This window comes from Meriones unguiculatus, chromosome 2 (assembly GCF_030254825.1).
Source record: "Meriones unguiculatus strain TT.TT164.6M chromosome 2, Bangor_MerUng_6.1, whole genome shotgun sequence".
In the NCBI taxonomy this organism is placed as follows: domain Eukaryota; kingdom Metazoa; phylum Chordata; class Mammalia; order Rodentia; family Muridae; genus Meriones; species Meriones unguiculatus.
The window spans coordinates 30289277-30433455 of NC_083350.1; the positions used below are offsets into that span (position 1 = coordinate 30289277).

Genomic DNA, 144179 nt, shown 5'->3' on the forward strand with positions numbered 1-144179 from the left:
ACTGAGACAGCTAGCAGGAATTAAGTAGGTTTAGTCTTAAGTGACTCAAAGGATTTTGGTTACTTTGCTTTGAATGAAAAGCATGTGGTCCAAAGTAAGAGATGGATGTGGTCACTTTTAACACCTCAAGCTCTGTGTGACTCAGCTTTGTGCAGAATCTACTCACAGTAGGGAGAATCTCTGGATAAAGATGAAGGTCTGTGTGACTGTTATGAAATTTCAAGACATGAAATTTCATTGGGGAAGCATAATACAAAGAGATAAATAAGAGGGAGATTTCAAAGGCTGCATCAGGTAAGAAACTAGGGAGCTGCTTTGATTTGAGTGCTTAAGTAGAAAAACAGTGATGGCATTTGTTATGATCAGAAATGTAGTCAGCTGAGATCTTGGAAGATTCTGGTTTATAAGAAATAAGTTGGGACTTTGAGGAAAACAAATCTCTTCTTCCTCCATCTCTTTCTCCCTTTCTCTGTCCTTTCTCTCCCTCCTTTCCACCTTCCTTCCTTTCTTTTTTACAGAAGATGATCAAATACTGACAAATGACAAGGTTAGTATGAGGACAACTGGAGGACAAAAGTTCATAATTATTTCAGAAATATATGTGTGAGAGACAAAAATCTCTCACAGAATGTGGCTGGCCATGAAACTGTGGGGCATTTCTAACCACAGAAAGCAGCAAAAGTTTCTTCTGAAAGGCTTACATATGAACATGTTTCCAGAAAGTTGGCTGTTTAGATGAGGGCTCACAGCTGATTGTGTTTATAGACAGTTGGCTGTGTAGATGAGGCACAATCAAAATCTTAATCCTGCAAGAAATCTTCACTCAGCTGCACTCAGAAAACTCAAAATTAATGTTTAATTCAAACTCAATTGACAAATTTCCAGGGTTACCCACAACGAAGATTAAATTAAAATGAGTTATTTTTTGAACAAATTAAACACCAAAAGAAAGCATGGTGTATTCAAGATGGTTTAAATGATGATTATGGGTTAGAAAGTAGTTGTTAATGTGCCAAAAAGCTCGGGTTATCTGTGAAGCTACTCAGGGACATTCGGAGTTTTGACTAAAGTGAAGATAGTGGCTGGGATACCTCAGATATTAGAAGTCAAAGAGGAGGACATTCCTAAAAAGTATGATTCAAAATGATAGATAAGAAACAGCCTTTGAACCTCATGAAACTGAAAAGTTTCTGTAAAGCAAAGGATACCGTCATTAAAACAAAACGACTGCCTACAGATTGGGAAAGAATCTTCACTAACCCTTTATCTGACAGAGGACTAATATCCAGTATATACAAAGAACTAAAGAAGCTGAAAAGCAGCAATCCAAGTAATCCAATTAAAAAATGGGGAACAGAGCTAAACAGAGAATTCTCGACAGAGGAATATCGAATGGCAGAAAAACACTTAAAGAAATGCTCATCCTCATTAGCCATCAGGGAAATGCAAATCAAAACGACCCTGAGATATCACCTTACACCCATCAGAATGGCCAAGATGAAAAACTCAAGCGATAACACATGCTGGAGAGGTTGTGGAGAAAGGGGAACCCTCCTCCACTGCTGGTGGGAATGTAAACTGGTACAACCACTCTGGAAAGCTATCTGGCGCTTTCTAAGACAAATAGGAATAGTGCTTCCTCCAGACCCAGCTATACCACTGCTAGGTATATACCCAAAGTTTGTTCAAGTACACAAAAAGGACACTTGCTCAACCATGTTTATAGCAGCTCTATTTGTAACAGCCAGAACCTGGAAACAACCCAGATGTCCATCAACGGTGGAATGGGTACAGAAATTGTGGTATTTTTATACAATGGAATACTACTCAGCAATCAAAAAGGAGGAAATCATGAAATTTGCAGGCAAATGGTGGGATCTAGAAAAGATCATTCTGAGTGAAATATCCCAGAAGGAGAAAAACAAACATGGGATATACTCACTTATATAGACCTATAAGATACGATAAACATAATGAAATCTATACACCTAAAAAAGATAATCAATTGAGCGGACATGGGGTAAGATGATCAATCCTCGTTTAGAAAGACAGATGGGATGTGCATTGAACATATGACAGGAGTCTACTGAGTGCATCTGAAAGACTCTAACTAGCAGTGTTTTCAAAGCAAAGACTCATGACCAAACCTTTGGCAGAGTACAGGGAATCATAAGAAAGAAGGGGAGTTAGTCTGATGGGGAAAGGATAGGAGCTCCACAAGGACCAAATATATCTGGGCACAGGGTCTTTTCTGAGACTGACATTCAACCAAGGACCATGTATGGATATAACCTAGAACCTCCACTCAGATGTAGCCTGTGGTAGCTCAGAAACCAATTGGTTTCCCAAAGTGAGGGGAACAGGGACTATTTCTAACAAGAACTCAATGACTGGCTCTTTGGTCTCCTCACCTCCGAAGGGAGGAGCAGTCCTGTTAGGCCACAGAGGAGGGCTTTGCAGCCAGTCCTGAAGATACCTGATAAAACAGGATCAGATGAATGGGGAGGAGGTCCCCCCTATCAGTGGACATGGAAAGGGGCACGGTGGAGATGAGGGAGGGAGGGAGTGACTGGGAGGGAATGAGGGATCGGGACACAGCTGGGATACAGAGTTAATAAAATGTAACTGATAAAAAAAATAAAAAATAAATAAAAAAAGGAAACAGCCTTTGAGATAAACCATAGATTTCACTGCAAACAGGGTTCCCAACTGTACTGTTCTATGTAATTGACAGAGATTGCATGTCTTTTGTATTCATAACTGTCTTGGAGGTCGCAATATCATTTGGCACTTACTCTTTGGCTGTCTTAGATTTAGGAATACCTTGTTGAAGAAAATCAAGGAAGGTCATGTTGGAGTTGGGTGAGTGGGTTGAGTTATATTAGCTAAGAAAATTTTGGGTTTGAGTACTGTATTCATGTCTGTGCTAAGGTACTCCTAAGCAAAGCATTCTGCTTTCCTGTCAGTTGACTTTGATGGTCTAGCTTGGTATTAGAAATAGCTTTTGAGCCTATAGTTAATTAATTGAAGCTGACTGGACATGATGGTTAAAAATCTAATTGCTAGGTAAATGTCTAAGAAATTCACAAACTCCTTGTTTTTCCAAAACCTTACAATGGTCTCTAGGCAAAACAAACAAACAAACAAACAAACAAAAACCTGTTTACAGGACAGACATTTTTATTTGTAGCCACAAATGAACAGGGAAAGGATAATTTATTAAGGGAAAAGGAGAAAAAATGAATTTGCATCTTTCCCCCTGTAATCACTTTGTCTTCCTTCTCTCTTCTGTCTCTTTAACGCTTCTGTAAAGGAAATTTTCAACTAGAGCATTGTTTCCTGAAAGAAAATCAACACAAAGTCCTTTGGGTAGATCTAGTGATCAGTGGTGTGAGAAACACTAAAACGTTTTGCTAAAGCACACCCCGGAGGCAGCCCTTAAGTTTCCTGTTCTGTGCACAGAGAAGCTTGAAAGTGAGTTATAACATCTTCCCGGTGATGCTGATTTTACTGGTCCAAAGGCACACCCGAGAACCATTGCCTGACTGTAGTGCTCCGTGTGCATTAAGCATGTATTCATTCCTCCCCTATCACCCTGCCTCCAAGGTGTAGTACAGATGGAGGTCAGCACTGAAAGGCCAGGTCACTCCTAGCTAGCTTTTCATGAGCCTCTGGACACCACTGGGGAAGATGTTGTGAATATTAAGCCAGAAGGGGCACAAAGGACTTGGTTACAAATCTAATAATTTACTAGTTGCCAACTCAAAGCCCATATGAACCAGACAGAATTAATGAAGCCTTTTCCTGTAGTTACCAGTGCATACCCTGGATATCTGAGCCATCCAGAAACCCACTCACTGTGTATGTGAGTGCTGTCCTGTGGTTCTCTAGATCTACATATGCATGTTCATCCCTGGTTATCCGTATTTGTTGTTTAAATGCAAGTTTATACATCTGTATAATCAGACACAATAAATCAGAAAATTGTTTTCATGGTTGCACTTATTTTTTTAAACAAAATATGTTTTATTTACAAGTCTGTATACTGTGTACACATAAAAATATACAAGCCCAAAGGAGAGAATATCCAAGTGTCAAAATGTTTAGAAGCGTTCAAAATAAATTTATTGGAAACCTTTATCTCAAATCTTTAATTAGTTTAAAAGGAATAAATTTCATTTTAAAAATTGTCAGACAAAATAAATTCCCCAAACCCTTACAGCTTCTCTAAGTATTTTATCTAGAATAAAACAACCTTGAAAAGTTCCTATTGCAATTACAAGAAGAAAAAAATAAAACTAATAGTTATCCTCAATGTAATCATTGCATAACAATTTTCTGAATTATTGTATCTGATTATACAGATATATATTTTATTCATATGTAGCTGATACTGTAAATTGATTTAACCAGCTGAGTGGTGGAGGTGCATGCCTTAATCCCAGCACTCAGGAGGCAGAGGCAGGTGGATCTCTATGAGTTTGAGGCTAAACTGTTCTACAAAGTGAGTTCCAGGACAACCAAGGCTACACAGAGCAACCCTGTCTCAAAACAAACAAACAAACAAAAAAGGTTCAATTGAATCGTTTTAAGAATCATACTCAAACCTCCTGCTTTATTACATATTTCAGATATATACATATTGCATTTATGTTAGACATCTTTCACCGAGAAATAACTAATTATCTCTTCCTACCATAAACATAAAAGGAATTTAAATATAACAAAGGTGGTTGACTGTATTGAGTTACACTCAGTTTGAGTTGTAGCTGGATTCAGCCTTTGGGCAGTGGGATGTCTTCACTCTTTCATCTGTTGGGTTACAGGCCATGGCTCCACCTGGTCTGCAAACCTCATCCGATGTCAGTGCAGCTGATGCTAACGTTTTTGTTTGTGTTCTTTCACTGCTACTATGGCCCTGTAGAGGGCTTAAGAAATCCTGGCACATGAATTTCCTCATTTAGCTCAGACCAATTTTGTTTAGACCTATAAAAGCAATTCTTTTCAGGCCTATTGTGTCATCTGAAATGCAGGGGCTCTTGGGAATTTCTTTCTTTCCTGGGTTATTCCTGACCCCAGTGTCTCTGCTGTAATTAAGTTTTCTATTAATTGTTTCTTCCCAGGTACTCAGCAGCACACATCAACTAGAGCACAGAACACCTCTGGGAATGTGGCAGCATTGAGCTCTCTTGTGTCTCTGCTTCCAGGCTGGAAAACTCAAATTTTCCAAAGATAAGGAACAGTGAGCCATTCTCACTGACTCTGTCAAATAAGACCTAAAGTCTCATAGGCCAAGTGTATAATTATTTTTTCAGGTTGTATTGTACTGTGCCTTCTTGGAAGTAATTGATGTGATTGTCCCTGGTTGATGGAGTGATGGGCAGGGGGTGGGGAGAAGAGAAAATAACTCAGCTTAACTTTAACAGGGATCCAGGTGAGAATGACCTTCTACTGACATCATTTCTACAAGGAATATGATTGTGTTCCTCATTCCCACTACCATGAATTTATTAGTGACTGGTTGTAACTCTAAATACCCTTTTTTCTTCATTAATGTATCTATTCATCCAAGAAAAAGCATTGCATTGAATTTTCCTGTATTTTGGAAAAATGGGTACTCTGTTAGTCAGAAATTTGTCACTCTGACAAAGTGCTTGCCAGGATCGACTCAAAGGAGGAAGGCTTACCTGGGTTCACTGTTTTAGCAGCAATAATCCACGGTGGGCCAGCTATATTTTTCTAGTCCTATGGTGAACTGCAATATCATTGCTGAAAGGCAGGCTGAAGCAAAGATTCTCACTTCATGACAGCCAGCATACAGAGAGGGTTAACAGGAAGGGGTCAAACCAGCCACAGGCTTCCCAGGATGCACTAGGAAGAACTGTGATGTCTCTCTTTCTTCAACCAGGTTCCATCTTCCTCAGTTTTACTACCTCTTAATAGGCCACTTAAATTTTGAATCAACTGGTGGATTAGCCATCGATTAGGTCAGAGCCTTCATGTCTAGAAATGTCTAGAAATGTCCTCACAACATAGTCAGAGGTGTGCTTTTCTGATCTGCTAAATTTCTCAAACTCAACCAAATTGATGATCAAAATTAATTTTCACAAGTATTTCTAGTTTTGTAAAATAGGGGCTAAGTATGTTTTTATATGTAGGCAGATACAATAAATCTTTTGAGTATATTCAGTTTTGAATTTGTCAGCTTCTTTAGCCTTTAAAACAGGTTTTCAAAGTAAGTTTATAATAATTTTATACTTTACAAATGAAGACAATGAGGCTCTAGAGTTGAGTTACTCAAGCTACCCAACTAATTTAATAGCAAAACTGTAATGAAACAGAAGCTCTAACTCCAGTTTCTCTTCACTTTTGAAGAGAAAATTTAAGGTGAAATCAGAGATGAGTTAGTAAGCTATAATATTAGATACCAGATAAAACCAAATCAAAATTTCTGAACTTATTCATTAAAGGAAGATTCTTTGTGATATTTTAGGCATATGCAATGAGGAATATTTAATGTGTCGATCAGTGTACACACACTACAGTTTGCCCAGAAAAATTGTTAAAGAAGTTAAAAAAAAAACAAAAAACAAAAACACTACAGGGGCTGGAGAAATGGCCAGGTGGCTATGCTCTTGCAGAATTCAGACTTGGTTCCCAGCACCCACATGGTGGCTCACAGTTATTCATAGTTTCAGTTCAAGGGGATCTGATGCCCTATCCTGTCCTCTTTAGGCACCAGGCATGCACACAGTACAGCAAAACATTTAAATACATAAAATAAATTAATATTTTTTAAAAAAAAATCTCTGCAGATTAATAGGCAAAAACAATCTCCATTCTCTGTTCTATAGACTGTGTAGAATAATGTCTCTACTATAAAATAACAATTCTGAAATTAATTAACACATAAACCGCATAAAATTGCAATTCCAACTACAGATATGCTTCTTTTACAATGTGTATTCAAGTCATACATAACTGCACCAATTTTAATTGCTGTTTAATTACGTATCCTAGTATTCATTTGTTTCTGATAACTTTAAATCAAAACCATATCATTTAAATATATATACTCAAGCATCCGTATTCTAAATGTCTTTACAGAACCACTAAACATTTATTATACTTTGAATAGTCATTCTGAGGGAAAGAGAGCTAAGTAAAAGAACCCCATGTAGACAGAGCAGGTACAAATAAGCAATGGGCATCTATTATTTTCTGCACGATCATGGTTTAGAGGTGAAGACTGAAAGTATTGGCTCATCCTTAGCTTCATATAGATATAGATGGATATATTCGTATATATTTATAAATAATGCGCTTGTACACAGGTTCATCTAAGCATGTGTACTTCTTTTCTATGTCTGTTGTCAAGATCTCTAAGCAAAGTATCCCAGTAGCAGCCCAGATTCTTCCATTGCCCAATAGAAGGAAACAGGAGTGGATAATTGGGGTGAGTGTTATACGGACTGGGTAAAGTGCAGAACACAATGCATCCCGAAGATCTTACAGGGGCATAAAAAGTGTCTGACACCCCAAAGAACAGCTTGATCTGAATTATACTATATTAAATATATTAAATGTGTACTACCAAAATCATGTCCACATTCCCACAGATTGAAAAGATAATAGAGGCTGAAGCTTTTTGTGTGTGTGTTTTTTGTTGTTTACTTGCTTTGCTTTGGTTTTTACAATTGTTTGTTTGTTTAGCGTATTTGGTGGGAGTCGTGGCTCTTGCCATGGTGGGTATGTGGAGGGTAAAAGACAATTTGCAAGAGTTGGTTATTTTCCTGCTACCATGAGGGTTTCAGGAGTTGAACTCAGGTTAGCAAGCTGTTACCCACTGAGCCAGGCCACTGATCCCAGAAAAAAATTTAAAACTACACTTGTGCTTTAGAATGCCTTTAGATTGATTTTAAAAAAAATGGATCAATCAGACAGCTTCCCTGTACACATATCCAGTTTTTGCTATTGTAACATTTTAAATTAAGGGTGGTGTATTTATTACAGTTAAGGAATTGAGGCTGATGATATTATGGCTTACAGTTTCTTCTGTGGCAGATTTTATTAGCATTCATTTAATTTCCCTTTCTGTTGCAGACCCTACCCAGGATACCATATTATCTTGGTGTGTTTTGTTTAATCACCTTGATCATCTACAACAGTGCTTTCCAGCTATTTTGTAGAATAGGCTAGGATTTCTCTGACTTTTTTTCTCAAAAGACCAGGGTTAACTATGTGTTGTTGGAGTCCAGGATTATTTTTCTTTTTCTTTTTTTTTTTTTTTAACTTTACTCCTCTCAAGGAATTGTAAAATGTTGCTTTAAAGTCTCCAGGTTTTTAGTCAGCACATATTACATATGCAATAATAATTCAATCATAATATGCAGTAATTGTTACAAGAATTTCAAGTATTTTCTCTTTGGATTTTAACAGGCTGTGTGAAAGTAAGAAAATAACAAACTCAGCTATGCTGGTGTTAATTAAAAATAACCGACAATTCTAGACTTTCCTTTTAAGCCTAATGATTTGAGATGTCCATTAATCACCAAAATATTTTATATTCATCTCATAGAAATAGTTATAATCATTTATGATGTGAACTCATGAGTATATATTTTTTCTTGCAGGGATTTCTCTGCTAATATGAACAAGCATTGTTATTGTTTTGGCTAACTTTGGTCTGAGTGGAATTTGCCCATTACATTATTACTTTCTTGGCAGAGCTTTAATGTGCTGTCTTCAATATTTTAGCTTATGTGCATGAGAATGTAATACAGGTCTGAACACTATAGCTTCTAATATTTGGAACTCTTGCTTTAATTTTCCATTATGTCATTGACAATTTAAAGAGCTCATATCTATAGAAATTGGTTTATTTTCTTATAAACACATTTAAGAAAACAAAAGTCCAGTGAAAAATGATGACTTCCATTCTGAATTTGATGGCACAAGTAAATATGCAGTTTTGTCATCTGACCCATCCACTACTCTGAGCTTCCTGTTCTCTCCTCAAGGACATTGGGTCCATTATAATTTCAAGGCTGCTTTGCTGATTCAAGAAACAATGAACAAACGTATTGGAAGAGGAATATCTATCTTTCAGTTTGAGAGATCTGTCTGTGAATCACATGGAAGAAGTACATCCTTAGATCTACAGCCAACAGTCACCCCCTCTGAGCATCTACTGAAGCCATTTTAGTTAGCAATGTTTTTGTATATTAAGAATGTGAAGTTATTTTTTAGAGAATATAAGGCTGAGTTTGGATCTCAGTTAGCTTAATTTCCACGGCAAAAGTTCGTAAGAGAACTTGATTTCAGACAGTTATGGTCTTTCCCTTTCTGGGATATCCAGACTAAATTATTTTGAATGAGCTAACCATAATTAGAGAAGAGGAAGGAGTCCAATCTGATGCTATGCAACTGTCTCCGAAATAGTCATTATTGTGTTTGATTCTCAAAGGTTCATAGTTTCAGCCACTGAAATGACCCCCATTCTCAGCCACTAAGCCTCTTGAAGCCCAGGAGCTTTCTCACTAATATTTCAGCCCCAACTAGAGTCATGGGAGCTGTTCTGCTTCTGAAATAAACTCAACAGTTTTCATATGTTGGTCCCTTACAGCCAAAGGAACTGGTATAATGGGAACTCTATTCTTAAAATTTTTCATTCTATGATCTCATAAGCATGATAGGTATGTTTGCCTTTTGTTGTTATTTTAATTAAGATGGGGGAAGGCTTTTCTGTGTGTTCTTTTCTGCAAACTGGATATCAACAATCTCTCTTTCTCTCTGTCTCTTTCAATATACCACGTTTGTGAATGCATGTGTGTGACTATATGGGCACAGCTGCATATGCATGCATTCATGTAGAAGCCCCGGATGTCATTGTTCAGGTTTCTTGAGATCCCTCCACTTTGTTTTTTCTGGCAGGGTCTCTTACTGTCTTGGTGCTCATGAGGTAGGCTAGACTGGCTGGCCATTGAACCACATAGATCAGTTTGGTTCTGCTTCCCAGCATATGGGATACAAACATGTGCCACCACTCTAGGCCTTTTAAATCAAGCACAGGTCCTCATGCTTGGATGGCAAACACTTTGCTGCTTTACCTCATCCAGAATCTTGTTAGGAATGTATTATGTATTTTCTCACATCCTCTTCCTTAACCCTTGTCACTGCTCTCTGTATTCACACTGCACAAAAATAAATAAATAAATAAATAAATAAATAAATAAGGGAGGCTGGTCAGCATTTCATCGTCTTGCTCTCCCATTCTCCTGAAGAAATATGTGGTTGCTGCTTTTCTCTGGAGAGGAGACTGACTCCCATTGAAGAGAAACATTGCAAGATTTGGGCAATTATACTCAGTTAGAGATTTCCCATTCTCATAGGTGACTTGTGGCATTTACTCAAGTATTTATACACTAAGGAAAAGAAATACCCAAATTTTCTTTTAGTTATGTAACAGAAAATATCATTAATACAAAAGATGTCCATTCTCTAGAATAAAAGTCAGGACTAAAGCAAGTTCATGCCACAGTGGTCCATCTGGGCTATTGACCAACCCTGTTCTCATCTCCCAACTTCTAGACTACATAATAGGCATATAGAAAAAACAGACACATATTGGTTTTTATTGTTATTGTTGTTGTTTTTTAACTTATATGGTAAGATCAACAGCAGTGAAATAATCATGAGTAGTAGCCTTAGAATTCTCCCAGTTGATGCTTAGATGGACATCAGCGTTAAAAATCCCAGGTCACATGCACAAATTTATGACAGCTGTAAAGTATTAAATACACGTTGTAGAGGTAATGGTCTGTATCATATCCCTGGTTTAACTGTTTGATACGTAAAAAGACTAATGGAATGATGGTGGAAATTTGTTGGTGAGTGTGGAAAAAGCCAGGCTAATAAAAAGCTGAAAAATGCATGGGAAGATTTGCTCCATGACAAAACCAAAGATGAGTTGGAGAGTAGTGAGGGCGTGGTCTTGTCTGTGGCTAGCAAGGCATACAACTGTGGCTGAAAAGCCTGAGTGGGAGCATCCGTGAAGGAAACCCTGCTACAACTGTCCTTTCCTGTACAGTGCATGTTCAATGTGCCTTCGTGCTATGACAGCAGTTGCATGTTTCCTGTTTTAGATAGTGAGACAGGCAGCTAATGCTGAGCCATCAGGATTAGGAGTGCTTGTGAAAGAAATCCTGGCATGGCAGCCTTCATGTCTGATGACTGGAGTAAACAACACGAAGAAGGAGATGCCCTAACAACAGTTACAGGTTTAGAGGAAATTGCACACTAGAGTCAAGGTTGTTGGCGAGCAGCAGCAGAGGTGGCCAGGCCTCTGTCAAGTGCAGTTAGAAAGGCTTCTGAAGCCAAGATGGTGGCAAAACAGGAACTTGTCTGTGTAAAACAGGAAGCTGTTTGTATAAAGGAGCAATTGCAACAAGATAGGGAGCAACTAGCTTCCTGCCTGCTAGCCTCTAAATGGAAAGATAGAAGTTAGATAAATGAGATGATAAAAGAGAGGTGGTAAAAACAGTAAAAGATAGCCTGAAAGTCTGACCTTCAGTGGAAAAGAAGGGAAAAATCTGTTATCCAGTATATAGATGGGAGGCTTTACAGTGGTCCAGAAACTAGGGTGTTCAAGAAATACTTAGCACTTAAACTTCTGAACTCAGGGAAGACTTTTAAGAAAGCAATGAAAGAGCCTGTCGCAGCCTGGCTTGTGAGGCTATGGGGCATGGGAGCAGATGGAATCAGTCTAGCTGTTATGGAAGCAGAAAAACGGAGGTATATGACTGCTCAGTTATATTACATACTGAGACAGTATGAGGAAAAACAGTCCCCGATGAACTGGCCTACCAGAGCTATTACTGCTTTATCTCCATCTGAGGTTCTCACACATGTCTGGGAATGGAAGAGCACGGAGAAAGGAAAGTAATTATTGGGAAAGTAGGAGTGAGAGAAAGGTCCCTTGAACTTCAAGTTCACTGGGCTAGATGAAACTATGTTCACAGGGGATTTTTAGAAATAGTTGATCTAGCAGGGACCTACAGCCTGGTGTGGAAGGAATTTACTGGCTTTGCTGAGCCTGTCTGTGGGGCAAGGTCTCTCTAACATAGGAAAGGCTTTGACAGAGCTCAGTAACTTAGATAGCATTGAAATAGTATCCACAAAATGAGAGAATAACTTAGAGGAGATTTTTTTTAAAAAAAGTAAAAGAGAGAGAGAGAGAGAGAGAGAGAGAGAGAGAGTTGTCTGGGTGTCTTGGAGAAAAATGTGGCAGCACTTGTATTGAGCTATAGTGCCTAAAGGAAAAACTGAAAGGAAAACAAAACAGGCTAAGTGTATGCCGCTGGGAAGCTTTGAAAAGACATCCAGGATAAAACCGTACAGGTAAAGGCAACCGAGCCCATCCCTTGTGGGTAATTATCTCCCAGACTAAGGAGGGTACATTTCCCTCCAGCCAAATGTTATGCTAGGGGTGGAGATGGTTTGCCCAGACAGAGTATGCGGAATGGAGAGGCAGCGTCTATGGATTCAGTCACAGTGCCAACCCAGGGTCACTCTGACCCAGGGAGACAGCAGGTACAGCAGGAAAGAATAGCACTACACTAATCTTGAATATGTGTGAGCAGATTAAGTCAGGTCCATTGAGTTCATCAGGGGTGTAGGAAGGCTCCACAAAACAGCTCCAACATATAAATATGTAACAGTTCAGAGGCAATGTTCAAGGCTTACAGAGCATTTACACCTCCTTTCCATGCTTTGTAGCCAACCTTGACCAGTGGGGAAAACAATTAATGCAAATAAATGGACCATTTCCATGCTGTTGACCTTGCTTACATCCTTTGGTGTCTTTTTAGCTGTTAATCATTGACCTCACCCAACACTTTCTGAGAATAGAAAGCAGTAGACTTTCAGAGCACTGCACCAAGGTTGTCTTTGTAACTCTGCTATTTGTTATGGGATCATGATTTGGGATGTTGCTTTGTCTTGCCCATCCTCAAAAAAAGGTTTTGTTTTCTATAGATAGCATGATGCTAACCTTTATGTGTTTTACAAATTTAAAAAGCTATTGAGGATCAGTCAGGTGAAATGGTACTTCCTCCTATCTTACAACCCTATTGGGGCTGGGATAATTAAAATAAAAATAAAGTCCACATTACTCAGTTATTAAAAACAAAGACATACAATTTGCAGGCAAATGGGTGGAACTAGAAAATATCATTCTGAGTGAGGTAACCCACACCCAGAAATATAGTATGTACTTACTTATAAGTGGATATTAGCCACAAAATGCAAGATAATCATGCTATATAGTCCCCAGACCCAAACAAGCCAAGGAGGGCCAAAGAGAGGATGCTTGAATTTTACTGAGAAGGGGAAATGAAATAGACATCTGAAGTAGATGGAAGGAAGGAACTGGGAGGGAGAGGGGCTGGAAGAGGGATGAGGATAACATCAGTGAGGATCAGGTGTGGGGATAGTGGTGGGAGTAGAAGAAGGAGGACCAGGATTGAGAAGGCATCTCTGAGACAGGGGAGGCTCCAGAGAGTCTATGGGAGTGACCCTAGCTGAGACTCCTAGCAGCAGGGGATATGGAACCTGAAGTCACCACTGTCACTTTCTATAGCCAGGTGGCACTTCCAGTGGAGGGAGGGGGCACAGTCCTGATGAGACCTGATAGGCTAAGGTCAGATAGAAGGGTAGGAGGACCTCCCCTATCAGTGGACTAGGGGAGGGGGGAGGGGGAAAAGAAGGAGGGATGGTGGAATTGGGAGGAGACAAGAGAGGGGGCTACAGCTGGGATACAAAGTGAATAAATTGTAATAAATAATAAAATAATTGATTCTGCACCTAGCCTTTAATGGCTGAGCCATCTGTACACCTAAAGAAGCTAAGCAAGAAGGAGGACCCTGGATAAGATGATCAGTCCTCACTCAGAAAGGTAAACAGGACTGACATTGGAAGAGGAAGAAAACAGGGAACAGGATAGAAGCCTACCATAGAGGGCCTTTGAAAGACTCTACCAAGCAGGGTATCAAAGCAGATGCTAAGACTCATAGCCAAACTCTGGGCAGAGTGCAGGGAATCTTATGAAAGAAGGGGGAGATAGAAAGACCTGGAGTGGACAGGAGCTTCACAAGGAGAACAACAAACCAAACAATCTGGGGCCAGGAGTCTTTTCTGAGAATGATACTCCAATTAAGGACCATGCATGGAGATAATCTAGAACCCCTGCACAGATGTAGCCAATGGCAGCTTGTGTCCAAGACGGTTCCTTAGTAATGGGAACAGGAACTGTCTCTGACATGAACTCAGTGGCTGGTTCTTTGATCACCTCCCCCTGATGGGGGAGCAGCCTTACCAGCTCACAGAAGAAGACAATGCAGCCAGTCCTGATGAGACCTGATAGGCTAGGGTCAGATAGAAGGGGAGGAGAACCTCCCCTATCAGTGGACTTGGGGAGGGGCATGGGAGGAGATAGAGGGAAGGAGGGAGGGTGAGATTGGGAGAGGATGAAGGAGGGGGCTACACCTGGGATACAAAGTGAATAAACTGTAATTCATAAAAAATAAATTAATTAAAAATAAAAAAAAATCCAAAAGGTATCCTGCATTGGTAGAAATGAACACTCCCATGGCCAGAAGGTTATTAAGTAAAAACTGTGTATCAAGGGTAGGCTATCTTCCTGTGAATTTTGGCCAAAGAAGCCCTTGAGGCTACACAAACCATAAAGGCTACTGGTACTACTGTTGGTTGTATACAAAAACTAAAAGGTAAGACCCTCTTGTCAAAGACACTACAGGACATGGAGACATTAAATTGGGACGGTACTGAGAACTCCCATCATGCTAGTGGGTTTTCATAGTGCCCACGTAGACAACTGGTAGACATTCGTGTTTGGCTAAGGACCCTATGAGCTAAAATACCAACATGGCAGGCAGGCTGGGCCTGCTTGTACAACAGTGGCTCTGTTATAATCAGTAAAACCAACAGCCCTCTGAATGTTTAAGCTCTGTTCCACAGGAGGGTTCACATCTGATAATACCAGACAGGACAAAAGCCCGTGGCTGGGAAAGTCATAGGTCCAGATTCAGAAACAACTTCTGCTGTTCTCCTGGATGGATGTGATGTGCCTGTCAATATACTTTCTGAACCTATGTGTTTATGCTCATAGGTCACCCAGTGTTCTTGTCAGCCTCAACCCATAACCACCGGTAATGCTCTGGAGAACATTGTGACTGCAGGGTGACTCTAAGGCTCTGAGATCATGAAAGAAAAGAGGGAACAAAAACAAAATGTAAGAGCCAGAAAAAAAGGTGGATTGTTGTGAAAGTTTCCTCTAAGACTGAAACATTCTCCAGTCTGCTCATAGTCTTAGATAGGTTTCCCCAGTAGGTCATTTTGCCCCTGATGCTTCCAAGATCTTTGTCTGACGTTTAACAATTTAATGAGCATATGGTCAGCACATCTCTTTTATATCCTTAGGTCTTCCTGGCTCTGGATTCTCATTTTTTTTTCCTCCCCTCAGGGATTTGGCTGGCTTTCAAACACTGTTTACTTAGCTGAGCTTTCTGTCTCCTTTTTTTCGTTCTTATAGAACGTTCATAGCATAGATGGTTGGCATTGCAATATCCCTTGGATGATCACCTGTCTCTGAGTCCACAAACCCTTTCTTCTGGCAGATTTAGTAGGCTGCTGAAACTGTGCTGTTACATGCATTTAACCATTGCTTTGTTCTCTGGTGTTCCAATGGGACCCCCAAAATTGTAGGCCCTTCCTGCTGTCAGAAACAAGTGAATCATAAGAAAATACCCCACATTGCAGTTAGAACACATAGAAGACTAAATGGGTGGCCCATGTCTTCCCAGTGAGAGGCTGTAGTCCTGGTTTCTCCTTGAGACAAGCCAGAAAGTTTGAGAGATAGGTAAAAGTGTGGTTAAAAGTAGAGAAACAGGATTCAATACTAACCACAATTTAGGATTCCAGAGGGAGTTGTTACAAATTAATATTTATAAGATACTGAGTTCTGGATTCAACAAATCTGGTAAACCCCAGGAACACATATGTTAAAAGTGGCAAAACGTTTACACTCCAGATTTTAGAAACATCTGATATTCGTTGAAGGCAGGGCCTTAAAGTTATAAAGATTTCAGTTATTGTTGAAACTGCAATTATTCCACAGAAAGAACCGTTGCTGTTCAAAATGTCAGCTGTGTTACCTAAGTCATTCAAGAATTCAGCCCCTTCACCGTGTTACACGGACATGCTAAAGTGTTACATTGTAAAATGTGACATGGGTTTCTTTAGGAAGGGCACAACCATGTCTGACCTATAAAAAGATTCGAGTCTCACAGTTTACAGAGAGAGATGACAGTTACTTTAAACCAAGCATCCAATTCTGAGTAAGGAAAGCACTGCAAGTTTATAACATAAACTCCACAGACAGTTTTAATACTGCGTTTTAATGTTGCTCTTTAATCTGCCAGGGATGATATTTGCCAGGGCTACTTAGTGCTGAGGCTGGAATCACGGCAGTGAAAGCTCTCACTGGTGTAACAGTGACTATGCATGGGTGTATGTGTAGTGTGTAAGTGCGTGTGGACACGGACGTGTGCGTCTTCATCAAGGGCGTATATGTGTGCACATGTCAGTGGAGGCCTGCGGTCAACGTTACAAAGTGAGAGATGTTGTAAGTGTTAACAGCTCTGAGGGGAAAGGCTTCCCAGACGGAAGTGTTGCAGCTCTAAAGGGAAAGGTATCCTGGCAGTCTAAAGCCGAGAGATTTATTGGGAGGGACGCTGGGCGGTTGCCTCTGTGAAGCCCAAGACAGGCTTATCTAGGGAGTCTTCCAGGGTGGAGATTTCCAAGGTGGGGACCGGTGAGATCGAAAGCCAAGCCCAGGGATTGCTGAGATTTCCAGCTCAGGGTTTGGTGAGTTTTCATGCTCAGCAGTTGGTGGTTTTTGGTAAGTTTTCAAACCTGGAAGTGGACGAGGACTTTTCACCCTGTATTTCACTCTTGATTTTTGCAGTAGTGTGGGGGCTGGCTATCCTGGAGATCTGCCTGTCTTCCAGCTCCCCGGAGCTGAGAATACAAGCACTGGCCCCATACCTGGATTTTTACGTGAGCTGTGAGTATTGAGCCCATCCCTTGCTGTCGAGGGGCGAGAACTTCACCGAGTAATCTCACGAGCCTAGAAACCTTGAATGTGATTTAGTCACATTAAAAATTTGGCTGAGAAACTTACTGAAATTTGGGGCTAATTAAGCAGGCAGGGTGACTTTTCTCAACAGGGCTTTCTTGAACTGCCAGCTCCCCAATAATGACACAGAGAAATTTTTTTATTAGTATATTAAAGCTTAGCCTTAGCTTAGGCTTGTTGCCAATAACTCTTAAAATTTAAATTAACCCCTTCATACTAATCTATGTTTTACCACATGGCTCATTTTCTCTCAGTCCCTACGTCTCAGCACCTGTTTCTTCCCCGCTCTTGATTCTTTCCCAGAGTTCCTCTCTCTGTGCGGAAGTCCTGCTTTTCCTCTCCTGCCTCAGCTATTGGCCATTCAGCTCTTTATTAAACCAATCAGAAGGTGTTGGAGGGAGTATTTACAAAATATAATGCAGCCATAAAAATGATAATACCAAAGTCTGTTATGTACTCAGCTCTCCGCTGCTACAGCAATCAGCATCTGAATGATGCAAAGATAACATTTTACAGTGCACAAGACATTACTCCAACTCCTCAAGAAGCTAATGCTGATACTTAATATTTATTTAAAAAGCAGATTTTAGAAACTCTCCTCTTTTGTGCTCTTCATTCTTGAATATGTCACAATCTGATGAATCTATGGGTAAGTATAATATATTAAGAAAACTAATGACAATCTAAGGTTAACTTTTACTGCAAAATTACTGAATGTCTTAAAATTGCCTCTTATAATGTCACTTATTCAACTTATGCTTTTCCTAAGGAAAGTGATGCACTTTGCTAATGATCTTGCAAACCTAATGAGTACCTTAAGTAGCTATAAAATTCAAACAAAAGGCTTAAAATGTGAGAGTAAAGATTCTTGTCTCAAATGGAAAATAATTATATATAATATATATAATATATGCATCACTAAAAGTATGAGATCAAGTTAATACAAAACAACAGAGATTCCTTTCTTTTTTTTTTTTTTTTTTTCAATGCAGTTTATTCAGGAACATTGAACAATCCTCGGACCCCGGGGAAAGCCAACCCACAGCTTAAATAGCCTCTGGGTAGCCAACCCAGGCGTGCCACGGGGGCAATGCAGATAGGTCCACATACATGGAAGCAAGCCAGATCCTCGGCCTTAGCCAAATGTGGAGTTGTTCGTGACAGAGAGCACTCACCATCGGGAAGGTGGAAGGCAGAAACCAGCTCCATCTTTAAGGCATAGCATTCCGCAGCTCTCTACAGTTCCCCCTTTTTGTTTTAGACGCATCAGGCAAGAGTAGAGGTCTGATCTCTGATATTAGAAATAAATTGGGACTTTGTACAGATGTTCATTTAGGTGTCATCCACCCAAAGAGCATCAGACCGTCCGATACCTTTTTCTCAGAGGCGGGACCTGGAGATTCCTTTCTTAATTCCTATTCTAACACTTAAGACAAATCAACTTAAAGAAGGAAAAGTTTATTTGACCTTGTTGGTCCAAGGTTTTAGTTTACTAGAACCGTGGCCAATTGACTCTTGCTTTAGGCCTGTTGCTAGTCAGAACCCCATGGCTGAAAGTGTGCCCTGGAGTAAAGGTTCTTACTTCATGGCAGCTGGGAGGCAAAGAAAGAAAAGAAGCAGCTAGGATCCTAACTTACCCACCAAAGGCCTAAACACATTGCCCCAACTTTCTTCCACTCCATCCCCCCCACCCGTTAGAAGTCCCACAGTTTTTTGCAACAAGCTCAAATCACACCATTAACATATGAACCTTTGAAGGGAACTTAATATCTAAACCTGAAGCTTATCACTCAATGCCAGGCCCTGTTTGCATGGCAAGTGTTCTTTATAACTCCATTATGCCAAAATAAGTATAAATTCTACCAATATTTGTATAATTGTTTCCATTTGAGGTTATCCCCAATAATTGGTGTTATTAATAATTAATCCCAAACAGAAAGTAGACACATAAATTCTAGCTCATTGTCATTTACTTTTAGCCCGGGAAATAAAATTGTTGAGTCAGTGCTTTACATGCATCAAAAGCTCAGTGAGACATTAGCCTTGAGAAGGTTGTACCCATTTGGGCTCCCATTCACAGTTCCTGTAGAGCCTTCTTGTCAATTTGCAGTCACTAAAATATGGTTCAATCTTATCTTACAACCTCCCAAATTATTCACAATTTTCAGATAGCATCTCCAATGCTTAACAAACATCTACATTCTTCATCAGATTTCCATTCTTTATGCGAGTTGACATTTTATTCCATTTACATTAATTGTAAAATGACAAATTATTATAAATTTTGTTTTAGGTAGTTTTAGGCCAATTTTAAATTAAGAGAAATGAAATTATATCTACCCAAATATGTGCCTTTCCAAAAGATCATCATTGCTTCATTCATGTAGATAGGAGTTTCCTTTTAGCAACATTTGGTCTCAAAAAAAAAAAAAAAAAAAAACCAAACTACTTTCACATTTGCTATGGACAAAGCTTTCTGGCTGTTTTTAAGGTAGCATAACTGAGACAGCATTAAACTTCATTCCTAGAAGACAATTTCACTGGGTATAGAGTTTTGACTTATGTTAGTGGTTCTCAGCTTTCCTAATGATGTAACCCTTTACTTCAATTCCTCATGTTGTGGTGAACCCCAACCATAAAATCATTTCATTGCTACTTCATAACTGTAATTGTGCTACTGTTATGAGTCATAATGTAGATATCTAGCATGCAGGGTGGTCTTCAGTGACCCCAGGGAAAGGGTTGTTTGACCCCCAAACAGTCCATGACCCACAAGTTGAGAATCACTGGCATAGACTGTTTAAAATATAATATTTTTCCATCTGTATTTGTGCTTCTTAGTTTTGATAAATCATATATATTTGGCTGTTATTATTTTATGAAACAAATATACTTAATATGTTGAGATATGTTCTTGTTTCCCAGAGTTCAGTAATTTGGTAATTAATAGTCTAGTTGTCAAATTGTAGTGATTGGAAATCACTAGATACTAAATTCCTCTCCTCCCCTACCCTCTCTCAAATAAACGTCTGTCCATTTCTATATAAACATGTTTATTTATGTAGAATAAAATGGAAGACTTCTGAAACATTTTCCTGAAAGTTTTTGTTTGTACAGTATAGCTGTGATTAAGCTTAATGCAATTATCCACTCATGTAGTATAAAGTTGGCTCTGTTTATTTTCTCCTAGTGTCTAGCACCTTAAAAATGTTACCCGTTCTTAGGGTTTGCTTTTGTCCTGAGTGAACTTGTGCATTTGTGTGGTGTTGGCTCCCGCTGTTTTCCCCAGTCAGCAGAGCAACTGTCTGCTCACAGTAGTTTTCCACAAGCAACAAAAGTGCAGGAGTACCTGATGCAGCTTTCTGTAATTTCTTGTTCTGATCATACATGGACCCCACTTGCTTTTCATATAATTGGCTTCCTTTGACTTTGAAGCATTTGCCTGTGTAATACTATTTCCCTTTTCTCCCACTCTTTCCCATGATCATGTGATCTCATCTGCTGTGTTTTCTAGCAGTTTCCTATAACGCTCTCTCCACTTGTGACATTTTCTACGCCTACTCTCTTTTCTAGAATGGATTGTTCTCTTCCAAACATCTGCCTCTAATATCTGTGGATTTGGCAAAAGAACTGAATAGTGGTACCGGGTGCTACAAAGATGTGCTGTTTACTGTCACAGTTCAGTCTGCCTGCCTTTTAAGGAGTTAGAAATTAGCAGAAACTCGCCAACAGATTTCTAATACTTAAAAGATGACAACAAAGTGCAAAGCACATATCCCAAGCAAAACTTTAAAACTAAAGGCAATTAACTAGTGACCATTAATAGAGGTTTATACATTCACTCAAACTTTTTATTAAAGAAAATCTGTTGTTGGTTATTAATATTTATTATTAATTTATTTTTTAGTTAAACAGTGGTTATTCCTAAACCAGCTGTACACCCAAATCACTACACAGAGACTAGGATTTATTTACTTAACCTAGATCACAATGCTGGGCAACAGTTACTCCAACCTAAACCTCCAAGCTTGGATAGTTTCCTCCCATTCATATTTCCCACATTATACTTGCTTTTAGTCACATGTTGGGTCAGGTTCATCTCTCCTCCTGGTCCCAACTCTTCTCCTGCCAAACTTTTCTCTTTTACTCTCCCACTCGCTTCTTTCCCTCCCCGCCACCAGAGTGTCCCACCATATTCTCTTCATTGCTCAGCAACTGTTTTATTGAAAATACAGAGAACAAATGGGGGGCATGCTTACACAAACTTGAGACAGGCGATGCTTAGAATAAACATCACGATGCAATGTCGGGATTGAAACCAGATAGTATGGTAGAGAAACCAGCATTTGAATGAGAAAGGGTAAGTTGTTTACATTCCTCAAGAACATTACACCAACAAAAATCAATTCATTTTCATTTATGAATTGCTATACAAGTTTTCTTAGATAACATAAATAGGCAAACTTTCTTTCAGAGAGCTAGGTTTATAGGTTCAGGGCTGGCTAGTCAGACCTTATTCCACCTCTTAGTCTTGCTTTATAAAGCCTTCTAACTTAATGTGTTTTCTAGTGTTATTACAAAATACCTGAAGTTGGGTACTTACACAGAAAAGATGTTTATTTAGCTGACAGTTTTGGAGGCTGAAGTTGTAGATAATGTGGCCATATCTGTTTGTCCTCTAGTGATGGCCCTGTAGGCTGTGTCATACTATGAAAGAACAATGAGAGCAGTATGTTCAGGAGAAGCTAAGCACAGCGACTCATTCTCCCAAGGATGAACCAGAATCTGAAAGAACTATAAATTCTTACTAATCCATTCCAAGGGTGACCACGCCAACGACGGAAGTCTTTTCCACTAGACCCTACCTCTGAGACATTTTGCCACCTCAAGATTGTACACCGAAAACCAAGCTTCCAGCAAATGCAACCTGGAGGATGAAGACACACTTAAACCACAACTAATCCATGCCACTTTCCTATGGGTGATGCTTCACCTTACTTAGGGATGTTTTGTGGTTCTAGATTAAAGGCAACACTGGGTCCAAATGCTTCCACCTTCCAACCAGCACTCTGTTCCCCACACTGTCATTGTATCCTGTGTTTTAGGTAACTCCTCACATTCCTGTTAAGACTGGAAGCTCCTTCTGTCTTTGACCTTGATGGTAACTCCAGAGCTCTGCCCTAGTCCAGCTGTTCTGTGTACCACTATTGGTTCCTGTGACTCTTTGAACATTTATTGCTGATCTTCCATTTTTACAGCTGCCCAACAATTCTAAAGACTTGGGCTCACCCATTTCCCTGCTCTGCCCCTTTTATATTTTCACATTTGTTTGTCTCTTCAGTGTATTTTTTTAAGAGAAAGGAAATATGAGTACATGTATTTTCGGTCAGGTGCCTTTGATTGGAGTTTACACTTAAAAACAACACAACAAAGACTCAAGTTTCTGGGCTAGAGAGAGGGATCAGTGGATAAGAGCACTGGCTGCTCTTCCAGAGGGCCTGGGGTTTGATTTCCAGCTCCTACATGGCAGCTACAACTATAAATTTCCAGCTCTGAGAAATCTGATGCCCTCTTCTGTGCTCTGGGGGAAAGCAAGCACAAACGTGGTGCACAGATATACATGCAGACAAAACACCCACACACAAAAAATAAATAATAAAGAATTTAATAGCACCCAAATCACATAATAATAAAGTTTGTTTTATTGAGTTACAAGATAGAGAACATAAAAATAAACTGAGTAAAAATTTTACTATTCGTTGACAACTAGAATCGTTACATATTAGAAAGTATTTTAAGTGATTAAACTGTTAACTGCTTACATATTATCCTACATAAAATCTTCAATATTAAGGCAAGTATTTATTTACTGAATCTTCAAATTAAGGAAAAAGTCAGCCAAAGTTTACAATAGTTCAAGCAATCTTAAGCCTTATTAAACTTAAGGAATTTTAAGCTTGAGAAGGAAATACAGCATATGATGAACACTACTTCCCCATCTCTGCTTCAGAGTAAATCAGCATATTTGTTAGAGTCCCAGACTCAGGTGCTTTTACTTCCCAAGTCACTGTACTTTGAACTGTGTTCTCATTCTGGGCACATGCTGTGCAGTGTGCTGCTTTCTGGTGGTCCTGGGCAGCAGCTGTTAGCAGCATCCTCAAGTCAGCCTCAAGACCCTGGGGTGAACATCTCCTTCTTCACGGCTCACTGTGCTGAGAAGTGTGGGCCTTGACAGCTTAGGTATATAAAATGAATTCTTCAGTGCTTTCCAGTTTATGATTGAGTTATGAAAGGAACCCCTCCTGACTGTCAGTCAGGGAGCGCATGAATCTTCCTTCATCTTTCCCAGGAAGCCATCAAAGTCCCATAAATACAGCCTTAAAGTTTAAGCTCCTCTAACATTATCTGATTATAAATCTCTTTGGTCAGTGGAACATAAGATTTTTTCAAGTTATCCATAAAGTAGAGTGGGTCAGAAATCTTCAGGGGATTAAATCCGTCTTCTACCAGCTGTAACTTCTTTAGCTTGAATGTCCCTGTTGTTTCCATTTTGTCCTAAAAAATAATTACAGATCTGAGTGGAACCAGTTATTAGTATTTAAAATTACTATTATGTATGAGTAAAATGTTTAGAAACATAGGTCATATCTTCTTATCATATTTTATATCCAATTTACTTTTCCATATTTAGTATTAATTTAACATTAGAAATAGAAACCTTTAATTTATCTGTAAACTTTATTGAAATGTTAGCTTTTTAAATATGTAATAGTTAGTAATATAATCAACAAACTAAGCATGATTGAAACACATATCCTATTTCATGTTAATACCAAGACAATATTATAAATACATAATACTCTAATAAGAGTTAAAATTATAAAAGACAAAATTTATGATCCAAGTTTTCCCAGGAGGTTCTGGAAATTTTTGTCTCTGGAGTTGAACCAAAGGACAGGGTTAGTTCTATTTCAGCTGTTTGAGATGTGAGAAGGAAGCTTTAAATGTTAGGCTTTTTGTCCATTGTAGTGAATTAAATAATAATCATAACTGTAATGGCCAAGGTTCTGTTTAGAAAATTAATGATATTAAAATATTTTCTAACTGTGTATAATGCTGACTCAGTCTTCTAGAGTAGTGAAAATATGGCTCTCACTCTCTAATTAGATTTCAGAACTGCTCAAAAACAGGAAAGCTATGCTTTATACTAGTTTGTATCCAACTACCCAGAGGCTAATGAGGTCGTGAATCTTGGAGAAGAACCTGCCACGTTATTAAACCAATGTAATTCCTAACTAAATATTTAGTTATACCCCGGTTAAGTGTAACTCTTATCCCTCAACAAAGAAATGTCTTTTTGCAAGAGATGAAGACCACTACATAAAACTACAACTGGTCAAAATGCAAAAGCAGTGATCATAGGTTATCCATCTTCAACTGAGCCATCTACAACAAAAGCCCTGCATCCTTCACCTAAGGCTCAGGGAGCATTTTCAAAAGAGAAGGCGTGTCTGCTGGGAGATTACATCTCCTAGAAATGTCAGGAAGTTACACTTATGGCATCTCAACAACATGACTCCTTAAACAAGACCCAATCAGGGATTGATACCAACAGACATGCTAACACAAAAGGAGGAAATCTCAAAAGGCCCCAACCATAGACTAAGAACTGTAGGCAACTAAGGAATACTGAGAACAGGATGAAATAGTCTCCCAAGGAAGAGTCCCCTCATTGGTTAACCAACACCAAAAGATCAGCCCTGAAATAAACTGCATATAAGTAACAATTATATGAACTTAACCAGTTGAATTTATATATGTATGAATATGTATGTATATATAATATGCTATATAAACATATAAACAAAGAAAAAGAGGCCATACAGCAGATGATGTATAAGAAACATATGCACATGAAATGTAAGTACACAAGTAATATGGGAAAATTGATAGTAAACTTAATTATACTCTCATGGTCATGTCAGTTGTCTATATATGTCAATGCTTAAAACTAGTTAATTCTAAAATAAAAATACTTAAATGCTAATCCTCAACTTCATCAATAAAAGGTTCAGCTAACTAAGTTACTTCTTTTTTATACTTACTTGCTTTTATAATTTCAGAGAATTTTTCTGAGAATTATCTGAAAAAATATATAATATGCAAGTGAAACAAATAAATTTGGATGACGTGCACCTCGGATAAGCAGTAGCTTGACTATGAGCATTGGTTTACAAATGTTTTAAAATATGAATGTGATATCATTTTGTTCTACTTTACTAGTCATTTAATAGAAATATAACAAATATATTCTGGAAAAGTATGTGTTATGATGTTAAATACAGAAAACTACTTACTTCCGTGAATTGTATTTGAGCCACAGTATTAAATAATTGAGTGACAGTGTAAATAAGCAAGTAAAATTACCCAGAAGCTGAATAAGATCTTTTCAAACCACTCTTTACTGGCAATCTACCAAAATCTAAAAAGAGCTTTTATCCCAAAGGAAATGAGCTCAGGAATTCCTACAATAAAAAGAGAGGACTTAAACCTATAAAAACAGGTTGGGAGGAAAACTGCTTGAAGACAAATCCCTTCAGGTTCGGTAAATAACCTACAAGCAATTTGGGGTTGACCTAGTAAAGTCTAATTTTAGGCAAATGGCACCAACTGTCTTCAGAAATTATGCGCAAGATACAGTTTTGGCTTGCCACCCTCACTGAGAGTATCACTTCATTCTAAGGTCCTAGATGAAGAGGAAGAGATCTGCTCCACAGGCAGGACAAAGGCTCACCCTAGCACATCACGCTTCCTTCCTACCCAACTTCAAATACAGCATCAAACAGCACCCACTCTACATTTCTCCGCTCTTTATTCTTAAAATTACCCGATATAAATAAAACACATGCATTACCTAAATCAGACAGCAGTATTTTGGTATGACCCACCTCTTTGTTCTGCCTCTTACATTTGACAGTACATTTTGAGGCTGTAAAAATTTACCTGAATTCTTAAAAATCGTGGGCAGGCATAGGCTGGTAGAGATGAGGAGACTTGGTCATAAATTTTTTGTAAGTCAAAAGGCTTGTTTGGTTTTAGAATAATAGACGTCATCCCTGCTTTTCCTTCATAGCCTGGGGAAAAGATTGAAATAAAATCCATCCATTACTACGTGAATTCTCCAGATTCATCTGGTCACACACCCACCGCCACAGAGATAACTTTGTCTATCACAGAGGTTAGTTTCAATGTGGCAGTAGCATTACTGACTGTGTGTCTTTCCCTGGCATATGATGTAATCACTAGACGTCACTGAGCAGTAGGGATGACCACAGCTTGTCCTTCATTGGCTGTACTACAGAAAGGAAACAGGCTGGATGGAAGACACAAGAAATTAAGGATAATTTGCATCCTACCAAAATAAATACTAAGAAAGAAAACTGACTTAGAGGTAACTACACTGTGGCCCAGCAAAAATGCACATTTTAGTCACTGATGAAAAACTCAACTGGGATATTTGAAGTTATGAAAACTAGATGTGGGTATTTTGACTAAGTCTACATTGCCAACTGTCTGAATGCCATCTGTAGACCTCAGGGGCTGGTGCAGTTCTCCAGTCCTCAGGGATCTGTTGTCTCCTTCAGTCCCTGGCTTCCCCGCCACCCACAGCATTAGCAGGAAACACCTTCATTTGCATAAAAGGACACACTTCAGGCACAAGTGGTCTTACTAAACCTTTAAACTAGAACACGTTCCTATTTGGAGGAATGCACCAATACACGCCGTCAGAGGAAAAATGAGACAATTGGAAAGATCAGCTTCAACTATTTTCAAGTCGCTAGCGCCTGGCCAGATTTTCTAGCTTTTGCCTAAAAGCACACCAAAACAGTGAAATTCATCTGTACCGTTCCTCCAACGCGTCCATAAAGCTTGTTGCCTTATTTAAGGGCATTGCTTGCCAAGTCAAGGTGAAAATATTTTTAAAATGCTAATTTTAATGTGCAAAGTATTTTAATGTCGACTTAGAACGTAATAAAGCCTAAAGAGGACACGGACATTCTCTTCTGCAAGTCTCAGAGCCGTCGACAGCCACATACCTGGCACAGGCACGCCGTACACATTTGCTTCCTGTATGAAGTCCAACCTCCCAATCACATCCGCGACCTCTGTGGTCGCCACGTTTTCTCCTTTCCACCTAAATGACAGGCAGTGAGATTCGAAGAGCCAGCAGCTCCCACTCTGTTTCACTGACTCACATTTGGCTCTAGGAAGCACCTAGTGGCAAAAATATCTAGTTTCTAAGCAAATGTCATGTCTACCAGAGCATTTTGCTCAGAGTTCAATAAAAACTATCAGCTGTGGTTTGGTTAAAATAACTTAAGAGTTTTATTGGTATAAATTGTTCACTGTAAAATGTTTTTAAAAGAGCCATAAAATTAAACGATGATAAGGGGAATATATCAGGACAAAATCACTGCTTTGTGCAGTAATAAAAATTAGGTTTAAAATTTTATCCCTGGAGGTAGAACTTAAAAGAAATACTATAATCACCTCAGTTTCTTAACACACTTTACTTTCTAGGAATTAATTCCTTCACTTCTATTTTAATGAAGATAATTCTATAAGATGAGAACTTGACATACTTTTTTTTTATTCCCTTTTTATCTATCCATTCAAGCCCTTGGTAAGTACTTACTCTATGCTTTTGACTATTCTAAAGGCACTGAGTAGCAAAGTAAAATAAAATTTTAGGTAGGCTAAGGCAAGCTTGAAAAATTAGAAAAGAAAATGTTAAAAAAAACAAACAAGAAAAAAGAGGGGAAAGTCTCAGTTTCAGTATTTTTTCATTGTATCAAGAATCACCTCAGGACTGGTGAGACAGCTCAGAGTGGAGGCACTTGCCACCAAATCAGAGCTCAATTCCTTAGCCTATTTAATCAAGGTCATGCTTGGCAATCTGCAAGGCAAAGTTATCTGCAAGATAAAGGACAGCAGTGATAGGAGGAGAGAACCAACTCTCAGAGGTCAATACATGGTGTGACATGCTCCCGTCCCTCCCAAGCCACCCACACGCCCATACACACAGAGAAATAAGAGATAAGAAAGAAAGAAAGAAAGGAAAGACAAAGATTGACCTTAGATTTGATCCTAAGGCTCTTCTGTTTAATCATAACTCCCAGCTTCACCCAGGACTTCTGTTTAACCCTAACATTAGCTCCACCTCTTGCTTCTCCTTTTAGATCCTAAAGGAGGGTTTACTGATTGAGTATAGACTGGTTCATTTTTTAAAGCTATTATGGAGTTTGACGTCAGAAATCAGCTTCGAGTTTGGTCTTGAAGCAGATGGGGAGTGAATCTCTGTGTGGGGAATCACCGTGAAGATGGAAGGACCATGTGTCCCGAGGAACAGAAGCAGGAACTCACAGGCCCAGGGCCAGCTGGGCACCCAGCGTCACTCCTACCTGAAAGTGTCTCCAACACGGTCCCAAAAGTAAAGGAAGTTCTCATGATCTTGAACCATTAGGTCTCCTGTATTGAAGTAAACGTCTCCCTTCCTAAAAACATCAAGAAGCAGCTTGCTTTGCGTGTGCCTGTAAGAGCCTGTGTAGCCAAAGAAGGGATTCTTCATGTTCACACGAGAAATGAGAAGACCAGGTTCGCCTGCAAGACCAAGGGACATTTTGGCAACTGTCTGCTGCAGCAACCATCATTACAGATACCACACACACCTAAGTTTTATCAGAGAAACCCGGCTATTGTACGTTCTTGGTTCCCTTTGTATTTGTTTCAGTCCTACCTAATGGCCTTTATTCTTGGTGCTTACAACTAACACAACCTTTCACAAACACCCTTGCAAAAATCAACAACAAAATAATTCTATGCAAAGGAAATGTGAATGTAGTTTCTTTTATTCTCTGGGTAGACAGGCTGAGGGTAATGTCACTTGGAATTGCACAGATTTTAACTCGGGTAATATTGAGAGCAAATAACTCAATAATTTCAGTAAGGTGGTGACAGCAGAATAGTGATCACACCTGCTCTGCAATTACAATTCTATTTATTTTGATTAGCAGTTGTTTAAAGCTGGTATTACAATTCTAATTTTCTTAAGAAAAGAACTGATACCAAGAGGATAAAGTCAGCAGTCACAATCAGTAAAAGAACTAGGTGTAGAAGTCAATGGAGCCTTTACAGTTTTGGAGCTAAGATTCCCTGAAGTAGGCTGACCCAATTAACACAGTGGTAGAATGATTTTTTTTTTCCTCTGGGGTGTTATTCTGGAAGTACTTGACAGGGAAGGGGAGGGCATTAGAAAGAACTCCCATCTCATGACACTTACAAGTGCCACTCATGCTTAGACATTTATCCGAAATTATTATTCCAGCCAAGCCTATTTAATCAAGGTCATGCTTGACAATCTGCAAGGCAAAGTTATCTGCAAGATAAAGGACAGCAGTGATTTTAGCCTCTAAGGCCCTGGTTTACCTTCTTCTGGATTAGCTGCAGCGATGGGCTGAGCTACTCAGAGGGTCCTTGGCAAGGGCTGCTCCTCAGCAACTGTAGCGCCACTGCCATCCCTTACCTTCTCCCAAAGTGGCTTCTCTTTCTCATCGTTTCCATCCTCACTAGCACCCCTGGTTCTGATATGGTCACCACAGTTATACTGTGCACCTTCTCTATGGTAGCCTCACTGTCCTCAGAGCCTGGCACATGTATCTACCCCAATCTTATCAACAGCCTCTAAGAAAGGCTCTTGATGACAGCTTCCTTTGACCAACGCAGAAATGGGGGTAGACAAAGTAATTTGCCCAGTGTCATACAGCTATCACACAAAGAAGTTGGAGTGAACATTTCAGAACAGGGTCCATGTGCCTTCAAAGCCTCACATGCATTTGTGTAGTCTGTCAGGCTACATTTAATATTGCAGAATTTTTAAACACTCTTATCTTCCTCACAATTTGTACTGTTAGTTTATCCTTCTCAGAGCATATAGATCTGTTTTTCCTCTGATAACTTATTGTAAATGCTTACATAGGTCACATAGGTCACAATGTATTCATGCCTTTCCTGACGAGGCATAATTTACATAATGAAGGCACAGCACCATAATAGAAAACCAAATGCAACAGCATGAGGATTCTAAAGTAGAGTCAGTTAGCATTTTTAATAAGTGCTGAAATTACATAACCACAGTCCCAAGATTCAAGTTCCAGTTTCAGGTCTTATGATGGTTATAAACAAACATGCTAGGAAAGACCTCAAGTTCTCCAAGACTTCCGAAGTTCATCTTTTTTCTCTTGGAGAGTATCTGGAGAGTTGAATTAAGACATGTTTGAAACTGTATATCTTATTATTATTGTGGTGTGTGTGTGTGTGTGTGTGTGTGTGTGTGTGTGTGTGTGTGTGCCAGTGAAGCTGGGTGCAGGTGCCCTCGCAGGCCACAGGCTCAGATCTTGTGGAGCTGGAGTAACAGGAAGTTGTGAGCTGCCTGACATGGGTGCTGGGAATTGAGCTCAGGTCCTCTGCAAGAGCAATGAGCTGTCTGTGTTATCTCTCCAGTCACCAAGACACTAATTTGAACTGATTTGATATTCAGAGGGTTGGAGATTAGTTTTTTTTTTAATTCTTTATATTACACTTTATTCACTTTGTATCCCCCCTGTGGTTCCCTCCCTCCTCCCGTCCCAATCCCTCCCTTCCTCCACCCTCTGCATGCATGCCCCTCCCCAAGTCCACTGATAGGGGAGGTCTTCTTTTCCTTCCTTCTGATCCTAGTCAATTAGGTCTCATCAGGAGTGGCTGCATTGATTTCTTCTGTGGCCTGGTAATGCTGCTTCCCCCTCAGGGGAAGGTAATTAAAGAGCAGGCCAATCAGTTCATGTCAGAGACAGTCCCTGTTCCTATTACAATGGAACCCACTTGGATACTGAATTGCCATGGGCTACATCTGTGCAGGGGTCTTAGATTCTATCTCCACGCATAGTCCTTGGTTGGAGTATCATTCTCAGGAAAGACCCCTCTGCTCAGATTTTTTGCTTCTGTTGTTCTCCTTGTCGAATTCCTGTCCTCTCCAAATCTTACCGTTTCCTACTTCTTTCCTAAGATTCCCTGCACTCTGCCCAAAGGTTGCCCATAAGACTCAGCATCTACATTGATAGTCTCAAGAGACAACACATGCTGGAGAGGTTGTAGGGAAAGGGGAACCCTCCTCCACTGCTGGTGGGAATGTAAACTTGTACAACCACTCTGGAAAGCAATCTGATGCTTTCTCAGACAACTAGGAATAGCCCTTCCTCAAGATCCAGCTGTACCACTCCTAGGCATATACCCAAAAGAGTCTCAAGTACACAATAAGGACATTTGCTCAACCACATTTATAGTAGCCTTATTTGTAATAGCCAGAAGCTGGAAACAGCCCAGATGCCCCTCAGTGGAGGAATGGATGCACAAATTGTGGTATATCTACACAATGGAATATTACTCAGCAATAAAAAACAAGGAAATCATGAAATTTGCAGGTAAATGGTGGGATCTGGAAAAGATCATCCTGAGTGAGCTATCCCAGAAGCAGAAAGATGCACATGGTATATACTCACTCATATAGACATATAATATAGGATAAACCTACTAAAATCTGTACAACTAAGAAACTAATCAAGAGGGAGGACTCTTGCTGAAATGCTCAGTTCCTATCCAGAAAGGCAAAGAGGATGGACAACAGAAGAAGGAGAAAAGAGGGAACAAGTCAGGAGCCTGACACAGAGGACCTCTGAAAGGCTCTGCCCTGCAGACTATCAAGAGAGATTATTTTTAAAGAAGTAATGATTTTTTTTTAAAGCTCTCCAGTACCAGTAAAACACAACAAGAAAAACAGCAAAGCAGCTTTACAACTTGTATTATCACATCAAAGAAGAGATCTAGAAAGTCACATCTGGTGTTGCCTCATGGTAGAATTTGGGCCACATTTATGCAAATAATATCTCTGAACAATTCTAAGCGCACATCTCTACATTCTGCTTTCAATAATAACATGCAAGTAACCGAGACATTTGTTTTCATCAACATTTCTAAACTGAAAGTGTGAGATAGTCTACCTTGAGAAGAATAAAAGAGAGAAGCAAAGAAGGCAAGAAGCCACAAAGATTTTTCCACACCATTTAGTTGTCAGCTTGAGCCTCATGAAGTAATGTCACCATCGATTTACATAAGAAGGAAAGGAGTCTCAGAGCAGCCAATCTCCCACAGTTGCAAAGGTTCCAAGTATCAAAACCCAAATTTAAACCAAGGGTGCTCTGTTTAATGTGCCTAGGATAAAATAGTAACTTAATATTATTGGTGATATGTGATGTAGACATCTGCTATGATTACACACAAGATGTGTATATAAAGGTAAATAAAATCGAAAGATATGCCACTTAACTATTTTGCAATCTTGCATTTAAACAACGTAATTGTTGTTTAAATATCCAGCAGTTAAGCTGGTCCATCTGTGCTACCACTCAAGGCAGATCACGTTCTGAACAGTCATTTGTTCTTCCCTGAACTCAGCACCTGTGGATTCAGTTTCTTTGTTTAAGACGTTTTCATAATTCATCTTACCTTTTTTCACACAGTAGCACCAGCCTTGTTCATTCCTCAGTGGCTCATCTTTCTGGAAGTCATACTTTATCAACTCAAAAACAAAAAAAAGCTGCAAAATGAAGCAAAGAAAACAAATGAGCATTTGGCCATTCGTGCAACAAAAGGAACTGCTAGCAAATTCTCTGCTCAATTTAAACAATTTTTTTTTTCTGACAAAATATTTAACGGAGATTTGAAAATCGAAACCAGAGGCATCAGTAAACAGCCCTTCCTAACGGACATTCATTTTTGTTTCCTTCATGCTTTGCTTTACCTTAACACTGCTAGGATTTTCCCATAAAAGAGAGAAAGCAAGCCACAGAAGGTACCAGGCATTGACTTATTCATTCTTCTAATGGGGAACAGGAGGATCTGTTTCACAGTCTTGGAAAACATCTTCTCTAAGAGCAAATTTTAAACAGTGGTAAGATATGAGCTCTGACTATCAGGATTTTTGTTTTCCTCAAGGCCTCCAGAAAGGTGACCAACTGCCTACAACTTACAGTAGTAGCCTGACAACTGCTTGGCTTCCTCTGGGCCTTTCAAGTTAACTATTCTAAGCTAATTTGTAGTCTGTATGCCTCTGTGGCATAAGAAGATGTGTTTGACAGAATGTCCTCCTCACTTAAGAAGCCAGGAAAACTGATGTCCACCCCGCTCATCTTCAGAAGGTCTCAGCTGCCTCACCCTGTGGTGGCTGCCTCACAGTGTCATGCTGACATAATCATTCCATCAAGCCTGACCTGAAAGTGAACTGAAAATTGGCCAGGCCAACGCCCTAATTTTATTTAAAAGAAACATGTGGTTTTATTGGCCATTTAAACGTGTAAGCTTATTAAACAGAATTAGAAAACAGATTTAACATGGAGGTGATAAAATAACAAAGGCCAGTAAATAAGGAGGGAGAAAAGGCAATGAGATTTTTTAAATATGCATACTAAGAACACATTAATTAGAAAAATAAATAGATTAAGATAAATATGATATTAGTATCAAAGTATAAGCAGAACCATATTTGGTGTGCAGTCAGTGAAAACAACATGTGAGCAGAACCACAATTCAACATCCAAAAGTTTTTTTTTTAATTGTATTTAGTTATTTACTGTTTGTGTTTATGCTAGTGTGTGTGTGTGTGTGTGTGTGTGTGTGTGTGTGTGTGTAGGTCAGAAGACAAATTTTGGAAGTTAATTCTCTCCCTCTGTCATGTGGTGCCTGGGATGGACACTTTTACCCAGTGAGCTCTCTTACTCCCACCCCCAAACCAATTCATCATTTTAATTCAGTTTAAATGACACAATAGAACACTTCATCTAAGCCAAAGTGCTAAGATCTTAGGAGTTCTTTTTAAGCATGGTGAGGGAGTGACTAATGTCATCCCATTTGAAGACCAGGACCCCCCAAAGAGGCTGCAAAGAAAATACACTATTCTTCATTACAGAAAGATTCTTTATTAAGACACATGTTTATACCATGCTGGTTTTGTTGCTTTGATAACACGATGCTATTATGCTTGCCTAATGGTTGGTGGGAAGATTCCAGACATTCAGTCCAGCCTTTATCACCTTGTTCCAACAGGAAGAGAGAGCCCTTCCCACCACCCATCCTTTTCTCTCTTATTTTATACCTTTAAGTACTTTCCCAGCAACTTCAAATATCAATTTTGATGCTATTTACTTTCAATTAATTTGGCAACAGTATACACTCGTGAGAGCTACTTCATAGTGAATTACTGTCAGTGAGTCTAGGGATGGCAGAGGTACTTTTATAACTTCAAGGGAAGTTAAACACACTATAACATCTTTGAATCTAGTCTGGATCGAAGCATAAATGTACCCCTAAAGAAGTATCTCTCTTCTCCTTTCTATCTTTAAGAGGCCCCGAAGAGAGTGGCAGCAGTGTCTACGCTATAGTATCTCAAATAAAAACAGTTACACTTTAAAGTCCCAAATTAAATCATACACGCGTGTCTCTGTATGAGGTCCCGTTCACAGCAATATTGATGTGTTTTCCTCCAAACTGTTTCGTCCACAGTTGCATGGTTACCCAATAGCTCCGAGAGTCCCACATGCCTTTCTATTATTATTATTATTATTATTATTATTATTATTATTATTATTGTTATTATTTATGTTTGAAAGCATGTGTGTGCGCGATGTGCATGCATTGTTCACAGAGGCCAGGAGTGGCATCAGATACCTTGGGGTGGACTTAACAGATATTGTTAGTTACCATGTGGGTGCTGCACGTTGAACCCAGGGCCTTTAGAGCAGCCAGTGCGCTTACCCGCTCAAACATCTCTCCAGCCCCACCTGTATGTCTTCCTAGATTCAGGTACAGAAATGTCTATATTGCTGAGGAACCCAAAAGTAACTTCCTCAAATAATATATGAGGAAATTTTAAGCCAGAGAAAAGGAACTCACTCAAGTTATGAAGTCCAGTAGCTGCAGAGTTGACATTGGAGCTGGGCTATCTGTCACTGTCTAACATGATTCTTGGCCTTCACCCTCAGTTTCTTATTGGTTGTCTCTAAGACCCTGAGATGTTGTTCTTTTCAGGAATGCACTCATCTGTCTAAGATGCTTAGGTCAACTAGATAATAATGAGAATTTTAAGGGGGTCTTTAAGCAATGTCAACAATGATGTAGCTGAGCTTTGGATCATCCATCTCCATCCCAAGAGCAGGAGGAAATGGAGGTCAGTCTATGGGCTGCAGAGCTGTTCTGATTCTAGGGAAGACACATAGCCTTGCCCTTGATACTTTCCTGGATTTTGCCCATGAGCTGTTCCCTTGGCTGGATTTAGACTGTAACCTTGAGCTATAACCTTGAGTATTACAGCTTCCAGTGAGCTGAGTCCTTGTCAACTGTCAAGCCTAACTGGTCTTAGAGGCTCCTGAAACTGAAAGTGAAACGTTGAAAGTGCTCTAACTTTGCATTTGGTGAACTTTGCTTATGGTGAAGAGATGCTTACATTTAAGAGGGTTAAAAACAGCTTGTAAAACATATCAGGAAATAGGCTTGTCAACAATTCATATTTTATTTTTGTATTGTTTCCCTGGATTTACTGCTATGGAAGAAATACCACCTGCAGCTCTTCTCCGCTATCTATGTTGGTAATACATGTACTTTATATTTTCAGATCTCATTTCCATTCCACTTAGAGACATAAAGTGGATCTGTTTAATCTGTATTTAATGCTGACCACTCAACTTTTAAAATTAAAAGTGACTTTTTCAAAGTTTTGTTTTATCTTGAGATTGATCAAATGTTTTCTTTCAATACTTTTTTTTTTTTTTAAATCCTTCTTATAATACGTATGTGTTTCATTCTCTGTTTCTTTGTAAAACTTTTATTTTAGGGAACTCCATTGTTGCTTTTATACTGGGAGAGCACTGTATCTATTACCAAAATCTCTAAATGAAGGATGAAGATATTTCTTTTCTGTCTGGTCTTCGTTATTTTGTTAACATTTTGAGAGATACCTGAACCATGTCCTATTGTCAACCAAGCTATGCTTTCTGCATCTGATACTTTTTTTTTCCCCTTAGCATCACCTGGCTCTTTACATTTTGTCCATTCATTTCACTAGTTTATATTTTCATGTTTGTTATTCTGTACAATGCTTCATTTACTGGAACATCATATGCTCTTTGGTTAAAGATTCAAATCTTCTTCTAGTGTTGTCAAAAGAATTATTTCTCCCTGTGTCCAGCACTTTCCTGCAAGAACAATTAAGTACATGCCAGAGTTGTCTACACTTAAGAACTATCTTTTTACTTATGTGCACAACTCCTTAATCCTATTCATCTTTTTCATAACAATGTTTATTATCTGTTTTGTTTTTAAACTTTTTATGTGGTATTCATTTCTATCATAGCTTCATTTTTCATTTATTTCCTTTAAGCTGAGCATGTTTAGTTTTTAATTCCTTTGTCAATCTATATTTTCCTTGAAACCTAATCTCATGTTTAAATGAGATCTCTAATGTGATCTTTTACTGAGTCTATTGAAAAAAAAATATTTGAAAACATTTACTGGCCATGATGAAGCACTTACTGTTTTGACGCACTTTGTATTTCCTCAGCTGCCTTTTGTATATAGCTATAATTTCCTTTGTTTCAAGGCTTCCACCCTCCATAGATTTTTATGTTTAGCCTTCCCAAATTATTTCCCCAGATGAAATTACCACAGAAAAGTTGGTGGCTGCCCATAACGTTGATTTGAGTTTGCTTCTCATATTGTTTTCAGATTTCTATTTTGCTTAAATCATGCAAATTTATGGGATGCTATCTCTCTAGTTTATGCACTTAAGTAGTAGGGTTACAGCCATTGCATATTGGAGTTTGTTACAGTGAAGGAGAAATCCTTCACTCACATCTCTCTAGTTGGAAACTGATTCCTCCCTCAGTAGTAAGCTTTCAAGTTTCAGGAGACATACTTATAACCATCTTGCTTAATGATGGAATAACCATTGAAATATTTTTTATTTGCACCATAACCCGAAAGCAGGTGGCTGAAATGATAAGAACGCAGACTAGAATTTGCACAGTGTTAGGTACAACTTTTTAAAAATATTCAAACTATGAATCAGTGAACTAAAATAAATTGAAAATCAATATTTTTCCAAAAAAAATATTGGAGACTATTGTGATGTTTTATATTCCTGACACAACAGCAGTCTTCCAGGAGGAAACTCTAGGGAAGTCAAGCCAGAAGTGTAAAGACAAGTTACCTTCAACACTCTTGTTGGAAGCTACTGTGAGGTGACTCAGCTTCAAAATGCTGTCTTCACATAAATGCAAAAAGAATGTTAAATTTCCTAAGCACTGTAGTAATGTCTGTTAATATTCCCCAAGTGCATGAAAAAAGTGGGTATTATATATTTAAGATTTACAGGTCCCATGTATATCCTTTAGTTTAAGTAGCTTGTTTATTGTATTATTCAAATATCCTATACCATGCAATTTTGTTTATTTCCCCTTGAGATGCTTTTTTTAGACAAAATTATCTTTACAAATTTTGTGGTTGTTTTAGCAAAAATTCTACCCTTCTTTTTTTTGTAATTTTTATTTTTTTATATTAATCACAGGTTCTTTACTTTGTATCCCAGCCGTAGCCTCCTCCCTCATTGCCTCCCAATTCCACCCTCTCTCCCTTATCTCCTCCCTGCCTCTCTCCAAGTCCACTGATAGGGGGGGTCCTCCTCCCCTTCCATCTGACCCTGTTTTATCAGGTATCTTCAGGACTAGCTTCATTGTCCTCTTCTATGTCCTAGCAAGGCTGATCCTTTTTCGGAGCGGGGGGTGGGGGTGGGGGCGGGGGAAGGAGGTCAAATAGCCAGCCACTGAGTTTATATTAGAAATAGTCCCTGTTCCCCTTATTAGGGAACCCACTTGGATACTGAGCTACCATGGGCTACATCTGAGCAGAGGTTCTAGGTTATATCCATACATGGTCCTTGGTTGGAGAAACAGTCTCATAAAAGACCCCTATTCCCTTCTTAAGAATTTTTAAAATTTATCTTTATTTATGTATACTTGTGAGTGACTGCCCTGGGGTGCAGGTACCTAAAGAAGCCAGCAGAGGGCATCAGATCCCATGGAGCTGGAGTTACAGGTGGCTGTGAGCTATTGCCTGACATGGTGCTTGGGTTCTCTGGACAAGCAGTTAAGTGTCCCATCCATTCATTGATCTAGCTCTCCAGAGCTTGCTTTAAATCTTTTATTCTTAAAAATATATATTATTGCTGTGTACCAGGAGCTTTTATAATGTATGTGGCATAAATGATAAAAGATAAGGAGTAGTGAAAGAAAAACAGGCAAGAGGAATGAAGAGCTCTCTTCAGGACTTACGTTTCACTATTAAACATTAACTAGACAACTGAACAAAGTTAGCCATAATTATCTTCATGCTACGGAAGGAGCGCACGGCAGACGACTGGGGTTTTCAGAACTGCCCACAGTCACTCTTAGCTTTGCAAATGTTCTCAGCTACAAAAAATGAAGTGGGGATTCTCACAGTGCAGAAGTATAAGCCATAGATAAGAATCTGTGGACCTCAGTGAGTCCACAGAACGCGCTATACTTACTTTGTAAAAGAAGTTTGTCCTCCCAACTGATCCAATCTTGCCAGTGTGGTTCATGAAAATTATGTTTCCTTCCGTAGCTCCGTAAAATTCACACATTTTGATATTTCCGAATCTATCTAAAAATTGTCTCCACACTTCGCTGTTCATACCATTTCCGACTGCCAAACGCACCCGATGGTCCTTTTCCCCTTCTCTCTGTTATGAGGAAAGACTGCACTTGTAAATAATTCTAGTTCCCCCACTCTCTCTTTTATTGCTGTTATTTACATGACAACAGTCCTGAAAGTAAACGTGGCATGTGCATTAACAGAAGAGAGAAGCAAACATAACAAGGAAACCGCCGAGTCCTGTTGGAGAATCATGCGCAGTAGAGAATGCTTGGCGGGAGGGGTGTATCCGGTTCTTCTCCATATCTGCTGGGCGGGAGGAGTAAGGGTCGTTCTTTCCAAATTAGAAGTTGCAAAGACCCTTTGGCGGGTAAATATACTAGAATGGGAGGAACTTTATTTCAAGATGAGCAAACCTTATAAAGGACTATGAAATATTTAAGTTTATTTTCCTAGGCCTATCATTTATTACCTGTATAATATTGCAGTCAACAGGTAACCTCCCGCCCCAATTCCCAACTGAGGAAGTGACATAAAAACTAAATCCTTAGAACCAGCTTGTTGCTGCTCTTGTTCACAATCTCAAAACTGTAATTAGCGCAAGGTGGTTCCCCTTCATCTGAAATTCACTTTCATTAAACACTCCTGTTCCTATAACTTTTCCACCCAAACTGGTTTTCTTTATATCTGGAATTCAGAGAGTAACTTTTCTAGCATTTAAGCAAGGCAGGCTTCACAGGCAAGCTTCGTAACTCCCTCATTCTTTCTCATAATTTCTGGACCTTGAGGAGCTTTTGTTGGGCCCCTCCTATAGGCTTATGTATCTGCCTCGTCCACTCTTCGTCACATCTTTCTTTCTGCTCACTTTTTAGTTTTCCAAATCACTTCTCATTCATTTCTATTTATTCTTGAGCAATTAAAGACTAAAATGTTTCATTCAAAACCATTTTGCTTGTGCTTAGAGAAACCTATTGTGAACAAGTGGACGTATTAAATTGTCAGTATCAAGGCCATTGGTTTTTCTACTTTATCATTACTATTGCTAATTTAATATTGCTTTTACATATTAACCGGTTCCGAGCAAATTATCAATTTACCATGATTACAATAATAATGCAGTCTTACTTGAACTTAAATGTGCATTATTCATGTTAATTGATGCTATGTTTTTCTTTCTTTTTTTTTGGGGGGGAGGGGGTGTTGTCCAGACAGGGTTTCTCTGTGCAGTCTTGACTGTCCTGGAACTCACTCTGTACACCAAGCTGGACTCAAACTCACAGAGATCCACCTGTTTCTGTCTTCCTGAGTGCTGGGATTAAAGGAGTGCCGAACGACCACCCAGCTGATGCTATGTTTCTTGAACATAGATCAAGATCACTGATCTTTTCTTTGAGGATGGGATAGTGTGGTGGATATAGTATCATTCCTGCCTTCTCTGTTGTGATAAGCCGACCTTGAACTATGAGCTACAATAAAGCCTTTTTCTTTTAAACTGCTTTCTCAGAGTGTTTTATCACAACAATGGGATAACAAAGGACAGTATCAGCTGATACAATACTTGAGAGCAGTCAGGCTGGGAAAGAATGCCCTGCACCCCTCACACAAGGAGAAGCTAGCACAAGCATAGCCTGTGCTGTGTGTCTGACTTTAATTACAGAAATGTTTCAGCAAACAGAGAGGAACATTTAATAATACACCAGAAGGATAACGTTGTATTCCTTTTCATCAAGTAACAGTCAAAATATATAAGTATAAACATGTTGCAGAAAGAGAGAAGCAACAGGTAACCACCATTACCAGCCCCTCTCTGGTGCTGGTTGAATAGGTAGGAAAAGAATTGGAACAGAGAAGCACAAAGAAAATGAGTTGGCTTGAGAGAATTTATGTGTACACAAAATTAAGAGATATTACCAAAGGACATGCACCCTCTTCCAATGTTCATAAAGCCTTTAGCAAAATACATCAATCATACAGCTAATCTTGTAGCAAGTCTTAATCTAATCCAAAGCATTGCCTGACACCAATTACACAAATCAGGCAAGTTTATAAGTAATAACACAATTTTAAATACCCAGTGAGTAGAAGAAAAAAAATACCATGGAAATTGGAAGCATTTTTTTAACCAAAAAGGAAGGTGAAAGCTTACAGCATGTAGCAAAACCAATACTTTGAAAAAATGTGTATACTATTAAAATGAAATATTTAAAAGTTCTCTTTCTCATGATAACAATAAGTATATTCATGGATATACATATGTGTGTATATGTTTACAAATGTATAAACATTGTCCATTAAAGGACATTACATAGAAAATTACATATATTAGTAAAATGACATGAATACAAAGTCAAATACAAATTGATTATGATGTATGCATATATGTTTATATATCTATGGATATGGATGTGCATAGATAGTTATAATAGTATGTGGTTATTGAAATACTAATAACAATAACAACAATAATGATGATGATGATGCCAGGCTACTCTTTAGAATGTAGCAGACAACATAGGGAACTACAAATTCCTTTTGGTCCTAAAGAAAACTAATTTACATCCCATACTAAGAGAGCCTCATCTCTGTTCTAGGAAAAATTTGAGATGTAAAGAAAGGGCTAATTTACCAGTAGCCCCTCAAAATGACCCAGAACGCACTACTTCAAGGGAGAGTATCATTCTTAAGCACTTTCACACTCATGTCACAGATATAGACATCTGTCTGGGCTCCCCTCTTCATGGCCCATGTGGACCTTGTAACATGGGAGTTTGCTGTAGAGATGTCACATGACTCATTGCTCCCCAAATCACACTTGCAAAATCTCCAACATACCCATGCTAACCCTTTCTTGCTTTCCGTCAGACAGAGGCCTCTACTTTACAGGCCTCTGGCACTGGATTGCATCTCTAGGATAGGAGAATCTTCCTATTTTTGAGTCATAACTGTAAAACAGCCACAAGATCTCCTTCTGCAACATCCCTACTGCACACAGGTTTACAAGCTGCAGAAACCAAGACAAGGGAAATCTCAGACGTAAGTGAGACAAGGCAAGTAAGACAGGCAAGTGAGGCCTTGCTGGGCTTTCCAGGAGAGTGTTAGGAATGTGAATTCAGGTCCTTTTGTTTACACCTCAAGCAATTTTACCCTCCCCCGGGACCACTTCTTCAGACCTTTTCCAACTTTTTAAAATTAACTGTGTGCACCTGGGTATATGCAAGTGAGAACAAGTGCCTGTGGAGGTCAGAGAGGTCAGAGCCCTTGGAAATGAGGTACTAGGGGTTTGAGCCAGCTGACCTGGGTGCTGGCAACTGGACTCTGGGCATCTGCAATCACAGTACCACTCTGAAGCCACTGGGTCATTTCCCCAGCTCCTCTTTCAATCTTTTTACTGTGCGAAACTATAACTCTGATTTTAAAAACAATAGAAATAAGTATAATAAGAGCAAAGATCACGAAATCCTTTGAAATGTGCTCCCTGGTTGATTGACTCCTTTATCAAAGGGGCTTCAGGTAACTCCTGCAGATGCATCAAGAAGCTCACTGGATGAGGGCTGCTCCTTCTCGCACAGCCCAGAGCAGATGTCCTGGCCTCACCTCCTGGGAGCCTGGAAGATATTACTTATCTGGGATGCAACTAATCTAGGACTTTTCACTACCATTCCTCTGAATAAGACAGTAGAATTGCAAGCCCTGTGATTTATTTTGCTTGAGCAGAGAGCAATCTTTTACCGGACACAATTCTTGGATGCTTTTCAAGTCAGAGCTGCGCTTCATCAGGAATCATTGTTAAATGTGTTGGCACTGTACTGAAGGCAATACAAAAGGAGTCTATAAATCAGATTCCACAGAAGTGACTTATGGGCCGTGGTTATATAAACCTTTAAATGTGAGATATAATTATATCTCAGCGCTATAGCTCATATAGCAAGCCAAACGAGTCAAAGGGATCACCAAACCCCCTTTGTTCAAAATATCAGTTTTGATCCTCTTATACTAGAGTCTTCTTTATCTACCTGTGTCTCCTTTAAAAGAAAAATCAGGGCCTAGAGAGATGATTCATCAATTAAGAACATTAGCAGAGGACTCAGGTTTGACTCCCAGCACCCACATGGTAGCTCAGAACTGTCTGTGACCCAATCTCAGAAGACCTGACACCCTCTTCTGGTCTCCACGGGCATCGGGCACATAAGTATTGCACAGCCACATATGGAGGAAAGCTACCCATACACATTACAGTAAATTTTAAAAGAAAGAAAGAAAGAAAAAAAAAAAACCCAGATAAGTGTCCTCAGAGAAATATGGAGAAATGGCAACTGACTTCTTACAGAAGAAAATGAAATTACAAACACCATAGGAAACTTGTCAAATAACAAAAAAATAAAAATAGAAACAAAATCTATAATCCTGCTGTGCAATGTTATTTTACAGTTCCACACACCTTCACTGGTAACAACGTGATGCAGCTATGTAAATCTGCTTTGTTGGTGTGTCCTGGATATTGTTCTAAACTGTTAGCTTGTCTTAATTACTCTCCCTGTTGTTCTGATACTCTGATGAAAGAAACTTAGGGAAGAAATGGGTTATTTTGGCTCTCCGTTCAAGGTGACAGTACATACAATGGTAAATCAAGGTAACAGGAGGGGACTGTCACTTTAACAAATTAAAGCTAAGGATTTTCACTTAAAACCTCATTCCATAAGAAACAATATCTTGTAGACTTAATTAACTTCGGTTTTAAGCAAATTGAATTCTTTTTACTTAATGACACACTCAGCAGATATACTGTTTTAATAGCTACAAAGATTCTTCTCATTTTTATTTTATTTTTAATATTATAACCACCATTCATTTTTAAATATATTCTTTTTGCTCTTGTTAATACTCCTTCATTTATGTTTAACATATTCCTATCATATAAGTAGCAATGAAAATAATCACTAGAACATTTCTTTGTCTCCTCATATTGAACTATTACATCCATTTAGTGTTAATTTTATGACAAGGGGGCGACTTTTTTTTTTTTCTTCATGGACTGAGTTGCATCATGTCCAGTCAATTCAGATTCCATTAGTTTATTCTCTCTTTTTTTAATGGATAGTCTTTATTAGTCAATTTTTAAAAAATGATTTTAGTTGAAATGCAATTACTTTAGTTGAATTGCAATTACTCACACCCTTCTTCACTCTAGACAAGTGGTTCTCAACTTGTGGATCCTGAACCCTTTTGAGATGGCATATCAGATATCTGCCTATCTGATTTTACATTAGGATTCATAATAGTAACAAGATTACAGTTATAAAATAGCGATGAAAAAATTTTATGGTTGGTGTCACCACTACATGAGTAACTGTATTAATCTACATTCTACCAGCTATACCTCTTCAAACTCTTATGACTCTCAAGTTCATCACCTCTGAAAAAAAAATAAAAGCCTACTTCTCCAATCTATTCCCAATACGTCCCTTCCTAAGTGACCTCTTCCCTTCTATTTTTTTAATTTTTATTTTTTTATATTAATTATAGTTTATTCACATTGTATGCCAGCTGTAGCCCCCTCTCTCTTTCCTTCCCAATCCTACCTTCCCTCCCTCATCAACTCCCATGCCCCTCTCCAAGTCCACTGATAGGGGAGGTCCTCCTCCCCTTCCATCTGACCCTAGGCTATCAGTTCTCATCAGGACTGGTTGCATTGTCCTCCTCTGTGCCCTGGCAAGGCTGCTCCAGCCTCAAGGGGGTTGGTAGTCAAAGAGCCTGCCACTGAGTTCATGTCAGAGACAGTCCCTGTTCCCATTACTAGGGAACCCACTTGGACACTGGCTACATCTGTGCAGGGGTTCTAGGTTATATCCATAAGTGGTCCTTGGTTAGAGTATCAGTCTCAGAAAAGACAACTGGGTGCAGATTTCTTGGTTCTGTTGCTCTTCTTGTAGAGCTGCTGTCCTCTCCAGATCTTACTATCTCCCCCTTCTTTCATAAGATTCCCTGCACTCTGCCCAAAGTTTGGCTATGAGTCTTGGCATCTGCTTTGATACACAGCTGGGTAGAGTCTTTCAGAGGCCCTCTGTGGTAGGCTCCTCTCCATTAGTTTCATCTTAACTCTATACCCTGCACTTGAAAAGGCTGGAAAGCAGAAGTTCTCCACATCAGGAGTCTTTCAGATGACTTGCTAGGTAGACGTACAAAACTTTTTAAAGCAATTCTCAACAATACTTGAGAATCCAACATGCACATCTGGAAGCAAAACATGGCAAAATGTTTTCCCTGAGTGATATAATAAAGTTACTATTTCATAGGTTACTGAGATAATTATTGAAAGTTACCAGAGTAAATTAACAGTTTTGTTTCTTTGATTCAAACTGCTAACACAGAAGTAGGTGCTTACAAATGAAAAGGACTTACAGTAACAAAAATGTAGCAGCACAAATACCCGTAGGAAACCCAAAAGTTAATGTTATTGGAGGTGTACACTTCTGCACATAATCACTCTCACACATATGTACACATATGAGAGAAAGAAAAAAAAACAAATGGAAAGCTTTCAAAATCTTATTGCACAGAAATTTTGAATAGAAATTTCGCTTTACATAAGTGTCTAATATTATCATGAAATCTAAATCAAGCCTTGGCAAACTACAGCCTGCAAAGAGCACAGTTGGCCTGTGTGTTTCAAACATTTTGATAAAGCACAGTCATTCCTGCTTATTTGGAGATCATCTATGCATTTTTTGAGATACACAAGCAGAATCATGTAATGGTGAGGCAAGCCCAAAATACTTCTTGTTATGCGTTGATGACCTTTCTCCTAAAGTATGGACAAAGTTCAAAGTACAGAATCTTCTTGATTTTAACACAAACTTAGAACCATCTTGTTAACTGGCCCAGTTTTCACAGTGACCTTTTCTATTTTCATTATTACTCTGAAACGGAGACAGGAGACAGGAAGCCTGAGACTTTGAAACACTGAGACTTTGGTCACTCATTGGATCCAGACCACTATGTGAAGGATGGTCAAGGCAGTCACTTGGAGGAGATTATTTGAAAGACACTGGGAGAACAAGTGCTTCCCAGCACCCAGAAGAAGGGATGTGCATTGTACAGCCAAAATGCATGCTATGATTGCAACAAATTTCTCCTGGATTCAAGAATACGAAAACAAAAACACATTTGGTTCAGGAAATGGTCCCATAAACATTTTAGCCAATCTACATTGGGACTCTTCAAAAAGCCTGTCAATGGTAATTCAACATGGCTGGCATAGACAAGATTCTGAATACAGATTGCATACCTAAAAAAGTGATACAAATTCTTTTGGTAATCTTTTCTATGGTGTTCCTTTCTCTGACATTTTCATACTTCTCCCATTTATTTTTGTTTGTGGACACACTTGAAAAAGTCTCAAAAGTCCATACTTCATTTTAACTAAAATTAACCTAGTAGTTTCAGTAACAGGAGGCTATGGAAAAATGAGCTCTGATGCAGTATTTTTCTCTTATGTTTCTGAAAAGGCATACAGAATCCTTTACAGCTTTCCTGTATTGATTTAGATAGTCTCACACACATATAGCAAGAATGAGAGATGATAGATAGATAGATAGATAGATAGATAGATAGATAGATAGATGATAGATTAGATAGAACAATTTTTTAAACCACAGAAAATATTTCTTTATTCATCGGCCACTTAGAGACTTACTGAAAAATTAAATAGATTTTTTTTTTGGCACTGTCAGAACTTCTATCACAGATATTCTATGGGCTTAGTTCTCAGTAGACATGTCCATCTGGCTTTCAGTACAAAGTACCGGACTAGTGTGATGACATCCACAAAGGAGTCACACCAATGTTGAAGCCCTGGGTTCTCTAAAAACCTCTCTGTTAATCTGCTGTCTGGTGCAGCAGGGATCAGAAAGGAAGTTACCTCCTACCAGGTCAGCAATCTCTTCTCAGAAACAGTCTCTTTCTTCCAGAAGACAGACTCCATCCACCTCTAAAAAACCCTAACACACCTGGGCTGAAGACCTTCTTTAGATGCCAAAGGAAGCTGACACTTCAGACTTTTCTCTTTAAACGCAGAAAATTCTCCATAACTTTAGGCTTTAAGGAACTGAGAATGTTCACTGCTACATGTAGAGGCGGAAGCAAGAACACTGAAGGCAAAACCGAATGACCGTTGCCTGCAGCCCAGCGAGGTGAGCTGTTTACTGCAGAAAACAGGTTTCATTCTGAAAAGTTCACCTAAAAGCATCAACAGCAGATGGTAGGGATGTTGAGCCTTCCACTCTGATTCTAAGTATGATGTCTCGTTCCTAACCCTTAACGATAATCATGCATGCGTGAATGTCCCCAGCACACACCTATGCCTCTTTAAAACCAAATTATGTTCCAACTTTTCATGCAAGCCCTACAAATAATAACACTGAAATAGTGCAAGCAGCAACTTAGGTTGGCTTACAGAATGGAGGCAACACTGGGTATCTCTTAGATCATGGTTTGAAACATCATGCACATTTATATATATGATGATAAGAAAACATCATGCACATTTATATATATGATGAAGCCAAATGTTCTTTGAATCAATATAAATTTTCTGATAAAAAAAAAATATAGATGGCTCTGAAAAAGGAAGAAAGTCGGCAGTCTGGTCTGTTGAGTCCAGGACAGCTAAGGTTACACAGAGAAAGCTCATCTCCAAAACCAAACATACCATACGCACAGACAGGACAAGAAGTCTTCCCATGGTGAACTCCAAACCCATAAATAAAAGTATCCTATAGATCAGGTCAGCCACATTCACATTCTTTTCTGTGTTGATCTGTCCTGTGCAACCCCATGTATTTAATAAAGTTTTATTTGAGGCTCCCAGCTTAATTTCTTCTGGACTGAAGATAATTAGTGGAAGAAGTAGTGTTAATATTTTAACCAGGAAAAACAAAAGTGTTGCCCAAATCTACCCTTCATCCCCAGCTTGGCAAATATGCTGAGTGAGGGAACTCAGGCCTGGGGTGTAGCTCAGAGCCATGGCTCTGCTGTCTCTTCTCACTTAGGACACCAACCTCTCTGGGTATTGATTTGATTAAAAAAAATATTTCTTAGCTGTCAAGAGCGCTTAGAAAGCCAGAAAGTTATTTTTTTAAGCATTTGGAAAGATAAATGAGACCAGAACAAATCAAGGACAGAAAAAGCAAATAAGCCACAAAGACAAAGAGCGGGCTCTGTCGAATCTCTGCACTTACCTATTTCTCATGCAGCAGGGACTGATCAAAAGCATGCCAGACTGACTGTTTTGAGGGGCCAGGGGATGGGTAGAAAATAAAGTTTCCTTTTAAAATTAAAAAAACCTAACAGAGATACACCCACTGTAATCATTTATTCGATAGAAAACTATAATTGGTGTCATTTTTAAAGCCAAGAATTTTTAAGCATTATCTCCTTTACAGGTGGAATTATTTTTCTATAAAGATAATAATGCATCTAATTTCATAATAAAACTTGGATTAGCCTGAACCTGAAGTGGACTAGATTATGGATCTGATCTGTCCTGATACAGAACAAAGCATATTATTAATCCTCTCCTGGATGGTCCCCCTCTCATTTTCTTGGACTTTTATATTTATTTTATCTTGTATATTGTAAGCTCTTCTGTGTCTTTGATAAATCGTGTTCTGGAGGACTGTGGAGTGAAAGCAAAGAAACTAAAATCCTCCCCCTCCACCGCCCGCTGTGAGTACTCTGTCTGAAATCCTTCGTGCCTCCAGTAATGATCTCTCTCTTACCTGAGGTTGTTTGCACAGATAACGGCAAAGTTCCCCAATGTACTGAAACACAGTCACATTGTACTTCTTGCAATCATCCCAAAACTGGCTTGCAGAGAATTTCTTCTTTAACACACATGTGGCACCTATGAGGAGAGGTAAAAACAGACACGAAGTTACTGTGAACACGGATGTGTGCTCACTCACTTCTGGTGCTTCCATAACTCACCCCTCAGCCACTGGTAGCACATTTATTTGGAAACATGACCTTTGTGGTGCAATAACCTTTTGATGTAGTCATGTGAACTACGAACGTGTAGACTGCAATTGTGCTTTTTCCAATTTGTGGAATGAAAGCACCTTCAAAATCAGTAGGAATTACATGTGTATTACTCTAAGCATTGGAAGTTCACGTGTGAACTACCACAAGTATTGGAAGTGCATGTGTACCACCAGCATTTGAATTACATGTGTATGGCCATGGGCACCAGGAGGGTCATCCATCCTTCTCAGAGATAAGTGATATTAACTCATTTTATCCTTGCACAAAAACATGCAGTTTGTTGTGAAGACTTTAAGGTAGATTCCTCATACTCCTAAGTAAAGATTTAATAAGTTGTTCTAAAATCCCACCAACAAAAAAGTCATTAATTGGGTATAGTACCTAGTTTTAATAATGTGTTTTAACATGGTGTCTGTGGTGTTTGAATAGGAGTGGGCCCCACAGACCCACATGTTTGAATTCTGGGCCCAGAGGGAGGGACACTATTAGGGGTGTGGCCTTGTTGGAGGAAGTATGTTACTTTGGGGGTGGGCTTTGAGATCTCATATGCTCAAGCTACACCCAGAGTGACACACAGTCTCCTTCTGCTTCCTGTGGATCAAGATGTAGAACTCTCAGGTCCTTTTCCAGCACTGTGTCTGCCTGAACACCGCCGTGTTCTGCCATGATGATAATGGACTAAACCTCTGAAATGTAAGCCAGTCCCATTTAAATGCTTTCCTTATAAGAGTTGCCATGGCCATGGTGTCTCTTTACAGCGATAAAACACTGACTAAGACAGTTTCCTATGTCTAATTGGGATGTAAGTCACAATAACAAATAATTCAAAATTTAATGTATATAATCCAGTGCCATTTCACATAGTTACCATAATTATCATTTAAATAGAGGGCAGTTATTTTTGTTACCCCAAAAGGAACTCCATCACCTTAGCAGGCATTCCAATTTCCAACTTCCCTTACCCTTGGCGATCATTTATGTACATCTGTCTAAACTTTCCTACTCTGTACGAATGTGACATGTGTATCTTTTCATAGTCCTTTCAGTTACTATGAAATATAGTTTGGGTTTGTTTATCTTGTACATTGTACCAATACTTCATCCTCTGTGTGGCTAAGTATCCCCACAGATATGTAATATTTTACTTGTTAACCCATCAGTAATATGTATTTAGATTGATGCTAGTTTTTGGCCATCAACAATAGTGGTAACTGACACACCATGGCCAAGTGTGACTGCATGTTTTCAGTTCTCTTGGACTTGCATCCATGAGTAAAGTCACTCCTCAGTATGACTACCCAGTGTTTTACTGGCTCTGAGTTCTAAGCTTGTTTTCATGCCCTGCTTCTCCACGGATGGAGTCTTGCTTGCCACTCTACCGCTGTTTGTTCAAGAAGGGGTGCTAGGCAAAGTTAGGAGATCAGTCTAAGGCACTTACACAGCTCAGTCTGTAACAGGTATTGCTGTGGCAGTGGGGTCCCTGGGGCTCTGGCTGGCAGTGGATTCCACCACACAAGGTCTGGTACTAGAACAGGCCTAGAAGCTGGGCATGATGGTGCATGCCTTTAATCCTAGCACTCAGGGAGGCAGAGGCAGGTGGATCTCTATGAGTTGGAGGCCAGCCTTGTCTACAAAGAGACTTGCTTTGTAGACCAGGACAGCCAAGGATACACAGGAAACGCCTGTCTTGAAAAACAAAACAAAAAAACCAACCACCCAACCTACAAACAAACAAAAGAACAGACCTAGTCAAACGCCCCTCTCCTCTCTCTTCCACAAATAATCTTTCTGTTTCTGTCTCCCTCTTTCCTTTTTTTCTTTTCCCCCTGCCTCTGATGAACAGCTTACACTTAGATAAGAAGCAACACGGCAGCTCCTTTCCTCATGATGTGTTCAGTATTCCCTTTCTGTTATTCTAAAGTCAGGTGCTCTGGACTGTCACCCAGTTTCCTTAACTCTCACAATGATTTATATGTGTATGTATGAATGATCACCTTGCTGTGTCTGCAGAGAAATGACTATGATCATTCACTTCCTTTACTTCTAACAACCCTATCTTGACAGCAACATATGCCTCCATGCAGATTCTCACATATGCTTTTAACATTTGGTGCTTCCTTCCTGTGAATATTGATCATGCTCTGAATAGCCTGAAATCATACATCAGGCATAAACTAGCAGTAATGAGTGAGCTCTGTTATTTCAGAGCTGGCAAATGAAACAGCATCTTGCATGTCTACAGATGGAATTTACTGAATCATAAACTCTATTACAAGACTTCTTGAGTGTTTGGGACAGACTGTGGGAAGAAAAGAATCCAGCCTTCAATTCCTTCCCCTCACTCATCTGGGTAATACAAACTTGCTCTTTTTGCCTGGAAGAGGTGCAGTCTGTGTTCCCACATTCATATCTAGACTCTAGTGTGCACTTTGACTTGTTTTGCTCAGAAGAATGCTGCTGAAGTCATTCCTATGATTTCAGAGCTTGCTTTAAACCATCATGCAGCTGAAATATTTACTCCTTTTGAGTTACTGTTTGGGGAACCTGGGCCCAGTCTCCTGGAGAATGAGTAACCACAAGGAAAAGGGAGTCTATAAACTGCTGAAATCACAAGGGCAAATACTCAGGTCTCTGGCCTTTGTAGTTTAAGAATATGCTATGTTTTGAAAATGTGTCCTTTTCGCAAATATTACATTGTAATTGTGCAATACTTTAAGATTTTATGAACATAAGCTCTGATTAAATATTGTGATGACTTATCAAAACAAACAACACCAAAAAAATAAAACCTTACCCAGCTCAACACATCCACCAATTCCCAGGAGAGCCCCTGAGCTATGGTACAGTGGGAGAGTTACATAAACAATGTCATCAGCTGTGCAGCCAAAAGCCCATAGCCCTACAGAGCCCTTCAACACCTGCAACTGACTAATCACAGCTGCTTTGGGTAGACCTGGAAGAGAAGAAAAGAAAGACCAGTTAACCTACACACATTCTCTGAGGGACTGCCATCCATGCTCAAGATTGTGCAAACTGATGTCAGCAAATAAAATATCATAGTTATGGAAAGGTGAAATGTAGGTGGAGAGCAAAAGGTATCTTGGCTAGCTTTATGCTTTAGAGAATAGTTATCGATGTTTACCTTTGTGAACGAGATAATTTTCTGATGACCATTGGGTAAGCCTTTTGGAACATACTGTTAAGCGGCATTTAGCCTCCACCAACCTGTAACATGATGCTTTAAAATACTATCTGAAACATATTAACCCCTCCTTGCCACAGTCCACCTAGTTCCTCCACTGTATTTTCTGGATAGATTGATTCATAATTTCCTTTGTGCTGTACCTTCAGAAGTCTATGCAATCCCTACAACAGCAGAACATGGATTCCAGAGCAGCTTCAGTCTGTTATGGAGGGTCATGTCACTCATACTGTGTTCACAGTATGAGTAGATTTGTTATTTTTAATGTCAAGTTATATATATATATATATATATATATAATAAGTTCCATTATATATAGCTCTATGAAAGAAAGTTTATCCTGATAGCAACTACACAAAGAATTGAAACAAAAAAATACATCAAAATTATTCTAGTATCTAGGATAGCATATTTGATAGAATATGCTAGAAATCTGTAGAATCTGCTAGAAAATAATGAAAGAAATGCTAAGATCTGAAAATATATGCCCCCAAATAAGAGGGTCTGTAATAAAATCAAAATTTAATGTAAAGATGTTTCCTGAGAACAATTCCTCCAAATAGGACTCTCACTGAGGACCATTTACTTTGTCATGTTTAAACATGTCTTATCATATAATCCTTTAAAAATGCAAAGCTCATGAAAATATTGTAACTGTTCCATACATTTTATGAGCCAAACATAGTTTTCTTCTCTGTCTAGCCTTCTCCCACATATAATTAGTTTCTTATGAAAACGCATAGTTGTAAGCGATATATAAAACATTTGTAATTTGCATAGTGCCTGGGTACTGGCATCTACAGGCAAATATTTACTTTTTTTTGTTTTTTGAATTTTCTTCTTTAGAATTTGATGTTGGCATAGAAAATTATAATGTCAGCATAAGAATTCATCCATCTAATCTGATTGGCCTGCTCTTTGATCACCTCTCCCTGAGGGGAGAGCAGCCTTACCAGGCCACAGAAGATGACAATGCAGCCACTCCTGATGAGATCTGATAGACTAAGATCAGAAGGAAGGAGAGGAGGACCTCCCCTATCAATGGACTTGGGGAGGGGCAGGCATGATGAAGGGGGAGGGAAGGTGGGATTGGGAGGGGAGGAGGGAGGGGCTTATGGGGATACAAAGTGAATAAAGTGTAATTAATAAAAATAAAAATTAAAAATTAAAAAATCTTTAAAAAAATTAAAAAACAGAAAGAATTCATCCATCAAAACAATCTGAAAGGTTAACCCATATGATACTGTGTGATCATTTCTGAACATTAGCACTTTTATGTTATATTTCTCTATCACGGAATACAACTTGTCTTCCTGTTCATAAATATTATCGCCTTAATTAATTAAATTAAATTGAATTGAATTGGCTACAACTGAATTTAATTGTATCCCACTCTTCTTTGAGTTTAAAAGTTTTTGTTTTCAGATGATTTCCTGCGCAGGCTTCCATTTTGTATCAACTTCACTGTGGCTTGAAGTGTGTGTCAGTGGTCAAGAGCTTCCCTCAATCAGCTTTCATAAGCAATTAGTCCTGTAACCAATCCCCAGAACAACAAACACTAACAAATATATCTTATTAATAAACTCGTTGGCTTCATAAAATGTTAAGGAGATGAGGCCACACAGATGGTTTCCTGGAAGCAGAGCAAAGCCTGAGGAACCACAGGAGGCATCCACAGTCCGTGGAGACGTCGTATGTGCTCCAAGAAGTCTCATGTCTGCCATGTTGACCTTACATATGAAGTTGGAATAATATTTGCCACTTAAAACCATGTTCTTTCTCAAAAGACGCCTTTGTAGCTGCTCCCAATAGCTTGGACTTTTACAACCTGTACCGAGAATCCAAATTTTCCCCTCAAAACTACGTGTAAATAAGTGAAGCCACGATCATAAAGAATGGCTTTCTGTTCCTCATCCAGAGGAGCAAATGTTCTTGCGTTTTCTGTTACAGAGAAGTTCTGTGCCTTAGTCACCACATCCTCTACTCCCTGCAGTGTCCCTGAGTCCCCTGGCAAACCAGCTCTTAAATGAAATGCCCTTCCTGGAGAGGCTGGTCCAAAAGCAGCAACACTACATTTAATGCTCCTGTCGCTTTCAAGCCACTTTAGTGAACTTCTTGAGCCATTTACCTTTACTAGTTCAGCTATTTTCCGGTGTGCAATGCACTCATGAACTTACTCCAAACAATGGAAGGTACTTAGTACATTTATTGATAAAGGAGCCAGAGATAGGAACTTATCAAAAAATGATCAGAAGTTGATGGTGTTTAGGTTTGAATGAAGAAGATAATCAGAAGAACAATTCAAGTCTGATTAGGGCTTTCAAATAAAATGTTAACACACTGGAGGACAGTGGTGCTACATGTCTTTTTTCCTAGCACTAGAGAGACAGAAGCAGGCAAATCTATGAGCTTGAGGTCTCTGCAGAGTGAGTTTCAGGACAGCCAGGACTACACAGAGAAACCCTATCTTGAAAAACAAAACAAAACAAAAAAACAAACAACCCTTCCTAAGAAAAAAACAAAACTAAAACCTAAAAACCCAAACAAAGAAAGAAAAACCGGAGAGCTTATAATAAAAACTTTGGCGCATACAGCAGTGGTATTTTTAAAATCAATACAGTCATAAAGCACTTGTTTGCATCTTTCTTGGTGAACTTTTTTTTTTTTTGAGAAAGACAACCTTATGTTGGCTTTACAATTTTTGACATTTTAATAATTTATGAATCCTGACACTAGAACTCTTCAAATGCAGTTTGACCACTGGGATAGGGTCTAGGAAGAAAGTGGGGAGTTAGGATATGTCCTATTACTTGAAAACTAGGAGAAAGGTAAGCAGGGCTAGAATACACCAAGAGAAAGACAGTTCCAAGACAAGAACAGTTTGGGGGAATAATTGCAAAATTTGTTTAATATATTGGATGAAGAAAGGGGGGGATCCATAGTGTAAAGAGGGAACTCTCTATATGGTAAAGACAGCTGGCTCCAGAACCAGAATACTACATGAAGCTTGGTTTCCTCCTGAGACCTATAGAAATACTTGAATACATAGCTGCCCTATTCATGATGAGGTGGCCTTGTTCGAGATTCCTGATCCTGACTCTTCAAGTCCCACTAGTAATGGACAGACTAGGTGGAACACATCTGCAGACCCTAAGCACAAAGGAGATAAGTAGAAGATAACAAACCCCAAAGTTTTACTAAAGAGATGAGAGTGTGGTGAGCCGTGGAGCCCATCCAATAAAGCCAAACTTTATTTAGGGGAAGCCAAAAAGAAAGCTGGTTTGCCTCCATAGAACCCCAGAAAGGCTCACAGATAAGGAAATTAGCCCCCTCAAAGAGTGAGACAATAAAGGTGTGGGCATAAATTGGCTAGGGTGTGGGTTGTGAAACAATTCTAGGCCCATCAACACTGTAGACAGTTTCTCTAGAAACAAACAAACAAAAACTTCTGGAAATGTCAAGAAAAGGAGGCCGAAACAGGAAGATAAGAGGAAGTCTGCAAACATTCTTCTCACTTCCCCTTTAACACTTGCTATTTTTCTACTTAGAGATTCTTTTCTGAAGCATCTCAATAGCTCACAGACAGCCAAGTAGCCAAGGGCACCCTGCTACACACACACACACACACACACACACACACAGCAAAGCCTAGGCAAGGCAACCATCCAATAGATAAATCTCGCCCAGGTATGCTGGCCTTCTACTCATGAGTTGGGTGTTTTTTTTTTGTTTGTTTGTTTGTTTGTTTTGTTTTGTTTTGTTTCTTTTTTTTTTTGTGTGTGTGTGTGTGTCGGGGGTGTTATTACCTACACTTCTAAGAATGAACTGCCAGTCAAAAGAAATCCAATGTTTCAGGAAGTTTGGAAGCAAAAAACAAGGCAATACAAACTAAAACATAAAAAGAAACAAACAAACAAACAAACAAAAACCAGGCAAGATAAAGACATTTGAAAGATATAAGCAATAAATTATCAAGAGTACAATAACAGGCTTCTCATAGAAGAATATTAAAAGGACACAGAATAGGGAAATAAATCTCTAAAAAAGTAAATATAAAAATGAAGAGAAGAAAAATAGAAAAAAAAAAAGAGGAAATGAATGACTTAGTCCAAGAGGCTCGATTTATAAAAATGGAGAGACTCCGAAGATGAGTGAATGGCAAAGCTCCTGCAGTAGGAGGAAAGGGGGAGGGGGAACAGAAAGGAACAATCAAAGAGGAGAGGTGTATTTTTTAAAATGGAAAATGCTTAGAGATGTAAGACATTAATTTCTAGACTGAAAATAGCTTTTAGCTTCTCAGAAAATGACTAAACAGGACCACCCCCAGTGTAAGTCTTCAGGATACTATGAACCACTGTAAATTCAAGGGCAAGAAGCACAAAGACAAAAGACTTCTCAACGTGAACACAGAAAATCCAAAATTAAAATCCTGAAACAAGGGAGAAGGGGAAAGGGAAGGGAACAAAGAAGGGACAAAAGACTGCCTCTGGATAGAGAGGAGGCAGGTGTGGCCAATAGGCAAAAGGCAGTTTGTAGAGATAAAAGGGGAAATCTCTTGTTAGGATGAGGTGTGTAATTTTGATTGGACAGGTTAATTAACGTAGCTCAAGGGGAATTTTGATAGCTGGACCTTGGTAGTTAGCCTCAGGAGGAGAAAGTGGCCAAAAAAGAGAAGAGCTCTTGGGGCCCAGCTTTAGGAATGCGATCTAATGGGTTTAGCAAGGAAGAGAAACTGGAGGCAGGACAAGGCCTGCCACATCAGGTTTGTCATGTTCAGGTCTGCTGGAGTTCCTTCAAGGTTGATTCTGTAGTAGGTACTGAGAGATTCAAGGAGAAGCTGGCAGACAGGTCCGCTTTGATAAATAAAATAGGTTTCCCAGCTAGCCATGTGTCTGGGTTTGAGATCTAACACAACAGATCTAAGATTTTCGTATTTTTAATTATTTGTATGTGTGTCATATCTGCGCAATGCCTGTAATACCAGTATTTATCTCTCTCTGTCTCTCTCTCTCTCTCTCTCTTTCTCTCTCTCTCACACACACCAGGTGGTTCTAAGAGCTGGCTAGCCAGTCTATTTAGCTAGAAAGTTCTAATGATAGACCTACCTCAAGGCAATAAAGTAGAGAGCAATGAAGGTCACATGACACTTTATTCTAGGCTCACACATATACACACAGGACAAAGACACACACAAACACACAGAGAGAGAGACAGAGACAGAGAGACAGAGAGACAGAGGACAAACATACCTGTTGTTCCAGAGGTAAAAATATAGAGGCAAGTAGACTTGAGGCTTGAGGTGACATGATAGCTTGGTGGTACTGGCTCATCAGAGACGAGACTCAGCTTTTCTTTGAGGGAAACTACACCTTGTGGAACAGAATCCTTCATTCCCCAAACACTGACATGTTTGGGGAGGCTGGGAAGGATTTCTTCTATGCTTCCAAGCAAATCTGAAAAGCAAAGAGTTAGAAATAGGTAAACAAACTGAAATCTCAAATGTTTCACGTTGAATTTCCTTCACATGTTAGGACAGAGATCTATTAAAAAAGTATTTTCTCTGTCTGATGAGTGATACCAATGCTATTTTATGCTTATATTTGGTTTGAGAAACTTTGCTTTGTTTTGTGTCATGTTACCCTTAATAATCCTAGTCGGTGCTTGAATACACAAATCTCCTACCTCAGCTTGCCAAATCCAGGGATTAAAGCATGAGCCATCATTACAGGCCGCATGGCTCTATTTCAACAGGACTCCCTTAAAGAACAATTTTGTTACCATCTGGAGGCTATGATTTATGGGAGATATCAAGCCACGAGTTTTCCTTCCCCTATACAAGTTTGACCCAAATTGCACCAGATGTGCTTGGTTAAATGTAGGTGAGAGGTAAGAGGGTAGGAAACATTTCAGCATATGTTAACCCCTAATTGGAAGTAGGCAGGAAGTACTTAGGCAGGAAAAACATCAGGACATATGCCTCCCCCTGATTAGACTTATTGGAAAATATGGTGGTCCTATGGTTTTGTTTTATAAACCTCTGCAAAACATGACTCCTTGCCATTTTCTGGAAACCCAGGAGTGGATATGGCCATAGCCCATCATTCTGTCCAGTATTTAATTAAAACTTGCTTCAAATTTGCCTCAAAATTGTAGTAATGGTCTTATTCTTACATAGTGAAATTAAGACTACATCCTAGGTTCCTTTGAAATATAAATTTTGGAAACTGCGCTACACACACACATACATATGTGTGTGTGTGTGTATACACACACACACACACACACACACACACTTACATCATACATATATACACACACAAACAACTTGGTAGTTAAGTATTCCAGGAAAACATCTGGGTGCTTAATCACTCAACCTAATGAAACATATTTGGGGAAATGCTTTGGCTGCTCTGGAGTCCTAGGATCATTGCAGTCTCAAGACCATTTTGAAGCCAAAGGATACATGAATTTAGAGAGAGAGGCCTTTTCTCAGCACCACTGATAACTGAAGTTGCAAACCCGTGAAGCAGAAAAGTTTCTTCCAGAAAAAGAAAAAGGCCCTTTTTCAAGGGACAATATGACAGGGCAGCTGAGAATGGAATGATTAGCAGAACAGCAACCTGAGGTCCAAGGCCAAGGGCAGAACCAAAGTCAAGCAGACAAGAGGAACAGAATATCCTGAGGGCTTCCGTCTCCACACGTGAAAAACTCTGGAGTATAGTGAGTTAAAAGTCTGAGTATGAGGGGAGTGGAAAGGAAACAGGATACTGTTTTTAAAAACTCTTTGTTTCCAGAATTAAAAAAAAAAATAAGGGCTGGGGTAAGATGAGACTAGGTTACTTAAAACTTTCCTTAGCCACTAATAAAGGATCATAAAGTGTCATATTCTAAAGATGGTCATTGATGGAAAAGAAGAGGGATATGGTGGCAGTGAGACCTTCGAGGGGAAGCATGAGATGTTAAGATACCCAGAAGTACACAAACAAAATTCATCATTCCTGAAAACTCTTTTTCCAGAATGTAGAGAGAACTATGTTCATCACATTCTTTTACTGTAATTCTGCCTTAGTTTAACATGGATCTCTGAGAGTAGAGTCAAAGTTTTACATTTAGAATGGTTGCTAGTTTTCCTTTCATATTTCTATGATATGTTATTTATTCCAAGGTTTGAGGAACTTCTAAGTGCTGTATTTATTTTAATCTAACATCTAGCCCAATGTTGTGGTGCTGGGTGAAGATACGCACTGGCCTTTTGCAATCAATGCAAACAAAGAAAAGGATCACTGGCAACCATCAGAAGCTCAGAAAAGGTAAAGAAAGATTGTTTCTCATGCTTTTCTGTGAGTATGACCCTGACAACTCCTTTGCTTTAGACTGTTGGTCTCCAGAACTGGGTAGAATGCTGTTCTCTTATTTTAGTTGTTTGTTGTTGTTTTTTTGTTTGTTTGTTTTGCTTTTTTTGTTTTTGTTTTTGAAGACAAGTTTTCTCTGTGCAGCCTTGGCTGTCCTGGACTCACTTTGTAGGTCAAGCTGGCCTCGAGCTGACAAAAGATCTATCTGTCTGCCTCTGTCTCCCTGAGTGTAGGGATTATAGGCATGCACCATGACCCCTGGCTCACTTCTCTTATTTTTAACCTCCAGGTTCAAAGTATTTTATCACAGCATCTTTACAAAGCTAATAAACCAAACCCACAAAATGGTGGGCTAGTGTAACAGGTAATCGAACGGAAAGTAAGTAATTTTAAATTATATATGCGTCATGAAAGAAACCAATGATGTGGGCTGGATAGAGAGATGGGTTTCAGAGGTTATGAGTGCGTACTCCTCCTGCAGAAGACTTGGGTTCAATTTCTGGGCCCCATGTCAGGCAGTTCACACTTATAATCCAGTTCCTAAGGTCAGAGGCCCTCCATGGCATCTTTGGTCACTGTACTTTCATGTACAAACCTCAACAAAGACACACAAAAATATACACACTTTAAGAAGTCTTTTTAAAGACCCCTGTGATACTACTTAATATACAATAGACTCTGGTCAGAATGCTCTAGAGTATATAAATTTTGTCCTGTACATAAAAAGCAACTATAAGTTACTTAACTCTTAAAAATAAACTTGAAACATAATCACCAACTATATCTTGTTTTGAATTCAAATCCATAGTACTGTGTTACATATTTTCATGAATGAGAATGGGAAGTGTGAATGATTATCTGGTTATCTCAAAAAAGCTTTCAGCCACTGTTCAGTTCTATTACACTGTAACTGGAAAAACTCCTGACTTGTTTTCTTTAATTCAGATTAATAGTAAAGAAGCAACAATAGAAATGAGTCATATTTTATCCTGTCTCTGCATGCTTTCTCTTAGTCTTGTTGTACCCTGCTTTGAGGAGCCTTTCTCCCACCCTACCTCCACTCTCTGAATATCTTGCCCATCAGTGCTGACTTCAAACTCCTTAGCTCTTTTCAACAAACCTTCTCAAACTTCACATAGCTCATCTCCATTCCTTTGTGTTACCTACCAACCAACGGATTTATTCTCCACCAAGGACCTTCCACCCAACACATTTGCCTAGAATCCAGAGAAGAGAACAGCAACCAAAGAGTGGATAAACCCACCCAATAAAGATCAGAACAAATACCTACACCGAGAAACCGCTCAATCAGTTGATTAAGTTTCAGAAAAAACAAAACAAACAAACAAAAAAAAAAAACAAACAAAACCTAGCAGGATACAGAATTAACAAACAAAAATAAGTAGCCTTTGTAAATAAAAATGACAGATTGAGAGAGAAATCTTAGAAACAGCACCTTTCACAATACTCTCAATAAAAAAAAAGCAGTATCTGGTGATAACGCTAATCAAAAATTTAAAAGACTTGGATACAAAAAACTTTAAGACATTGCAGAGAGAAATTGGAGAAGACACCAGAAGATGGAAAGATCTTCCATGTTTGTGCATCCATAGGATTAATAAAGTGAAAATGGTCATCTTATAAAAAGCAAGCTATGGATTCAGCATAATTCTCATCAAAATTCAAACATAATTCTTCACAGATATTGTGAAAACAGTCACATTCATATGGAAACACAAAAGACCCAGGAAAGCTAAAACAGTCACTAATGACAAAACAAAACAACCTCTAGAAGTAACACTGTCCTAGAGTTTAAATTGTGCTACAGAGATAAACTAATAAAGACAGGATAGGATTGCCAAAGAAATAGATACAGTGATCAACTGAATTGAGTGGAAGACCCAGACATGAGTCACGCTTATGGACAAAGAAGCTAAAAATACATTGGAGAAAAGACAGGATCTTTCTCAAGTCTTTTCATACTGGATGATTGCATGTAAAAGAACTAAAATTGACCCGTATCTATCACCCTGTTGAAAACTTAACACCAAATAGATCAAGAGCATCATAGTCCAGTCATAGTCTGGACATAGTCATAGTCATATCGTAAGTCCAGATACCTTGAATCTGATAGAAGAGAAACTTAAAAAGCAGTTTTGAACTCATTGATACAGGAAAGGACTTTCTGAACTGGATATTGGTAGCACAAGACACCAGTATCCCTGTTACTAACAATAAATGTGACCTCATAAAAATAAGTTTCTTGATGGCAAAGGATACCACCATTCCATCAAAGCATCAGTCTTCAGGAAAAAGATCTTTATCAAATATACACAATATAGTGGATAGTATCTAGAATACATAAAGGGCTTTTAGAAAATCCTCAACATCAAGAAAATGAATAACCTAATTTAAAATGGGTTATAGAACTAAGAGAGTTCTGAAGAGATAAAATACAAATGGCTGAGAAACACTTGATGGCATGTTCAACATTTTTAGTCATCAAGAAAATGCATATTAAAACTACTTGGTGATTTCATCTTACCCCAGTCAGAATGGCAAAGCTCAATAAAACAAATAGAATCTCATATGGGTGAGGATGTTGAGTAAAAGGAACGGAGACCAACAGCAATCACAGAGTGGATCACTCACCCAATAAAGATCAGAACAAACACCTACACCAAGGAACCCCTCATTTATTGTTGGTGGGAATTCAAACTTGGACAACCACTGTAGAAATCAGTGTCACAGTTCTCAGAAAGAAGACTAGATCTACCTAGACCCAGCTACAGTTCCCTTGAGCATATACTCAAAGGAGTCTGTATCCTTGCTACAGAAACACTTGCTCAGTCATATTTATTACTGACCTATTCATAATAGCCGAAACTTAGAAATGGCCTAGTTGTCCATCAACTGATGAATGGATAATAAGAGTATGGTACACAATGGAATATTTATTATACAATGAAATATTACTATGGAATATTTACATAATGGAATATTATTCACAAAGAAAAAAAACATCATGAAATTTTACTTTAAATGGATGGAACTAGAAAAAAATCACTTTGAGTGAGGCAACCCAGACCCCAAATGACAAATACTCTGCTTTCTGTTTTATATGTGTGTTAGCTCTTAAGCTTTCCAAATGTGTGCTTTAATCTAAATAACCACAGAGGTTAGGTACCTAATAAGGGACCAGAACAGGGGAAAGAATCTCCCAAGGAAGAAAAAATAAATTCAGTGTTATGGAGAGACAAGGGAAACCTAGAGTAGGAAAATTAAATAAAGAAGGGGAAGGGAATAAAGGGTAAACAAAGGAATATGGGGAGGGACAAATAACACTAAAGGCCATTTGAAAGTTGCTGTAGAAGCTTCCTAAAATATATTCCTATATGAAAGAAATCTATGTAGAGTAACCAAATAATAGGGGAGCCAATGCCCCAACTAGATACCTTATCTAGTGAAAGGTATCTAGTGAAAGGGTGAAACCTTGAGTGGCAATAATTGGTTACATCTAGTTGAGTCTTTGTCCAAAGGGGCCCCCACAGAAACCCCTAACTATCACAGGCTGTTGCCAATGTTATCGTTTGATCTCTACAACTTGATGGTAAAGCACTACTAACACTCACATTGACAAACATACAGATGCCAAGCTGGTGCCTAACTAGAAGCTTCACGGCACTGAAATACTCTGAACAATGCAAAAAGAGAAAGTAGATCAAATTCCCTCAACTACAAACTCTGTGACCTACAACAGGGACCTGGCTGCAAGTTAGACCAGTGCCGTCGTGGTGCAAATGTTATGGGAGTAACAACCACTTTTAAAATTGGATTTGAGGCCCACTCCATGAGATGGAACCTATACTTGTTGTTACTGAAATAGCCAAGAACCTGAAATTAGATTGATCATGGATCTAGAGGATAACCTAATACTATTATTTTGCTGAAGAAATACAACAAGAAAATTACTCCCAACAACATTCTGGTATACCCATAGATCAGTGCCTTGCTCAGCCCATGTTAGAGCAGCTTCTTACAGGAGGTGGGAATTAACACAGATACCCACAACTGGACAAAGCTCAGAGTGGAAGACCTTGGAGCACTCAGACCTACCTAAATGCAATGTATTTACTGCATTCTTCCCCTCGGCTCTTAGGGATCTATGTAGAGGATGAGGCAGAAAGATTATAAAAGCAAGAGATGATGAGTGACTGCAAGCAAAACATATCTTCCAGGCACCATAGGACTGATGAACATATGAAGTTAGAGATACTGTGACAGCATGAGCAGGACCTGTGAGGTTCAGCTCAGAAAGGGCCCTAGTACTGAAACTAGGAGGTAAACACAACGTCCAAGTCCTGACTGGAAAGCTATCTCCAGCCACCTCCAGTTGACGTCTGCTGGAAAAGGGAAGCTCCCCACAATGGAGTCTCATTGCGTGTGTCAGGCACATTCCAGGACAAGCCTCATGACCAGGAATGATTGGCCAGCACAAACAAACTCAATTATATTTTTGTGGATTTTTAAAAATTTCATTTGGCCTTTTTTTTCTCCTTTGTTTTTTGCTTATTTGTTTTGATTTTCATTTTTGTGTTGGGGGGGAGAGTATATTTCTTTGCTTTGATTTTGTTTCTTTGTTGTTGTTTGAGAGAGAGAAAGAAAGAGAGAGAATAAAACAAAGAAGATAAAAGTTTGGTGGTTAGGAAGGTCAGGTGGATCTGAGGGATGGGAAAATCATGAAAAAATATTGTATGAAAAAATATTTTTCAATAAAATTAATTAATAAAAACTAATGAGTCAGCTGGCCCTAGATAACTCATAAATAGTGTACTCAAAACAAATTCAAAGCAAACACATAAATGATGAGATTAATAAAATGCCTCATTAATCTTTATTTCTACCATAAATACAGAAAGCAAAATGTAAGAATCCAAGGAGACTTGTCATTTCTGGTTAGTATATGCAGTTATGAACTACCCTGCTGTGTGCAGACTGCTATTGGCAAGGAGTGAGAGCCTACAAGGATGGCTGGAAGGACAGACAAGACATAAACAGAGAGACAGCACAAAGGCTCTAGACTTTCAAAATAATAGTTCTAGAATTCGTTTAAATGACTCTTTCTGGCATTTGGAACTTATCAATCCTTTCAACTACTTATCCTAGTTATCATGATTTCATCTTGGACATCTGGAATTATAAACTAATGGCTAACCTTTTATAATTTGTTAATGAATTGTGATATAAGCACAAAGTTCCAAAATGATCGTGAGCTGACTCTTTGTTGAGACTGCAGAGTCTAGGGAGTAACAGGAGTTTGCAAAGAGTGATAATGTTTACAAGAATAAAGAAAGTGAGCAAAAGTCAGAGGAGGCTTGATTTCATATCCTTAAAATTCAGCTGATTCAGGGGGAGCCAAATTCTCAAATACAATTCTTTTAACAGTGGTTAAAACTGACAATGGGCATTGAAATGAAAGTTTGAAACATGAATGTGAGGATAAAGGGGGTCTAGGAGCTGGTTCAATGTTAAGAGTCTTTCCTGTTCTTCCTGAGGACCAGAATTCAGTTCCCAGTATCCATATGTCATGTCTACCTCCAAGAGATCTGGCACCCTCTTTATGGCCTTTGGGGTCACTCACATACAGTTAGGACTTACCATCCCCAGCCTGAAATAAAAAGAAAATAAATCTTATTTAAAAGGATAAGGAATCACTAGTCACTTATCATTAACAATTTTAACAACATGAAAAAGGCTTCCTCAATTTTGAAAGGATATTAAGAATACCGATATAACTTAAAATAATACTGTTGAATTATATTTATTTCATATGTGTGGGTGTTTTGCCCACATGTTTGTCTTTATACCATGTATGCCCTTGGTGCCTGTGGAAGCCGAAAGGGTACACTGTTTTCAGATCCACTGGAACTAGAGTTACAGATGAGACTTGTGAGCCAGCCCCATCTGTGTGTTGGACATCAAACCCGGTCTTGTAGAAGAGCGGCCAATGCTGTGAAAACAGCCCCTAAAGTAGTACTGTTTAAACACATTAATGAAGTCCAACTCATTCAGATGTATTCCTCAAAGGAATGTACAAACCATTGATGCCTGCAGAACTTCCACAGGATGATCAGTGCCCTACAGCTTAATGCACCTGCCAGGAGTACCACACATTCTGGATAGATTTCTGTTTGAGAGAGCCGGGATCTGTGCTTGACAGGCTACCGTAGATGCAGATCTTGACAGTAAACCATGTGAAAACATCAGTTAGCTAGGGTTTCTGTGATACTTAACAAAGCCTCCAATGCAGAAGAAGGGTTGATGAATTTGGTTTTGCTTGTTTGGTTGCTTTGGTTTGGAAATTTTGCACTAGTTTCTTTCAGGAAACATACAAAAGTTTCTCCCACATTCAAGGCACAGCATTAAGGGGAACCCCAAGTGTAAAAATGAGTAAAGGATGATCCTGTGTGTGAGCACTCAGCACCCTTAGTGCTAAAAATGATTTCTTGTTCTTACATCATCATTGCATCTCTTAGTCACATTTCTGAGACTACAAAATCAATAACAAAAATTTCACATATTTCACATGTCCCTCCAACATGCCATATGAGTTGGCTTTTGCATGTTGCATGAATAACTTTATGCATTCCTGCTCCATATTTAACAGAGCTATAATATCAAATATGAAGGAAAGAAATTAATTGATTATAGCTCTTAATTTATTTTTGGGTATTTTTAATTTTTTTTACAATTTATTCATTATATATCTCAATTGAAGCCCCCTCCCTCAACTCCCCCATGTCCTACCCTCCCCTTCATCCCCCCTTCCCCCTTCCCCTAGTCCACTGAAAGGGAGAGTTCTCCTCCTCTGTCATCTGCCCATAGTTTATCAAGTCTCATCAGGACTGCCTGGATCCTCTTCCTCAGATGCTTAAATCTCATTCAGAATGGCAAATAGGGGTATAAGTCCACTGTAGCATACTTGTATGATATTTCTGAGGTCCATGGTTTGATTTCCAGCACCAAAAGCACTGCATTAACAAACCCAATATGAAAATAGACTCAAGATAGGTGACCTGAGCTCTCTTTAGAGTGCAGAACAATGTTCACAAAGAAGTCAGGGTGAAATGATAAATGATAGGTATCATCATGTATTTATAGCCATCGTTCTCCTGGGTAGAGCAGCTCAGCAGCTGTGGTATATGGGCACGGCTAGGCTCTGGTTTCTAAGAACATGCTTAAGTAAGCAGTGTCCTAAAGTACTGTCCGGACATGATGGTACCAGAAGCCCACTCTTGCAGAAACAGTGCTCCAGCTGCTTTCATAAACCCTGTTTTACAAGTCGTAGGACATTTAGAAAGTGGGTGTGACTTATGTGTATTTATGCTATTATTATGCTAGTATGCTATATGTATTCCCTCTTATGCTATTTGCATACTTTTATGAACACTGTTTATTATAACTCACAGAACACTTAGGAAGTATCTGCCATTTATTTTCTTTCCTTGGAAAAGGAGCACGAGGAATGTGAAGCCAACTGGAGGTCTAAAAGACTGGAAGCCTGGCCAAGATGGTGAGTCTGTTTTAATCCAGGTGCACTGGACTTCAAAATCTACAGTGCTCCCCTCCCAAATTAGCATCCATTCTACATTCCTAATTATTGTAACTGTTTTTAAAACCAGCAGTCTTCACATATGTGTTAAGTAATTATCCCTTTTCCATTGAGAGATGATAGGGCTGCGACAGTCTGTTTCAGTCAATTCTCTGTCTAGGTGTTTTGTTGTTGTTGTTTTAATTACACTATATATTTACATTATTAAAACTATTTTTTTCTGTAGCAAGTTAACTTTTTTGACCCTGCTAAATCTAAGATTGAAAAAAAGTGTGATAACAACCATTCTAAAAAATACACGAAAAAAAATTAGCCATGTCCTGAAAAAACAAACAAGGATCCCATTTGAGGTAATTGCAGGACACAAGCTGGGTAATAAAGTCACAGGAGCCCATTGCTTTCTCTACCTCCATATATTTCAGATCTTATAAAACTTAAAGGGACTTTCTTTTTCCTCTCTTCCTGTTGAGCGTTAAGAAGCGGTTGCCTTTCTGGCTAAAAAGCATTTGCAGAATTGCAAAGGCTCAGTTGTTAACCTGAACATTTTCTCTGCACAGCCCGAGAATAACTGCTCATAAAAACAGGGCAGAGCTGTACCCATCAGCACGGCTAGTGTGAACACCAAAAGTTCTCTCCTCATGAGGAGAAATGTGAAGTTTCTTAAACGCATACACTGTGTTGTATCACGTTCAAAGTAGCAGAGATGGGGGTAACATGAATTTTTTTTTGAAGTTATCTGTTTATAACGATCTCATATGTGGTGCACTAAGAAAGTAAGATGTACGCATTTGAGTAACAATGGTACCTTATAGACTCTTATCTTTTTAAGAGTAGTGTTTCCTCTTCCCCAACAAAAAAATTAAATATATATATATATATATATATATATATATATATATATATATATATATAATCAGTGGATTCTGCCAGCTATGCTGAGAATTTCCAGGCTGTCACCTGTCCTGCCTGAGATGTGTCCTGCCATTTCACTTTAATCCCTTGATTGGCAGAAAACATGAGGCTGATACAGACACCTAGATCATAGATAGAAAACCTCTTCAGGCTCTGTTGGAGGGAATAGTATCATACACATTTTTTAAATTATTGTGTTTTAAAAGCCTGGTATCACGATATTGCCAGTTTGTAATGTTTTCATATAGTCTGAATGTATATTTTTTTCACAACTATATGAAATGAAACTGGCAGTTTTTACACAACTGGATTACGATCAGCTCAGAATCCCACATCAGAAACCAGGGTTTGGATCCTGGTTCTGCAGCCTACTAAACTGAGTTATTCACCCTGAGGTACTTGACTTCTTTGCCTAACATCTGCCTCTCAGGGACACTGGGAAAACCTAACAGGAGTCAGCCTTGAGAAATGGCTAACGCTGACACCACTGTTACTGAGAATAATAAGAATAATGTTTGATGATGATTGGATACCTTTCCTTTGGCTTCCTCCTGATGTGGTTATCAGAAAGCTATGCCAAGGTAGAAATTGTACCTATCGCCAAGGACCTTATCTGACCTGACCCATAAAACTTGTTTAAAATTGTCTATAACTTCTGGGTCTACAGACATATCTTAGTTGTTAAAGTGCTTAAACTTGCAAGCACAGAGCCTGAGTTCGATCCCAGTACCCATCTTCAAGAAAGTTGGGTGTCATAGTTCACACTTCCGATCCCAGCACTGGGGAAACAGAGATAGAGGCAGAACCCTGGTGCTTAGTGGCTGGCCAGGCTAGTCTATATGAGGTCCAGCCAGTGAGAGACTCTGTCCCAAAGGAATATGGATAACAACTGAAGAAAGGCACCTCTCACACATAAATACACACACACACACACACACACATTCTAAAAACTGTACAAATAACTTATAAGAAGTATAATTTTTCTAAAACACCATTTCAAGGAAACTGTGTGTTTTTCTTTTGGGCGTAGGGTGTCTTCATGAGCACAGCACAAATGGTTTTCAGTCACTAAGCTATCAGCCACGAGGCGCTTGGCCACATCAGGAAAGCCAGATCACCTAATCCTCAGAAACTGTGCTGTGAAGAAGATGGTGTGATTGCCATCTCATAGCCTAGTAAGGTGACACTCAGGACAGATCCCATCAGCTACAAAGCGGCTGACTCTACCTGAGCCTCAGGGCTGCCTGGCTGCTCTGTCTAAACCGCTCAGCTCTCCGCTCCTGTACCCTTGCTCCAGAGGTCTAAGAATCCTCACTAGGAGCAACAGGTCAGAATCTGCGAATTCTGAAGTTTAAAAAAATGATCATTAGGAGCGTGTTGTTCACCAATGCAGCCTAAAATGCCACTTAAAAGAATACAGTATTTTAGGGTAAGCACTTTAAATGCATACAGTTTACAGACACCTACAGGCTGTTCTTAACAAAGTAACCTGCTCATTAATTAAAACAGAATCATCACATCTTTAAAATTCATGTAATTTGTGTTTTGAGATATAGTAAAATGAATGGTTAATGTGACTTAAGCTTAACTTCTCCAGTTAACTGTCTTGCTGGAAAGTTATACTAAATAGTATTGACTTAAAATTCCAGGAACCCAAACTAGTAGTCTGTAGTAGTCTGTGTGTGTGTGTGTGTGTGTGTGTGTGTGTGTGAGAGAGAGAGAGAGAGAGAGAGAGCATATGTGTATGTATTGTATGAATGTGAGAATGTGAATGCATGTGTGTGTGCCTGTATGTGTATATTTTTCATGTATGAATGTGTGATCATAAAAGTGCATGCATGTGAGCTTGTGTGGAGGTCAGAGGTCAGCCCTGTGTGTTCCTCCATTGAGATCCACCTAACTAGTTTTTGAGATAGAGTCTCTCATTGATGGAGCTCAGTAAGTACAGGAGACTGGCCAATGAGCACTAGGGCTCCACCCACCTCTGCCGGTCAGCGCTCAGGTTGCCACACATAACTCTTCTTTTCTAAGTTGGGTTCTGGAGATCAAACTTAGGTCTTTTAGGTTTGCTGGGACTTTCCTGGACACAGCTATGTCCCCCCCCCCCCCGTCTCCATAGCTTTTCTGTACTAAAAAGAAAGTGGGGGATGCTGGGACGTTGGCACTGAAACCGATAAACAAGGAAGCACTGCAGTTAGTTACCAGAGAGCAGAGTAACAGCTAGAACACACACACCACAGCACTAACTGAACACAGTTAAGCACCACCTCCTGCTGTAGCTGGCTTTGCCTACCAACTTGAGAGCTAGCCTGCACTATGCCCCTTAGAAGCACTCCTTAGTATTTTGTTCTGGGGAGCTTCTCGGATTGACCTCAGCATCACAGCCACAGAGATCTTTTCAGGCACGCTGTAGCCCTCTTAGTTTGCTCTTCTTTTCGAGCCCATTTTGGAGCTTACGTTTGCTACGTGATGTGCAGTGATGTCAGCCATGGATAAAATGTCTGAGTATGTCCACAGACAACAAATATTCCTTATTTTCTGCTGCACTCCTGACTGTAGTAATTAGTAAATACTGTTTAACCACACTGCCAAAATTCTATATGACCCAATGATTCTGCTTGTCACCAAATGTCCCTGAAACCACAGTACACAAACAGGCCTCTTTGTAAAATGAAATGGAAGGCAGGACTGAAAAAATCACCAGACAGTACATAAGGGACACTTTTTGGCTTCTCCACTCCTATGATCCGAAGCTAGCTAAAACCGGTGGTGCTTGAAAACAGACATTTCCTGATTTTTTTTTTTTTTTTTTTTTTTTTGGTTGATTGAACCACAAGATAGGCTGGAAGAACACAGAGAGGTAGGAAGAGTGACAATGCTGAGGGCCAGGCCTTCTTTTGTGCACAGCAGAACTAATTTTTGTCATGTGTGGGTATGTGAGAAAAGTGAACAGCCAGAAACGTCTATGATTTTAGTCATCAATAATGTAGAAATTAGATTATGTTCCACACATGAGATTCTGACATCCTATAGAAGGAACTGGTATGTATCAATTAATCTAAAATATTGAAGTATTTTTTAAAGCTCTTTACCAAGGACATCCTCATGATTTTTTAGCTTCATACAAGAAGAAATTGTCTCAACCTTTTTGGATCTACAAAGTAAGTATCATGCTCCCTATTTCAGTTTACTGAGCAACCCATCTTCCTAGGTCCTTAGTTAATTGCTCATTAAGCTAAAGATTTATCGTCATCCCTCAATATGAGCATATGTGTAACCATAGCTGTATTAATTCACACCAGAGAAAGAAGAGTGTAACTGAAAGAAAATGATAGAGGAGAATAAAATAAGGGAGAGGATTATCATCTGCCAAAAGCCTGCCCCTGGCTTAGAGGGGTAGCTCAGCCTTGCTCTGTCAAATCCAAATCCAAAGTAAATGCAAGAGTGAAAATAAGATTTTGTGAATGTCTCGGTTCTGTTTTCCAAATGGACTCATTCTTGATAAAGTTATTGGGGGAAGGGGCATTCAAGAAGTTGCTAGCTTTCTTCTTCATGAGACATTTTGGTCTGGGATAAAATAATTGACTCAGTTCTCTCTCTCTCTCTCTCTCTCTCTCATTCTTGCAGGGACTGAAGGCACTAGTTGTCCCTTTCCCCAAAATGGCAGGATGCAGACCTTTTATAAAAACACTCTTCAGTTCTGATTTTTAGTAATCTACAACAAAGTGGGTGATTGAAGAGGGGTAGGAGGGGCTAAGCCACTGGCTTGGGGATGGAAAAAATGATTGCACCCGCGTAACTCACACACCTCATCACCCACCTCCAAGTACTAGACATCAAGCATGGTTAGAAAAGGGAGGGCAGGAAAAGTGGCCGGTTTCACGTTTGCACAGCAGCCCGCAGCCCATACTCTACCTCCGCCAACCACCACAGCAGTGGGCTCGCAGGTGCGGACACAGTGGAGGAGGGAATTGGAGCGAAGGTTGGAGTTGAGGAAGGCCACCACGCAGCCCAGTTTAGCCAGGCCAAACCACACGTGGACGAAGTCCGGCTCGTTGCTCATCAACAAAGCCACGACGTCCCCCCTTTTCAGCGAGGAGTGCTTCAGCAAGGCGCGGGCTACTCTGCTGCTCCTCTTGTCCACATCCTCATAGGTGTAGACGACCCCCTCATAAATGATGAAGGCCTTCTGGGGTTGCCTCCTGGCGTGGCTCAGGAACTTATCCAGCACCGTGACGAGCTCCCCTCTCAGTCTGTACATCTCCATCTTAATCCCATAGCGCACCACCTTCAGCAGGAACCGCAAATCATCCCAGAAGTACGGGAACAGAAGTTTCTGCAAGAAGTGCAGGAAGAGCAGTCCAGCCCCAAATCCTGTGAACCACGACAGAAGCATGAGCACTCAGACCCGATGGTCCCTTCTCCAGGAGCTTCACCTTTCTTGTCCTGGAATACCCTGTCCTGAAAGCTGAGAGGCTGTCTGCCACCTGTATTTCTGGCTCAGGTTTGTCTTTCTGTATCCTGTGAAAGAAGTCAAAGGTTTTCACCCAGAAGGCCACGGATTTCTGCTGATAAGGCTTGGAACGCTGGGTGAGAGGCAGCTGTGGAGCAGAACCCTGAGTCTTCTTAAATAAAAAAAAAAAAAAAAGAAAAAGAAAAAGAAAAAAAAAGAGGGCTTGCACTCACAGCACCCACAGGGCTGGAAATGAGCCCAGCACGGCTCAGTACACCCAATCCTCCACGGCTACACCAGGCTCCCTGCACTTCAAGCTGGGACCTTCTTGGTCACCTCTTGCTCCCTCTGAGAACCCTGCTGTGCTGGGCTCCGTTGACTGAAAGGTCTGCAGGCTGAATTGGGGCTGGGATGGAGCCCGCGGTTTCCTGCTGGCTCACGCAGGGGCTCAGCCACGCCTCAGCAGCCCCAGGCAGAAACTGCCACCAGCGCCACCCTCTCCCCGCCCCCCTTGCCCCGCCCCAGGACCAGGATCTCCCTCCCCTCCTACACAAGCTCGGTGGAGGGGCCACCGAGTTCGCTGGAAGGAGCTGCTGGGCACTGAGGTCGGGGATCTTCCTCCCAGCGTCCTTGGAGCTGGGAGAGTCGCCCACCTATCTGCTGCCTCCCCCGTAGTAACGACCGCTTGGACTCGCTGTCAGGCATCATGCCGGGCAAATGGTCCCCCTGCTTCCACGTGGGAATGTAGTAGCTCACACCTCAAGCCCGGCCTCAGGCTGGACACCCCACAGTCCCATGTAGCGTGAGATGGAGACTGGGAAGCTTGGTGTGGGGTTTCTGAGGAGAATACCACTGGCATTGGGTCAGTGGTGATGGGAGGTGGGGTAGGACTCTGGAGAGGCCGGTGAGGTGGAAGAATGCTGCCCCAGGGGGTCCTTAGCAGATTTAGCAAACTATTGGCTGGGATTAAAGGTAGGAGCTCAAAGAAAACAACTACAACAACAACAACAACAACAAAAGCAAAATCTGCTAAGAGAGAAAGGGAGGAGAATGTACATTTATGAATTAGTGATGTTTGAATTCATTCATAAAAAAAGTTCACATTTTCTTCTTTTACAAAGGCAATTTTTAAAGTGTGTGGTTAGGTTAGTGTTGGCCTGCTCATTGTAACATTATCCTTAGAGTGTTAATTTCTAAAAATATTGATTTACTATCTTAAGCCATGTCCGTGTTTGTTTGTTTTTTAATGTATAAAATGCTGCCTATCCTGTGTATTTGGAAAAGGAAGTTGTAGGACAAAGGGGGTAACAGGGATGGTAGAGACATGAGAGAAGGCCGGAGCTGCAGTCGTCAGAAGGCACTAAATGCACAAATGAAATTGCCAAAGAAAAAAAATCCATAAAAATTAGGTTTTTGTTTTTGCTTTTGTTTTCCAGTTCCGCCGTTTAAAGAATCGTCAAAGTTCAACGAATTTCACAGCAATTCTTAGAGTGGGAAGGAAGCCGCTATATTGAAAGAATACAGGTTTTTATGCAAAGAGAGCATTTTACTAAAAAATAAAACACAGAGGAGCATTTAATTGTACATTTAAATGATTTTTGTGTATTTACATACATAACATTTCTTTATATGTAAGTATGTATGTGTGTCCATGTACACACTTGCAAGTCGATGTGCACACTTGGTATGGAGGCCAGAGGTTGATGTCAGGGGTCTTCATCTATCACTCTCCATATTATTGCTAATTCTTCTCCTTCTTCTCCTTCTTCTCCTTCTTCTCCTTCTTCTCCTTCTTCTCCTTCTTCTCCTTCTTCTCCTTCTCCTCCTTCTCCTTCTCCTCCTTCTCCTTCTCCTTCTCCTTCTCCTTCTTCTTCTTCTTCTTCTTCTTCTCCTCCTCCTCCTCCTCCTCCTTCTCCTTCTCCTCCTTCCCCCTCCTCCTCCTCCTTCTCCTCCTCCTCCTTCCCCCTCCTCCTCCTCCTTCTCCTTTTCCTCCTCCTCCTTCCCCTCCTTTTCTCCCCCACCTCCCTCCTCCTCCTCCTTCTTCCTTTCCTGATAGAGGGTCTCTATCAGGAGCCTAGTGGGACAAGCAAGATTGGCTGGCCAATAAACCTGGGCAAGAGAGAGGGTGTCCTTGGGTTCTCTGATAGTAGGACTGCGAGTTCATGCTACTTGGTTGGCCTGACATTCTACATGATTGCTGGGGATCCAAGTTCTGCTCCTCATGCTGGTTGGACATCTCCCTAGCTTGTACTCACAAATTCTTTGCTAGCAGACACCATCAACCAAGCTCTTTGCTTTTAAATATATATGCAATGCAAATTGTATGTTTAAAATAATTATCAGTGCCTCATTATGTTTGGCTCGTCTTCCATCCATCAGTTGGCTTCTAGCTAACTTCCGATTCTTTAAGAGAAAGAAAAAAGAAAAGGAAAAACAAAATGACGACAAAAACCTTGATAAAAGCAAATGCAAGATTGCAGTTGCCCTGGTTAGTATGAAATCACAAGGTTGCTGAAGTCACAGATTCTTAGATGCTCCCATGTAAATGAAGAGACTGTTTTCTAAGTTGATGTATAAGCCCTTGTCTTTTCAATTCACAACTATTTTTTCAGGTAAGAAGGAAGGGCTGTCACAGCAAGCATTTTTGACCTGAGGAGAGTGTCTGAAATGGCACTATCTGCCCTCCTGCCTTGCTGATTCACTTACAAAATTAATAGACAGCAGTTAGTCTCCTGTGGTCGGCTTACTGATATGAGTAAATCTGCTCTCCTCCCACAGACAAATATCTTCTTTTTTTTAATTAGTGTCTAACACCATTTCAATAGACAAAATTTAAATTTTAGCAATTGCCAATGTAAATAAGAATGGAGAATGTTCAGGGTTGTCAGTGTGAAAGAGCCTGTTAGTCTCAAATATATTAAGATCTTTAAGCTCATGTTATTAAAGTGTATAAAGGCTTATTTCTTAGGAGATTTCTCCCCATGAAGGATGGACTTTGTGAACATCTTGAAGCATTTAAGGGTTTTGTGCATTCTTGCATAAACACGTGAACAGCTTAGTTCATCCCTAAGATTTGTAGCCACTTTCAATATTGCCAAAGACGGCTATCAAAGAGGAATGTAACTTGAGCCACAATACCAAGTTATTAGACAATGGCTGGCAAACAGCGATAGCTGCAAGCGAACAGATCTACGATTTAAGTAAAAGAAAGAGAAACAAGAGCACGGAAATCATCTAGACACCTGTCCTGAGACTGCTTTTGACCAGGGACAGTGCAATACTGCTCAGGTTCCCGTTGGGACATACATCAATATTATGCTTTCTCTAAGCATAAAAACAGTTAACAAACAGTGTGATTAAATATGAGTCAGTGCAGGAAGAGAAGGTCTTCTCACTTCTGATTTGATATTCCTCTCTAACCTTCTTTCAGACCCTTCTGCACTCTCAGTGTTGGTAGGGATGAACGTAGCAAGAGACCAACACCATCCTGAACAAATAGCATTACAGGATGAATGATAATGCACTTCCTCAGGACATTGCCACTACAACCTCCACTTCCCCCCCTGAGCTTTCTAGTGCAGTTCTTCAGCAATCAGCACAGGATTACAGGAGTTTGGGATGAAACCCAAGATGCTGAGAATGATTTCATGGTATGCAAGCTTGATGAAAAGCATCGCTGTGGATGGTCTCAGTGAATCAAGAGGCTGGCTACTTAATACTACTAGGGCTTTGAGAAAACAGGAGAGAGATGCCACCATATAGACCAAAAATGCCTCTAAAAATGAAGGGAGGTGCCTTTTTAGTTTCCCCTCCAGAAAGCAGTCTGGTAGAAGACATTGATCTCTGTTGATCATGCAGGGAGAAGGAAACTTTATGGCCATGACAATGGAGAGATGACAATCCCCTGCTCAGCTCACCTGATTTCTCATCTCTCTTGATTGCTAACTGACCAATTTTCATAGCTAGGTTTCGGCTATGGTCTTATTTCCTGGAGGCCTCCTATGATTGAGTAAGATAACAGTACGATGGTAGGCCCATTACTGACAAAGGCAGAGGGAAAGGCTATTTGTTTTGGCTAATTGGTCTCACCCAAAGCATGTTACATGTAACAAGTAATATGTCTCCCCATCTTCACAATTGGCTCCTCCCCTTCCACAGAAGCAAGGAGGCATGGGTACTATCTTCCTTAATGGTTGCATTTCAAAGGGGAGAAGGATGGAGCTGAAAATACTGACTGGAGAACTCATCCACTTTATAATTCAACTCAGGAGCAGAAGCCTTTTAGTGACTGCCTTTAGAATGTGATAACCAGTTGGGTTTTGGTGGAAAGTTTACTTTTCCTGTAATTCGATGTTTATTTGAATTAATGAGTAATTATTGCCTAGAATATTTTCTCCCACAAGGTCTCATGAAACAAACATTAGAGACAAAGAGTGCTCTGGAGTTGGGGGCTACTATTATTGCTACAGGTCATAGACACCTCAAACACATCTTCAAATATAAAAAAGTTTTATAGGACCAACTAAACCATCCCATTAAAAGTAGTCTGAAATCCACTCCCAAACAAATTAAACACTCAAGTATCATTTTATCACTAATTGAAATTGTAACTAGAAATTTATGTGAGTCAATGTCTGAACAAGATTCTTCGCACGTATATATTTTACTTGTGGCCTTTCTTAGATTCAGATACTGCTAGTTATGAAAAATCTCCCCTTCCTCACTATTGGTGAAACTGATTTTCTGAAAAAGATTTTAATGTAAAGCTTGACTACTGATGAAGAATTCACAGAAGCTTCATTTCTAGTTTGTAAGCCACCTATGTAGGCCATTTGGTCATTGCTGAGGTAAATCAAAGAGCCCGCCTGGCAACTTCTACAAAGCATTAGCAATGCTCTAAATGTTGCAGGGCATTGCCCCTGGGTTCTTGTTTTAAATATCTCATAAATGCTATGATTTAGTTTCTAATGTACGGAAGAATCTAAACTCTAATGTGGACATTCTATCTTAATCTGCTCTGCAAATCCATAGCTCTGAAGTTTCTTTTTAACTTTTCTGATTACTTAATGATGACTTCTCTGTAGATAATTAGGTACTCCATGGCTGGTTTTCTTTTGCCAACTTCACCTTGTGCTACTTCCCATTCACAAATTCAGGCTTCAGTTCTCATCCTCATGAGCATCAGAAAAAGAGGAATAGATCAGAAATGTCATGCCAGGTAATGTGTTTTGGTTTTAATGTAAACATTTTAGGTTTCTATTACTTCAAAAATTTTAAATGTACATAATGGTAGAACTAATAAAATAGTGGCCTATGAATGACTGATATTATGCTTAATTTGTTTCATCTACTTTTTTGTATGCTACTAAGTTTAGGAGCAATTTATTATGAATCAATAAATAATATCTTAACTCAATAATTACAGTTTTTAAAAATACATTTTCTTAAGCGCTAAAGAAAAAGTAGGTTATTTTCCTTTTTTAAAAATTTGAAAATAGATTTTTTTTCATACAATGTATTCTGGGTATGCTTTTCACTCCCCTAATCCCTCCCTGATCCTCTCTACCTACCCATCCAACTAAATCAATGCCCCTTCTTGCTCTCCCTCAGTAGAAAACAAACAGTCATCTAAAAAATAAAATAAAATAAAAAAGCAGAATAGGACAAAATAAACAGAACAAATAGCCAAAGAGAAAAATGCAAGGAGCATATACACATGCAGAGACACATACACAGGCACACATAGAAATCCCATAGACCACAAAATTGAAAATCATAATATATAAGCAAAAGATCTGCAAGATTTAAAAAAAAGCCCACATAAAGCATTTCAAGAAGTTATCCTGCTTGTGGTCCGATGACAGGAAAACTGGAATTAGTGGGGGAATGTGAAGCAATAACTGATAGTAAAAACTTGTTGTGGCTGGAGAGTTGCTTCTTGTGAACACACACACACACACACACACACACATTGTTTTTATTAATTCTTTCCCCAGCAGAGATGTTGTAGACGTTGCTGAAATGACAAGAGCCTCATTTAGTTACTGAAGCATCCGAGTCAAAGGGGATTGAGTCTATTTTTAAGCTTCTGTAGTGATGGAAATGTCGAAAGCTTGTGTGCAACAGCACAGTTTTCCATGAAAAGAGAAGTTAATGGATGCTGCAAACTTTGTTGCGGCCTCACTCTAAACAATTAATGAAACTACCTCTGCCTTTATTTACCACAGCCGTCATGACCAGCAATGTTAACCCTGAAGTAAGACATCCACCAACAAAACTTAAGCATTTGTAAGCAATAAGTTATTTTTAATTAAGGAATATTTGTTTTCCTCTAAAATGATTTTACATAGTAGTCAACAATATAGTGAAATTAAACACTTGGTATTTAATTGGAAACCACAAAAAAATCATGTGAGTCACTTTTCTACAATATTGTCTTGATTGCAGTGGCCTGAACCCAAATCCATCCCAGGTGTATGTCTAGTCAAGTTAATTTTAGACATTTTTTATATGTGCATTATAATATATATTATATATCCACACACATATACAGAGGGGTTGGTTCTGTTCTAACAACACTGTTAAAGTGCTTTCTACTATAGAATAAAAATGTTAGCTGACATGAAATTACATAATTCAAAACCCACATGTTTTATCCTTTCCCTGTGCTTAATTTCCTGCATGTATTTATATACCAAATTAGAAAGACAAATCTAAAACAAAAGCTAAACTAAACAAGCAAATCTTCTAGTGATGAGAGATAAGGAAGCAACGTGGCCTAAAAATCTAGGCCACACACTTCAAAAAGCTATTGTTCTTTGAACTATTATAAGTGTGTTTCCTGATCTACTACAGGAGGCACGTAGAAAGTTTGGCTCAGTAAATCAGCAATGCACATGAGCTGTGTTGTGTAACACCAAATTAAAATCTAGAGTTATGACAACAGATATCTGATTCTCAACACCAGGGCAACCTGTTGGTTTCCAGATTTAGCATCTGAACTCCATTGTCTCCCAAAAGGCTTGCTATAAACTTTTTTTCATCGTAGCAACACTATGAACAGAACTGCAAATCTGGCATCTCATTCTTGCACCAACAAAAGATATTTAAAATCTCAGAGAAAAAGGCCGGCTTGCTGTCCCTTCACAGCTTCCGGTCTCTAGGAAATGGAGTCAAAACCAGATGCTGTGGTCCTCTTGCGGGAGAGCTCTGGAGCGTACAAAGCTCACAGGGTTCAGCAGGTACAGCCTTAGAGGACTTGGAGAACTTAGCTTGGGGGACTTATTTGGGACAGAGAGCAGCATAGGCAAGATTGGTATCAGGTCCAGGTTAGGTGCAGAAGGTATTCAAGAAACTCGAGCCATTTTTTAAAAAGCCTCCGGAGGGAATGTTAATTAACTCAGTGTCATCTTGCCACAGATAATTGTGTTTGCTCTATACCTCTGCCTGGCATGAGACACTACCGTCAAGCATACAGAATCAGAGCTTCATGGTCACCTGTGATGCTCACAGGAATTAGAGAGTCATTGTTTATTTGGATGGGACAGACAAGAGTTTTGTGTGTTTGTTCCTGACTACCAAACGCTTAGTCTCAGTGGCCCTACCTGTCCACATTCACACTCAGAATGGGCAAGGTGGCTCAATCAAAGTCTGCTATGGATAATTTCAGTTCTGTGTTGCACTTCTTGTCTGGCTTCTAAGGTCACATGCCATAAGACCCAAAAGCTCAAGGAATACTCTTTTCAAGTAATATCTCTCATCTCTGGAAGATTTGCTTGTTTGGTTTAGCTTTTGTTTTAAATTTGTCTTTCTAACTTGGTATATAAATACATGCAGGAAATTTAGCACTGTGAAGGGATGACACACATGGGTTTTGAATTTGATTTTTTAACTTCAAGTGAATTCATAGTATTATATAGTATTCATGTCCTGGCTAACAGCGCATGCACAGATCACTGCAAACTGTGGAATACCTCTGGTGCTCTGTCATTTAATGTGTCGCAAGCTTCTTTGAGATAAAATTTCACCAGGCATCAAATTAACAAGTTTTTTCTATCAGCTGACTCTTCCTGCAGCAGGTTGCAGCCAGGATTTAGAGGGGCTGCATAACATCTGAGAGAGAAGTTACACGAGAGCTATAAACTCTGGCTGATAATCACACAGCTTTCATGTCCATTCATGTTAAGGATCCTGGACATAAATGAGCTATAGCTAGCTCTTATCCTTCAATAATCATTCTGTTTGGAACTTGTACTAAATGTTAAAAAGTTTTCCTGAGTATTAACTCAGGATCCGAGCTAATTTCACCAGGAAAACATCATCCTGTGATGTCTTTATACTTCTCCCAGGGCTTAGCTTTATTGTTCTTTCCTGTTACTGTCCCATAAAACCCTGTCTCATTTCACCCTTTTACCCCTGAGCCTCAGCACTCAGAGAAGTGGTCCAGAATTTGTGACATAATAACCCTGGTCTCACATGGCAACAATGGCCAGCTGTGGAGTACAGAAGGAGCCTTGAATGCATGGAATCCGAGTGAATGTTTACTGGTTGACAGGGGCACAGCCATGTTAAGCACCCACAGAAGTGGCAAATCTTGATTGAAGTAGGGAAGAAGCCTAGCAACCAAAATAACAAAGTTCTGTAAACTCCAAGTTTAACTATCAGCTTGATAACAGAAGGTGAAGCTGGGAGAGCAGCAAGGGTGGGCAGAGAGTAGAGGAGCCTGAAGCAAAGCAAACTTCGAAATAGCTCTTGATCTACTTATTTTTCTGATGTGGAGTTGGAAGGGTGTGGAGACTGACACCTCACCTTATTAAAACTCTTTATGGAGGAAGATAGAGGAATTGAGGCAATCCAGAGAGACCTCCTTAGCACTTCTGAATTACTTGATAATGTGAAAATGCAAATTACTTCTTCAAGTTTCATTGCTCTGGTTTCGTTTTTCTTTAAAACATCAAGCTGAGGTTGGTACTTTATAGCCATGTATCCTTCTTGCTTCATTGGCTTCTCATTTTAACAATCCTGGATGATATCATTACGTATTCTCACAAACTGTTCGACTTCCATGAAGATTTAGACTATGGAAGATTTTGTAGAAAATTCATGCTTGATAACAACTGAGATAAAAATAAAGAGCTTTCTGGGTGTAGGAGTGAACCCCAGGAATCCTAACCCTCTAAAAGCTAAGGCAAGGGGGTCATGAGTTTGAGGCCATCCTAGGTAGTAAGTCCAAGGCCAGCCTATGCTGTAAAGTGAGACGGTATCCTGGAGAAAGGGAGGGGTAATTTTTATTTTAATCAACATACATACAGAGAGACACCTAAGGCCTTGACAACTGTGATAAAATTGTCTTCAAGATACCTTCCAAGTCTGTTTTTTAATTCCATTATTAATGAGACTACGAGCCCACAACAGTGAGCCCTGATTGGATCTAATATGTCCTTTTATTCATGGCTTTCCTTTGAAGAAGAAATCCAGCTGCTTGACTTTCTGCTTTGAAAGTGCTATAGTTCTATTTTGTGTGTTTCGACACTTATTATAATTCCAAATATTGTAAAGTCTCCTGCCGATTGCATCTTTGGGCCCTGGTTTATGTATAAAGCTGTTGCTAATGCCTACAAATGCACAGATTTTCCATGTTATCATTTAATTATTAATATCTAATTTAATTTCACTGTGTTAAAAATACTCACATTTGATAACTGGAGTCACTTAAAAGTTACCAAGACTCATTTTGTGACTGAAACTATGCTCCACAGATGTTCCAAGGGCATTTGAACATAGTAGGTCTTCTATGGGTGGGTGGGCAGTTGCAGAAATCTCCATTAGGTCAGTAAGCCTGACAGTGTCATTAAAGCCTCATGTAGCATTTCAGACTGTCCTACAAAAGATTATATAATATGCTATATTCTATACATTTTATTGAGGGAGGGTTGTTGAAATCTTCAGCTACAGATGTACATCTCTGTTTATTATTTTGTTACTTTTTTGCTTTGTGTATTTTAAAACTTGGGGTTCCTAAGTGCTAACATCTGTTAATATCCTCTTGATGAATTGATACCCTTACCATTATTAAATGGCCTTCATATTATTTTGTATTACGTCTACTACCTTTTCTGATAGTAACAGAGAGAGTAAATAATATTTACGTGCCCGTTTTTTTACTTATACTCACTATGCCCTTCACTTCTTGAACACAGGGAACACAATTCTCTTTATGGCTTTGCTAGAGTTAGTGCCCTCATGGATATTGTCTGTGATGATCTCAGTTGACTAATTTCATCTCAAAATAATCCAACCATACTGTCCTTAGTGGTGAATACATTTTCTTTTCTTTTATATTGATCTATTTTCTGGTTTGTGGTAAAAATAAAGGGTATTTTCTTCCATCTGAGACCTTTAAAAAGAGATTTATTTATTTCAAGTGTGTGCCTTTGTGTGTGTGTGTGTGTGTGTGTGTGTGTGTGTGTGTGTGTGTGCGTGTGTGCGTGTGCACATCCATGCCCATGTGCACACACTTCCGCATATGTGAATACGGGTGTTCATGGAGTATAAAAGAGGGTATCAGAGCTGAAATTGCAGGCGGTTGTGAGTTGTTGGATGTGGGTGCTATGAACATTCCTGTTTGTAATCACCAAACCATCTCTCCAGAGCTCTTGAGACTAATTTTTAAGCTTCAGTGAGAAAACTGAAAATTCTGCTTGCTGTGGAATCTGTGGTCCTGTAGTACTTGGACAAAACCTCATGATCATGGACACAGTATCCTGGGAGTGGTGGGGTTTCCACTCTGCATGCTAGGCTAGGACAGGAAATATTCCATGGTGTGTTGCTCCCTCACATTCTCTGGGTTGACCGTTGTCAGCCCTAGATTCCCTCTGGTGAGGACACTGATCTGAGCTCAGCTGCGTTCTAAACAGCATGGGGCAGAGTGTATCCTCTCTGGGTACCTCACCTCACTGACACTGTGCCTGGCAGTGTCTAGCCATGTCTGTCTCCCTGGATTCTGAGACCCATCTCTCAGTTCAGAGAAGCTTCCAGACACATCTACATTTTCCATGAACTGCCCTCTAAAACTACTCTGTAAGGAAAGGAAGGCAGCCTCGGTACTTCTTTCTCCTCCCATACCTTAGGGGCTGGATTTCTTCATTGCTAGAGATTTAGTATTTTGAAAACCAGTTTTCATTAATTCGTGAAGTTCTTAATGAGTGCCAGATGCAAGGTTTTATCTGATGCATTTATTCCATCTCAAGCGGGAGCAGCAGCTTCACTTGGACAGCTTCCTTCTGATTGTGAGGTAGATGCAGCCCTACCCTTCCTGCTCAAAGCCACACATACTGCTTTCAGAATGCAAGTCCATTTATGCTCTCCAGCAGAGGCTGGAAACAAAACATGAGTTGAGAATAAATCCTTGATGTAAAGAGGCTAACATCCGTGCCATATGGGAATTCCAAATTCAGTGTGCTCTGCTCGCAGAACAGAGGAGACACCATCATCAGGGACTCTGCTTTGCAGGGATCCAACAAGAAGGAGGCAGCGAAAATATTACTAGAGATGAGTAGTGTTTTCTAATTACCCACACTTAGCTCTGCTTCTTTTGGCAATGTAATTGCTTAATGTATGTCGTAAATTCTATTTTTTTTTCTGTTACTTCCCTGGAATATCTTTTCAAAGAAAAAAGTCTACTTTTTTATTTTTATAAATAGAATATCAGCTTGATGCCATATCATCTATTTTACCTCTATTATTCAACGTAAAGTTGATATGGAACATAAATAGGCAGCATAAACAGATGTTGGGAAGTTGCACAGGAAACAGCAAACTTAGGAGAGAAAATGGTGCTTGAAATGAGTTTCTTTGAGTTTTCCATTTCATTTTCAAGGAGTAGAAGCAATATAGGAACAGCGTTGAACTATCACCTCATCTTGGAATTTGAGCTTTACCTTAGCAGCATTAAGGTAAATGTTGTTGTCATTGAACAATGGAACACACATGTAAAGAAAAATGCCCTCAGTCACATAAGCTGTTAATACAAATTATCTATTCTGGCTTTCTTTTCTACCAGAATTTGTTCTGGCCAACTCTAAATGAGGGCTGTGCCGCTTGGCTCAGGAGTCAAAAACAAGAAAAAAGCAGATACAGAGATGCTGGCAAGCCACAGTTACACAGGTAATTACAAGAAATAATTTATGAAGTTTCTTTGCAAGTTTTCTGGAAACAAATTTCAATTTTCTGTCTTTAAAAGAAAACCCTAAACAAGCTTAGTTCCTGGGGTTACTATTTCTAAATGTGGAAGCACTTTGGTATTTTTGAGTAGAGAAGAAAGATTTTAAAACCTTCATGTTGTGTGTGCTAAACTTTCAAAGTTGTTATTCTTGTTTGGGAAAAGATTGTCACTATGTAGTTACGGTTGGCCTGGAACTCTTGCTCTCGCACATCTGGCTCCCAAATTCTGGGATTCTAGGCATGTGCTATCATGCATGACTTCAATTATATTTCTCATTACTTGGATCAAAGATTAAAACGATCTCTTCTAAACCGAAAAATAAATGTTTTATTTTTTTTTCTGGTTCTCAATTTCTAGGTGCTAACTTTAAAACTTGACTCGTGAGTAAGAACTGCTCTTTCCAAACCTAAGACTTCAACCCTAATGCAGTTGGTAAACCATGCTGCTTCTTCACACTGTCCTCTCATAGTCCAAAAGTGAGCTTAGTTGTGCTGGCTGTACATGATAGACTTACATCAACCTGATACAAGCTAGAGTCATTTTGGAACAGAAAAACTCAATTGAGAAAAGGCCCCAATCAGCCTACCCTGAAGGCAGCCTTTCTCACATTTTCTTAGTTGATGATCGCTGTGGGCTGTCTAGCTCACTGTGGGCTGTGTCACCTCTGGGCTGGTGATCCTGGGTGCTGTAAGGAAGCAGGCTGAACATGCCATGGGGAGTAAGCCAGTAAGCAGCACTTCTCCATGGCCTCTGTGTCAGCTCCTGCCCTGACTTCCGTGGTTGATGGAGTACAAGCTGTAACATGAAATAAACCCTTACTCCCCGAGTTGGTGTCTTATCAAAGCAATAGACACACTAAGGCATTGATCCTAACCACACTCAAGTATGAAACTGCAGGCAAGGTCTAGCAATTCCTAACTGACATTATGCAAATCCCCACTACAGAAGAGCCACAAGAGCAATATTCTGATCCATACTGTTTTTTTGTGATCATAATGAGGCTGAAGAAAAGATACGTTTCTTACAGAAGTTTCTCAGGGCTGGCAAGCAGTGTGCCCGCCTCTGGACAAAGATAAAAGTTACACATTTGACTACAGCGAAATAACCTGGGCTAAATTCCCAGCATGCACATGGTCTAGGGAGACAATGGACCCCTACAAGCTTTCCGCTGACTCGGATATCCATGATAACACACACACACACACACACACACACATTTCTAAATTTGTTTTTAATGTTTTCAATTTAATTGTGTGTGTGTGTGTGCATGTCTGTGCCTATGTAGCATATGCATAGAAGCTAAAGAAGAGTATTGGGAGCTCATACTTACTCTCTTGAGAAAGGGTTCCTGAAATGAACCTGAGGCCAGGTTGGCAGGCACTAAGCCCCAGGAATCTGCTTGAAAGCCCACAGTGCTGAAGTTACTTACTGGTGTATGTAACCGGCTTTTTATGTGACTCCTGGCGTTCAAACGGAGGTCCTCACAGTTGTATAAGACACAGTGTCAACCACCAAATCATCTTCCTTGCCTGAGTTTTTTTTTTTTTTTTTTTTTTTTTTTTTTTTTTTTTTTTTTTTATTTAATTGTGCTTCATGTTTATTTCATCAGATGTTTCACAAGCGCTTTTCTGCTGGAGACGTTTGTCCTCACTTGGCTTCCTGTTATGCAGGGGAAGTCACGACATTTGCACATGTGTGCTAATTCGGTGCAGATCTGGTAAGCTGGTGATATTCTGGGTGACAGCTAGTTTTTAATACGCCTGCACTGAATTACCTTTGGTCTGAAGTGTCCCACGCAGTGCTGACGCTTGAAATGTAAAAGCAAAAAAAAGTCCCAAAGACAAAAGCAACAAGCAACTCAGATCTGCATCTTTTGGGTTGAAATTCTCCTTGTCCCTTTCCTATTCGTCAGAAATCATGGAAGAACAATGGCACCCTCTGCGTCGGCTAACCTGGAGAATTACTATTGTACACACATCCGCGGATTAGAAAGAATTAAACCTGATTGCATTCTTCATTCTGCTGGCACTCATGATAATACGCGTCTTTTCACTGACCTTCACATAGGATCTGCACATGCTGCTGCTGTCAAAGGCACACTGGGCTGGTGTTAAACATGAAGAGAGGAATACATCCTGCTGCCGCTCTTGAGGGGTATATGTCATGTCCCATGGCTCTTTACGTCTGTGGCTGCCTTCCCTTTCTCCCCATTCAATCAGTCTTTTATGTCTCCCAAAGTGAATTTTGATGATAGAAGCTGAATTAATGAGGAAGTTACTTTAAAGGGGGAAGGAAAAGTGGGAAGACACCCAACATGGGTTCTTTTATTTACCATCTCGTAAGTAAGTTCCTCCAAAATTTTTACGTCTCAGGCACTTTTTCCTTCCCTTTGAGAGCCTTCAGTTACAGACATTGCAAAGAATTGCCAAGATAGCCTTCTTTTGTATAAACACAGATACAACCTCTAATGTTTAGTTAAACTTCAGGGGAAATGATTACAATTGATTATAAAAAAGAGAAACCAAGGCACATAGTACAGACAAAAAACAGAAATGAAATACCACAAAGTTTGGAGAATCAGACCCAGGCGAGATGAGAATGAAAGAGGCTGAACAAAATGATTCCAGTGAAATCCACAGCCCTAAAACCATTTGCACACAAACACTACTGTCCTGACCACTAAGTAGGGCACAGCATCTGGAGCTCGGGCCCATTTGAAAGAGTGCAGCACAGACTGAGCATCTCTCTCAATGCAACCAGTTAGTGACGGATGTTGCCAGAAGGATTTGTTATTCCGACCAAAGGCTTCAGAAGATTTTGCTCTCTCTTCACTTCTGGGAACCATAGAAAGAGGGTATGGACTGTGAATGTATTTGGTGGCTAAGTGGCACATGCTTCTAAAAGTTTCATTTCTCATGGGAAGGACTTCTAAAGCCAAATACCCCCATGCTAAGAAGCAGCTTCCCAGGTGCTGGGATTATGAAACAGGAGGATCACCTATTTGAGGGAAAGCTAGGGCGACAGATGTGGCCGCTGACTCAGAAACAGAAACAAGAGTAAAAGAAATAACTTAAACATTCACTAAACTAAATGTTCACTGGGAACTATCAATTTGATGATTTAGGAGATGACTTGAAACTGTTTTGTTTAACTTTTCAAATACACTTCAATTACATTTTTTAAATTATAAAAATACAAAATACTCTTTGTGATGTGTTTTAAAAGATTCGTTCTATTTTTGTAGTGTGTGTGTTTATGTGTGTGTGCATCTGTGCATGTGTGTGTGTGTGTGTGTGTGTGTGTGCGTGTGTGCACATGCGATTGTGCTTGTGTGAACCTGTAGAGACAAGAAAAAATCATCAAGCCTCCTTGTCATGCAAGAGTTGTAAGTGATTATGAGGTTGACATGTGGGTGTTGGGAATCAAATTTGGTTCTCTCATGAGCAGTAAGTGCTCTTAATTACTAAGCCTCTCTTCAGCACTGTCAGAGAATGTTTATTCATAAGCTATGGTGTATAGCCTATATATCAGGCATGAAATAAGCTTAATAAGCTGATTAACATACTTTTCATAGAATGAAGTAAAAATCATCAAAGCCTTTATGTACATTTCAGTGCGTAAATGTGGAGGGGAATGCTCATAAAGTTATGACATCAACTGCTTTTATTGCTAATAATCATAGTAAAACAAACAATGAAACCTGCTCTTCCAAACAACTGTACACTCAGATTCTAGAGAGCAACTTTGGCACAGAGCAGTAGCAGGGGAGAAGAAACAGAACATGACCACCAAAGAGAGGGCTTGAGATTAGAACTGGAATCATCTGAGCCACTTCCAGGGCTCTGTCAGAAACGTGATTAAGATGTGATGCAGAGTTTCCCAGAGTCCTGTTGACTCCCTAGCATCAGTTCCCCAAGGCCAGAGGCTGCAACTTTACTCTTGTTCTTATTAACATGTTAATTGCATATTGATAATATTCAGTGTATTTCCATACATGCATACAGCATGCATTTGCTTCACACAACAGCCCTCTGTCCCACCTATTTCTCATTGTACTTTCAGGTCAACTTTTTTTTTTAAGTCTCCACATGAGGGAGAGAAGAACGTGGTGCTGTCTTTCTGTGTCTGGCTTATTTCCTTTAAAATATAATTATATCTTCTAATTTAATCCATTCTGCTGCAAACATCAAGATGTTTTTCTTTATGATTTAATTCTCTATTATGTATATAAAACACTCTCTTTATCCACTTATGATAGTCAGGTGGGCTGATTTCATGTTTTAGCCTCCATCAAGAGTTGTACCACAGTTTCTGCATCCATTCTTCAGTTGAGGGGCATCTGAGCTGTTTCCAGCTTCTGGCTATTACAAATAAAGCTGCTACAAACATGGTTGAGCAAATGTCCTTTTTGTGTACTTGAGCCTCTTTTGGGTATATGCCTAGGAGTGGTATGGATGGATCTTGAGGAAGTGCTATTCCTAGTTGTCTGAGAAAGTGCCAGATTGATTTCCAGAGTGGTTGTACAAGTTTACATTCCCACCAGCAGTGGAGAAGGGTTCCCCTTTCTCCACAACCTCTCCAGCATGTGTTGTCTCTTGAGTTTTTGATGTTGGCCATTCTGATGGGTGTAAGGTAAAATCTCAGGGTTGTTTTGATTTGCATTTCCCTAATGGCTAATGAGGTTGAGCATTTCTTTAAGCGCTTCTCTGCCATTTGATATTCCTCTACAGAGAATTTTCTGTTTAGCTCTGTTCCCCATTTTTTTAAGTGGATTACTTGGTTTGCTGCTTTTCAGCTTCTTTAGTTCTTTATATATACTGGATATGAGTCCTCTGTCAGATAAAGGGTTGGTGATAATTCTTTCCCAATATGTAGGCAGTCGCTTTGTTTTGACGACTGTGTTCTTTGCTTTACAGAAGCTTTTTAATTTCATGAGGTCCCATTTATTGATTGTTGCTCTTAGAGCCTGTGCTGTTGGGGTTCTGTTCAGGAAGTTTTCTCCTGTATCAATGAGTTCTAGGGTATTACCCACTTTTTTTCTAGCCGATTTAATGTGTCTGGTTTTATGTTGAGGTCTTTGATCCACTTGGACTTCAGTTTTGTGCAGGGTGATAAGTATGGATCTATTTTCATTTTTCTACATGTAGACATCCAGTTGGACCAGCACCATTTGTTGAAGATGCTATCTTTTTTCCATTGTATGGTTTTGGCATTTTTGTCAAAAATCAGGTGTCCATAAGTGTGTGGGTTTATTTCTGGGTCTTCTGTTTGGTTCCATTGATCCACCATTCTGTTTCTATGCCAGTACCATGCAGTTTTTATAACTGTTGCTCTATAGTACAGCTTGAGATCAGGGATGGAGATACCTCCAGAAGATCTTTTATTGTAGAGGATTGTTTTAGCAATTCTTGGTTTCTTGTTATTCCATATGAAATTGAGAATTTTTCTTTCCAGGTCTGTAAAGAATTGTGTTGGCAATTTGATGGGAATTGCATTAAATCTGTAGATTGCTTTTGGTAAGATGGCCATTTTTACTATGTTAATCCTGCCAAGCCATGAGCATCTATACAATGGAGTATTACTCAGTAATGAAAAATAAGGAAATCATGAAATTTGCAGGTAAATGGTGGGACCTGGAAAGAATCATCCTGAGTGAGTTGTCCCAGAAGCAAAAAGACACACGGTATATACTCAGTCATATAAACATACAACATAGAATAAACCCACTAAAATCTGTACATCTAAACATACTAAGCAAAAGAGAGGACCCTAACTAAAATGTTCAATCCCCATCCTGAAAGGCAAAGAGGATAGACATCAGAAGAAAAAGAAAACAGGAAACAACCTAAGAACCTGCCACAGAGGGCCTCTGAAAGCCTCTGCCATGCAGACTGTGAAAGCAGATGCTGAGCCTGATGGCCAACTGACAGGCAGAGTGAATGGAATTTTATGTAAGAAGTGGGAAATAGTAAGAGCTAGAGAGGACAGGAACTCCACAAGGAGAGCAACTGAACAAGAAAATTTGAACACAGGGAATTTCCCAGAGACTCATACTCTAACCAAGGACTATTCATGGAGATAACCTAGAACCCTGACAATGCAGCCACTTCTGATGAGAACTGATAGACTAAGATCAGAAAGAAGGAGAGGAGGACCTCCCCTATCAGTGGACTTGGGGAGGGGCATGCATGCAGGAAGGGGGGGAGGGTGGGACCGGGAGGGGAGGAGGGAGGGGCTTATGGGGGGATACAAAATGAAGAAAGAAAAAAAAAAGAGTCATACCACAATAAATAGGGAATGTAACTACCTCTTCTAAAGGCTGAGTTCATGTCGTTTGTACTGTGGTAGCAGTTTTCATTGTCAGCTTGACACAACATAGATTTGCCCAGGAAGAGAACCTCAAGACATTATCTAAATTAAGTCGGCCTATGGGCATGTCTGTGGGAGAATGATCGTAGAACGTGGGACCTCCCAAACCACCATTAAGGTGACCACCATTCTTTGGGGCTGGGTCCTGGCCTGTATTCCAGTGAGAAAGTGACAGGCGCAGTGGGGGCACGTGCACACTCTGCTCTTGCCTGTGGGTGCGATTAGCTGCTTCACATTTGAGCCTTGACATTTCCACAGTGTTGGATTATAAACTGGAATTGTAAATTCAAGAAACCCTTACTCTCCTAAATTACCTTGGGGTGCATTCAATCACAGAAACAGAAATAAATGTACTATGGGAACCCGGGGGGGGGCGTGCATCCATTTTAATATGTGTAACAATCTTATTTTTAGTTCTGTGTGGGACTCCCACGCTGTTGTTCATGATGATTTTACTAATGTACGGCCCCACCGATGATGTGTGAAAGTCTGTTTGCCCTCACATCCTCTGCAACATGTGTTTCTTTTTCTAATTGGTAGAGGTGTTTTGAGATGACATGGTATCTGGCTGCAGCGCTCATTTCTCTTTCCCTGATGGCTAGGCCAGGAGAAGGAATAATCCCTGGAGATCAAAGTGAGCATTTTGGTAAGTGCTATAGTAGTGGGCTAGTGGGACACTATCTCAAATTGGAATCCATCACGAGCTTCCATACAGCGGTAGGATCAATAGCCATGACCCATACATTAGGAACACTGGTAAGTAGGCTGCACATGTAACATGTTTCAAAACAACTGATTCATAACAGCTTGGCAACTTGCTCAAGTAGTCTTGAGTAGAAGTTGGGGTGGAGAAAAGCCACATGGACACTGGAGAAAGCATCCCAAGTATAAACACATGAACCAGCAGAAGAAAGATGTCTAGAAGTTGCTTCATCGTTTGTTTTCTAACACAAAAGTACAGATCTTTTTAAAGAGCTTCCAAAAGTGAACTCAGCATTTTACAGACCACCGCAAAGATGGACATCATTATATTGCCACAGCTATCCATTCCCAGTTCTCTCTAAGAGGGAATACCATCAACCTGAAGACCGTGAGAGCCAGGGTGATCCTGGCTCACAGACGTGAGCCTGTCTTATCAAGCATACAACACTAGGACTTTTCTCCATGCCTTTGAAGAACACACTCAATTCTATAATTTACCCTCTGATTAAGTGTCATCCTGTCACTCAGCCTTCTGTGGTGTGGTATGATTTACAGCACAAGGAAGAAGTACTATAAAACCATGAACCAAAATACATAGGTATTTTCTCATTCAGAATAATAAGCTGTGGGTTTCCTGAGAGGAAGACTGTTGTTTGTTTAAATTTTTCTTCCTGAGTTCAGCATAGAGCTTAATAAGAGACTCTTGAATTGGTAACTACATTTCTTTTCAGCATTTACTGAGTCTTTGATCGTCACAAAAAATTGCAGAATTTTTTTAGGCATCTATACTTTGCAAATAAGAGAGAGGGAATTAATTCTCACAGTTTAGAGGCAGCTGAGAATTCACACCAGTGACAGCTCTACTGCCTCCTCCCTCGCTCTTCCTAGTAAAGTGCTGTTGGAAGAGAAGGGAACCACAAGAATGTCGCGGGAGGCATGGCAGAAATTAGCCAACCATGAATAAATGGAAACCACACAATCCCTTCTCTCAGTTCTTTGTTACTGAGATTAAAAACATGCAGAGAGAATGGTCCATTTGGCTCCATGATCATTCAGTCTTGTTACTTTGGGCCTGTAGGGAGGCATCACATCATGAAACACTATGAAGCTGGATGAAACTGGTCACTTCATGCGTGCGATGTGAATACAAGAAAAGGGAGAGTCTGGGGTCCCACCTTTCTCCTCAAGGACATGCCCCATGACCTGAAGACCTCCCCCAACATTCTTCACTCCGTTAGAGCAACTCTGAGGAACAAATCTATGACACATGGGCCATTGGGAGATGCTTAAAGTTCAATCTCATAGAGCATGGTTCCATCTCTCTCTAGTGAGATAAACTAAAAGGTTATTTTAGTATGACGTCTAACATGAAATCCCGTTCCTTTGAATTACACAGCTAGTTGCACAGGACTCTGATTGGAGGCTTTATTATCTGTAGCACATTGTACTCTTTCCTTTCCCTCGAAAATCGATGCTCCCACCCTTGAAGAAGGAGAGTCTCAAACTTTTTTGGGATCCATATGGTAAGCAGAACAGTCTTACACTAAAGACATTTTCACTAAAAATGCAAATTGAATATTATTTAAAGCACTGTTTAGTAAAGCAGTGATAAACGAAGTACATACTAACATACATTGGATTGAATTCTGAAATATCAAAATGACTAAGCTACTGAAAAAATTAGACTGTTCACGGTCCTGTTTGTTGTGTCTTTTGGTCTTTTTTTTCCCCTTTACTTCTGAGAACTTCATACATGTAGAATGACTTGGGCAACGTGAAATCTCAAAGTAGTTTTTATTTACATTTTGCTGATGGCTAAGGATGTTGAACGTTTTTAAGTGTTTCTCAATCACTTGTGTGTTATCTTTTGAGAACTCTGTTTTGTATTAAACTTCTTATTTTGTTTGTTTTTTTCATGCTCAGTTTTCTGAGTTCTTCGCGTATTCTAGAGACTAACCATCTGTCAGGGATAAAATTGGCAAAGATTTGCCTCCCATTTTGAGAGAAGCCTTTTTGAAACTTGGGAGATTTTTGAGAACACCTCCCAGCTTTACAGAGGAGCAAACAGATGCTTGGGGAGGAAACTTTTACCAAACTCAGGAGAGCCCAAGAGAGAAGATTCTTAGATGTGCCAAGCTACCTTTAGAGAGTTCCATGCTTGCAGTTTCCGAGAGTCATTGCCCCTGCCGAAACCTGCTTCCAGGCGACACAGCTGCTGTTCTGAGTTACCCGCGCCCCTCTGAGTAACCTGTCACTCACACTCCTGTTAATAATTCAATGAATCTCACCAGTTCAATGAATGGAACTTTAGTGCAATCACTGGTGCAGCCATTACTTTGGGCATTCATCGGTCTCCTTCCTGGGCAATTACACTGTTGAGCTTCAGGGCTCATACAGTAGTCTGGCCACGCTATTTTTGTTCAGTACATATACAGATAAAATGTGTTGGTATATAAACCATATTGTACCAAACAACAACAATAAAACAGGCAAGCAAACAAACCAGCATGCTGCGACTTCTGTGCAGCCCTAAAACTCATTAGGATAACGTGTTTCATTACCAAATACAGGAGAAACTGTAGAATTTTCCTTCCTGTCTGCCTGCCTTGACCACTGCTCTAGGTCAGCCACACTGCCCCTTTTCTGTGAGTGCCTACAGCAACAGCTCTTGACATGAAAAGTGGAAACCATGTTAGCTGACCAGTATTTCACCTCATTTTTATTTTCTTCTCATGCCACAGTCCACTTCTAGTACCTATGGAAACCAACTCATGCATTATTTATGTTATGGACCTTTTAAGAAGATTCACAGTTAAAATTTTACTACTTTATGCTAAGTAGATTTATGTCTGCTAATCTCAGGAGGCGAAATAAGACGGTAATGGAGTTATTAGTGCATCCTCAAGTGATATCTAAAACGTTTCTAGGAATTAAAGAAGCTCTTTAGCTAGCTGGAATATAAGGTGATGTTTGAAATGAATGGGATGCTCTGAAGATATCAGCCAGCCATTTCTGAAAATAGAGTGCATCAATCACAAAATCCACCCCTTGTCATCCTCCTCACAACTTCTCTTGGAATATAATTGATGGTGACTCCTGCCAAGCTAAACCACACACTGCTTTCAGCATGCATCAGGGTGCTGTGCTGTCCATAGCCTGGGCAACAGCCTTCCTCCTTAAAGCACAGCTCAAACATACCTCTCCTTCATCTCCTCCTCCCTAAACCCAAATCATACTTGCCTTAGTACCGGCTGTAGCATATCTTATTTTATTATTATCCCTTAAAACCTTGTTGGTTTTAATTTTTTTATAATTCACTTAATTTTATTTTATGTGCATTGATGTTTTACCTACATGCATATCTGTGTGAGGGTGTCAGATCTGCTGGAACTGGAGTTGCAGGACAGTTGTGAGCTGCCATGTGGGAGCTGGAAAATGAACCTAGGTCTTCTGGAAGAGCAGCCAGTGCTCTTAGCTGCAGAGCCATCGCTCCAGCCTTGCCTGTTTGCATTCTAATGAGAGACAGAAAGGAAGTGAATCTAGACAGGAGGGGAGATGAGAGGCACTGGGGGTGTAGAGAGAAGAGAAACCATAATCTGGATTAAAAAATAAAGCCATTTTCAATAAAAGAAAAAAGGAACTCATGCTGACTCCTGCCAAGTTTCAAAAGAAATAATTCATAGTATATATGATTCAGCACTTAGATACATTCTTACTTTTAACTCCGAAGTTACAGATTCAGGCAAGGTAATATTCCTCAAGGAGCTCAAAGTAACATTGTCATTTGAGTTCCACAGTTGAGTTAGACTCAAGGATACTTTAAAAAGTTTCAAAAAAGGCCCTTAGTGCTCAGTGTTCACAGCAGGACCCAGGCCATTCAGGTAGGGTTTTCTTCCTCTTTTCCTTAAAAACTGGAAAAGAATTGGGCTGCGGTCTTTAATCCCAAAATTCAACCAGGTGGATCTCTGTAAGTTTGAGGCTCCCCTGATCTATAGAGCAGTTCCGGGACAACCTAGGCTACACAGAAAAACCATGTCTCAAAAGCAAACAAATAAAACAAAGCAAAACAAAAAATTGGGAACGATGAGGTAATATTCTAAGAGTTCTCTTTTTTTAAACAAGCAGGTTCTTCACAGAGGTGGTGTGGGTGGAGACAATTACAGACCAGTTAGCTTGTGCGTATGGTTTGACATACAATTAAGTATGCAAGAAAACTTTACAAGCGTTGGATTATTCTGGCCCAGTGAGATGGCTCAGTGGGAAAAGACTTTCAGCCAGACCTGAGCATATGAGTTCTGTCCTTGGAATCTACAGAGCAGAAGGAGAGCACCAGCTCACGAAAGTTATCCTTCAACCTGAACACATGCACTATAGTAACATACAAACACACAAAAATAGATAGAACTTCTATGTGGCTGTGCTACCGGGAAAACAGCACTCTTCCACCCTCCATCCTGCCATACTAATTTTACATGTAAATATAGAAGTTAATAGCTTTGTTAAAAAGACTAATTATCTTCATTTACATCATGAATCACATCTTTACTTCTTTTGGAAACAAGTGAAAATAAATTGCCATTACAAAGGTAAGGAAAAATTAAAAGCAGAACAATTCAGGTGAGAAAAAAAAAAAACATCTATAATACGAACAGACATTTTCTGAGGTATTGAGAGCAAAGAGCTTCTTTTTTTGTTTGTTTGGCTTTTTTCTTTTTTCTTTATTTTTTTTTAATTACACTTTATTCACTTTGTATCCCCCCATAAGTCCCTCCCTCCTCCCCTCCAGATCCCACTCTCCCTCCCCCTTCTTCACCCATGCCCCTCCCCAAATCCACTGATAGGGGAGGTCCTCCTCTCCTTCCTTCTGATCTTAGTCTATCAGATCTCATCAGTAGTGGCTGCATTGTCATCTTCTGTTGCCTGGTAAGGCTGCTCTCCCCTCAGGGGGAGGTGATCAAAGAGCAGGCCAATCAGATTATGTCAAAGGCAGTCCCTCTTCCCATTATTATGAACCCACTTGGACAATAAACTGCCATGGGCTACATCTGTGCAGGGGTTCTAGGTTATTTCCATGTCTGGTACTTGGTTGGAGTATGAGTCTCTGGGAAGACTCCTTTGTTCAAATCTCTGGTTCTGTTGCTCTCCTTGTGGGGTTCCTGTCCTCTCCAGATCTTACTATTTCCCACTTCTTACATAAGATTCTCTGCACTCTGCCCAACAGTTGGCCATAAGTCTCAGCGTCTGCTTTGATAGTCTGCAGGGCAGAGCCTTTCAGAGGCCCTCTGTGGCAGGTTCCTAGGTTGTTTCTTGTTTTCTTCTTCTGATGTCCATCCTCTTTGCCTTTAGGGATTGGGATGGAGCGCTTTAGTCGGGGTCCTCTCTCTCTCTCTCTCTTGATTAGAGCCTCTTGTTCTGGTTCATTCTAAGCAGTTTCATGCTCAGCAACCCTCACTCATCTACAGTACAACCCCCATTCTGTTAAAGTACCAGGCGGAAAAACGAAAGCAACACTGCATTCTTATTTCTATCCGTCAACTTGAAGTTGGTATAATTGCTCTAAATGGAAAGTTTGCAAAAAATACATTGGATAACACCATTATAAAGATGTGGGCATGCCTTCTTGCTAAATATCAAAGAGGGAATTTGATCAGTTACCAAACAGGGAGTGCAGAAGGGTGATGCATGCTACCCTGGGGCCCTTTGTCCTTGTCACTGAAAGTCTTATTACAAAGTCAGAGAACGAGAGCAACTAACTCCAAGGCATCATAACCAGAGTGTTGTAAAAGAAAATTTTTACTCTCTCTGAATTATCACAGTGAACAGAGCTCTCCACAGGGAGAAGCAGCAGCAGGAGTCACACCATCTCCATTGCCACTCAGGAACCTTAAAAGTAAATACATACAGTTACCAGAAGGCTAAAAAGTTATAAGATGGGGGGGGGTGCTAGCATTTCCTCTGGTGTTTTAATCCCCTCTCACTACACACACCGTGCTCTCGGAGGAAGTTCCTGTCACCCAGTGACCTGGTAGCCATTGCAACAGCCAAACACAACACACAATAACAGCAGATATTGTCCAGCGGAGTAAGTTTCTTACCTTCAATTAGAGCATACTCTCACTAGTTATGAGAACTAGTTATATACAGAAGAATGTCTCAGTGACAGCAGCAACCCCCAGACACTTTGTGTTTACTGCCTCTCTGAGTCATATCAGGGACCAGGTACAACCATTAATCTAGACCAGTAAGATCAGGGTGATTAAAGTCTGTGATGTTCATACAAAAATAATCACCAGATAACATGTTTCTTGGAATGCAGCCTTATATAAATAATACAAAACTGTGACTACCTAGGTTAGAGTTCCTGTCTAGGAGGAATTGCAGCTTGCAATTCTTGACATTTCCAGTTTCATTCATTCAGGTGACTCTTCTAGAGTCACTACTTTGGTATGACTGCATGTGTGGTTTTGGTGACTAGCAGGGTTTCTCTGTATAGCCTTGGCTGTCTTGAGACTCACTCTGTAGACCAGGCTGGCCTCGAACTCACAGAGATCCACCTGTCTCTGCCTTCCAGACTGATGGGATCAAAGGCCTGCACCACCACTGACTAGCTGAGTACATGTTTCTTAAAAGCTCCGTGCGTTGGAGCACAGCAATGCTCTCACTTGAGTGATAGTGTATAAAGAAATCAATAAAAATCTTACATGAGACAAAAGTTAATATTGGTGGATTTTGTTTTAGTTTATCTAGTCATAAGGTGACAACGTGAAATCCCTACAGTGTGAAGGCTGGAGACATTTTCATGTCCTAAATAATTTTAAAAAGAAGTTTTAGCCTTGTGGGCCAAGCAACAAGCATAATTACCATTATCTGTTTATCTAGGATACCAAAAGGCAGATAGAAATTCTAATAAGACCTGAGTGGGAAAAGGGTTTAGGGACATGGTGTCGAAACAGAAGAAGGAATTCAAGCCTTCCTACAGCATACAGATGCTGAGCATCATTAAAACATTGTTAAAATCATCAGCAGTGTTAATGACAAGTTATTAAGCCTGGTTACAAGGCCTCCTTCTGATGTTCACTTCCTGTGTATAAGTAAAGATGCCGAAGGATGGAGCAACTAGCTTCCCTAATTAACAGCTATTGGAATCTCTGCGCTGCCTTGGCTGCCTTGATGCCAAAGGGGCTCTGTCAGCTAAACAATGAGCCAAACAGCCAGCATAGCCTACAGAAAACTATGGGACAATCACGGCTGATTGCCTCAGCTCCTGAAGGCAAGCCTGGTTCAAAGTTTTTATCAGCTAGCTGACATCACAATTCTCACTGAACTCTAGATGACCCTGCAAAGTTTTCTATCTAGGACACAGGGGAGGACCTCCCATGGTGGTTTAGGGAAAGGGCTCCCGTGATTGGTCCTAACACAAACCTTCATTTGCATGTGGTATATGAGAAGATTGGGCGAAAAATCTCTTCCCTAGCTACATGAGCAGGCAGTTGAAGATCACTTAATGAGTCAGTTAAGTGGTGGTGCCTTCCCTGGTTGGCAATATCAGGTCTTATAAATGGCTTCTCTGTGGTGTTTTGTTTTTCTTTTTCTTCTATTGTGGTGATGGATGAAAAAGTAGCAGAAACAAACAGTACATGACACAGCAGGGCTTGAGTCATCCGATGGAGCTGTAGAAGTGTCAAGGCAGCTAGCTGAGTCCTTCATGGTTGAGGGAAAAGCGGCTGAGTGGTTTGAGAGAGTAGCAGGAATAGCAGGGAACAGAGAAGCAGAAAAAAAAAAAAAAAAACAGAGAACTGAGCTAAGTAGGATAAAAGACTGCAATAAGCCAGAGAACTAAAATTGGTCAGTTATGATGTTTATAAAAACGTGACAATAGACTTTATTGGTTCATGTTACTTTTTCACAGGCTACATTTTCAGAAAAAAAGAAAATGAATCCATTAAAGTATTTAGCTGGTTTCCATTACCACTTTGATTTTATGTCTGATTGCTCTCAGTGCTCACATCCACACAAAGATAAACGGATGGAGTGGGCACCACACCCGTCATTGGAAATATCCATTCTCATGATTACGCACTCAAGGAAAAACAAAAGAGCTCTGTTAACGCCATGAAAGATTATTTTAGGAAAGGGTAATTTTTTTACCTCGGTGGCTCTTATTGGCAATGTATTTATGCCAATTTAAGTAACTATGCACTAGGAGTAATTATAAATATGATACTCAATTCTGAAAAATGTTAGTACTTATCTCTAGAGTTGCAGAAAATCAAAACCATTTTTTTTATTTTAAAGATTGAATTTTAAGTTTAATTTTAATAATGATACGTATAATTGGCACAGATAATTCTGATATGGTGATAAACAAAATACTTGCAAGTACGGTGTACTACATTGGGATAAAATTTGTTGTGAAAAACAAAATGGATAATATGGGCTAAAAAAAAATGTCCTTGGCTGAGCTGAAATGGTTTGGTTTTGTTTCTCACACAGAGAACTAGAAACGTATATCAAGTTGGCTCTTTTTCTCAAAATGTGTTTTTGAGCTGTGTGTGGTGGCTTATGGTGAACTATATTAATTGCTTATTAAATAATAATTAGCTTGAAATTAGTTATCATATGCTGTTAACAAAATTTGACCTTTTGAGAACTCAATATCAGACACATTCTCTATAAAATATATACATTTCAAAGGTAGTATTACAGACAATTATAATTTTGAGTTTGCCTCAGTGGATTGTTAAAGCAAATTCTTCCATTAAAAAAAAACAAACAAAACCCACAAAACTCTTTGATGTTTCAGGGGGGAAAAGCATTCTGTAATTTACCTGACTTTAAGATCAGTCACAAACAGTCAGCCATCTTCAGGAGTCTTCCTCACAGAGCGTCCTCCAAGAGCAGGGCCTCTGTGATATTAGCAAGGAGAGGCCTCAGTCCTCCCAACATCTTAAGACTGCTTAGAATAACAATATCCCCTAAAAGATAATTCACAGTTGAGTCTCAGACAAAGATCTCTATTTAGCCACTTAGAGATCATTTACATAATGAATTATGTTATGAAAGATCCCCAATTGATTTTAGTAAAAGATTTGAAAGCACAAAGAAACAGCTCAAGATTTAAAAACATGAAAATCCCCTTAGAGCTGGAGATTTGGTTCAGTGGTAAGCATGTGTTTCTGTGGATGAGGCCCTGGATTTAATTCTTAGCTTGCTCCCAAAAGGGCTCTGTGTTGTTATCTTTGCTAGTATCATGATTATATTCTAAAGTACTATGAATGCATGCATTTTAATATTGCCTATTTCAGCTAAAATATTCACTGAATATCACCTTCCAGCCGCCACAGAATAGGAATAAAACAAAACACTTCAGGCAGCTTGCATTTAGTCAGAAGGACCCACAATATATTATTTTATAATTAAATGATTATTTAGAAAATAATTATTTTATAATTAATGCGGTTGTACATGAGACTTCCCAACATTTGATTTGTGATTATACTCATCTTGACAAATGAGTATCAGTCTTTTTCTTGACCATAGCACTGTTTTATAGAAACTAACCCTCACTGAAGTATCTGCTGTGTTGCAGAGAAAAAATAAATAAAACAAGACAAAACAAAACAAAAACCACCCAAGAGAATGGATTGCAAAGGTAAATCATGACACAAAGCTATAAGAAAGCTATAGAGTAGAGGAGACTGCAGCTTCAGCATCCAGCCTGCATCCAACTCCTGAGTATTCGTTCTTTTTATTCTACTACAAGTCCATTGTGCTGTGATTTTGTTGGACCCGTTTTAATAAATGTAAATACTTGTAGATGAATGCATAAATATAATATGCATATTAGTTACTTTTCTTGTTTCTAAGACAACATGCCTGCATGAAACAATCTAAGGCAGTCAGGGTCCATTTTGTTTACGAATCCAGGGCATGTCTTCCATTGCACTGGCCAAGCACGATTCCAGGATCAGAAGGCAGCAATCACATTACATCAGCAGACCGGAGGCCAGGCAAGTCCCACAACCCACTGACCCACTTTCTCCAGCAAGACTCACCTCCTAAAGGTTCCACAGGCTCCATAAAGAGTGCAATTAGCTAGGGAGGAAATGTTCACATACAGGAGGCTACGGGGAATTTTCAACCCCCCCTTCAAGTACATATTATATAATTAACTGCACATATACTTACATTAATTTTAAGTACATGTCATATAATTAATTACACATATATTTACATAACTTTCAAGTACATTCTCTGTAATTAATTTAAATGTGTTTGTTCCTAGGAATAGTGTTTTTGTAATTATTAATTAGCTTAAATTCATTAGCTGTGTGGGAGAGCCAACTTCCTTTGACTCTCAATAACATGTTAATGACTGAATCTGATAGATGTGAATCTTACTCTTCTAATACAACCTCCATATTTTGAAAAGAAAGCAAAAATAACACTTTGCCATTATTGATTCTAGGGTGTGCTAAGCCAGTGGTTCTTAATCTTCCTCATGCCATGACCCTTTAATAGAGCTCCTTATGTTGTGGTGACCCCCAAACATAAGATTATTTTTGTTGCTACTTTAGAACTATAATTTTGCTTCTGTTATGAATAATAATGGAAATATGTGATATGGGACCCTTGTGAAAAGGTCCTTTGATCCCCAAATGGGCCATGACCCACACGTTGAGAACCAGTGTACTATGGAAAAGAAGAAGACTGAGTGGGTGGTTTGGTAGAAGGATGCACACACACACACACACGCACACACACACACACACACATCAACAAAAAGGGAATGGAAGGAAGTGAGCAAAGGCAACAAGTAAAACATACACAGCATTAGATACTAGTAACCTGAATGAGAAGGAGAGAGAGAGGAAGACAGAGAGAGATGAAGCAGGAAATGAGGACAGCAGTGTTGGGAGGTAAGAAATATTTCCAATAATCTAGTCAGAGAGCGCGCTGTGGAAAGATGGGGTGTGGACATCAGTCTGAGGAAGATGAGGGATTAGGCTGAGCAAGTATGTAGAGCAAGAATATTCCAGGATGGTGGAGAGGCATCTTTGCATAGAAGCTTAAGTAGGCAGTCTTGAGGAGAAGCAAGGGGACTGGCCTGTGGGGGAAAACCAAATCCGCAAGAGGGCAGGAGATGCAGCCGCAGTGCACTGGAGTAGTGTGAGCAGCATGCATCCGAAAGAACAGAGGAAGAAAGGAGCATAGAGCATGGGATCCATTTTCAGGTTTGTTATTTGTTTTTGCTTGTTTGTTTTTGTTTGTCTACCAAGTAAGAAGACATAAGCCTGTAAGATTTAGGGAGCCATAAAGTGATATGGTCACACATTTATTTTAACAAAACCACCCGGATATTGAATTCAAAACCTACTAGCAGGCAAGAACAAAATCACAAGACCAGTTAGGAAACAGGACAATGATCTCCTCTAGGCATGAGTGTGTCTTGGGCCCAGATGACAATATAATGAAGATGAGGAAAAGCAGCCAGCACTTGCTTTAGCAGCACTGTTAAGACAAGGAGCCAAGGACAATCCCAAGGGGTTGTGCCTAAATATCAGGAAAACAAACAAACCAAACCAAAACAAACCAAACCAAACCAAAACAAAACAGGGCATTTGGGTTGTTTCCAGCTTCTGGCTATTCAAATAAGGCTGCTAAGAACATGGTTAAGCAAATGTCCTTGCTGTGTACTTGAGCATCTTTTGGGTATATGCCTCGGAGCGGTATAGCTGGATCTTGAGGAAGCGCTATTCCTAATTGGTCTGAGAAAGCGCCAGATTAATTTCCAAAGTGGTTGTACAAGTTTACATTCCTACTAGCAATAAAGGAGGGTCCCCCTTTCTCTACAACCTCTCCAGTATGCATCTTCCGAATATTGGAAACCTTATGGAAAAGGAGGGAGATAAAAGACCTTGAGGGACAGGGACTCCACAAGGAGAACAGCAATTCTGTGTTAACTGCCATCTACTGGATTCATTTGAGTCCACTAAAGGGAGGAGGTCAGGAATGGAGCTCTACATCTTTCTCCACCTACTAAAACACCCTCTTCTAATTTCATCAGAATTCTTTTCATTTTGCCATTCAGCAGGAATACAAGCCTGGCTTTTCCAGTCATGTAATATCTCCAGTACATTCTTTTGTCCCACATTTTATGAATTGTGTTCCTCATGATCCTAAACACAACTGAAACTTGAAGGGCTGTGCTGCCTGCTTCTATGAACCTTCCAGAAACAGTGGGCGTTTCTTGAGTTGACACATTTGAAAGACATTGACAGACATGTCACAAGGCCTGAGAATGAAGTAGAATAATTTAAAAAATAGTTTCCATCTACCACAATGCTAAATGATGAAAACACTATGAAGACCAGAACAGATGTTCCTTAAAAACTAAAAATAGATCTATCAGCGAGCAATTGTATCTCTCCTGGGTATTTTCCTCAAGAACTCCAAGTCAACATATCCCAGAGGTACTTGCATATAAATGTTTATTGCTTCACTTTTCACAATAGCTAAGTTAATAAGCAGCCCAGATGTCCACCAACAGAAGAATGGATAAAGAAGACGTGGTGGCTATATAAACAATGCAAGTTTTACACCCAATATTATATAATTGTCAAGAAAGTGGATTTAACTGGAGACAATCTATTAAAGCAAATTAAGTCAACCTTAGAAAGATAAATGTTGCTATCACTTTACGGTGATACAATGGACCTTAGATTTTATAGAGAAAAATAAAGTTATGCATCTATATATGACAAAAATAGAAGTGACACTGTCTAGGAAGGAAAAGGTCTAATAGAGAACAGGTTGAGAAAGGGAAGAGTGGAGGGTGTGATAAGGACCATGCTCAAAGAACATTACATGCTTGTGTGAAATGTCCTTATGAAACCTAGTGCCAGGTACAATGGATGCTTGACAATTCAAAGTGTGAATAAAATGGATATTTTTCAATTGCATTTATATACATTCCACATTCCAGATATGGAATATAGGGTCAGAATTTTCCACTTTGTCTCTTCATCTGCACTCACCCAGTTCTCATCTGTGCACTCCCTACAACCGGTAAGCTCAGAAAAATCCCTACAGAAGGAGCTCAGGCAAGACTCTGATGATTGGTACTAGAGTCCCTGGGATAGCTTTTAGTGGACCTTTGATCAGTGGTTATGGAAACCATGACTGAAGAGAAGGAGCTAGTTCTCTTCTGTGTGATCTCAGATTATTAAAACTTGGTCCAATTTGTCTAACCAAAGATTCAAGTAGAGACAAGGATATGAGCAAAAACATTTTATTATACATGTGGACTACATGGAACCCCAAGAGATATGCAGTTACAGCAGGAGCCCTCAGCAGTGAAGGGGAACAGCAACATAGACATCATCCTCTCTGTCCTTCCAAAAACACAACTTGTCCTGTTAAAGTGTGTTACCATCTCACTGTGGCTATTCAGCCCAGCTTCCACATTGATATAGCCAGGGCATGTTCAGCGGACAGCTGCTATGTGCAAGAGGTGTTCCAAAAATCAGAGATACAACAAGGAACAAATCTGACAGAACTCATTTCCTGTGGCCTTTTGTCTGGGTGAGGTGGGACTATCACAAAATGATTAATTGTGGTTTTGGTATTGCTGAGATCTGCCGTTTGATATTGCAACACATAATCAATAGATATGGTTATGTTTTGCATTATCTGAATGTGAAATTCTCACTTTATAGTTTTTATCCAAGAGTGTTACTTGCTGTTCATTTAATATTTATTTTATGATATAGACAACGTTTCTTAAGTCCAACGTGGCTTGAAAAGTGGTGGAGACAAGATCACCAATAATTTTGCTCAGAAATTCCTAGTAAACATGCCATGTAGCTGGGTCAGGCAGATGGCTCAGAAGGGGCAATCTAACGTAAATTCCCAGAACTCAAGTACAAAGCCAGCTATGGAAGCATGCATCCACAGTGTCTATGCTGCTGTGTCAAAAGAGGCAGAAACAGAAGAATCCCTTCGAAGCCCCACAAGAGAGTTAGCACATAATACGTGGTGCAAAGGCATAAACAAGATAGACCTTCCTGAAGAAGGTAGAAGGTGACTGCCAACTCCCGCTAAGTTGTACTTTGAGCTCTACACAAGCACATACACAGTGGCAATTGTACAACCATCCTCACACCCACATGAACACATATTCAACTAAAGATTAAATCAGAAGAAGTTTTGTGAAGGAGACAAGAACCTTGAGGATGAGGAGCATACAGGCTAGTTGTTGCAAGTGACAGCAACCAACAGAAAACTATCATGGAAGCCGATTGCCTTACCACTACCTGAGAACTCATTAAAGAATTTAGAGAGGACCTATCAATAGTTGCTTGGTATTTTAATCAAGTTGTAGAGGTGAAAAGAAAAAAAAAAAAAAAACAACAACAACAGAGTAAGTCAAAGCCTTGTGAGATTACTGAAAATTAAAAATTAAACAACAGTCATCATTTTGAACTTTCATCTTGCCCTGCTCTACTCAAGAAGGACAAACAATTTCTCAGTGAGATCACAACTTAAGTGGACTGTAGATGACAACTTATTGACAACTTACTCAGCCGTTGGATGGGAGAAGCTCCAACACATTTCCTAAAGGCAAACTTGCACCCAAACTGTTATGGCCACTGTTTGGTGCTCAGTCTAAACCACCGTGGCTTCTGTATTCTGGCAACACTATTATATTTGAGAGGCAAGCCCAGCAAATTGATGAGCTGTACCAGAGACTGCACTATAGGCAGCTAACATCAGTCACCATGACAACAGCCACCCTCACATCTCAGGATCAAAGCAGCTTCAAAAGTCAACAGATTGTGCCATGAAGCTTTACATCATGTCTGGAAATGGAGTACCAGCTCTCTGAGCATTTCCCTTTCATAGGGAAACATACTTGTCTGAGAGTGCTTTGAGTCCTGCAGCATGGAGTTTTAAGCTACAGGATAAAACCAATTTATATCGTGGACCAGATCCCAAATGTTGTTAATTGTTGTGCAGTGTGTATTCACCCGTTGATTTCTGTGCCCCGAGATCTGGTTGCAGTCCAGATCTGTCATTCTTGTGAAGAATCTCCTGTCTCAATGTGTAAAATTGCCCTCTGTCATCTCTGATTGATTAATAAAGAAGCTGATCAGCCAATAGCTGGGCAGGAGAGTTAGGATGGGATTTTCCATCCAGTTGAGAGTGCAAGAGAAGAAGGTTGAGGAGGCTTCCATGAAGACAAAGATGGACAAAGCCGATAAGGAGAGACTAGATGGCAGGTAACGGGGCACATGGCTGGGAAGTAGCCCAGAACAACGAAGATGGTTGGAATAAATGGGTGTCTGCCCACCTTAGCTCTCTAAAGCTTATTAATAAGTACACTAGATCTCCATGTCGTTATTTGTGAACTAGAATGAGTAATAGGGAAAAAAAAACTATACTATATTTCACAGTTGATAAGCCAAAATGTTAGAGGTGAGAAGTTACCTATGGTTTCCTTGTTTTTGACAAAGTAGTTGTGAAAGACAGGAATTCAGAGAGTCCCGTCAGAATGCTGACAGCCAATTCTGAATCTGAGGGAAGATTTAAGGCACCATAGCAGTTTTGTATGACTGTGTTTAGTGTATAGTTGGCATCTAAGAGACGCCACACGAGGTTTGTATGAAAAAGCAGTTTGTTTTTTAAACCAGATAGCTTAATTTGTGAAAGAACAAACTTGATATTATGGAGTAAAAAAATATGTTTTACTCTTGGATTTAGAAAGAACTACTAACCTCTTACACTCTAGAAAAGAAGTTTAGTCTTTGAAACTCATGTTTTAGATTTCAAATCCAAAGATTATGAAACTCCTGTCAATAAGCCTCCTTGTGTGTGCTGCCACCTAGTGACACAGATGAAAAATGCTATTAAATAGTAACTGACTCTCTTAGTTAATTAAATGTTTGTCCTGCGACAGAAAAGCACATTTTGCAATTAATTGAATGTTAACATGAATGTCTTTAAATGCAATTACTATTGTGTAAAACTAATTAAATGTGAAATTTGTAAAAATCAAGACTTTAATATCACCATGACCTAAGTTTACTTTATAATATGTAAGAGTTTTGGGGGGCCAGGCAGCATATGCTTAATTTTTTAAAAATTATTTTATAGCATATTCTTTTTTTTAATTTTTTATTTACCCAGAAGGAGAAAGACAAACATAGGATATACTCACTTATATAGACCTAGAAGATATGATAAACATAATGAAATCTATACACCTAAAAAAGATAATCAATTGAGTGGACATGGGGTAAGATGATCAATCCTCGTTTAGAAAGATGTGCATTGAACGTATGACAGGAGTCTACTGAGCGCATCTGAAAGACTCTAACTAGCAGTGTTTTCAAAGCAAAGACTCATGACCAAACCTTTGGCAGAGTACAGGGAATCATAAGAAAGAAGGGGAGTTAGTCTGATGGGGAAAGGATAGGAGCTCCACAAGGACCAAATATATCTGGGCACAGGGTCTTTTCTGAGACTGACATTCAACCAAGGACCATGTATGGATATAACCTAGAACCTCCACTCAGATGTACCCTGTGGTAGCTCAGTAAGCAATTGGTTTCCCAAAGTGAGGGGAACAAGGACTATTTCTAACAGGAACTCAATGACTGGCTCTTTGGTCTCCCCACCCCCGAAGGGAGGAGCAGTCCTGTTAGGCCACAGAGGAGGGCTTTGCAGCCAGTCCTGAAGATACCTGATAAAACAGGATCAGATGAATGGGGAGGAGGTACCCCCCCATCAGTGGACTTGGAAAGGGGCACGGTGGAGATGAGGGAGGGAGGGAAGGACTGGGAGGGAATGAGGGATTGGGACACGGCTGGGATACAGAGTTAATAAAATGTAACTGATAAAAAAAATAAAAAAAATATTTAACTTTTATTAATTACACTTTATTCCTTTTGTATCCCCCCATAAGCCCCTCCCTCCTCCCCTCCCGGTCCCACCCTCCCCCTCTTTCTGCATGCATGCCTCTCCCCAAGTCCACTGATAGGAGAAGTCCTCCTCTCCTTCTTTCTGATTTTTTTTTTTTTTTTGTTCTTCTCAATGCAGTTTATTCAGGAACCTTGAACAATCTTCTGACCCTGGGGAAAGCCAGCCCACAGCTTAAAATAGCCTCTGGGTAGCCAACCCCAGCGTGCCTTGTGGGCAATGCAGATAGGTCCACATACACGGAAGCAAGCCAGATCCTCAGCCTTAGCCAAATAAGGAGTTGTTTGTGACAGAGAGCACTCACCATCGGGAAGGTGGAAGGCGGAAACCAGCTCCATCTTTAAGGCATAGCATTCCGCAGCTCTCTACAGTTCCCCCTTTTTGTTTTAGATGCATCAGGCAAGAGTAGAGGTCTGATCTCTGATATTAGAAATAAATTGGGACTTTATACCAATGTTCATTTAGGTGTCATCCACCCAAAGAGCATCAGACCCGTCCAATACCTTTTTCTCAGAGGCGGGACCTGGGGCATCAACCCGCATGAAATCAGACATGCTCTTCTCTGGGTTGAAAGCGGCTGACCCTGAGTGCAGTGCTTAGCCTCACATCCTGAGTGTAACATTTTAGCTTTTTATGGTAGCCAACCATGCTTGGGGAGACTGTCCTGCTTCAATGGCTGTAAAGGCCTGAATGGTCATGGCTGCATTACCCTGTTGTGAGACTCTAATCTTGCATATACACCACAGGCAAACCAAGGAGACCAACACCAGAAGGCCTGCTAACGCTCCCATGCCCGCCCATTCCTTCAGATGATTCATGGCTGCAGCAATCCATGATGATAATCTTGTGGCTAGTCCTGCGTCCACTGTGGTAGAATTTGCCGTAACAATGGCCACTCTCAGCTGCTCCATCATAGTATTGAATTCTTCAGTCCAATTACCTAAAATATAGCTCACGCTATGACTCTCTTCAGACAGAAAAGGGATCTTGGAATTACAGCCGCCATTGTTACTGCCATCTCATTGGCAGCTGTTGGAGCTACCACCGCGGCATTAGCCATGAGTCATACTATGCAGACTGCTCAGACCCTAAATAATCTTTTAGCCAATGTAGCTCATGCTTTAGATGTACAAAAAGGAATTAATGCTCAACTAAAAGGAGACTTGATAGTGTTCAATCAGAGGATTGACCTCGTGCAGGAGCAAATTGATACCCTATGGCAAATCGCTCAACTTGGCTGTCAATGAAAGTATGCTGGACTTTGTGTCACTAGCATACAATATGAGAATTTTTCCCGTGCTGCAAATCTGTCTAAACAATTGTCTAGCTTAATTTTAAGCCTAAGCTCATTGCTCTATAATCCTCCTTTTAGCCTCTTGCTGTACTTTGGCAGGTCTTGCCTGTCACTCTTTGAAGAGCTACTCTCCATGTTTCTTAATATATGCAAGGGCAATTTTCATTCTTTTCTGGTCCATGGCTTTTGCACATTTTAGCTGTAAGCAACTTCAACAAACAGGACACCCAGGTGATTAGGAACAAGATTCCTGTGGGAAAGATAACTGAAGGGGAGGATCAGTCTGTCCTTAAGGAGAACCCTGTCACCCAGAGAGTTAAAACATATCTTCCACCAGGGTAGGTTTATTCTGACTCGTTTCTCTTGAGAACATATGTGATAGCTCATGCTATTGTGATGCCATTTGAAAGCGGCCTGTAAGGTCGCAAGTGTCTATGATCTCATGATGCATCCTGCAGAGGAAGCCCTTCCGACTCACAACAGTTTGCACCTGTGCAACACGGAGAACACACCATAGGCTCCTCCTCTCACACCAGATCAGGACCCAGCGTGTCTTTTTTGTGGAAGTTTTGGTTTATGATGTGCAAACACGTTTTTGTTTTAATCCCAGGTTTGGAATATGGGACTGATTGAGACTGTTCACAGCAGCAAACTATTTGCCTCAGTCGGCCTCTGGGAGGGGCACTTTGCTAGGTAGTTAGTTCAAATCTGATGACTCTGGAGAGGAAATACATGCCAAAGCCCAGAGAGTGTTGGGGACACTCTGGGAAAGAAGGGCGCTAGGTGTCCACCCCTATTGCTCCTGCTTGCTGTTGATGCAGTGTGACAAGAAGTTGGAAATCTCCCCAAGATTGGATTTGCCCCTAGGATCCGGTGACCCCAACCGGCAGGAAGTAGCCTAAGAGAACTGTGCCCCTTCCCCCACTAACCTCCTTTCTCCCCTAGTCGATACTGGGATTGGGTAGAGACATTAAAAATGTAAATAAAAGAGTTTAAAAACATATGCCTAAAAGTGGCGCCCAAATGTAGGGCTTAGAGTAATGGAAAATCTGGTTTTTAATGCCATAGAGGAGACAGCAGGGTATAAATAAATGAATATGCTGTTTCAGGATATTAGGAAAAGATTTACTGTAGCTGCTACCGCTGGTTTCTCTCCCAGCTGGTTTCTCAGTTTTTGCTTCTTTGTCTTCCTACATTTCATTTGAAGAAGGTTGGGAGAATGCTTGAACAATTGCAAAAGGTCATGAATGGATATAGAGGCGTTTGAGAAACAAATAAAAACAATCAGAAGGTTCACTTGGTTTAGAAAGGATTGCAGAGTTGGCAGTGCAACCAGAAAATTTTGGGGTAGAGGTGGAAACACTTGCAAAGCAAAAAGTGCCATTGGTAAAGGGAGAACACCTGGTAACGAAGAGCCTATAATTGCTGCCTGGCCAGGCTCCCCACACTTCTGGTATCAAGTTCCCATAGCCCCTGGGTAGGCTGGGGAGCCAGGAGTTGCAAGGCCTTACAGCTTGAAAGGGTGAAAGTGAGACAGCCCTTTAAAACAAAAAGGTTAATCTTGAACAAACTGAGCTGATGGAGGAACAGCTCTGGATTACGAGATTACCACAATTAACTTTCTCAGTAGCCACCAAAAGCCTTAGGTATCAAAATGTTATTGAGGTAAGTTCAGTCACTTGAAAAGAAATTGTGATTAAACTGCTAAAAGCCTCAAAGTTCAAAATGAGTGGTGTGTTAGCTCTGAGAAATATGATATGTTCCCCCAGAGAATCAAAGAAGCCATTTCTGGCAAGTATAGTTAAGTTTCCTGGAGTTTGTAGATCCTGTGATAGAAGGGGTCATTTGACTATTGAATGAATGTCCAAGAGAGACATACGAGGTAACTTCTTGCCTAGGAAACAGCTTTGAAGTCCTAGCTCCAGGCTCAACAGTACAAGCTGTTCCAGACAAGAGCAGCAGAGTTACCAGGTTATAGCAGAAACTCTTAATCTAAAAAGTGTTTGGTTCCTTGATCATCTCCTTTTAAGAAAGCAACAGCAAGTCTCATTCATATTGAAGGAAAAGCTTTTTTTAATTTTTTTAACAGAAAGGGGGAAATGTGGCAGTTTTGGTTTATGATATGGAAACATGGTTTTGTTTTAATCCCAGGTGTGGGATTTGGGACTGATTCAGACTGTCCACAGCAGCAAACTATTTGCCTCATGTGGACTCTGAGAGGGGCTCTTTGCCAGGTGCAGCTAGTTTAAATCTGAAAGCTCTGGAAAGGGAATAAATGCCAGAGCCCAGAGAGTGTTGGGGAGCTCTGAGAAGAAGGCTGCTCCTGCTCCCCCTGCTGCTCGTGGTTGCTGTTGATGCTGTGCGATGAGGAGAAGCAGGAGATATCCTGAAACAGAGTTTGGATTTGCCCCAAAGAACTCTACCACTCTAACCTACAAGAAGTAGCAGAGAGAACTCAAGGGAACTTTGCTCCTTCTCCCCACTATCCACCTTCTTTCTCCTACCTGATGTTGGGGTGTTGGAAGGGATTGGGATGAAGAAGGGAGGAAAAGGCATAAGAAACTCAAAATAAAATAGGTTAAAAAGTATGCCATTATGTCTATTTGATTTCCCCCTAGTTTTACATATTTCTATAGTGTCAGAATGCATTACATTAGATTTTCCTTTAACTAAAGAGTAACTCCCCAGCTGTAGATCCTCAATGCCGTGTTTTAATGGTTTCACTGTTAATGATGGAGATGTCTAGTGGCCATACTATATCCACCAAGAAAGAAATCTTCACTAATTAGCTGAGAATTAACAGTGACTTCCCCAATCTTATGATATGGCCAATGACAAAATTCCAGCCCACAAAATTAAGCAGAATGCTCAGACATTTTTTCTTTTTTTTTTTTTGAAAAGACAGTAAGTATGCTCTACATCGTTGATTATTATTCAATTTCAAAAGGCAGTGTGCATAATCAAGGACTCCAGATGTATCTATAAAATAAAAAACAAAGCTTTACAAAGTCAAGGGTCTGCCGCATCAGTTACAAATTTTGGAGTCTAATAATATGAGTAGGCCAAGATACGTCCTCCAAAGTTAAGTTACCGTTCTCTTCCCCAGTTGGAGTACTCTGGACCATAGAGGTGCCTATGACGGGATGACAGGATGACAGGATGATGGGATGACAGGATGACGGGATGACGGGATGGGGATGACGGGAGGCTCTGGTACAGCCACTCCACCATCAGCATACCTGCTCAGCCCTGCTTCCTTGACACTTACTTAGAGCTGACAGAGAAAGCATACATCCACTCCTCTCACCAGCCACATGCACCCATAAAACCCCTGCACAGGTACTTCTGTTCTCTGAGAGTTCTTTTCAGGGAGCCCATGCACTTTTTCCTGTCCACCTCATCTCCATCCCATCCATCGGATTTGCCATTCTTCTGGTGCATACAAGAAACGATGTCAAGTGTGCTCAATGCGGCATGCTAACTCCCTCCTCTCCACTTAGGTGTAGGGCACAGTCTTCAAGTCACGAGTGACTCTGTGCACACGTGAATATGTTTTAAAATAGGAAAGAGATTCATAAAATGTTTGTAGAATCAATTGTGAAAGATTGAGAAGATCTTTTATTGCTTTCTGTTTTTTAAAAATTTTTATAAGAAAAACAAATTTCCCAAGGCTTTTGTTCTATGACTACTAATGAACCTAGTGACACATTTTTAAGAGCAAATTTGGAATAAAGTAAATCTGAGGTGTGAGAAAAAAAAAAAGAAAACCAATGTTGAGCAAAGCAAATAAAACTGCCATGTCTAAATAATAATGGTACCATTAACTGCTAACCACAGATTCCAAATCTACAACATACATCAGATGGATTTGTAATGCAAACCCCACTTGAAGGAACTGATAAACACATAAATTGTCACAAGGCATTCTCAGCAGACTAGTGGGATTAACTGTGTGACTGTGGAGATTTAGAGGGAGGGCTGGAGGAGGAAGGATGGAAGAGGGAAGACATACATTGAGGGGAGAGGGAGAGAACAGGCTTTTCCTGAAAAATCTGTCAAGGATATTTGTGTTCCATTCTGCTTTGCATCAAATGAAAGAAAAACATCATAAAAGATCATCAAAATGTAGAGTGAAAATCAGAGTGTAGCATTGTCTCTAAGTTTTGTTTAAAGTTAGTCAGCATGGATAGAGGCATTTGGGAACTTATCATGAGTCCTCATGGCATAGTTGTCACCATAAGTACAGAATAAATTGCCAGCTCATATTTTGCTCACTTTGAGATACTGTATCCCTTTTCTGGAGTTCATTTAACAGTGTCTCTCTTCTCTTGCGCTCCAGTTTTGGCATATGCTAGCTTTCATTTTCTGTTGCATTTCTTAGGCAGTGAAAGAAATCTTACAATACTTTAAAGATTTGAGCTAATTTTCATTTAGAAATGATATGTCGTTTTCTCTGTGAATGTCAACCACTTGGAGTTGGCCAGTTGTTTCTCATTGCATATAATGTTGACTTTTTCTACCACTTACTTTTGAGGTTTGTTGTTTTTTCCAAATAGGGATAATCATAAGCCAAAACCATACAACAGAGTCTTCTCTGTTGTGTGTGTAAGAGGGAATTATCTAAGCCTTCACATGCCTAGGATACAAGTGACTTCATCAAAGCAAAAAGAGCATCCCTTCAGATCTGCCTTTCTCTCTCCATCAATGCTATTGATTACAGCCAACTTTCCCCTGTAATATTTCACAATCATAATTTTAAGAGAAAATATTTTAAGTAAACATTATCCCAAACACTAAATAATATCGCCACTGATTGATGCTTTGCAATAATAACAATGAGTTGAATAAAAGGATAAATGTATGTATTGATATATATGCATTGATATAGGCATTGATCTCAAATGATTTTATCAACCACAAAGTAGGGATCATAAGCTTAATGTGTTTTCTTTATTATTTTTATTGACATTTTCAGATCTTGAACTGTATTATTCATTTCCTTCACCTGTTTGGTTGTATTTTCCTTTATTTCTTCAGGGGACTTATTCATTTCATTTCCTCTTTAAAGGACTCTATCCATAAGAATAGATTTAAGGTCATTTTATTGTGTTTCAGGTGTGTTAGGATATCCAGGGCTAGCTATAGTAGGATATCTGGGTTCTGGTAATGCCATATTGCCCTGGCTCTTGTTGGCTGTGTTTTATGCTGGCCTTTAGCCATCTGGTTGTCCCTAGTGTTCATTGGGTGTTTCTGGTGTCCAGAGCACTACTCAGAAAGGTGGGTGGAGCCCTAGGAAAGAGGCTGGATGTTTTTGGGGTCTGGCAGCCCTTCTTGGTAAGGCAGGTTGGGCCATGGTCCTGAGGCTGGAACTGTGTGTCACGGGGACTCCTGCAGGTCCCCTTGGAAAGGTGGGTAGAGCCCTGGGACAGAGGTCAGATGATCCAGGGGCCCAGGAGCCCTTCTCAGGAAGGCACGTAGAGCTGTGAGCCTGAGGCTACAACTCAGGAAATAGCCTGCCGCAGTCCTCTGCTAGCTATGCCCCAGTTTGATCCCAGGCAGCAGATTGGAGTTGGGGGGAATAACCTGGGAATGGTCAGGCAGGTCTTCTCAGGCAGATGAGTGGAGCCATGGGCTGGAGACTGGAACCTCTAGAATTGTATCTTAATGACTTCATTTGACAACCATTGTTGATAGATTCTTAAGTTATAAAACATATAGATAATTATTATTCTATTTACTACTGAAATAACTTTCAAATTTCTGAGTATTTCATTTTTTTTGAAAATTATTTTTTAATTTTTTTAATTTATTACAATTTATTCACTTTGTATCCCAACTGTAGCCACCTTCCTCATTCCCTCCCAATCCTGCCCTCCCTGTTCTCCTCCCAGGTCCCTTCCCTAGTCCAATGATAAGGGAGGTCCTTCTCCCCTTCCATCTGACCCTAGCCTATCAGGTCTCAACAGGACTGTCTCTGTATTGTCTTTTTTTGTGTCCTGGTAAGGCTGCCTCGACCCCTTAGGGAGAGGTGATCAAAGAGCCTGCCACTGAGTTCATGTCAGAGACAGGCCATGTTCCCGATACTAGGGTACCCACTTGGAAACTGACTGTCACAGGCTACATCTGTGCAGGGGTTCTAGGTTATCTCCATGAATGGTCCTTGGTTGGAGTATCAGTCTCAGAAAAGACCTCTGTGTCCATATTTTTTAGTTTTGTTGCTCTCCTTGTTGAGCTCCAGTCCCCCCAGGTCTTTCTACCTCTCCCTTCTTTCATAAGATTCCCTGCACACTGCCCAAAGTTTGGCTATGAGTCTCAACATCTACCTGCTGGGTAGAGTCTTTCAGATGCCCTATGTAGTAGGCTCCTGTTCTGTTCCCTGTTTTCTCCATTTTCTGAGATCTATCCCATTTGCCTTTCTGAATGAGCATTGAGCATCTTACCCAGGGTCTGCCTTCTTGCTTAGCTTCTTTAGGTGTATAGATTTTAGTATGATTATCCTATATTATATGTCTAATCTCCATTTATAAGTGAGTATATACCATATGTGTCTTTCTGGTTCTGGGATACCTCACTCAGAGGTAGAAAGAAGATCTTTCCTAGATCCCACCATTTGCCTGTAAATTTCATGATTTCCTTGTTTTTAATTGCTGAGTAGTATTTCATTGTATAAATCTACCACAATTTCTGTATCCATTCATCAATTGAGGGATATCTGGGTTGTTTCAAGCTTCTGGCTATTATAAATAAATCTGCTATGAACATGGTTGAGCAAATGTCCTTGTTTAATAACATATTTTGGATATATGCCCATTAGTGGCATAGATGGATCTTGAGGAGGCACTATTTCTAATTGTATGAGAAAGTGCTAGATTGATTTCCAAAGTGGTTGTACAAGTTTACATTTCCACGAGCAATGGAGGAAGGTTGCCCTGTCTCCACATCCTCTCCAGCGTGTGTTGTCACTTGAGTTTTTGATCTTAGCCATTCTGATGGGTGTGAGGTGAAATCTCAGGGTCGTTTGATTTGCATTTCCCTGGTGACTAAGGACATTGAGCATTTCTTTAAGTGTTTCTCTGCCATTCGATATTCCTCTATCGAGAATTCTCTGTTTAGCTTTGTTCCCATTTTTTAATTGGATTACTTGATTTGTTGCTTTTTAACTTCTTGAGTTCTTTATATATTCTGGATATTAGCCCTCTGTCAGATATAGGGTTGGTGAAGATCCATTAGCAGTCTGTAGACTGTCATTTTGTTCTGATGAGAGTGTCCTTTACTTTACAAAAGCTTTTCAGTTTCATGAGATTCCATTTATTGATTGTTGATCTTAGAGCCTGTGCTGTTGGTATTCTGGTCTGGAAGTTGTCTCCTTTGCCAATGAGTTCAAGGCTCTTCCCCACTTTTTCTTCTAACAGATTTACTGTGTTTGTTTTGTGTTGAGGTCTTTGATCCACTTGGACTTTAGTTTTGTGCAGGGTGATAAGTATGGATCTATTTGAATTTTTCTACATGTAGCTATACAGTTAGACCAGCACCATTTGTTGAAGATGCTGTCTTTTTTCCATTGTATGGTTTTGGCATCTTTGTCAAAAATCAGGCATCCATAAGTGCGTGGGTTTATTTCTGGGCTTTCTATTTGATGCCATTGATCCACCAGTCTCTTTCTAAGCCAGTATCATGCAGTTTTTATTACAGTTGCTCTATTGTACAGCTTGAGATCAGAGATGGAATTACCTCCAGAACATCTTTTATTATTTTAGCTATTCTGGGTTTCTTGCTATTCCATATGAAGTTGAGAATTTTTCCTTCAAGATCTGTAAAGATCTGTGTTGGTAATGTGATGGGAACTGCATAGAATTTGTAGATTGCTTTCAGTAAGATGTCCATTTTTACTATGTTAATCCTGCTGAGTCATGAGCATGGGAGATCTTTCCATCTTCTGATACCTTCTTCAAATCTTTCTTCAAAGACTTCAAGTTTTTTTCATACAAGCCTTTGACTTGCTTGGTTCGAGTTACACCAAGGTACTTTATATCCTTTGTGGCTATTGAGAAGCGTGTTGTTTCTTTAATTTCTTTCTCATCCCATTTGACATTTGTATACAGGAGGGCTACTGATTTTTTTGAGTTAATTTGTATCCACCCATTTTTGCTGAAGGTGTTTATCAGCTGTGGGAGTTCCTTGGCAGAATTTTTAGGATCACTCATGTATACTATTATATCATCTGTAAATAGTGGTTCTTTGACTTTTTCCTTTCCGATTTTAATCCCCTTAATCTCCTTTAGTTGTCTAATTGCTCTTGCAAGGACTTCAAGAACTATGTTGAAGAAAGATGGAGAGAGTGGGCAGTCTTGCCTTTTCCCTGATTTCAGAGGGATTGCTTTAAGTTTCTCTCCATTTAGTTTGATGTTGGCTATAAGCTTGCTATATATTGCCTTTACTATTTTTATATCTTTACTGTCTTTACTAAGTGCCTTGTATCCCTGATCTATCCAAGACTTTAAATATAAATGAATGTTGGATTTTATCAAATGCTTTTTTTGGCATCTAAGGAGATTATCATGTGTTTTTTTTTTTTTTTTCCTTTCAGTTTGTTTATATGATGAATTACATTGATAGATTTCTGTATATTGAACCACTCCCACATACCTGGGATGAAGCCTACTTGGTCATAGTGGACGATATCTTTGATGTGTTCTTGGATTCAGTTTGTGAGGGTTTTGTTGAGCATTTTTGGATCAACGTTCATAAGGGAGATTGGCCTGAAATTCTCTTTCTTTGTTGGGTCTTTGTAACGTTTAGGTATTAAGGTGACTATGGCCTCATAATGTTCATTCTGTTTCTATTTGGTGGAATAGTTTGAAGAATATTGGTATTAGCTCTTCTTTGAAGGTGTGGTAGAATTCTGCATTGAAACTATCTGGCCCTGGGCTTTTTTTGGATGGGATACTTTTAATGACAGCTTCTATTTCCTTAGAACTATTAAGTAGGACTATTAAATAGGACTATTTAATTGATTTACCTAGTCTTGATTCAGCTTTGGTAAGTGCAATTGATCAAGAAAATTGACCATCTCATTTAGATTTTCAAACTTTGTGGCATATAGGCTTTTGAAATAAGACCTAATTATTTTTTGTATTTCCTCAGTGTCTGTTGTTATGTCCCCCTTTCATTTCTGATTTTGTTGATTTGGGTAATGTCTCTCTGCCTTTTAGTTAGTTCCTTCATTTGTTTGTTTGAACATTCCTCTATTTCTTTTATTTATTTCAGTAATTTAATTATTTCCTCTCTAAGGCCACAGACTGTTTGGCTGCATCTTTCTGTGTTTCTTTATGGATGGCCATACTGTGTTTGACTTTATCTTCCTCTATTTATTTATGCATTTTATTTGTTTCTTCCATTGTCTTCTTCATAAGCATAGATGTAAGGTCATCTTCTTGAATTTCACTTATGATAAGGTGTCCAGGGCTACTTGCTCCCTGATAACTGAGTTCTGTAGATGCCGTATTGCTTTGGATTTTGTTGGTTGTGCTTTCATGCTAGCCTCCATCTATTTGCTGTTTCAGGTGTTGGCTCTTAGTTTCTGGTGCCTGCTGTAATCCTGGGGTAGAGAGAATCCCTTAGCAGGAAGATGGTTGTTCCTAAAGGAGGCCTCCTGAGCTTTTTGGATATGGTCACCGAATGGCCAGTGCTTCTCAGGAGTTGCCACAGCTCACCTTAGACATATGGACCTGTGTGGTAACTGTTTTTGGTAGTCAGGGGGCTCTCTTCTCACCAGGAGAAGTCTTAGAGACAGCTGCCTTGTCACTGGGTTTCTTACTCTGAATTTAGTGAGCTGCTGTTGCTGCTCTTACACTATGTTTGCAGGACACAGCCCTCCTGAAGAACCAGGGATCCCCACAGTTCGGTCAGTTTGCCTAGGAAGACAGGTTGCACCTTGGAGCAGTATCTGGGGGCTGATCTAATGGATCCCAGGCTTCTGTAGGTCTGAGCTTGGAGCTCTGTGTCCCAGTACCCAAGCAGGTAATCAGTGAGCACAGCACTCCTGGGTATAGCAGGACGCTAGAGCCTGGAGCCTGCAGGAATCCAGGAACTTTTCTGGAGGTTAGCTGGGTGTCCTGAGGTCGGACCTGATGTTTCCTTCACCATGCATTTTCCTCCAAACAGAGAAAGCCAGTCTCTGGCGCTTTGGGGCCCACAGTTCTTTCTGGGACAGTGAGTTGGGTGTGTAGGTGGTTCCTCAGCTGGTGGTAGAGAACCTGTTAGAGCCTGGGATATTTTCCAGGGGTTGTCTGAGTGACTTGAGGTCCGTGCCAATTGCTTCCTTCACTGTGGGGGTCTTCTCTCAACTGGAAAACCCACATATCAGTCTTAGATAGTGAGCAGAGCATGCAAGCATGTGGCTCTGGGCTGGTAACTGAGCGCCTTCTGTGACCGAGGAACTCTTCTGGGGTTTAGTTTGTTGACCTGGGATTGGACCTGATTGCTTCCCACCTTGGGTTTCCTTTCACTTGGGAAACACAATCACTGGTGTTTTAGGGCCCAGAGTTCAGTTGTTGGTCACTGTGCAGTCACTGCTGTCTTGCTCCTCAGACACAGTGTCCCCTTGGCACAGCCATCTTGTATTCCCCCTGTATTTCTTCTTTCTCTATCACTATTGTCCTAATCCTATTAGTGTTTTCTTACCTCACTATTGCCTTTTTATTCCTGTTTGTTGTTGTTGCTCTTGATGCTGTTGTTGTTTGCTTCCTTTCAATATATTCGCCTGTGGTCATTTCTGTTCCTCTTTAGTCTATTTTACATGGAACAAACACCATTGTTTTCACTAAAACATCAATGTGCACAGCTTTATCAACCTCTTCTTCCACGTAAGACAGAGGCCCGAAGCTGAGACACTCATTGTACACACAAGAAGCCTACAAGAATGTAAAACTGGAAGATATAATATATACTCAAAATGTTAAAAAAATGCCCAGAAAAAAATATACTGACACAAAAAATTAGGAGACAAAGAACCTTCAAAGATTCCATTGAGTTCATTTTGTGTTAGGTCTTTATTGCTAGTCATGGGGCCTGCTCTTAAAAGTGGTTTGTGTCCTCAGTGAGACTCCATTGGAGAAAACTAAACTTTCACTTGTGAGTGATAGTCAATCAGAGATAGCTTCTGGATTAGGGATGGGGTTTGTGCCCATGTCTCCTCTCAGGGTTGACACTTCATTTGACCTGGACTTATGCAGGTCCTGTGCATACTGCCATGACTGCTGTGAGTTCATGTGTGTGTCAATCCTGTTGTGTCTCAAAGGTCTTTTTACCTTGGTGTTTTCCATGCCCACTGGCTTTTAAAATCTTTCTACCTTCTCCTCTATAGATTTCCCTGAGCCCCGAGTGATTTGATGGCGATGTTTCATTTGGGACTGAGTGTTACAAGGTCTCTCACTCTCTGTACGTTGTCTGGCTGTGGGTCTCTGTATTTGCTCCATCTACTTCAGGAAGAGCGGGTAGCTGGAGTTAAAGGGCTCTCTTCCTTTTGCATCAGTTTTACTCACATTGACTTCTCTCCTCCCCACTTCCCTACAATAAAAGGTATTGATAGGAAACATGATCATCTTAAAACAAAGCGTTATCAACCACATACTACAGGACACATAATGTGTATAATAATGTGACTTTATCAGGAAAATACATGGGCCACAACCTCCAAAGAAAGATGGGTATGCCATTGTTTGTTGCTCCACATAATGTTTCTGTCCACCATAGTTTTGTAAATAAATATATACACTTGTATGTGTTTACAGGGAAATGTTAGTATGTATTTAAAGAGTGTATATTTATGTACCTGGAAGGTCATTAATGATTGTAAATGTAGTGAAGCCACTCAATTATTTTCTTTTCTAGTGTCTCTTGACTCAGTTCCATGAGAACTATGAAGTTGTCAGCTCTTAAAAAGTACATCCTTCCTTCCTCCTTCTCATCCTCCATCTTCCTACTGTCACTGTATGCTCATGACTGTTACCTTGTAAGTCCCCACATGTGTCTAGATAGTCAGTGTATCTCCTTCCTTTCTTTCTGTTCTTAATTTTCTTTCCCTCCTTTCCTGTGCTGTTATGTAACAAAGAACATATTAGATTATTTTTAAATATCGAAAATCTTTATCCATTCTGAGAAAGAAATATCCCTAACAATAGAATTCATTTATATAAAATACCTGGCTGATGGTACTGCTTAGAGCACACATGTGTTTCCTATTCAAAGGGGAAGGATCTTGTAACAATAGTACAACTCTTTCCCGGAGCTGCTGTTCTTAGCAAGTGTTTAAAAGTATCAACCAGAGCAACATAAGGAAAAGAAGTTTCTTTTCAAACTGTTTTAAAAGAAAAGCCCCACCCCTAAAACTAAACATTACATTACCGGCGCAGGCTTTTGCTCAGGCTTTGGCAACTCCCCAACTATTTGCATATGGCACTAGCTTGTGCTCCCCACGCCCATGATTGATGTGGTTTGAAAGCTAGAGTTACAGTTCTCTTGTCATCCAGAGTGATTTCCCAAGATGATCTGTTTCCTCTCAAACATCAAACATTTTAACTCACACTGCAGCGACAGCCAAGACATTTCTAAGATCAAATTAAGTTAGCATCAAGGGTATGTGAGAAGATTTTTGTTTGTTTGTTTGTTTGATTCTAGGCAATGTTCCTAAATGTTCTGGATATGAGTGAGGATCTTAGGCATATCTTAAAGAAAAACAAATTCCCTGTCTTTAAAGTTAAAAGAAATTGATTTTAAACAACCATTTTGCAGTGAGATCATTTCAGCGGCATCTGACTGCATGCAGCAAACAAAGGAAGGAGTTGGGGGTGCTGCCCACACACTAGAAAATGTCTTTACTTCTGAATCTTTTGTTATTGAGATACTTCAGGTAAAGAGGCTGAGTCTGGGGCCATGCCATACTGTGAGCCCTCCCTCTTCTCGCACTTGTGTAGGTGACTCTCAGGCAGCAACTATGAATGTGTCTAGGGCTCTTCCTGCCAGAGTCTACTTGTTAGTGACGTTAAGGACCAAGCCCTGTGTGAAAACAACCAGAAGTGAGGGAAGATCTAAAAGGTGTGCATACCCTAAAAATTATACAGAGATTTGTAGAGTTGTTAGCGATGTTGGCCTCTTCCACCTCCCGTCATCACCCTTAAGCACATCTGCCAAGCGCCTACCTCCTTTCAGTTCCGTAATGCTTGAAGCATTTACCAGGACCAATCATTGACTCCAATGTCTAATTCTATATCCATAATCAACAACAGTCTCTTGACTTTACCTCTTGTGCTATTTCTAGAAGACATCCATTTCTTATCATTTGGATCAGCTATGCTTTGGTCAGAAGCCCTGCTGGCTGTTGCTGGAGGGTTAAGGAGTAGCTAACTTCTCCAGCTGCATCCTTTAACAGTTGTGACCTATATTGGCTTCAGACCTTAGCATTCAACACATCCACGCACCCACGCACCCACGTGCACCATGACAACTTCCGCTTTCAGGATTTGTGCGTACTACTTCTTCTGTTTGGACTATTCTGCCCCCTCCCACCCCCCGACACCATCCTTATGCATTGCCTTCCACATAACCTTCATGGCTGGGTTTGGTAATTAGCCTCCTGACCCTTCCCACTATCAGAGATCTGACAGGGCCCTTCCTCTGAGCACATTTTGAAATGATGATGCACATAACAGATATGAAAGAGGCTTATTGGATGGAGATGGAGAGAAAGAAAAAAGGAGAGAGAGAGACGTTATAGGGGGAGGTGAGGAGTCACCCTGACAGAGAATGGGGAGAGAGCAAGAGAGGAAGAGCAAGAGTATGCAAGAGAGAGAGAGAGAGAGAGAGACAAAGGGGCAGGTTGGTCCTTTTATAGCTTCTGTGTAACTGAACCATGCCTGCCAGGTGTATCAACCTGGCAGGTGACACATGATGACATCATAGGTCACTAGGCATCCTAAAAGCAGGCTGCCTTAATACTAACACAATCAGCTAAGAGAAAATGTAAAGTGAAACAGTCAAATGTAATTGTTTAGACGTCACAGTTTTGTGACACTGATTTGTTACTTCCATTCCTGATGCCAGAGTTGCTGGGATGAACTCAGAGCAGCTATGGCAGTTTTGCAATGTGCAGTGATGGACAGATCTTAGGGCTGCCTTTGGTTACTCTTTCAATTTTCTTCATTGCAGGCCCATTTGTAAGGATTACATCTCTAGAATTTGGTATCCTCTCTTTCTGAATTTTATAATTCATAAGCAGGTTGGTCAGTATAACTTCTTAGAATTAAAGCCCTAGGGCTTCTTGTAAAGACTTATCTCTGCTTTTGCTTTTCTCTTAACCAGAAAGCCACAGAGCTTGTGTTTGCTACAATACATGTCTTACTGCAAAACATTATGTTTCACTGTAGGGTTTTCTATCACTGCCCCAAAATGTAATTATTCAAAAGTATTGTAAATTAAGATGGATCAACTGAATTTAGAAATTGGAACTATTTCACCAAAAGAAACAGCCATTTATTTTCAAAAGCCCTTACCTAGGTAGGCTATATAAAGCTAGTTGTAGTCAGCATTGGCTCTCAGGTTTCTACACTCTCCAATCCTTGTGTATTTGACACTCAGGATCTATTTCTCAATTCTCTTTGCCTGACCTTAGGAAAAATAAAACATGAGCACATCCAAATTCATATAAAACAGTGGCTTGTAACCTTCCTAATGATGTAAACCTTCAATACAGTTCTTTGTGTTTCCGCAACCCCCAGCCATAAAATTATTTCCATTGCTACTTATAACTGTAATTTTGCTGATGTTATGAATCATAATGTAAATATCTGTATTTTCTGATGGTCTTAGGTGACCCCCTCAGAGGAATAAAGATCCATAGGTTGAGAAGCTATGATATGAAGGATTAACCCAACTTTAGACATGAATACCTCTTGTATTTGTGTTTGTGGCATGGGAGGATGTAATCGGAAGGACTAAGCCTTATGAGCATGTTTAGGAATATGAAGGCCTTCTTCTCCATTTTCAGGGTGTACATAAAATGCATGTGCTGTCCCAGATGCCCAAAGAGCTTGTTTAGAAACTATCCAACCACTACTATATGACATGAGTTAACATCTAACATTAATCAGATATTTAAATCAGAAAAGCTGACAAAAGGTTGACTTTAAACATGTATAATATGCACAAATATTAACTCATCACTGAGGCTTTAATCTTATGGTGATTTTGTTTGTTAAAAAATGGATGTGCTTTATTATAAACACAGCAATGGTTCTCAGGCCTAGGACTCCAGTAATGGTTTGACTTATAGATTCTGTGTGTGTGTGTTTGTTGGGAGGGGGGGAGTGCAATCAGTAGAGACTGGCTTTAAGAATTGTATATAACTGAGACTTCAAAAAATATGATTAAAGAAGTAATAAAAATGCAGTTTCAAGAGGACAGGAGCTCTACAAGGAGAGCAACAGAACCAAAAAATCTGAGCACAGGGGTCTTTTTTAAGACTGATACTCCAAACAAGGACCATTCATGGAGATAATCTAGAACCCCTGCACAGATGTAGCCCATGGCAGTTCAGTGTCCAAGTGGGTTCCATAGTAATGGAAACAGGACTGTCTCTGACAGGAACTGATTGGCTTGCTCTTTGATCACCTCCCCCTGAGGGGGGAGCAACCTTACCAGGACACAGAGGAAGACAATGCAGCCAGTCCTGATGAGACCTGATAGACTAGGATCAGAAGGAAATAGAGGAGGACCTCCCCTATCAGTGGACTGGGGGAGGGGCATGCATGGAGAAGGGGGAGAGAGGAATGGGTTTGGGAGTTGAAGAGGGAGGGAACTACAGGGGGAATACAAAGTGAATAAATTGTAATTAATAAAAACTAAAATTTAAAAAAAATGAAATTATAAAAAGAAGAAAATGGAAATGTTGGATTGAAGAAATACCATAACTTGAGAATCCAGTGAAAAGACAGTCTTTATAAGGCTTTTTAGTGGGGTCCCACCCTGCTCTATTCTCAGCTCCCTTCTCCTTACAGTTTTCATCAATGACTTCAGAAGAGGCACAGGGAGCTTAGTGTGGAAGGCAAGGTGAAGTTAATTTCAGGGCAGAGTTAATGTGAAGGACTCGAAGGGTAAGAGCAGACACTGCTTGGACCTTTTGGTGGAAAATACTCAAGGGTAAGAGTGGACCATGGCCACACTACACAGGTAGCGTCACTTCCGTTTTTCTAAATTCTCTGAAATGGATGGCCTTCCTGATGGATGGTCTCCTTCACACACTCATCCAGATTAAATCCTGCCCTTATTTCCCCATTAGGCATTTGCAAACACCACGAAAAGGGACAGAGCTTTGAACAAAAACAAGTCTCAAGGCTTGTTAGAAGACATAGCATGTCTCAAGTTTTTTTTTTTTAATTGGTAACTGGACATTTAAATAACATACAAATCTAACACCTGTTTCTCCTGATAGCAATACCGTCGTAGGTATTGCTATCATTTGCTTGTTTGTTTAGTTACTGTCTGGATTAGTTTAATGACAGCTGCCAACCGTCTCTGAGGCTGCTTGTAAAGAAGAGAGTTTGCACACAGCTACCCTGGAAGAACAGTGACAATTGGGATAGGTCCTCTTTGACTCTCTTTTCTTTTTCTTTGATTGTTCTGTTGATTCCCCCCCAACCCCACCCCAGTGCTCTGGGATACAGAGTTGCTCAGAAACCCATGTAATTTAACAGTATGTTTTGTAGGTATAGTTTTTAGGTAAGTGTTCAGATTTTCTAATTCTTAAATAAATCAATTAATTAACTACCTTATAATGCAAGGGATTAAACCTAAGGCCCCACACAGGCTGGGCAAGTGCTTTACCACTGAAATATGCTATAGCCTTTCCTGAACTTTCCTCCCCCTGCCCCACACCCTTCATTTAATCAGCTACTTATTTTGAGACAGGCTGACTGATTTGCAAAATTTGTCTTGGAACTCATGAATTTTCTTCCTGGACCCAGTAAACCAGCGCACTTCTTGATTAACTTTCACAGTGATGTCCTTTTGTGCTGAGCACATCCTGGGACTGGAACTGTTCTGCTTCCTTTGCCAGTGAAGCCAGTTCCTTCAGGAGCAGCTGTTCTTCTGTTTTATGGCCTGTCTCCCTCAGAAGCTCCCGTCAGGAAAATCTGCATGCTTCCTTTGGGATGATAATCTCACTAGATGATGTGAGCATTCGGCTAAGAAGTGGGGGTGGAGGGTTTCAATCCCAGCTTGCCACTCTAAGGTGGGAACCATGGCTTCCCAAGCTAAGTAAAGCAGGGCTAAAGGGGCTCCAGGATTTGCCAGGACCATGGTAAAGAATCCACTCTGGAAAGTTGGAAGAAGAAAACCCCCACCTCTCAGTTGCATTGGCCTCTGTGTAACTGGGATAGTAGCCGGGACAGGATGAGAAATGTTCTCACTGTGTGTTGACAGGATGCACTGGCCTCTAAGGAGGAGCTTGTGATCCTTGAAAGCATCCCTCTGGGGTTCAACGTTATGACGCCGAAGTGGGATGTCATTCAAATGCTGTTCTCAGGGTTCATATCAAGCTTTAGTAGGATTATTTATATAAAGGTTATTTCGTTTGTTAAATGCTTTTAAGACCATCTGCAGAGAATTCAAATAATTAAGGGATTAAAGAAAATTTCCACTAGCTTTACAACCCTGCTCCCCTTCCCCCCACAGGCTTAGCAGTGCAGAAGTAGAATTTTTTGTGTGTTCCTTCTTAGTGAATCAGCATATGAAGCCCAGATTATTGCACAGAAATAAATCACCAGCAAATCAGACTTGGATTTAGAAAGCCAAGAATCTACAAGAGTTATAAGCAAGGGCAGACACATGAATTTTCAATGAGGTGTAGGACTCAGTACCTTCTAATGAGTTCTAACAAAACATAGTGAGTCATAGCATAAAAACAAGCAAACAAACAAAAAAGCAAACCAAAGATAGCCAGATAATTGTCAAGAACATTGTATATCAGAAACATACATGAATGTTTGTGTCTTTCTACAGTGTCAGATTCTACTGAATAACAATCAATGCACAAGCTATGTCAGTGTAATTGGATGTAATATACCAAGTAATCCCAATTTACTTTGATAGTTGGCTAATGTTCACACAGGTTCTTTTATTCCAGTCTTAACTTCTAATGCTAGGTCTCAGCTCAAACATTACACATCACAGAGTAAAAGCATTTGTATCTATATTTGTATATTTGTAAGTTACCAACTTCTGTAAAAGGGTAGAAGAGTATGAGGAGTCCCAAAGAGGCCTTGGAACATCAGAACCAGAGAACACACACAGATTCAAAGACTATCTCTGTGTGAGTCAGACAGTAAACCCTGCTGGAGCTGTGTTAGGAGAGTTGCTGTGGAGATGAGCTGCAGGGTCAGAGCTGAACTGAGCTTCAGGGTTGAGTAAAGTCTCTGGGGTGAACTGAGCTACGTAAGTAAGACGTGGGACTGTGGTAGCTGAAGAGGCAAAGGGCCCAACTGAGTCCAGATGGATGAATGGATGAAAGGCAATTTGGGTAGCTCCATCAGCAGTGGGGACCAACTTGAGGTGAAGCCCTTGGATCAGTCAAGCACTGTGGGTTAGATAACAAGTTGGGTGCTGGAGAGATGGTTAACTGGTGAAGAGCACTGGCTGCTCTTTCAGAGGTCCTGAGTTCAGTTCTCAGCACCCACATGGAGGCTTAAAACCATCTATAAAGGGATCTGATACCCTCTTCTGGCATGCAGGTGTATATGCAGTAGAGCACTCATACATTAGATATCTAGATGATAGATAGATAGAGAGATAGATAGATAGATAGATAGATAGATAGATAGATAGATAGATAGATAGATAGATAACAGGTTGGTGAGAGCCATCACCATCTCAGTCAGGTGTTCTCTTCCTCTTTAAGGCTTTTCTCAGTCTTGTGTGTTTGTTAAGTTTGCCAGCAAGTTTTCCTGATAAGATTTTAATGTGTCCATGAGCTCATATGGTCTCAATTGATATTAATATATTTTATAGATTGGTACCCACCACTTTAAGCTTAGAATTAAATGATAAATCTCTCAGCCTGTGCCTCCTGTTTAGAGCGACAGACAGTGTGGCTTATGTGTCGTGAAGGTGCAGAGTCATCCCGCTTCTGTGTTCGCATATAAAATGGAGTCAAAAGCTGCATATGAAATGGAATTTGTCAGGGCAAGGCAAGACAAGGCCTGAGAAAGCATGTTTCATAGTAAATGAGAGCCTGATCTCATAAATAATTGCTAAAACAGAAAAGCCAGCAGCAAGTAGAGAATTTACAATTGTAGGACTACATTTCTGTATGGGTATCAGTTTAGAGCTTGTGAGGCCTGGCTTTACATTGTTTCCCATAGAATCCTATGTCTGCTGCAGAAACCGCAAGTTTAATTCCATTGCCCTTTTGGTTACTTATAGAAGACACTGGGAAAAAAAAAAGCTTGGATGTTCCAATGGTAAAATAATTAGGGAAATGCATATGCATGTTAAAATGCATTTCAAATAACTGAGAAAACTTTCTGGCCCAGAAAACCTAGAAATGCTATAAACAGTACCTCAAATATCTTGTATTTTTTTTAACTTTACTTACATATATACAATATAAAACTTTCCTTTCTTCCTGCCTTCATTTCTGTGTTCTGGTAGTTAAGTCGTGCATTGTTCTATCACTGAGTCCCATTCCCAGCCAGATTTTAATACTTTTAAGTGCACGGTCTCATGGTATTAAATATATTAATATTATCACTAACTGTCGACCCAGCCTAGTTCCAGGACATTTTACTTCGACCTTGCAGAAAAGACGCTCTGCATTCATTAGGTACTCCCTCACTCCCCTCCTCTCATCCGGGGAACCTGCCTTCTGTGGTCAGTCTCTCTGAGAGACAACTCGAGGCATTTCATGTGAGTGATCGCATTCAACACTTGTTTTATTTTTAGAAATGGCTATTTTAGCACCATGACTCCCTCTCCAGTCATCCATCAATTCCCAGTAATGAGAATTGTTTTTTTCTTTTTCAGAGTGAGTAATTTTCATCACATGTACACACCGCATTCCTTTTCCCCTCCTCCAGACATACAGGAGTTGCTACCACCTGTCGTGAGGACTGCTGCTGTCAACACTGATGTGCGGACACCTGTTCACGTGCCTGTTGTCAACAAACGTCAACTCAAAATGCAGCCAAGACTTCAGTGTGAAACTCAAAACACTGAAACTGCTGGAAGAAAACCCGGGCAGCATCCTACAAGATGTAAGAATAGGAAAAACTTTCTGAAGAGGACTCCCTTTGCCTACAAATTGATGTAAAGAATTGGCAAGTGAGTCCTCACAAAACTCAAAAGCTTCTACGCAGCTAGGGAAACAGTAAGTCAAGCAAAAAGGAAGCCTACAGAGTGGAAGAGACTCTTTTCCAGCCAAGTGAAAAAATGACCCAGGGGTTCTTAACAGAGAATTCACAAAAGGTGAAATGAAAACAGCAGGGAAATATCTTTAAAATTATGGATCATCCTTATCAATTAGGGAAATCCAAATTAAAACAACTTTGAGATTTTCTCTTACCCCAGTAAGAATGACCAAGATAAAAAAACAACACAAACAAACAACGAACAAAACAAAACAAAAAACACTGACAACAAATGCTGGAGGGGGTGTGGGGAAAGGGAACCCTCATTCATTGCTGGTGGGGTTGCAACTATGGAAATCAGTGTGGAGAATACTCAAAGAGTTATAGGTAGATCTACCATGTGACTCCACTATATCTACACACAAAGGGCTGGACATCCCACTCCACAGGTATTTGCCCAGCTGTGCTCATTGTCACTATATTTCCAAGAGCCGAGAAATGGAAAAGACCTAAAAGAACACACTTTTGGAAGAAAAAGAAAGAACAACTTTAAGGTGCTACAAATATTAGAACTTACAATAGCAGTGACAGAAACAAGCAATCACCAAAACTACCCTACAAAAACAAAGCAAGGCTGGAGAGATGGCTCAGGGGTTAAGACTATGTCTGCTCTTCCTGAGTTCAATTCCCAGCAAACTCGACCATCTATACTGGGATCAGATGCCCTCTTCTGGCGTGCAGGTGTACGTGCAGACAGAACATTGTATACATAATAAATAAATGAATCTTTAAAAAAAAAAAAAAAAACCAAAAGGCTTAAAAACTTAAGATACGTTTAAAGAAACACTGGAAACTATTCTTTAATTTTTAAAAGAATTTTGTGTGGGGTGTGTGTGTGTGTGTGTGTGTGTGTGTGTGTGTGGTGCTGGTAGTGCATGGATGCCATGGTCCATATGTGGAGGTCAGAGAGCAGCTTTCCGGAATTGGTTCTCTCCATTCACCTCATGTTCAGGGTATTCAATTCAGGTCACTAGGTCCACGCAGCAAGCACCTTTACCTACTTGAGTCAATTCCCCTGGAATAATTTCTCATCAAAAAACTTTCACCTGAGAAACTGTTTATTTCCCATAATGGAAAAGCTTTGGGATAAATAGGAGCAACGATGATAAATAGGAGCAAAATTTTTGATATCTATACATACTTTGATTATCTAAGTTATTTATGAAAAATGATACATAAGAATGAACTCTGTAGAGACAATCTTAAAACTGAAAGTGGCCAGTGAAGTAATTGCTCAGAAAGGGTGAAGTTGTGGGTTAAACTGTAATATCTTAATCATCCATATGCAAATTAAAAATGTGATAACAACTATAAACAGTGAGAAGAAAACATATAGCTCCCATTCCAACAACTAAGAGAATCATGGTCAATCACAACAAGATTTAAGAAAGAGGAAGAGGAGGAAGGGGAAGAAAGAGTCAAGACATTTGGAAAGCATAAAACGGGATAGGAAGGAAAATAATACATGTATTTAAACCAAGTCAAGTTGTCTACTGAAGAAGCAGACACAGCCTCACATCGCTGAAGAATGAAGACCCTCAAACAAGCCAGCGATGGCAGTACAGATTTACCGACTAAAACAAACTGTATTTGCATGACTTTTGGCAGGGGAAGGTAGCGTTTACACATGGCTGAAAGAGACTCCAATAGTTACAGAATACTATAGTGAATTGGCTCAAAGTCAGAGTCAGACCACAGCCCCAGGGCATCTAGAATGACCTTGGTAGCCAGCTAATAAAACGAGAATTTTGGTTTGTGGGACAGGAAATGTGACTGGTGCTTTGTGCAATGAAGTGATACAATATGTACAACTGCTGAGAACAGAGTTAATGAACACAATGGTAATGAAATATGCTGAGAAACCCATCCGCTGGGAGTCAAGAATCAGTAACCAAAAAGTACTCTACGTCTGTTAGTCTTGGCACTCCAGTCCTGACTTCTCTGGAACAAAGGTCAAATTGTCAACTGTTTTTCTTATCTGTTTAAGTTACTGTGAAGAAGCTTAGGGAGCCATTGCAGGCTTTCCTACCACTTTCCTACCACCTTACTCAGGTGGCCTTACTTTGAGAATTTTTTTTTTTTTTAATTTGATGTCGCTACTGAAATGATAGAAAAGGCCACACAGACACACAGACACACAGACACATTTTCTAACACCTTTTCTCTGTGAAGACTCAGAGATTGTAGGATAATGTCAGGGCTGACTGATGACAAATATGCTTCCCAAAGAGGAAAACTCCAGCTTTTGCATTAGAGAGTGAAAGAGAGAGACTGGGAAAGGGGAGGAGTTGGAAGCAGAAGAAAAAGGAAAAGGAGAGAAAGGAGAAAGGAAGGAGGGGTGCCGTGAGAGGATGGGGGGAGGGACAGTAAGAGGCAAATGCGCATCTCCTGGAAGGCCATGTAAGGTTGCTAGTGTGTAACCGTGAACAACAGAGCTGCTCCATCTTTGTGAAGAAATAGCGGTAACACAGTTGAGAATGCCGCTGAACCCTCACAAAACCACATGAACCCAGAAATCTATCACCCTCCTTCTCTCACCAGGGAACAACCATGCATTATCCACATTGATTTTTCTTTTTAAGTCGCTAAGGCAGTGACATCATTATTAGCTAAGTTAGGGAGAAGCGCACGTGTGTCATGGTGAGGGGGACGTAGTCTGAGAAATGTCATCGGGCAGTTTTCTCACTTCATTAACATTCCAGAATATCGTCTCTCAAACATGTTCACATCCTTCCGTGTAGCTACTTGTGTTCTAATCTCACCCTGACAAAAATGTCATTACCTACCAGGCAGCTCTTACTAGATCCCTCTGTGAACAGACAGATATTATATGCACTTAATATAATGTAGGTCTATATGTATGTCCTTCATTCAAATTTTGTTTAAACGTCACTAAGAGTGAGAGGCCTTAAATGACTTTATTGTGGCCATTCAGTGAGTAAAAAATAGAGCAGTTTTTCTTTCTTTCTTTCTTTCTTTCTTTCTTTCTTTCTTTCTTTCTTTCTTTCTTTCTTTCTTTCTTTTTGTATGTGTGTTTTAATTAGTTTTCGTTTTTTTCATTTTTATTTTTTTAATATTAGTTACAGTTTGTTAACTTTGTATCCCTGCTGTATCCCACTCCCTCTTTCCCTCCCAATCCCACCCTCCCACCCTCATCTCCTCCCTGCCCCTTTCCAAGTCCACTGATAAGGGAGAACCTCTTCCCCTTACATTTGATACTGGTTTATCAGGTGTCTTCAGGACTGGCTGCAAAGTCCTCCTCTGTGGCCTAGCAAGGCTGCTCCTCCCTGGGGAGGAGGGGAAGGAGGTCAAAGGGCCTGCCATTGAGTTCATGTCAGAAACAGTTCCTGTTCCCCTTATTAGGGTGCCCACTTGTATACTGAGCTACCAAGGGCTACATCTGAGCAGGGGCTCTAGGTTGCATCCATACATGGTCCTTGTTTGGAGAAACAGTCTCATAAAAGACCCCTGTGCCCAGATATATTTGGTCCTTGTGGAACTCCTGTCCTCTCCAGGTCAAACTCCCTCCCCCTCCTTTTTTTTGATTCCCTTAGAACAGTATTTCTAACCAATGTAGATAAGATCACATCTCTATGTCTGTCTGCTTGTTTTAATTACCATCAAGTATTTATAAAGATTTATTGCATTTTTAATTATTTATCTAAGTGTGTCTTGCTATAGGTATGAGTAAAGGTGTCTGTGGAGTCCAGCAGAGGGTGTCAGATGCCCTGGTGTTGGAGTTGGAGAGGTTCTGAGCCACCTGACATGAGAGAAGTAAACTCAGGTCCTCTGCAAAGGCAGTGCACACTCTTAGCCACTGAGCCATCGCCCTAGCCCCAAAGCCCCATCTCTTCATTTGAACAAGAAGTCTGTAGGCTCACAATGGCAGATATCAAAGCCCACTCAGGATAAGCTAAGAGTCAGCAGGCTAGGATCTCAGTGGCCCAGATGCCTCAAGTATATTTTAAAAGTTAAGTCCCAGATATGGCAGAGAGGAAGAGAGGGTTGCATGCTCTTTCCACCCGACTGTTTGCCTACTTACAACCATGGCGACTGATGCAGGGTAAAGGAGCCCAGAACCCAAGGATGGCAGCTTTGAACCTCTGCCCATGGCAATGACACAGAAAGTGAACCCTACAAAGTGTAGGATTCTTCCCACTCACCTCTCAGCATTCCTCCAAACCATGGGCTAAGACTCTTTCTCCTTTTATGGAGTAGTGAGCTAAGTTGCAAAGAAATTTAGGAACTAGATGGAATATTCTCTTCTAGAACTTTAATTTGTGCCCATTCTGTGTGATTTCAAGTTCCATCTTGATCCATCACATTTCACAAAGTCCTTGTCTCTTTGTGGGTCTGTAACTCCCCCGTTAAATCACACCCATCCGCAAGGGCAGCCTCTGAAAAGGCTGATCTCAGGGTCTGAGACTCAGGTATATCAGACCCAGCCCAGGAACTCATGCAAGACCCCTATAGGCTGAAGACAGATGGAACTATTTCCCTGTCATGAAGGGAGCAGGGCTCAGCGCTGAGCCGGCCCCATGGTAGTTAACAAATATTAAACATTTATACTTGACTGTAGAGACTCTCTGGGTAATTTTGCTAGAGTTCTCTCCTAGTTGTTCTTCTTAGATTAAAACTTTTGCCGACATTCCAAGGGCATTCATTCACTAGTGTACAGGGGCCCCATAATGAGAGGGAGCGCCACTTTGGAGTCAAACTCTGCCAATTTTAATACTAAAAGTAGGTGAATGAGACTTGACTGCCTTCTAAATTGAATGTCTGTGGAATTTTTTGGACCTGAAATTGAGCCCAGAACAAGGTCTGTACAGTAACACTCACTAGGTGTCAGTGTTTGACAAACTGCCTTGCCAGCAGCATTAGGGAAATGTTCATGTTGGCACAGATTTGTCTATGGAAAATGCAATTAGGAAAAAGTGGTGCAAGTAGCCATTAGAAATGAAAACCTGTGTTATTCCTTTTATCCAGATTACACTTGGCTCCTAAGCTGACCTAAAGCTCTGTTGGCAATAGCTTGTAGATCGTCACAGTAGCCGCTGCGGTGCATCCATTGCTGAGCGAGCAGCAAGAGCAGGCAAGAGCTCCTTTATTGCTTATCCACTTTCTTTCCCTACAACTTTTGCTGCTTTCCAGACCTTGCTCTGTAGCCACCCTGATTACTGATCTCAAGTCTCCCTCCCCCAAGGCAGGCAAGGCAAGACAATCTGCCCTTGATTTTCACTTAATATGAATTCTTGATTTGAGCTATTTGGCAACTGGACAGTAAGAAATTCTGATTTTCCTGGGGTGGTGGTGTACTTCCCACACACAGGAAACAGAGGCAGGCAGATCTCTGTGAGTTCCATGCCACCCTGGTCCACACAGCAAGTTCCTTGGCCAAAAGTGAAGTTCTGCCTCAGTATATACTGCTCTAAGTTTATTATAATAGAATTAGTAATTCTACACCATGTAATTAATATTATATATAACTAATACATAACTAATAATTATCTAGTATATAAACATACATAGTATTATATAATATACTTGCAATAACATATAATATATAATATAATGTAGTCTTATATATGAAATTGTTGACTATCTTGCTTGTTTTTTGTTTTGTTTTCAAGAGAGAATTTCTCAGTGTAGTCCTGGCTGTCCTGGAACTTAATCCGTAGATCAGAGCTCAAACTTAGAAATCCAGCTGTCTCTGCCTCCCAAGTGCTGGGATTAATTAAAGACACACACCACCATGCCTGGCTAAGAAATTTTTACTTTATGAAGTGTAATCTAAAGCAAATATTTTTTAAAAGATATGCTGTATCCTCCATGGTCACGAGAAAAACGGATGAGTGAGTTCTTCGTGAGACACATCACTGAAGGAGGTGGTACAAAAAAAAGAAAAGAAAAAGTGTCAGGAAAATGATCACCTCAGAAAATAGCATTAAGATAGAGGAATTGGTGAGCACAAGAGCCTTAAGAGGTGAGAAAACATAGTGGAGTCAAGCAGGAAGAGAGGTCAGCATAGCAGGAGAACAGTGAGATATGGAATCAATACAGAGACATCCAGATGAGTTCATGGGCACCAGTGAAGACAAAGACACACTTAAAAAAATTGCAGAACAGTCCAGGAGTTAAAAAATGAAGTGATGTAGTGTGTTATTTTGAAGGTGACTTACCAATCGATTTCTTTTTACTGGAACACGGGAAGACAAAGGCTTAAAGGGAGTTCTTCCAATGACTTTGATGTGAGCACCTAGTAGTGCCATTTTCTATACTGGAAATGACCTGAGGGTACAGAAGAACAGTGCAGTCATGTAAGAGAGCGCCGCTTTGCTTCTGATATTTGTCTTAGCCATTTCTAGGACTCCAGGGGTAGGCTGCGCGTTCTTGTGAGTTCTGAGTGTTACTGTAAGTTGTTCATTTTCTGTTTTCAAAAGAGTCTGTTACGATTGCACCCAACTCCAGAGATGAGTCTGTAATATATTAAGGGTCCCCAGCATTTCAGAGAAGTGTGTGTGTGTGTGTGTTTCTGTGAATTTGTTGCTTGTAATCAATTCAGAAACTTGAGAATACTAGGCAAGCACTCTACCATACAGCCACATCACTACCTGCAAAAGACAAAATTTAATGAAGAATAATCATATCGTTAAGATTAAGCATCCTGTTGTGATTGCTTAAAACGAATCATGAGAGTAACCCAAAATATCCTCTCTCTGTCTCATTGCCTTCTCCCTTCTTCCTTTCTCCTTTTGTTCATTCTCCTTGCGATATGACTGCACTGATCACTCTTGGCTTTCAACTCAGTGGCATCTGGAATCACCTAGGAGACACACACCTCTGTGTATAAATGTGACTTTCCACAGAAGATGAGCTGAGAGGATCTTTTCTTAGAGCACCCAGATATAAAGAGAGCCAAGAAAATGTCTCCTGCCTGACTTTACTTCTTCCTGAGGAACTATAGTCTGTTGCTGCTGTCGTTGATGCTGCTGCATTTCAATGTGCTCAGACCATTGGCAGCTCTGTCAACAATCCAGGCTTTCAGAACTAGATTAGGACCACCGACACACCCTGATTCCAGGTTAAGCAGTGTAAGCCAATCAAAAAAGCCCAGCTTTTTTTTCCTATTTTATTTAGTTGGGGTTTCTTATAACTCTACCTCCCTTCTCTACCCCAATCCCTTCCAACATCCCAATACCAAATAGAATAGAAAGAAGGTTAGTGGGGAGAAGGGGTATAGTTCTTTTTAGCTACTTCCTGCTGGTTAGGGTCATTGGGTTCCTTGGGGCAAGCCCAACATTTGTTTCAGGGTATCTCTTACTTCTCATCAAATTGCATCAATAACCACCAGGAGCAGCAGTGTTTGGGGGGCAGGTATCAGCCGTCTTCTTTCTCAGAACATCCTTCCTCCCTTGGCTCTCTCCTGGCTATGGAATTTACTCCATCTCCGAGTTCTCAGAATTGAACTCTACGTAATTAGCAAAGATCACGTACTTCTCTGAGCCTGTACAAGGAAAATAGTCTGCTGCTGTGGACAGTCTGAATCAGCTCCACATCCTACTCCTGGGATTAAAACAAAAACATGTTTACATAACATGACTGAGTTTTCAAGGACACAGAAACTTCCACTACAGAGCTGTGACAGAGCTCTGACAGAGCTGTGACAGCATCTTCAGTCTGCAGATAGCCACTACTATACAAGCCAATCGAACAAGCCCAGCTCTATAATACACACACTTCATCAGCTCTGTTCTTTTAGAGAACCCTGCCTAATATAGCAACCAAATTGTTAGCAATTTGAAAAATAAGATTATGGTAAATATATATAAGCCATGTATTTCAGGTTAAGTCACGTGAGTATTATCATGATGTCTTTGCTCTCTTCTGTGCTGATGGAAATCAAGTTTGATTCCACATCATAGATTCCGTGAAGAGTCCTGCAGTAAACATGGGGCACAGCTGCTGTTTTTATGCTTTTTCTTTTCTTTCAGGTATGTACATCCAGCAGCTGGACTGGATGGTAGTTCTGTTTCCCACATTCTCGAGGATGTTCGTGGAACACGGATGACAGCGATGAGTAGCTGAAGGAGTAAGTGTTCACCTCTTAGATAAGAAATAAGCATCACACGTTGAGCAGTTTTTCCGATGTAGTTATTTGAGGCCACCCCCAAAATCAATAAAAATATAGGCATTTTATAAATAAAATGAACTTGCTTGGGAATGAGTCCTATTAATATTTTTATTCTGTTAGAGGACATTTACTTTACTTACAATAAAGAATTTGGAGAAGGTACCCCCCCAAAAAAAATTAATCATGATGTAGTAGGTTAGTTTTCCAGTGCCAGTGACTTTTCACCCAGTAATACCTTCGCAAGGGGCTGGTCTGGGAATAGCAGGTAAAAATGAAGGGGATGTTTTTATGTTTCCTTGTTCCATATACTGTTTTATTATTTTCATGAAGTAGCCTGTCTACCACAAAGATCTATGGAGTGTGTTAAAATGCTTGCTCTAACCTGGCAGATTCAAAATGAATGATGGTGCATTCCATCCTGACCATTTTAATCACTTTAGCAGCTTCCTGTTGACAGTGCTTTAGGGTCTCCCCTTGCCCCCCACCCTCTTACAGCTCTTATAGGTTGCCTATCCCCATTCCATACCAACAAACCCTTACCCCAAGGTCTGCACTGCTACCCATGGCGCCCACACAATCAGCTCAGTGTCTTACTCAATCTGAGTTCAGAATCACATTTTATAATCACTTCATTCAAGTCTATATTTAGTATCCATTAAGTCACAGAACTTAATGGTCTTTTTAATCTAATCTTCTGGCTTTCAGCTGGAAAGTGACAAGGCTTTGGCAATGTTTTCAATCCCTCCACTGAGCTGATGGATTATTTTCTATTTTAAGCAGTCAATTTAGAAATGTTTCTTAGACAATTTGGCTTTCTTTAAAAGGCATCATCTTGAAACTCTGCTCTGCTTTTATTCATTCTTTTGTTCTTGTCAATTGGAACCTGTGCTGCTTTCACTAGATAGATAGATAGATAGATAGATAGATAGATAGATAGATACAACTCTTCAACTGTTTAAATGTAAACAATAAACATTGACTATGATCAGATGATCAGATTTGGCTTCACCTGTCTTTAATGCTATAAACTGACATAAACAATTTGGCCACAGGAAAGCAGTCCACACATTTGGCTGCTGAGATGGAACCTGGAAGGTGAATTAGCCATGTATAGCCATGCAAACTGGACTGGAGAATGATGTGATTGCAAGGTTGGCCTAAGAATCCTGTAGCACCAACAACAGCATCACTCATACAGAACGGACCTGGCCTGTGATCAGGTTCTTCAAGCCAGTGGCTCGGCTGCCAAGAGATGCTGCACACAGGAGGCATTACTGCTCATTTAACCCTTCCTTTTGTGACCAGAAAGCTAGCGTTTAACTAGTTCTGAATGAGAGAACAAGAGTCCAATGCGCAGAGAGTCTGGATTTTTATTCCACAAGAACTAGAAATGTTGCAGTGTGTGTTTTAAAAAGACAGAAATAACTGCATGAGAGTAGATGGACAATTACATGCTGTGTCCTGAGCTGGAAAGGAATGTAAAATGCCTGTGCGTCCACCAGGGAAACAGGAGGATTGTGATGGGGACAGGCTGGGCTGAGGGGCTGATTTTAAGCAATTACCTCATATGGTTACAGAGTCTGGAAAGCCCAAATTCAACAGAACAAATTGGAAGGCTAAAGGCCATGGTGGACTGATGTTGCAGTTTTGAAACCAAAGACAGTCTGGGGCAGAATTTCTTCTTTCTGGGGTACTTCAGTTTTTTTCTCTAAGATCTTCAACTGACTGAATGATGCCTACTTAATTCTACACGGTAATTTACCTTGTTCCATCTATTGATTTAAACATTGGTCACATCTAACAAAAACATACAATGTCAAATCTAGGTCAATGTTTGACTAAACATTTGGCACCACCGTCCATCCATGTGGATGGACAACAAAAGCATAGTGGTCTTTACTCTGTTTCTTTTATGTATTCATTTGAAAGTATTTCCTGAGTTCCTACCCTGTGTGGCTTTCTTTCCTATACACTCATAATGCAGAAGCAAAAGATGCTCACTAGGCTCTTGCTCCCATGGAGCTCAGAGTCTAGCTAGTAACCTGAATAAGGAAAAAATAAGAGAAACCTTAATCAAGGCTGTACCTACCGATTTGGGTAAAATTCTGAGAGTAAAAAGAGATAATCATCATGATATTCCAAAAGCCATGTACTCTTGATCTCATGCATATAATACAGCATGTGGAATGTTCAATCATTTATGTCAATATTATTAAATATCCGAATGTCTCAGAACGTGCTAAGTTTTGCACTTCTTTTAGAAAACTCTCCTTTTAGGTTTATTTTGTGCATGTGCCTGGTTGGCCTGCATTTACGAATGAGCCCCCCCCATGCCTCCTGGTGCCACCAGAGGTGAGAAGAGAGTGGCAGATCCTAACTAAATGGCCGTGAATCACCATGGGGGTTCTGGGAATCAAACCCAGGTCCTCTGCAAGAAAAACAAGTACTTGGAACAGCCAACCCATCTCTTTAGCCCCAATTTTTCAATTCATAATACCACATGGATTTCAAGTGCTATAATTTTCATCACAAAGGTATGAATGATGACTATGTTAATCATCTACAAAAGATACATTTTCTCCACAAACACATCTCTTCCTGTGTTAATATAGGCAAAATGTGTGAAAATTTGGATTGACTGAGAAATAAGCCTAAGATAATTATTTGTACCATAAAAGAATTCCGCACTGTATAAAAATTTATGGTGGAGTTAATTTGAATAGTGAGGTCCTTAATAATCCTGTAATGCAATTCTACTTGAAAGGATGTGATTGACTGGCAATTTTAAAGGCTTTATCGGTTGCACTCAGAAGGCTACATGCACGGAGCCTCTTCCTTTTATTTTGGAAGGATTGTTTATGTCTCCAAAGACAGACCAGTTTTAAGATGTTGTTTTATCATTTGAATGCAAACTGATTTTCTCCATAAATGGAATCTTTGCAGTGGAACAATAATTTATATGATTTCAAAGATAGTTAAAGTATTTTAGCTTAAGTGATCACCTTATTCCAAAAAATAACAATAGAAACATGAATTTCGTAAGGTTGTGTCTTGTGATCACATCATGTATATTCCGTCATCAGTGCAACTTAAAAGAAGAATTCAGCCATGTTTTGGGAGAGAAGTTGGGAAGACCTGAAGGACTTCTCCAATTTATGACACACATGTACATGTCGTCTTGCAGGAGGCACAGCCTATGACTGCATCTGTACTTGAGTGTTAAGTCACTCAAGTGAATTTAAATCTGGAGAAAGTTAAGGAGGAGGAGGTGAGTGGTGACAGTACAGGAACATTTACACTCTGAAAGAGGTTATTGAGGGAAAGTGTAGAATAGGGGTTAGAGGAAGAGGAGACCTGAAGTACTTACCGGACACTGACTTCAGTTCTGGCTCCTTCCTGCTGAAACTTAACATCATAGAGTTTATGTCAAGTAAACCCCACTTTCTATTCATCCAGTGCCATTGGTCAAGCAGTCGGGGGCTGGTATTCCCACATCAAGAAGATGTTGTTTGCGAGAGTATGTGTGCCATTCTGGACAGAGGTATGAGCGAGTCAAGTTAACAGACAGATGAGGAAGGGAGTAATTGCTTTGGAATATCTCTCAGGGGTAAGAGGTCACAGGAGCAGACAGAGTCAGCTAAAGCATAACTCTTATAGCTGCTCCGCTCTAACGGGATCAAGAGTTGACCTCATAATGAAGTCTGGGGTGTGTGGTCCTTGCAGTTAGAACTGGTTTTATCCTGGACAAAAAACGAACTGAGACCTGACAGGTTAGCATGGGCAGAGGTAAGCGCTGAGGACAAGGCTCCTGACCACAAAATTTGGAAAGATTTGGAGATTATGGTTTTTAAATAGATCCGGTCTTCTGGGTAGGTCAGCGTTGGATGAAGGTGATGAAGATCCACTTAATTGAGAACAACAAAAGATAATTAATACCTGGATCTTGGTAAATTCTCCTTCTTCTCAGAAGAGGTTGCTTGGATGTTTTATAACCGTCCTTCAGTTTGCAGTCTCTTGTTTCTCCAAGTTGATGATGGTGCTAGAGAGTGGAAGGGAGAATCCAGAACCCCAGGGACTGGCAAAGATTCCAGTAAAGAGAAGAGCTACCAGAACTTCAACAACAGGACAGGCACCCAGACAGAACACCCAGAAGGACACCAGCATTCTCTTAGTAGAGCAGAATCCAGTCACCAGCAGGAGCCTTCAGTAGAGCAGAGCGAGGGAGTGGGTACTAGAATGTCAGCTGTGCAAAGGTCCGGTCAGGAGTTGGGGAATGATGAGTGGCTAGATTGGAAGGGTTCCCCAGGAAGTAATCCATGTGAGGTTACCTATCCATCACCATGGGTCAGCACCATCCCTTTGAAATAATAAACAGTGGGAGGGAGAAGAGGATGTGCAGAGCATTACTTTTAGTGACTTCCTGTTCTCTGAGGCTGAAGAAGTAGTACCCGCTTCGCTTTGATTCTAATGACACCACTGACATGAAGGCACAGAGTCAGGTCAGGCTCTCCAGTGGGGCATGTCACCACAATGAAACAGTGCAAACATCCTAAGATATCACAGAGCCCTTCACTGTGGGGCACTGATCCCCTGACCCCTTCACCTTCTTGTGGTCCAGACTAAGCAAAATTAGTTCCTCCAGACTTTCTTTTCTTTGATCTCAGGATCCCCGGATTGTCTTATACTTGCTATTTATCTGTGCAAACTCACAGAGTCTGCAAAAGTTTCTGCAGAAACGTTCCCAGAGCCGCAGCTCCCTGCCAAGGGAGGCAGGAGAGTGAATCTGGAATAAAAGAGCAGAGCAGCAGTTAGAGCATCCCATCTCTGCCATGGGCAGTGTCCCCAGTCCGTACCACCTCTCCTGTCCTTGTCTTTCTTTCCAACAGGAAGCCTGGTGCCCTCCTGGATGTGCTAATCTGAAATCCCTTTATGTTTTGCTCTTTGCTCAGCACCTTCGCAGCCACTCCTGCTTCAAATTCATCATCTTGAGCAGCACAGATTGGGGCTTTTGACCTGAGGCAACGCTGACTGACAGAGTTGGTTCATTCTATTTGTCCATGAGTACTAAGATCTTGGTCACAGGAAGCCACACTGGGATCCAGAGCTCCTCTGATCATCACTCTTGCTTTCACATGGCTTTATCCTTCCTTTTTTTTTTTTTTTTTTTTTTTTTTTTTTTGGTGGTGGGGGCGGTGGCATCTATCTAGAAGAGTGTTCATTGTCAGAAACATTGTCAGATGTGATTTCTGTCTTTTGGGTGGGGCACTGACAGGGCACAGTTTAAATATTGGTTGAATGAAACATGGAATTTTAATTTACGCTGACAGTGAACTGCTAACCATGAAGTTTTGCCAATCCTTAAGAGGCAGCCCTAAGGTAATTCTAATGAATGACTACCACAGCGAACTCATCCACACACACACA

At 40.0% G+C, this 144179-nt stretch overlaps 1 protein-coding gene across 4 annotated transcripts; it reads right to left on the reverse strand.

Annotated features, from left to right (window-relative positions):
• Positions 1 to 22894: 22894 nt before the first annotated feature.
• On the reverse strand, positions 22895 to 87042 carry Slc27a6 (solute carrier family 27 member 6). Of its 4 annotated transcripts, none has more exons than XM_060377236.1 (11): positions 86253 to 87042; positions 72063 to 72521; positions 57521 to 57724; positions 51864 to 52022; positions 48808 to 48932; positions 38925 to 39119; positions 32816 to 32906; positions 28678 to 28876; positions 27313 to 27410; positions 26219 to 26349; positions 22895 to 23770 (listed from the first exon to the last, which is right to left on the reverse strand). In XM_060377236.1, the coding sequence occupies exons 2-11, from the start codon at positions 72412 to 72414 to the stop codon at positions 23594 to 23596; spliced, it is 1731 nt and encodes a 576-aa protein (XP_060233219.1). In that variant the 5' UTR covers positions 72415 to 72521; positions 86253 to 87042; the 3' UTR covers positions 22895 to 23593. The 4 variants fall into 4 exon arrangements, with proteins under 4 accessions (XP_060233219.1, XP_060233218.1, XP_021489790.1 ...); XM_060377235.1 differs by having other exon boundaries at positions 72063 to 72772; XM_021634116.2 differs by lacking the exon at positions 86253 to 87042 and adding an exon at positions 25321 to 25358 and having other exon boundaries at positions 23639 to 23770; positions 72063 to 73063.
• Between the last annotated feature and the right edge of the window lie 57137 nt (positions 87043 to 144179).

Coding starts and splice junctions, on each gene's coding strand:
- Slc27a6 (XM_060377235.1), bottom strand. CDS start 72,543: ATGCTTCTGTCGTGGTTCACAGGATTTGGGGCTGGACTGCTCTTCCTG. Junction 52,023..57,520: donor TTTTACCTCTGGAACAACAG/GTATGTTTGTCC, acceptor CTTCTCTTCCAG/GTCTACCCAAAGCAGCTGTG. Junction 23,771..26,218: donor CACGATTTTTAAGAATTCAG/GTAAATTTTTAC, acceptor ATTATTTTTTAG/GACAAAATGGAAACAACAGG.